Raw genomic sequence first — 144,179 nt, 5'->3', positions numbered from 1 at the left:
AACTTGCAATTCAAACAACGGTACAAGTGTCTTTCCTCAAGACAACCATAGTTCTATGTTTGTAGTAAAAATGCTTTATAAGGACTTTCCATGTTGATAGAATGTCAAATTAATGTGTACTGGAAGGTTGAGATTTAATAAAATCAGTAATGTTTACTCTCTCCTCGAGGACGTTCTTAAGTGAACCTGGCACTTTTTTTTTTAACTACAAGAACAGTGGTGAAGACTACAATGATTTCTAATAGAGTTTGATGCAACTGTCTTGATCTGTGCTAAAGTGACAGCAGATTTACTCACCACTGTTTTTTTATTTTCAGTGCAACTGTAAACACAGCAAAAAGGCAGAAAATGTCTGTGTATTATTACAAAAACAGTTTTGACCTCCAGGACCCCAGGAAACGGTCTCAGGGAACGCTGTGGGGCCACAGACCATACTTGGAGAACAGCTGCTCTAAACACTGAAGTGTCCCAGAATTCAATCCTTGGATCTCCTCTTCTCAATCTACTCTCGACCCCTAAAAAAATTCCATCTAATCTCAAACTTTAACTATGATCTATATGCTCACAACGCCTAAATTTATATCTTCAGCCTGAATCTTTCTCCTGTAGACTGAATGTGTATAGGTATTTTAAACTTAACATTCTTAAACAGAATTCTTGATCTTTCTAGTAAGTCTGCCCCCAAATTGCTATTTGCATTCTTCCCCATCACATTAGGTGATACCATCATCTCTCCCCGTGCTCAGGCAAAAAATCTTTGAGCCATTCTTGACTCCCTTGTTATTATGTACTGAATACTCAGTTTGTTTGTAGATTCAGAAACCAAATTCTTACCATTTCTCATCATCTGCACAGCTACTACCCAAGTGGTCCAAGCCATCATCATATCTCATCTAGATTATTCCATCACCTTTCTAACTGGTCTCCCTGTTTCTTGCCTTGACTGCTTATGGTTGTTTTGTTTTTTTCAACAAAGCAGCCAGAATAATCCTTTTGAAAGGTCAGGTCATGTGATTCTTTGGCTTAAAACCTTCTACTCTCTTCCTTTCTGTATTGGTTAGCTCGGGCCACCGTAACAAAATACCATAGACTGAGTGGCTTAAACAACAGAAATTTATTTTCTCACAGTTCTGGAGGCTAGAAGTCCAAGATCAGGGTGCCAGCATGGTTGGGTTCTGGTGAGAGCTCTCTTCCTGGCTTAAAGACGGCTGCCTTCTCCCTGTGTCCTCATGTGTCAGAGAGAGAATAAGCAAGCTCTCTGATGTCTTATAAGGACTCTAATCATATTGGATCAGAGCCCAACCTTTATGATCTCATTTAACCTCAATTAGCTTTATGAAGTCCCTATTTCCAATACAGTCACATGGTAGGTTAGGACTTCAACATGTGAATTTGGGCAGGGGGACACAATTCAGTCCATAGCACCATCTCACTCAGAGTATAAGCCAAAATTCTTACAATGGTGTAGTAGTTATCTATTGCTGCATAAAAATCAACCCCAAAACTTAGTGGCTTGAAACAACATCCATTTTATTTGCTCACGATTCCATGGACCAGGGCAATTTGGTCTGGGCTTAAGTGGGAGATTTTTCTGATGATCTTGCCTGAGGTTACTCATGTGTCTTCGATCATCTAGTAGCCTGCCTGGGCTGGACTGTAAGAAGACCTCACTCACACATCTGGTGGCAAGTGCTGCTGTTGGTTGGCCACATGATCCAACATGTAGCAAACTAGCCCAGACTTCTTCACATGGCAATCTCAAGACTATAAGAGAGAGCTAGCCCCGATGTACAAATGCTTTTCCAAGCCTCTGTTTGTGTCATGATTAATAATGTACCATTGGCCAAAGCAAACCATAAGGTCAAGCCTAGTGTCAGTGTAGGAGGGGACTACACAAGGCTGTGGATCAGTGGTGTGCCAAGGGTGGGATGGTGGGAGCAGTCCACCCTGGGAACTGGCACCAAGTAGGTATACTGTGAGTGGGAATTTTTAAACAATGCTAAAACCTACTCAAAGTTGGTTTGATTTTTTTATTTGCGGCACAACAGTAGCAATGATAAAATACTCCTTCCTGAAAAATTCTTGTTGTTTTACAATTTAAACAATTGTTACAGATACTATTGAGTTTTAATAATGCATATATAAGCTTCAAATATCACATTTTTTACTGCTTTTTAAATGAGCATTTTATTCTACATGGTAGTAAGTGAAGAGAACTTGCAATTATACAGTCACCTCCAACACATATGGACTCATGTATTAGTTTTCTAGAGCTGCCGTAACAAAGTTCCACAAACTGGGTGACTTAAACAACAGAAATTTGTTGTCTCTCAGTTCTGGAGGCTAGATCCAAGATCAAGGTATTGGCAGGATAGGTTTCTTCTGAGGGCTGTGAGGGAGAATCTCTTCCATGCCTCTCCTCTAGCTTCTGGTGCTTTGTTGGCAATCTTTGTTGTTCCTTGGCTTGTAGAAGCATCACCTTCATCTCTGTCTTCATCTTGACGTGGCTTTCTCCCTGCGTGCATGCCTGCATCCAAATTTACTCATTGTATAAGGACATCAGCCATACTGGATTAGGGGCCCACTCTACTCCTGTATGACCTCATCTTAACCAATTAACTCTGCAACAACCCTATTCCCAAATAAGGTCACATTCTAAGGTACTGGGCACTGAGACTTCAACATATATGAATTTTGGAGGGAAATATAACACAATTCAAGCCATAACGTACATGTTTAGTGAAAAATTAAGTACTGTGTTTCCATTTCTTGACAACATTGATGATAGAAGTGTAACTGGCACAACATGTTTGCCACTATTTACACCCACCATGGGACCATAGTGATAGCACTGACTGCTGAAAATCCAGAAGACACGAATCAGTTGAGGAAGCACTGGCGTCTACTTCAAAAGTGAGTACTTATTTTAAAAAGACTACGGCCAAAGACAAAAATTTAACACGTGCAGGTGTAGAAAGCCCATTTATGTATCACTTTGTGATTCATTAGATCAAATGACTGTTTCGATTAATTTCACTCATTTTTTATTGAATGTTTTCTTGAGCACTTACGGAAAGTAGAGCAATGGCTGTTAATGTGTTGGCTCCATTAACAGAGGAAGAGCTTTACAAACAGTTAAATGATGATTTTTTATGTCAGTATTATCAAATGCTTCAAATAGAAGATCAGTTCATTTCAATAATAGTTTTTTTTCCCTTCAATTCATAGAATCAAATAAAGGAAGGTTATTCTAAGGCAAAATATCTAATATTATTACAAAAGCTATTATAAATTCCATTTAAAAATCTCAGCACTGAAACCTAATTTTTGCAAAGACTATTCAAATATAAATACTGATAAATCACAGCATCGTGGTAAAAACCATGATCCTAACAAATTAAGAAATCTGTGGAGCAAAAAGTGGTTTTGGTGCACTAATATTCATAATTATGTGCAAAGACATACTTAACAAGAAGAGCTAGAGATGTCACATAAGTATATGAAAAAAGGTTCAATATCATTAATCACTAGGGAAATGTAGATTGAAACCACAATGAGATACCACTATATACCACTATTAGTCTGTTCTGGCTGCTGTAACAGAATACCACAGATTGGATGGGTTAAACAACAGAAACATTTTCTCCCAGTCCTGGAGGCTGGCGGGGTTGGTTTCTTGTGAGATCTCTCTTCTTAGCTTGCAGATGGCTACCGTATATTGCTGTGTCTCACTTGGCTTTACCTCTGTGTGCATGCACTCCTGGCGTCGCTTCCTCTTCTTATTGAGGACACCAGTTCTATTGGATTAGGCCCCACCCTTATGACCTCATTTAGCCTTAATTCCTCCTTAAAAGCTTGGGGATTAACATTGGGGGTTAGAGCTTCAAGATGTAAATTTGGGGGTGTGCACAATTCAGTCCACGATAATACTTACCAGAAAGGTTCAAGTTTTTTTTAAAATGACAATACCACATGCTGGCTAGTTTACAGAGCAACTGGAACTCTCATACATTGCTGGTGGGAATGCAAATTGTACAGTCATTTTAGAAAACAGTTTGATTGGTGGTTACCAGAGGGGACGTGGGGAGGAAGGAAGGCAGAAGGGGTGATTTGCACATGTATATGGTGATGGATAGTAATTAGTCTTTGGGTGGTGGACATGATGTAATCTACACAGAAATTGAAATATGATGATGTACACCTGAAATTTATGTAATGTTATAAACCAATGTTATCTCAATAAAAAAAAAAAAAGAAAGTTTGGCAGTTTCTTATAAAGTTAAATGTACCCTTAACGTGTAACCCAGCAAACCCCAGCCCTGGATGTTTACCCAAGAGAAGTGAAAACTTATGTCTATACAAAGACTTTGCATGACTATTTGTAATAGCTTTATTTATAATTGCCCAAAATGGAAACAACTCAAGTATCTATCAGCTGGTGAATAGAAAAAAGATTATGGTACATCCATACAATGGAATACTACTTAGCAATAAAAAGAAAGATACTTGCTTATTCATTCACCTATTGACGGACATTTGGGTTGGATCTAGTTTTGAGCTATTATGAATTAAGTTTCTATAAATATTCAGGATCAAGTCCTCATGTAGATATATGTTTTCATTTCCTTTGGATCAATGTGGAGGCGTGGAATTGCTGGGTTGTACTGTTAGTGTATGTTTAACTTTATAGGAAACTGCCCCAACTGTTTTCCAAAATGCCCGTGCTATTTGCATTCCCCTCAGCAGTCTGTGAGTCCCAGTTGCTTTATATTCTCCCCAACACTTGATGTTTTCAGTATTTTAAATTTTAACTACTCTAATGGATGGGCAATAGTACCTATTGTGGTTTTAATTTGCATTTCCCTGATGACTTATGATGTTGAACACTTTTTTCAGTGCTCATTTTTTCAAAATAGACTTCTTTTAAGAGCAGGGTTAGGCTCACCGCCTTCCCTGGGCTCTGAACACCCTCCTCCCATCCCTTTCGTATTGAATATCTGAGGCTCTGCCCTAGGCTCTCTTCTCCCTACAGTCTTTTCAGATCAAGCTCCTTTACTCTCTGGGCTTCAGATACCATCTAGATGCTAATGATTTTATAGTGTTTAGTGGTAATAACTCTGAATATTTAATAAACAATATGTCTTCTCTCTGCTACTACATTATGGTGCTTCTGAAACTGGGAAGAATATTCACCTTAGAACCCCCACATCACCTAGCAAAGGATGGGCAGAGGTCCTCTCAGCACGTGAAGTTGAATACGATGTGCTTCCTCCCTTCAATATGAGACATTATACTATATTTAGAAAATACAGCTGATCCAAGGAAATAATAATCATATGATCAGTAAATGCTTTCAGATTAAAGAAGACTTCAGATGGGGTGTTCAAGGAAAGCTCTAGGAGGTGATAACTCTTGAACATGGACTTAAAGAGGAAGTGCAATTTCAATAGGTGAAGAGGAGAGAGCAGTGTATTCCCGGCACAGGGGATGCTGGGTGTTCAGTATTATGGAGCAGTGACTAAGTGATGAGTGCAGTTGCTTCTCTCCTCTGAACTTTAGAGATCGTTTCACATTCACTTGTTCAGCTAAACTATGAAATATCTTTGTCAGATTTGCAGAGTGAGCTGTTCTATCTCCGCTTTACAAATAAGCTAAAGTGAAGTCACATGGCAGGTAAAAGTCCAAGCCAGTACCAGAACCCACTCTCTTTAGTTTTCTTTCTAAAACCGCTTATCATCTGGGGTATTTGTGGAAACCAAAGTCCGTATACTTAGATGGGCCTTTTTCCAGCTCAAGATAGGTTTACTCTGGAAAACCTTGTGTTTAATAATAAAGGCAAGTTAATTGCATAAATGAAAAAGGTTCATATAGTGCAAAAACACATAATTTGCAGCAATAGCCACTTTTATTCCTAAGATATCTTTCAGATCTGTCATAATTTGCCAATAAGAACAACAATTTCTAATTTAATTAAGTATCTTTCTAAGCTTTTTACTTTCCATTTATACATAATTGTGGCTGCAGGGCTATATCTTACACTTCCATTGTATTTGATCAGGATAAAATTTCAAATTAATTCCCTCCATAGCTGCATGTGAAAGAGATGTAAAGTAACGCCACTGAATCGGCACACAAATAGCAGAACTTAAGATGAAGAGGATAAAAGTGAATTCCACAGTGTCATGTGGTACAGTTAAGGAATAAGATTTATTTGGGAAATAAAAACGAAAAATCAACAAAAGGAGACATAAAAACTTTAGGCCCCACAAAACCTAGATCCACCCCTTCCTGGAGATCTTGGGACCCCAGCGAAATTGTAACCCTCCAGCTAGGTAGAAGAGGCCACCAGCTAGTGGGTAGCTGAGTTCAATTACAGTCCTATCCACTGGGAGACAGAAGTGCTTATTGTCTGGGAAACCAACAATGAGTTCTCTGGGCCACTTTTAAATAATTCTGCTCCTTGCAGTGCAGTACTCAAAAAAGAAAAAAAAATCTTTCTCTTAGCGGTGTATAACTTAAAATAATTAAGCATTCAAATTAAATTTTAGAAATGTAAATTTTAGCCATTAAATTAAACTAATAGAAAAACAAAGCAAAAGAACACACACACGTACATGGTAGCATTTTATTCTCTTTCAACAAAAGCTATACCTAACATTGATGAGCTCTCAATCCATATTATGTCAGTGAGAATATTTTGGTGTCCTTGACAATGACTCAAGAAAAGATTAGTGGAGGTTATTAAAATTAATGTTTGATTTATTAATGTTACAAATTTAAAAACTTATTTCTTCTTAAGTTTTTAACTTCACTTATAAATCAAATTATTAATTTATATATATGAAAAATTTTAACAATTACTTGTAAGAGACCTTTGGTTAATATTTGGTCCCATTTACAATTTTAGTTAAATGTTTCAACTGTCTGACTGGCAAAACTTCCCAAGTATTTAAATAACTCATAAATCTAGAAAATTAAATATGTATATATGTATATTGAATCTCAAGTTATTATTATTTTTTTGTGTGTGTGTGAGGAAGATCAGCCCTGATCTAACATCTGTCGCCAATCCTCCTCTTTTTGCTGAGGAAGACTGGCCCTGGGCTAACATCCATGCCCATCTTCCTCTACTTCACATGGGACACCGCTACTTCACATGGGACGCGCCACAGCATGGCTTGACAAGCAGCACGTCAGTGCGTGCCCAGGATCCAAACCTGCAAACCCCGGGCCACGGAAGGAGAGCGCGCGCACTTTAACCGCTGCGCCACCGGGCTGGCCTTCACGTTATTTTAAAAGTTATAATGCTGTTCATAAACCTAATAACATTGTCTTATGCCTTTCAACGTGTCTTATGTCTTAAAATTGCAAACCTAAATCAGTGAAACATCTTATATTGGAATCTGAAGGATAATCTGTAAAATATTAAATATGCCAAACTCCTTAAAGCATTAAAACATACCAACGACAAACAGCTTACTCCCAAATCTACCCTAAAAATATTAATACTATGATTTTGGTTTGCTTTGTCATCTTAATATGTATTTCTTAATGGAATTCTGCATTCTCATCACGGAAGGACTATATATATTAAAATAATGACATTTTAATAAATATTAGTACATTAGTCAGAATTCGATCTATGGCTTACTTCTATTGTAAGATACCACTGATATCAAGGTTGTTGGGAATGGGGGCAGGAGAGAAGTAGAGAAATAGCCCACCTATCTTTAATTACTAGAAGCCACCAGTATTTACAAAAATATTCTGAAAATTGCTGACCGGCTAAATTAAGTCATCCCGAAACACACTGTCTTTCAACCCCTGGCACAGTGCCTGGCACATAACAGATTATCCATAAATAGTTGTTGAGTAAATCAGTGCTTAAAGTATTATATAAATGTACAATCCTGTTTAACTCTTCTGGAATGCATTATAAATTTGACAGCAGCACATTTCTGTTTATATATCCCACTCTGATCTCAAATTCAACGTATTTGAATTCCTAATTATTAAATCATTCTCTGTTTCCCTAAATGTATTCCACCGTCCCAATAATGTTCTCAAGCACTCTGTTTTAGTGATTTATTGTTGTGTAATAAACTACCCCAATAATTTAGGAGCTTTTAATAACAATCACTTATTTGTTCATGATTCAGCAGTTTTTTGCAGGGCTCAGTGGCAATGGCTTATCGCTGTTTCACATAGTGTCAGCTAAAGTCGTTCATGCGTCTGGGATCTAAGCAGGGCTGAAATATCGGGGATGGCTTCCCTCACGTGTCTGTGGCTTGGCAGGGATCTCGGGGAAGCCAGGACTTCTCTCCTGAAGTCCCTGCTCTCTCACTATTGGGTAGTCCAGCTCAAGCTTATTTATATGGCAGCCGGATCCCAAAAAAGCAGAAGCTTCTTAAAGCCTGTACTCAGATGTTCTAAAATGTCACTTCTAGGGGCCGGCCGGTGGCGCAAGCTGTTAAGTACACGCGCTCCGCTGCGGCGGCCTGGGGTTCGCGGTTGGGATCCCGGGCACGCACCAACGCACTGCTTGGCAAGCCATGCTGTGGCAGTGTCCCATGTAAAGTGGAGGAAGATGGGCACGGATGTTAGCCCAGGGCCAATCTTTCTCAGCAAAAAAAAAAAAGAGGAGGATTGGCAGATGTTAGCACAGGGCTGATCTCCTCACACACACACGCGCACACACACACATAAATGAATAAATAAATAAATAAATAAATAAATAAATAAATAAATAAATAAATAAATAAAATGTCACCTCTAAGACATTCTATATGTCAAAGCAAGTCACAATCCGGCCCAAATTCTGGGGGGGAGGGGAATCAGATTCTACCTTTTCGTTGGTGGAGTGACATGCACCCGCAGAGATGGGAGGAATTGTTGGCAGGTATCTTTAGAAACAATCTACTGCAGTCTATCCTGTAGAATTTATCTTCCTCCCACATACGAAATACATTCATCTCCCCTACCTCCTCCAAATCTCATCCCATTACTCTGCTGGCTAAAGTCCAAGATCTTGTCATCCATATTAGAGCCAGATGTGGAGGAGGTTCCTTAGGTTTATTCAGTTCATCTTTATCTGGAGACCTGTGAGTTAAAAATACCTGTCTCCCCACTACTCCCAACCATATCCAGTATAAACTGGCAAGACAAGGATAGGATAATCTACAAGAGAAATTCATGTTCTAAAAGTTGGAAATGAAAGACACATAGTAGTCACTGGTCCGTAGCAATCTGAAATCTGGCCAGTGCATGTGGCCCATTCCCCGAACTCCAGAGACGGGTCCCAGCTCTGTTCTCTGGGAGTTTTCCACATTCATTGTTCTATTGATTCTTGGTTTTGGCCTCTGTGGGATCCTTGTTCTGCCTAACTTATCCTTCCTTTTCCATAAGTCATTCTCACAGCCTGCTTTCTTTCATTAGAAATTGGGGGCCCAGAGGCTTCTTTCGATGTTAACTTTGTCTCTCAATTTAAGATGATGTTGCTTTTGCCAGAGCAATTCTCTTAACAACTTTGGAAGCTTTAGGTAAATCTTGTTGGGGTTCACTCTATGCCTCAAAAGCCATATTGATAATTTTTCCAAGACAGCCCTCTCTATTTGGGGCATATTAGGCTGTTATGGAACAATTCTTAGAAGCCCTTCTGTGTAACTCTAAGGATCCACAAAACACTTCCATACGTTGTTCTGAGGTCTTAGCAAAGGGTCTTATACCTGCACCCTTGACTTGATCTTAACTATGTTTTATTGGCAGAACTCTGGATTTTAACTTTGCCCTGAGGATATTTCTGGCATTGAGAATTTGTTGCTTGCTAGAAAGACTGTCCTAGGCCCTCTGTATGTCCTCTAAATTCCACTTGAAAACTGAACAATCCCTTTTTTTTTACTCTCATCCTTCTCTTGTAATATCTTATCATATGTTGTTGCTAAAAGAAACCAATTGACACTTTCAACATTCTGCCTGGAAATCTCCATAAACAAATCTATAGGTTCACTGAGTACTTTTTCTCTTCCAAGTTACTGCAGATGGCAGACTTGCTAATTGCCACTATGTACTTTGAGTTCCTTTTTCCTATTCTCCACTAGTAATTTCCTCATTTCCTTTCCAGTCTCCACTAAATGTTATTTTTGCTATTTCTCCAATCTTTAACAGCCTCTTCACTGCTTTTCCAGCCTTCTCCAACAGTCTCCTTGCATCCTTCCATTCTCTGCCCACCACCTGGTCCAAAAGCGAATGCTGCATGTTTTAAGACTTTTTGTTGTGACTGAACTCTATGCCCAGTACCAATTTCTCTCTGAGTTGTCTATTACTGAGTACCAAACTATCCCAAAACTTAATGGCTTAAACAATAACTACAATTTTTCCTGATTCTATGAGTTGGCTAGGTTCAGCTGAATAGTAACTCTGCCAACATAGGTGGTTACATAACTTGGGTTACTCATATGGCTACGTTCAGTTGGGAGCTCAGCTGGGGCTGAAATGTTCAAAATGACCCCTTAAAGGAAAGGTCCATAACTGCACAGTGTAACCTGATATAACACGCCATATTTCATTGTTCAAAACAAGTCACAAGGCAATCTGAATGAGAGGAGCAGCATGTGCTGCACAACATGGAGAGGAATTGCCTGGCAGTCGTTTTTGGAGATTAAGATTCTGCACTTAGTTCCGATGTGTGGGAATTTTTTTCCCACGTCAAGCAATTCTCTGACACCAGCTGAATGTCCTACAATTTAGCACAATTCAATTCAATTCTGACACTCTCTACCTGGAGATGATAGTATCAGATCCTACAGCTTAAGGGCTCAGTCCCACAAGACCGCCCCCACCCCACTTCAGATGCCAATTGCAAATCCAGATTGTCACCTGTGCTTCTGACCAATAGCTCTGATCTGAGATTCCCACGACCCCCTCCTCGGTGATTCATTTGCTACAGTGGCTCACAGAACTCAGAGAAACACTTACTTACTTTTATCAGTTTATTAAAGGTTATGATAAAGGATATAGATGAACAGGCAGATGACAAGATAGATAGGGCAAGGTCTAGGAGAGTCCCGAGCACAAGAGCTTCTGTCCCCGTGGAGTTAGGGGTACATCATCGTCCCGGTGCATGGATGTATTCACCAACTTTAGAAGCTCTCCAAATCTCAAACTGTTGGGATTTTATGGAAAAAAATCCATATATAGGCATGATCAATTATTAACTCCATTTCTAGCTCCTCTCCCATCTCTGGAGAATAGAATGTGGGGCTGAAAATTCTAAGCTTGTAATCATGGCTTGGTCTTTCTGGTGACCAGACCCCATTCAGGAGCCACTCAGGATCCTACGCAGAGTCACCTCATTAAAACAAAAGATGCTCCTAGTGCTCTCATCACTTAGGAAATTACAGGAGTTTCAGGAACTCTGTGCCAAGAATGGGACAAAGACCAAATATATATTTCTTATTATAAATCACAATATGACAGAGATTATCTCTCAGACTCCTCACAATTTACTTGCTTCTGTTGATTGTACTATTCGAGAAGTCACATAAGCTTGTGTACAGAAATATCTTGGATTCATCCATCTCCTTTATTTTATTTTTTTTTTTTAAAGATTTTATTTATTCATTTTTTTCCCCCCAAAGCCCCAGTAGATAGTTGTACGTCATAGGTCCGCATCCTTCTAGTTGCTGTATGTGGGACTCGGCCCCGGGTTGGACGGAGAAGTGGTGCCTCGGGGCGCGCCCAGGATCTGAACCCGGGCCGCCAGCATCAGAGCGCGCGCACTTAACCGCTAAGCCACGGAGCCGGCCTCATCCATCTCCTTTAAACCTAATCCAATTATTTACTACCTTCTGTTCATAATTTCTGCGAAATAGCTTTTAAATATGTTCTTTTATTTCTATTCTTTTAGCTTCCACCCTAGTTTAGAGCATGCATCCCTCTAATTATGAGGAAAAAAATCAGATTGCACGATAAAAATCTATAAACACTGAGTATATGAACTCTTCTACTATAACTAAAAAAACACAATTTGACATATTTAATGATATCTGTGGTAGTTACTGTACCTAAAGTTTGTGAATCATGAAAGGCAAGCAGCCCACACAAATACCTATAATTTATCATATACAATCAAAAATAAAATTTTAATTTTTCCTCTTATTTAATTCTCTCTCTCTCACCAGGGTCAATGTCTATGATTTTTTGTGATACTTTGTAGCATTTCATCACTATTATCCCACACACTGCCATAGGTCCTCCATGTTACTTCCTGATAGTTGGTGTTTGGGGGGGCTGTTCCTCCTTTTCTATTTCCAATCATAGCCAGAATTAAGCTCTTCTGTGCCCTACCCTGGGAGCCTATCCTCTCTACTCTCTTCTGTGTCTTTCTTCTTGGAAATCTTGGCGTAGTAGATTAATGTTCCACAAATATTCACTCCACTCCCCTTCTAACTTGGAGTGGACTACATTTCCTTCTCCACTGACTTGGGGCTTGGCTATGTGATTTGCGTTGGCCAACAGAATAAGATATGACAGGAAGTTATGTTATCACAGGCTTTAAATGTGCTCATAAAGTTTGTTTTGTCTTCTTGTGCTTTGGCAATTTGACCTGGGTGGCTGCTATAGACATACATGGAACATACCTGAACCCAACCTGCAACCTGAAAGTTGGAACCCAGAGGCCAGAGATAATACTCTTGCCTAGCATAGCCAAGGATCAAGCAACTCACAGACCAATAAGAGAAAAATGAGTGATTGTAGTTTTAAGACACTGAATTTTTGGGTGGTTTATTCTACAGCATCATTACAACAATAGCTGACTAAAACATTTGAGCAGTTACTCCCTTCTCCCCAGTCGTAATCAAGGAGTCTTGAGACAAAGGGGCTTGAGGGGCCAGAGTCTTTGGGCCTAGAATTTGTATATCAGTACTTCAGGGGTGAATACATAACACCAATGCGGCAGGAGAAACGGAGAGTTGGAGCAACCAGGCTAAGGCACTGGTGAGGGGAGATGGTGCATTAATAATGACACCTGAGTCTGACATGTGGGGTTCTCAGGGCTGAAAAATATGAAAGGATTGTGGGCTAGGATTAAAGGAATACCAGTTCTGGGCCTGTTGTATAGTAGAGTCTCAATAAACATAATTATCTTCTTATTGAAAGTTTAATTAACTGATCTATCTCCCATGACGGCAGAGACCATGTCTATCTTAATTGTATGTCCCCAGCACATATTAACCAATCAATAAACTTTGGTAGAATCTTGAAAATCTTGAAAAATTGAAAAGAAAGCAAAGGGGTCAAATGTGGCCTAAGGTAGGCACAGACAGTCCCAGAACACCCTGTAATCCTTTCCTTCTTGTCTAAAGTCCCTAAGACTATAACCTTTAGCATCAGCATTAGGTCTAATTTAATATTAAATACAAAAGATCCACTTAATTATGTGGAAAAAGCCAACAAGTTTTCTTCCTTCCTTCCCTTGTATTAATTGGATGCAAAGCATTTTGTTCCACAAGTAGAAACAGGTCTAGAAACACACAGACACGACTTAGATACAAAAGAGTTTCATTTAAAATTGAAAAGGTCTATCACCATACTAAAAGATGTATATTAGAAAAAAACCTAGCTATAGAAAACATTTTTGAAATTATGGGGAAATTTTAATACGGAATGGATATTAGATGATATTAGAGAATTATTGTTAATTTTCTTAAGATTGATAATGTAGTTGTGTGGGGAATGTCCTTATTCTTAGGAGATACACGCTGAAGTATCTAGGGGTGAAGTTCCATGATATGTGTAACTTACATTCAATTTGCTTAGAAAAATATATATAAATGTAAAATAAAGAGGGATAAAGCAAATGTTAACAATTAAGAATTATTGAATCTAGGTGGAGGGTATATAGGTATTCATTTAGTATTTTTCAACTTTTCTATATGTTTGAAAGTTTTCAAAATAAAATGTTTGAAATAAAGGCTGAAAGATGCAGATTCAAAAAATGGGAGAGAAGAGGAAAGGATGTTTTAAAAAATGGACAGGAATGAGCATGTTGTAAAGACTAAAATAAATTTTACCTAATTCACAACTGCAGTAAGCTGGTTCCATTCCAGCTTAGGTTATTTGCTTTAGGTTTGCAATTTAAAAGTATATTTCATCTTACTAAAACATATCAAAATGCTTATGAGGTTTACACATCTAAGAAATCTCAGGGAAATCCACCTCTCGTTTATCTGTTCTAAAAGTGAAAATTTATTAAAAAATTATTTTTTCTTATAAGAATGTGGAGGAGACTGTTGGTTCCTTACTAAAATTCCTGTAGTATAATTGTATTTGGAGGGCCGGCCCTGTGGCTTGGTGGTTAAGTGCGTGCGCTGCGATGCTGGCGGCCCGGGTTCGGATCCCGGGTGCGCATCGAGGCACCACTTCTCTGTCCATCCTGAGGCCGAGTCCCACATACAGAAACTAGAAGGGTGTGCAGCTATGACATACAACTATCTACTGGGGCTTTGGGGGCAAAAAATAAAATAAAAAAAAAATAATAATAATTGTATTTGGACATATGGCCACTCAGCCAAAGACTACATTTCCCAGTTTATGTTGTTGCTAAATGTGGCCATTGACTAAGTCATTATGAGCAAAAGTAATATATGTCACTTCCAGAGCAGAGCTTTAAAACACGGAGTGTGCACTTTTTCATTCACTTCCTCTTTCTGTAAGTGAGAACACTGAGAGGCCTAGGACTCAGCTTCACGCCAAAGAGGCACTCTAGGGCATGAGTTCTCACTCTTAGGTTCATAAACTTGGATGAGAAAATATTACATCCTTGTCTTCACTAGCCCCTAGCTGAAATTAATATCTTCTTCAACTACGAATGTAGACAACAAACCACAGTGTCGTATTAGTAATATCTATGAATTTGCCACCCAAAAGAATATTTTTATATCACATTACAATTTTTTCAGATCTCTCTAAATATCTTTTACACTCAATCCTACTTCAAAGTTATGGATGTTATTAAACCCATTGCTAGATTATGTTGCTTAGTAAACTAAGAACTATATTTATTATTGTATCACAATTTAGAAAACTATTTTGATAACTGTAATCTGGTATAATCAGTTTCCTTTGAATCCAAATGTATTTCATTTTATACATTAAAAACGTTATTCTAAGAGAGAGTCCGTATGCTTGAATAGAGTGCCAACGAAGTTCATGGCACAAAAATTGTTAAGGACTCTTGCCCTAGGCAATGATGAAGACACAGGATGGAAGGAACCAGGTCCATTTAATGACTGTATGGAGGAGAACCTGCCAGAAAATGGCCCAATCACCTCAGGATTGTGACTGTGAGAGCACTAAATCATGACATTTTGTTTTGTTTTGCTTTTTTGAGGAAGTTTGGCCCTGAGCTAACATCTGTTGCCAATCTTCCTCTTTTTCTTTTTTCTCCCCAAAGCCCTAGTACATAGCTGTATGTGGTAGTTGTAATAATGACATTTTTAAGCCACTGTATGTTGACGTGTCTTTTTTTCACAAAAGCTTACTTTAAGAAATACATAGGGCATAGGTTTTGCTACTAAATGTAAAATGATACATCTGCAATTTTGATATCTATGAGATTAAATGGCATAATAAGTAAGCAACTATAGGTGTTCCAGGAAAAGAAATGGTAGGGTGGGACCTAGTATTTGAAAAGATAATAAATAGAATATTCCAGAATTAAAGAAAGTCATAAATCTTGAAAATCAAAGTGCACACCTACATTCAAATAAGATGTTATAAAATAAAACAAAAATAAAATAATCTACACCTAGGCTCATGATAGGGAACGCACAAATAGATCATCTTAAAAGTAAAAAAGGGGGCCCGGTCCGGTGGCACAGTGGTTAAGTGCACGCGCTCAGCTTTGGCGGCCCGGGGTTCCCAGGTTTGGATCCCAGGCAAGCACCAATGCACTGCTTCTCAAGCCATGGTGTGGTGGCGTCCCATGTAAGGTAGAAGAAGATGGGCACGGATGTTAGCCCAGGGCCAATCTTCCTCAGCAAAAAAGAGGAAGATTGGCACTGGATGTTAGCTCAGGGCTGATCTTCCTCACACACAAAAAAAATGAAAAAGGAATTTAATGCAGCTGTTAAAAAAAACTCTCTCTATTGATATAGAACAATCTGCAAGATATATCATGAATGAGAAAAGCAAGGTCAAAATAGTGCATAAAACATGCTACCATTTGTGTAGTGTGTGTGTGTGTGTGTGTGTGTAGTTGTATTTAACAACCAGCCCACATATTTCATAAAAGTTAACAAATGGCTCTTCTGTGCCATATAAGCTGGCTCCAGCACACCACTGATTATAACCTTTAAAATAAAATAAAAATCCACAATGGTGAGAGACTTTTTTCCTCCTGACAACAAATACGTGGTGTCTTTCCCAACACCACTTCTCCAAATCGATAACATCAACTAAGTGTGCTACTATTCAATTCAATTTGGACACTAACTACCCGGTGTTTATGTCAGACTCCACAGGTTTAAGGCTCAGTCCCACAAGACTGTCCTCACTTCAGACGCCAGTCACAAGTATCGGGTCCCCAGGTTATCCACACTTCTGTCCAACTTGGCTACAAATTTAGGGGTTCCCTCAACCCCCCCCTCAGGCTCAATAATTTGCTAGAACAACTTGCAGAACTCAAGAAAATGCTATAGCTTCTATTACAGTTTATTATAAAGGCTACAAATGAATAATTGAATGAAGAAGTACATAGGACAAGGTCTAGAAGTGTCCTGAGCCCAGGAGCTGCTTGTGGAGCTGGGATGTGCCACCCTCCTGGTAAATGAACGTATTCCTCAACTCGGGAACTCCTTGAACCTTCTCATTTAGGAGTTTTTATGGAAGTTTCATTATGTAGGCATGATGGTGGCCACTGGTGATTAATTCAATCTTCAACCCTTCTTCCTTCCTCAGAGGTTGGTGGGGGCTGGGGCTGAAAGTTCCAAGCTTCTAATCAAGGTTAGATCTTTCTGGCGATCAGCCCCCATCCTGAAACTATCTAGGGGCCTGCAACGAGTCACCCTATTAGAACACAAGATGTGGGCCGGCTCCGTGGCTTAGCTGTTACCTGCGCTCGTTCCGCTACTGGCGGCCCGGCCCGGGTTCGGATCCCGGGCACGCACTGATGCACTGCTTCTCCGGCCATGCTGAGGCCGCGTCCCATATACAGCAACTAGAAGGATGTGCAACTATGACATACAACTATCTACTGGGGCTTTGGGGGAAAAAAAGGAGGAGGATTGGCTATAGATATTAGCTCAGAGCCGGTCTTCCTCAGCAAAAAGAGGAGAATTAGCATGGATGTTAGCTCAGGACTGATCTTCCTCACACACACACACACAAATAAACAGAACACCAGACGTGTTTAGCACCCTCATCACTCAGGAAATTTCAAGGGTTTTAGTAGCTCTTTGCCAGGAACCTGAGACAAAGAACAAACATCTTTCTTCTTTTTCCACAGGAAGAGAGGGAAAGCTCTTTATCGTAGAATATGAATCAAATAGACTAATAATTTGAAAGGATATAGAACATTTGAGTAGTACAATTGAACAATTGAAGAAGTTTGATTCATTTTTTATATACCTACACACAATAATAAGAGAATATGTGTATGTTTTAAGCACACATGGAATATTTACAAAAAGAATAATAGAACAGTACCAAAAAAAATAGAAAGAAAGAATAATAAGAGTAGAAAATGATGAAAGAGGAGAAAAAAAGAGACAATAAACAAATTGAGAAGCTGGTTGATTGAAGAAATTAATAAAATAGTTATGTTGTTAGCAAAAATGAACAATAAAGAAAAGCCATAAATAAATAATATTTGGATGAAAAGAGAATATAACTGTAGCACAATTTATTTATTTATTTATTTATTTATTTTTATTTTTTGTGAGGAAGATCAGCCCTGAGCTAACATCCATGCCAATCCTCCTCTTTTTGCTAAAGAAGACCAGCTCTCAGCTAACATCTATTGCCAATCCTCCTCCTTTTTTTTTCCCCAAAGCCCCAGTAAATAGTTGTATGTCATAGTTGCACATCCTTCCAGTTGCTGTACGTGGGACGTGGCCTCAGCATGGCCAGACAAGCAGTGCGTTGGTGTGCGCCCAGGATCTGAACCCGGGCCACCAGTAGTGGAGTGCACGCACTCAACCACCAAGCCATGGGGCCGGCCCTTGTAGTACAATTTAGATTGTTAAAATCATAAGGAAAACACTATGAACAACTTACATCAATGAATATGAAAATATTGATGAAATGCATAATGTTCTAGAAAAATTAACTTTCTAACATTTATTGAAAAAAGCATTCAAAAAATCTAAAAATATCAACAAAGCAAAGAATACTACAATGTTTTTGAAGTGTGAGATAAATTCTGTTGTAATCAAACTGTTTCAAAAATAGTAATAAAGAGAAAGCTTGCCAACTCATTTTACGAAGATGTAATTTGGTACCAAAATTAAGCAAAGACACTACAAGAAAATAATATCATAGACAAACCTCACTTATGAATGCAGAGCTAAAGATCATAGATAAAATTTGTTTCAAATCCAGTAATTGAAAAAAAGTCATGACCAAATAAGGTTTTTTCCGTGAATATAAGCATGGTTCAACACCAAAAATCTATTAACAATTTATCATTTTAACATTATTTCATGTTCAAATATTGACACTACAGAGATTCTCACATATGTCAAGTCATGTACGAAGATATTCACCGCAGCTTTTTTTTTTTTAATTTTATGTTTTTTGGTGAGGAGGGTTGTCCCTGAGGTAACATCCATGCCAATATTCCTCTGTTTTGTATGTGGGACGCCGCCACAGCATGGCTTGATGAGAGTGCGTAGGTCGGCACCCGGGATCCGACCCCGTGAACCCTGGGCCACTGTAGCAGAGTGCATGAACGTAAACACTACACCCCTGGGCCGGCCCCTTCACTGCAGCTTTTTAGGTGCAATTTCCAAAAAATTAGAAATAATCTAAATGCATTTCAATAAAAGAATAAATAAGCACATTGTATATAATTCACTCTAGTGGAATCCTATGCAGCAATTAACAAATCCATTACATATACCTGCATGCATAAATCTCAAATACATAATTTTTAATGAAACAGCAGTTTGCAGGATACTATGTATGATATAACATTTGTGTAATATTTGTAAACATGCAGAATAACAGTACATAGTATTAATGGATATATACCTGTATGGTAAAAATATATAAACATGGATGGGGAGAATATACATATAAACTTTAGGATAGCTGTTCTTCTGGGGAAAGAGAAAAATGAGGTAAGAGGGCTTTAACTTTATAATGTTTATTTCTTAGGAAAAATGACTGAATGTTAATATTTGTTAAATCTGTCTTATGTGTACATGTTTGGTTGTTACATTGTTCTTGGTACTTCTCTATGTGTCCTCATTATTTCATTTATAAAAAGTTAAAGATGTTTGCTCCATGTGACTAAAAATGTTTGATTATAGAGAGAACAATAATAACGGCTATTCCTGAGACCGTAAAGCCACAGTTAGCTATACAGGAGTGCTAATATTGACATATGATTTCAGTTTATTATGGAAATGTTCTGTTTTAGGACTGCCTCCTTAGTTTCATTCATTACCATATCAAAAGGGTATAACTTCAGAGTTAGTATCCTTGGGAACCCTCCTCGTTGCTAGGTTGACCAATAACAGCCCCAAGATTCACATTCAGTTGTCCATGATGGTTACTAAGCTGAAAAGACCCAAAGAGAGGCGAGGAAGAATTCATGTGTTTTGACGAAATTAGAGCCTTAGTCTAATGTTTAGCCTATGCATAAAACACCACATTAAACCCCTTGAAGAGTCCAGAGAGATCTAGAATGCAGTCACTGCTCTCAAATAAGTTCCATTTTAGTTTATATACTTAAAATGTAACAATAGAGAAGAGTATGAAATGAATATGATAGGTAAATATGGTAAGAATTCAGAGGCCAAAAAAAGGTCTCTCTGAAGTGAGATGCTTGGTAAGATTTCAAGGGGAAAATGGGACATGGAGTGGGAAATCAAAGGTGAGAACTATTCAGATAAGGAAGCCCGGTGGGAACTAAATCAGGATTTAGGATGAGGAAGTCTGGGGCCATGGAGCAGATAGTTTTAGGATTTGAATACCTCTTGCTTTGTCCACTAGAACTGACTCCAAATTATTTTCCTTTGATTTTAAAATACAAGTAACGCTATTTTATCCATAAGTAATTTTCCTAAGAAAGTAGAGGTATGATGTAAGAAAAATAATTTAGAGCTAAATTTCCAGACTTGAGGTAAAAGTTTTGTTTTGTTCAGGGGAAGGGTATAAGTGCCAATAAATTCTTTATGTTGAAAAAGGGTATAAAGATGTTTATTACTGTACTTACTCCTGTATCATTTCTGTATGTATTCTGTCGTGAGTTAGAACTGTCAGTCCAGATAACGCCTTTCTCTACATTAATTTTATTTTAGGAGACATGCTGAAACTGATGGACAGTTAGCCACTAATGATTAGGTAACTAGTAACTAAAGTGTTTTAGGCACTTATTAGCTGTAGCCTCTAGTTGTTCGCCTGCCCATTGTTAGCTGTGCCACTTATTTTTAAAAGTCATGTAGATAGGCAATATATTATCTGACTCCCACTAGGTTCCTTATAGATAACATCTCCCTGACACCTGAGTCACCATGGTAATGGATGCCTGAGTTGTTTTTCAGGGACTAACAATTACCCCTGTCCTGTTCAGGCCAGTTGAGACCACCAGCTCCCCAAGTGGGCTTGTGCAGGTGTCTGAAAGGTGAACTCCTGACGTCAGGGAGCCAAAAACTCCACCCTTAGATCATGTTAATGCCACCATTTTGTGAACATGTGTCCTATGAAGAGGCATGAAGTTTGACTATGCTTGCACAGATCATCAACTAACCTCACTTCTTCTTACCTCCAATCATCTATTCCCACACTTCAAACTGCCCTGCCCCCTTATCCCATAAATATCTCTAATCGCCATTTTTTGCAGAGGAGGATTTGGGATTTGTTCTCCCATCTTCTTACTTAGCTGCCTTGTGAATAAACCCTTTTTCCGCTGCAAACTTGTCATCTTGGTGATTTTTGTGTGATGGGCAAAACGAACCTGGTTCCGTAACAATGCTGCCTGTCCCTACCACTGGACCTTGGGTGAATGATGCCTTCTCCATGCCAGCAACATTCTCTGATTTCATATCTCAGAGGGTAGGGGGTAGGATATCCTCAGAGAGGATATTTAGGATTTATTCTCTATCAGAAGGCCCTGGGCTCCTTATGAAGATTTATTTACCTCTGCCCCAGTGACCAGCTTTACAGTCTAGGAATCACAATGAGTGACAGACATGATGGATTGATGAAAGATATTTGCTACACCCTCATTACAGAACATTATGTTACCACACCTGGCTCTTTTTTGCCCATCACCCAGAAAACCAATCACAGAGACAATGAGATTGCAGCAGAGAGGGTTTTAATCACAAGGCAGCCAATGAGGAAGCAGGAGAACAAGTTTCAAACCTGCCTCCTCTAAAATGGGGACACAGGGATATTCATGGGGTAGGAGGGCAAGGTTGTCTGAAGTGTGGAGACAGATGATTGGAAGTGAGGGGAGGTGAGGTAATTGACGATCTGCGCAAGCATAGTCAAACTTCATGCCTTTTCATAGGACGCGTGTTCACAAAATAGTGGCATTAGCGTGATCTGAGGGTGGAGTTTTTAGCCTCTTGACATCAAAAGGTCACTTATTGGGCACCTGCTCAGGCCCAGTTGATGGGTTGGTGGTCTCAACCACCTGAACTGGAAAAGAGGTCCTAATTTCCAAAAAACAGCTCAAACATCTGTTGCTATGGGGAGCCAGGTGCCAGGGAGATGTTATCTATAGGAACCTAGTGGGAATTGGATAGTTTATTGCCTAAGCAGCACAGTGAACAATGGGTCAGTGAACAACTAAAAGCTATAATTAGCAACTGCAAAAAAAACTTTAGTTACTAGCTACCTAATCATCAATGGCTAACTGTTTACTGGTTTCAATTACACCCTCATTAAAGAATTCTACCTGCCTGACATTTGTATAAAGAATAGGGCCACTCTAGTGGCTCTTCAAGAAATAATAAGCTTCTCTTGCAAACAATATCAAAAAAAGTCTTACTCTGCTACATATACAACATCCATAATACTGCCTTGGTCCATAGTAGAGGGCTCAAAACATGTTCTTTTGTCTTCGCTGTTACCACCATTCCTGTTGTTTGTCTCAGTTTTTCTAAGATTCTTTTTGATCCAAGAGTCTTTTTCTCCTGAATCTTACATGGCTTATTTTCCCTTCAAGTAAATCAGTGAGAGCAATAGAGTAAGGTAAAAGGTGTTTAAGGTTAAATCCAAGACTGTGGTACAACAGCAAGAAGAGGAGTGAGGTGGGAGGTTAGAAAGAGCTAGTGAAGAATCTTGGAATCAAGGAGCAGTTGGATTTTTCGCTTGTGACAAGAAATGCAAGTTGGTGTTACTTTTAAGTATGCCAAATGTCAAAATGTCTTTTCTTTTCTTTTTTTTTTTTGGTGATGAAGATTCGCCCTGTGCTAACATCTGTGCCAATCTTTCTCTATTTTTTTTGTGGGTCACCACCACAGTATAGCCACCAATACGTGGTGTACGTCCATGCCTGGGAACTGAACCTGGGCCGCTGAAGCAGAGTGCACCTAACTTAACCACGAGGCCATGGGGCTGGCCCCTCAAAACGTCTTTAATATCTTATTTATCATATACACACGTTTCTTTTCATTCTTGGATAGTTAGAAAATTTACAAATAGAAATTTTCAATTTTGGATAAATCTACTATTCTGGATAAATCAAGATGTAAGAAAAAAATCTTCCTTGGTAGTTTCGACACTAAGTAACCAATAACCAATCTATGGATAAGAGAAATAAGGTGACTTTTACTTGAGCCAAAGAGAGGATCATAATCCAGGAAGGCAGTCTTCGCAAAGGAAAAAAGCGTTCTGGAGAAATGTGGTTTTCTGTAAGGTCTTATATCTTTTTAGAATAAAGAATGTACGTTAAACACGCCCAGGATACATTTTCATCAAAGTTTCAAAGAGGTATTTAGTTGCAAATTAGCAGGTCAGCATGACCCTGATGTTGAGAAAGGGAACTTATTTTAGGAGTAGTAATATGGTTGTTACCAATAGGATGTTACTAATAGGGTGTTATCAGTAGGGCTTCGTAGGAGGGAAAGTATGCATTGTTATTTTACTGGTTAAAGCAGATGTGTGATGTATGTTTGATAGGCCTTAAATCAGGCGTGGTTTTTTTTTAGTTCAAGCCGAATCAGTTTTGAAGTAGAAAAGCTACCCCATATACCCCAATATGTGAAAATCTCTTGTCAGTAGACTATGAAACTTTATTCTTTAAAGCTAAGAGCTTGATTGCTTTCAATATAACTACTGATTTTGATCTTATGAAAAATTTCAGACATTCACAGAAGTGGAGAGGCTAATGTATTGAACCCTAATACATGCAACAGCAGATTAAAAAATTATCAGTAGTTTGCCATACTGGCTTCATCTACCTTCCTTTTCTTAATTTTTGTTCCTAAAACATTCTAAAGTAAATCCAAGACCTCAGGAGACCTCATTTCACCTGCTTATAATTCTACTGATTTTTAATTAAATTATTGATTAAGTAGTTAAGAGAAAACAGGATATTATAGGAAGTACCTAGTGAGGTGCAAAGTGGCAATTAATCTTTTCTCATTTAATCAAAGAGAGCAGCAGGGATCTAGTAATATCAATTATGTATAGAAATGGAAATTTTAAAAAAATCAGAAACAAGGAAGCAATTTAAAGTATTTTTAAGCCCTTACTTCTGTTTTCCTTCCTCTTGACATATTCCCTATTAATAACTAGCTATGTCTCAGCACTCTGGCACCTCAGTGTAACTAGGATATATGTAAATCATACTTGTGTAACCTAGCAAGGTATTGGCAGAATCCTAAGACATAGTCCAATAGAAGTTTTCGTTTTTACAGGAAAATCCTGGCCCTTCTGTCTGAGAGACGTTTCTAGTCCTTTATATTTTAGCACTTCCGTTTATGTAACTATTATTGTAACTGTGTGTTTATTAGTATTTAAAAAAAATTTTCTTAGTTTCACATGAAAAAAGAGATGAAGAAATAAAATATCCAACTTTGATGAAGGTATATATGATGGCTTTCTGGTGGGAGTATATATAATTTGATACTTTTAAACAAAAACCAGTTTGATAATAAGACTTGAATAACAAGTTGCAATATTTGGAACTTGATACCAAGTTCCAATTTTTGGTATCTTAAATTCTATTAGCCTGTTCATAATTGAACAGGATAAAAAATTCTTAATGTGGAAATGACCTTCCCTCTGCTAAAAGAGAGAATGCTGACTGTTTTTTCCATTCCAGCCTTCTACACTTTTCCTCCAGAGAAAAGGTCACTCTGCCAGACTGGATTGATGGACTTTTGAGAAGCAAAATTTAAGATGAGGAAGGGGTGGGAAGAAGAGAAAAGCTAATCGATCTAGGGTAATTTAAAAAACAACTGACAGGGCATGGAGAGAAAGGGAAAGCAGTTGAGAAAAGGGGAAGAGAATATTGGAGTGTGGTTTGTAAATAAGAGGCTCCAGAATAACGTGGGCTTACAGAAAATTGAAAAGGAGAGAAAAGAGATGTGGGAGGTGATACTAGGATGTATGAATGGGAATCTATTAACAATTTTAGAGAAGAACCAAGTAAATAATTAGAATTCCTTTAAGAAATATTTTGGCTGTTTGAACTGTACTTCTTTGAATGTTTCCATTTATCAACAAATATTTTTCTATACTGGTACACATTATTTGAAGGCATCTTTCTGATGACAGCATAAGATTCTATCCAGTGAATATATTGTAGTTAATGTACTATTCTTCTATAATTGGATTTATATTATTTCCATTTTTCTACTATTTAAAAATCACTGTGATGAATGTATTTGGACTCACAGCTTCCTTCTTATTGAAGAATATTTCACTAGGTTGGATGCATAGAAGTAGAATTATAGAATGAAAGTTGTAAATGTCAAACATACTCAACTGCTACTGAGCCCTAAGGGACCCATGACCCACAAGTCGGTCCTTTTGCCTGGAACTGCTCATGCCAATAGAGTGAGACCAGGTTTGGAAGAGCAGAGCAGAAACTTTACTCATTGATCAATGAATGGAGGAGGCAGAGCTCAGGCTCTAAAACACCTTTTCCCAAAAGGAAGGTGAGCAGGATTCTTATGGGATGTGAAGGAGGAGGAGTCTCTGCGTCATCATTCAAGGTAGGGGGCATTTGGGGCACGTGCAGATCTTCCCTTCTTGCGCATGGCACCTTTTGCATACGTTTCCTTTTGTGTATGGCACCCCATCGCCATCTTGGGCCTTTCTGGTTTGGACCAGTTCTGCAGTTTTTCCCTCTGGCAATGTTCTACCTTGGTTCCTATAAGTAAGTACAACTTAAAAACAAAACATTAGACATGGAAATTGTTTTAGGGACTTCTCTGGGTGACACGACCAGAAATATATGAGAATACCCGTTATATAAGACTTCATCAACATTGGGTATTTTTTTTTTAATTTAATTAATTAATTTATTTTTCCCCCAAAGCCCCAGTAGATAGTTGTATGTCATAGCTGCACATCCTTCTAGTTACTGTATGTGGGACGCGGCCTCAGCACAGCCGGAGAAGTGGTGTGTCGGTGCACGCCCGGGATCCGAACCTGGGCCGCCAGCAGCAGAGCGCAGGCACTTAACCGCTAAGCCACAGGGCCGGCCCAACGTTGGGTATTTTCTTTCTTAGTGTCTTTTTGATACTGGCTCAACACAAGGTTGACATAAGAGAAGCCATATTCTAGAAAAGAAACCCTATTGTAACTTTGAATGACCTCTGATTAACTAGCCCAGACATGCTCTGTGGATTTTATGGCCCCTCCCAGCTGCTATAAGTTGATAAGTTTGTTCTCTTGAGTTCCTTAGGAATGTGATGACCACTGAACAGAGTGTCTATGCTGAGAGCCATCATCAAGGACAACTAAAAGATCAGGGTACAGGGCGTTGCTCTAGTCTCTGATGCATGTGCAGTAAAACCAAACACTATCAGCAACTAAGACCAGATGTCTGCCCCAACCTGGAGATCAGATGGATGCCCCCACCCAGAGACCAGATGCCTCCCCCACCCGGAGACCAGCCCCCTATATAACTGACCTGTAATCTTTGTTCTGTAAGATGGTTTTTTTGGACATTAGTTGGCCATCTTCCCTCTTGCTACCAAGCTGTAATAAAAAGTTCTTTCTCTCCTATCACCCTGCCACTTGACTATTGTCGTGCCTTGTGGTGGGCAGACAAACTCCTTTTTTGGGCCGTAACAGTTATTTATGTGATTGTTTTTCTGACTTTTGATATGCTTGCCAAATCATAGATTGGACAAACTCCCCTATTCTCATAAGAAGAGAGATTTAATCCTTATCATCTTAATGATAATACACTTATGATAAATTTATCATCTTAAATTACCTTGCATTTACCTCTTAAAGTAATCTTTGCTAGATCATCCCTATTTTTTTTCCCATTGTCTCCTTCCTACCTCTTCCTTCCTTCCTTCTTTTCCTCTCATTTTTTGGTAAAGCTCTTTTATATTTATTTTGGAATATATTTAATAAGAACAAAAACTCTCTACCCTGGTAATGTTAATTTTGAGTGCTTTTAGCAATGTGAAGGGAACTCATTCACTCACAAAGTCTCTCTGTCCCATTTCATTTATCTTATTTGTGCCTTGAAGCAATATAAAAATAAGATCTAATTTGTTCTGTACAAAATGCCCTTCGAATATCTGAAGATAGCTGTCTAACTATTCTATTCTCTATGCTAAAGAATCACAGTGACCTTAACCTTTCCACAAGCAACAACGTTTGGAAATGCTTCACTAACTGGCTCAAACTTCTCTGGACAGGCCCTTCTTTCCTCTTTCCCAGAACTGACAGCAGAGTTTCAGATGTGGCATTATATATCATTTGTAAAACTGCAACTGAAAATAATTGCCCATTATGTTGGAAATATCCTTTGTATATTAGTAACTAACATATTACTTTAGCTCCCAGGAGGCACAGATATAATCAGCCTAGATTTTCCGGTTATATTTATCCACACACTCATTAAAAGAGTATTATTCTTTTCTTTATTTTAACGACATTATAAATTAATAACAATCCTGTAAAAGTCTGATCTGAGCCAGTTCAGTGGATCTACTACTTTTCTTGATTGAGATACACATCTATGTGTGCAAAACACAGCTATGTATCAAAAAGAAAGAAAATTCTTTAATCGTAGTTCAGTTTAGGTACTCTTAAATTTTAAAATAATTAGTTCAGGGTTTGTTTTTTTTTTGCCAGGAAACAAAAGATGAACAAGACAGACATAAATGTCTAGATTGTTACCAAGCTGGGTTTTCACTTTGTGCTACTTCTGAAAATATTTCATCTTTATTTGAGGAAATTTTATGTTTACATTAGGCACTTTACCCAAATCAACAGATATGAAGATATCTGTAGCCAGACTTGTAAAACTGAGATAATAACCGTATTAATACTGAGATAATTTTAATTAATACCAATGTTACTTTAGTTAGAATCTAAAAGGTATACCACCACATATAAGAATCTGAACAAAGCAATATTAAATTTGTTTTTTTAATAGAATATTTTTTAAATTCATCACTGCATCACTGTTTATTTCTTTGAAGACTATTTCCATGCACATATTTGAGTACGTGCCAGGTTGAAGGTTCCATTGTTATGAGAAATGAATCACAAAACAATGTTCAAATGAAGGCTTTACGACCCTAACTGCCACATTTGAAGTTGGAATAGTTACACACAAAGGAAAAATTTGAGAGAATATCTCAGTGAATGAAAGACTACTACTCATAAGCAATAGAGTACCTTAATAGCATAAAAGCCATTAGCCTACTTAAGGTTATTTCAGTGTCATCATGCACTTTATATTTACAATACAAATAGTTAATGAGTTACCTGAAGAAGTTAAACACTAGTGTAGAATTGCAAGCCTTAGGTCATATTCCACGGTCTAGTTCACTATCACATTACTGGGAAATTAAGATCTCTTAGAACTATTCATTGACTTCACAGCAATGAATTCATCACAGCCTGAAGTAAACAGAGTGATCTTTAAAAACTCAACACAATTTAGATGTTTTTCATAGTTTTAACAGCTATGTTAATGTCAGCAATTTGGTTAGCAACAAAGTCAATTATCAGCTCTGTTAGGTCAATCTCCTGTAACCTTATGAAAAAAAGTCCTAATAACCTAGCACATTCAGCACTTTATGCTCACAAACATCAATGACTTTTTCAAAGTGTGCTAGTTATCCAAAACTTAACTTCAACTTTTCAATGATGAGAAATATATGTGACTTGTTGAATTCATCAATTAACTTGATCATTTCTTAAATGCCTACTATGTGTCAGGCATTGTGCTAAGTAGAGGATACAAAAATAAATAAAATATAATTCCTATCCTTAAGAGAACATATATCTAGCTATGGAAAAAGAAACATAAATAAATAATTGTAATACAATATGACATGGAGGCATATTATTTATAATTTTACAAAAAGTGACATTTGTACTTGTCTTTTTGTTTCTTTTTTATTGACATAACATAAAATTAACCAATTAAAATGGAAAAATTCAGTTAGTACATTCACACTGTTATGCAACCATCACCTCTATCTAGTTCCAAAATGTTTTGTTTGACATATAACAGCTTTATTGACATATAACATTGTGTAAGGTGTGCAACACGATGATTTAGTATACATAAATATATTGAGAAATCAGGTTAGTTAACACATATAAGGTTAGTTAACACATCCGTCACCTCACATAGTTACCTTTTTTGGGGGGGGATGAGAACTTTTAAGATGCACTCTCAGCAACTTTCAAGTACACAGTACAGTATTATTAACTATATCACCATGCTGTACATTAGATCCCTAGAATTTATTCATCTTATGACTGGAAGTTTGTAACCTTTGACCACCTTCACTCATTTCTCCCTCCATTCCCCCCACAATGACCAATCTGCTTCTGTTTCTATGAACCCAGTTTTTTTAGATTCCATATATAAATGAGATCATACAGTATTTGTCTTTCTCTGTCTGACTTCTTTCACTTAGCATAAATGCCCTCCCGGTTTATCCATGTCGTCCATAAGTGGCAGGATTTCCTTCTTTTTTATGGCTGAATAGTATTCCATTGTGTATATATACTATATTTTCTTTATCCATGCATCTATCAATAGACCCTTAGGTTGTTTCCATGTCTTGGCTATTGTAAATAATGCTTCAATGAAAATGAGGGTACAGTTATCTCTTCCATCTCTTCAGGATAGTGATTTCATTTTTTTTTTTTTTTTGCATGTATACCCAGAAGTGAGATTGCTGGATCATATGGTAGCTCTATTTTTAATTTTTTGAGGAAGCTCCACGCTGTCTTCCACAGTGGCTGTACCAGTTTGCATTCCCACCAACAATGCACAGGGTACCCTTTTCTCCACATCCTCGCCATTACTTATCTTTTTCATAATAGCCGTTATAACAGGTGAGAGGTGATACCTCATTGTGGTTTTGTTTTGCATTTCCCTGATGATTAGTGATGTTGAGCACCTTTTCTTGTATCAGAAAAGGACATTTGTATGTTGTCTTTAGGAAAATATCTATTCAGGTCCTATGTCCATTTTTTAATCAGATTATTTGGTTTTTTTGCTATTGAGTTGTATGATTTCCTTACATATTTTAGATATTAATCCCTTATCAGATATATGGTTTGTAAATATTTTTTCCCATTCCATAAGGTTCCTTTTCATTTTGTTGACCTGTACTGGTCTTGAAATATGAGTAGGAGTTTTTTTCAAGCACAAACTGAAGGAGGGGCATACCACAACTGTTCTATTGTTTTTATTGTAAGTCACTAATTATGACTCACAAGTGATATTTCTAGCATGATAAAATTAAGTGAAACAAATTATGTGACATTTTGGTACATTATTTATTACTAATGTTAATATCAAGTGATTCACATATATTTTAAATATTTTCTTCTGAAGTATTTGATGAGTTCTTAAAATCTTTAAGGGCTCTAAAAGTTTTTCAAAGTTCTTCTGCCAGAAAAATATACGTAACTAGTTTAATAAGCAGTCTCCCCTCAGTACAGTACGAACATAAAGCTTATATTTTTTCTAAAAGACTTCAGCTCTTCTATCAAATCCTCCTGACTTCATATCTTAATGACATCCCAGTCAGATCCCAGAACTTTCTAATCATATTCAGTTACTTAAAATTCAGCCTAGTTTGACCCCCTTCTGCTCACCCAAGTGCCCTCCTTCCCCCATGTCAGCCAATTTGTGTCCTGAGGGACTCGCAATGGAAGGGAAGCTCTGTTCTTTTACTCTTGGACGTCTTGCCAGATGGTAGTCTCTTCTTCAGCACAGCTCTAATGAAGTATAGACTGTGGACTTTACTGTTTGTTTTCAGGAAGTTGATGAGCCCATTAACATTTTTATTATCTACCATTATCAACAAAGGCTTTCAGTGACATGTACCTTGTGTGGATTCAGAATCAACATTTCACAATTTGAAGCATGTGGTTGCCTCTTTATAACTTTACAGCACTGTTCATTCAAGAAATATTTATTGATTACCTGCTCTGTGTCAGACACTGCGTTATAGGTCAAACCAAAGCCCAGGAAAAAAAAGGGTTTCATTTGGATATATTATATATTTTTTAAAGGTATAAACATGGTCCTAGGTAGTCCAAACAGATATTTTCTTTTTTACTGATGCAAAGTCTAAGTTACCTCTAAATACTTCAAGGTCCCCATTGTGATTGATAGTTCAAGTTGACTTAAACTGACCAACAGTATAAACAATAGCAAACATATATTAAGTAAGTACTATGTGCCACTGTGTTTAGTGATTTACATGTTTATTTAATCTAGGTAATAATCTGATGAGCTGGTTAGTAATATTATTCTCATTTTACAATGAGAAAATGGAGTGTGAGTGGTCATTAAACTAGTCTGATTTTGCTACCTGCTAAGTAAGCCTTGAGCTCTGATTCAAAAGCCAGCTGAACTAGTCCACCTGTCTGACTGGAGCCATGATACGAATCTAGGCTCTGCCCCTTATTAACTTCGCAAGTTATTTCACTTGTCTGTGTGTCAAGTTTCCTCATCTGTAAAATGGAAATAACCATTGTACCTTTCTCATAAGTTTTATGAGATGAATTCAGTTAACACAAAGCACTTAGAATAGTCTGGTACAGAATACACATTGTAAAAAATATTAACTATTGCAAGTCCATAACCCCGTATCAGAAACCCATGAGGTTCGATGTATTTTGAAATACAGGATTTTTCAGATTTTAGAAAAGTAAATAAGAGCATACACCAAAATTTATATAATATTTCCAGCAGAGTCTGGGAACCTCCCCAGAAGCAAAGAAATGAATATATTTGATTTAAACTAATGAATTTACACAAAGTGGAACAAATGGGGACTATAAGTACTTTGATTTCAGCTGGTCTGAATTGGTTACCCAATTAGTCTATGGCAAATGTCAAAAAGAACTTTCTGTTTTTAGAGACTTTGGGATTTGAGAATTTTGGTAAAGGTCCTATTATTAACAACTAAGTCATACTACCTAGCCCGTAATTGTCAGAATCATCTTTACTTCAGGCTCAAGAATTTCAAATGGGATTGAAAGGAACATTTCCCATGTAAATTCTCCCCAGCAGTTACTTGGCAGAAGTTAACACTCAGTGATATTATTTGACATAACCAATTTCATTTCATCTGCTTCACAAAAGTTCTTTTAATTGAGTTTCCATTTCAGAGGTTCCAAAAGACATTTTAAATCATTATAAAATTTCTGCTAGGTCCCCAATACAAAGCTTTTGATTCACATTTAGATTTTATCTTATACCATGAAGTTTCAAAAGCCATATAAAAGCTTCCCAAACCTTAGTCGGTTTAGTGCTATAATCTGAAAACTTTTTAAATCATAACTATCATTTGGGATAGACTGGATATTACTACAGCTAACATATAGTCCTCCAAATCTCCATAGCTTAAACAGTAAAGGTGTCTTCTCACTCATGCTGGTGAGAGTTCACTGCAGATGGGCATGCACATTAGCTTATAGAAATGTAGTTTGAAACAGACTTTTGGGGAAGCAATATAGCATGATGAATCAAATCTTAAATATGGTTATAGCCTTTGACACAGTAATTCTATTCTTGGAATCTACCATAAGGAAGTAATCAGAAATGAAAGTAAAGATTCATGCACAAAGATGTTACTCAAAATGTTAATTATAATAGAGGACAACTGGGAAAAACTAAAAATCTACTGAAAATAGAATAATTAAATAAATTATGGCACACTGCTGAAAGAAATTAGATATAAACAAATCAAAAGACATCCTTTGTTCATGGATTGGAAAAATGAATATTGTTAGAATGTCCATACTACCCAAAGTGAGCTACAGATTCAGTGTAATCTCTATCAAAATACCACTGGCTATACCATCATCATCATGTTGTACACATTAAATATCTTACAACTTTATTTGTCAATTATAGTTCAATAAAAAAGTAATTTAAAAAATCTTTGCCATAGGTTTATTGAGGTGAGAAAACTTTACACAAAAACAGCTTGGGCTGTAATTATATTTTGTTTGTGTCATTTAGGGAGACCTAAATAGTCCTTCCTTTCAGACTCAATAAATTCAAGTTATTTAGTAAAAAAAAAAAAAAAAAGCCAATAGCATTTTTTGCAGAAATAGAAAAAATAATCCTAAAATTTATTTGGAACCATAGAAGACCCTGAATGCCCAAAACAATCCTGAGAAAGAATAATAAAGCTGGAGGCCTCACACTTCCTGACTTCAAAAAGCTACAGTAATCAAAACAGTATATGGTACTGGCATAAACACAGACATATAGACTAACTGAACAGAATAGAAAATCCAAAAATAAGCCCATGAAACCGAACCTCTTAATCTAAAGTTGTGCCTGATGCACAATAAGCCAATCAATGAGACATCAGTGCTTGGAGGTGGAGACAGGTTTCTTTGAATTGGCCAAAATGAGAAGGCAGGAGGATAGGTTCTCTGAAATCTGCCTTCACAAAAGAAGAAAGCAGGGGGTTTTATAGAGCTAAGGGGCTTGGGAGGGGGGTTTTCAGAGAAACAAAGGGGAAACCTGTGTTTCTTTCACTCCAGGTAAGCCCTTGGGCAATCAGATTTCTGGGAGTCAATGGCAGCTGAGGGCTGGTTATCTGGTGATCATAACTTCCTTTAAGGCATTCTTTTTCGTCTACAAAACAAGCTCATAAATCCTTGTGACCCTTGCGTAATCCCTCAAGTTAAACAAGAAAACAGCATATTAGAGCCAGCCCTTGTTGTCTAGTGGTTAAGATGTGGTGCTCTCACCACTATGACCCGGGTTCATTTCCTGGTCATGGAACTACACCACCAATCTGTCAGTTGTCATACGCTGGCAGTGGCTCACATACAGAACTAAAAACTAATAACTAGGATACACAACCATGCACTGAAGCTTTAAAAAAAAAAACAAAACCAGCAGATCAACAAGATTAACTTCTTCTCATCTGTGTCTGTATTGGGAATAAGGTAGAATGGTAATATGTTCTTATTGAATATTTACAGTAATCCTCAAGTACCTGGCTTCACCCACACATATACATTGAAATGATCTTTGACAGGGGCACCAAAACTATATACAATGGGGAAAGGATAGTCTCTTCAACAAACAATTGTGGGAAAACTGGATATCTGAGCGCAAAAGAATGAAATTGGACCCTTATCTTATGCCAACAAAAAAATCAACTCAAAAAAGATTAAAAACTTAAGCATAAGACCTGATATGACAAAATTCCTGGAAGAAGACTTAGGGGAAAGCTTTATAACGTTGGTCTTGGCAATGATTTCTTGGATATGGCACCAAAAGCACAGGCAACAAAGGCAAAAATAGACCAGTGGGACTACATCAAACTAATAAGCTGTTCAGCAAATAATCAATAGAGTGAAAAGGCAACCTATGGAATGAGAGAAAATATTTGCAAACTATATATCTGAAAATGTGTTAATATCCAAAATATATAAGAAACTCCTATAACTCAATAGCAAAACAAACAAATAATTCAATTTAAAAATGGGCAAAAGCTTTAAATAGACATTTCTCTGAAGAAGACATATAAATGTTCAGTGGGTATATAAAAATATGCTCAGCATCACTAATCATCAAGGAAATGCAATCAAAACTACAATGAATTATTTCCTCACACCTGTTAGGATGTCCATTATGAAAAAAACAAAATAACAAGTGTTGGCAAGGATGTGGAGAAATTGGAAGCCTTGTACAGTGGTGGTGCTGTTGCTATGGAAAAGAATATGGAAGTTCCTCAAAAAATTAAAAATAACACTACCATACAATCCAGCAATCCCACTTCTGGGTATTTATTCAAAAGAATTGCAAACAGGATCTCACAGAGATCTTTGCACCATCATGTTCATTGCAGCATTATTCACGATAGCCAAGAGATGGAAATAACCTAAATGTCCATAGATGGAAGAATGGATAAAGAAAATGTGGTATATACAGAGAATGGAATATTATTCAGCCTTAAAAAGAAGGAAATTCTGTCATGTGCTACAACATGGATGAACCCTGATGACATTATGCTAAATGAAATAAGCCCATCACAAAAGAACAAATACTGCCTGATTCCACTTATGTGAAGTATTTAAAGTAGTCAAACTCATATAAGCAGAAAGTAGAATGGTGGTTTCCAGGATCAGGTGGAGGATAATGGGGAAATGGGGAGCTGCCATTCAATAGGTATAGAGTTTCAGTCATGCAAGTTGAAAAAGTTCTAGAGATCTGCTGTACAGCAGTGTGCATATAGTTAAGAATACAGTACTGTACACTTAAAAATTTATGAAGAGGCTAGATTTCACATTATGTGGTTTTTATCACAATAAAAAATAAACAAATAATATAAATTATGGCATGTTGTATGATGGAATAGTATGCAGCCATCAAAAGTATGCTTACCAGGAATTTTAATGACATGAGGAAATGCATATGATATAATTTTAATGGAAAACAATCATTATACAAAACCTGATATGCAATATGATATAAGCTATGTAAAATATGCATGTGTGCCAAATTATAAATGTATGTATACACACGTATATCCATATATATTTTATGGCTTATGTTAGATTAATTTTTAAAACAATTCGTTCAAGTATTAATATTCCCAATAATTAGTTTTCACACACTGATTATCAGATATTTTTTTTCTCCACTTTTATGTACCCTTTTAGCCAATGATGTTAGGCTTTTGTTGATTTTTTTGGTCCTGAAAAGAGATAAAAATGTGAACTGCTATTTAGAATCATTTGTTTTTGACCAGGCAGGGTGATAGCAAGACCAAGAGAGAAAAGAGAAAAAAAAAAAAAAAAGAAAAAAGAAAGAAAACATTGTCAAAGAGGGAAAAGAGATAATAGCTAAATTAGAAAGTAAAAAAAAAAGTTGAAAATGAAACTCCATTCCTCTGAAATTCAAGATCATTTTGTTTTAAAACTTTATTGTCTTTTGATGTTTATTTTTAATACTTATGCTTATTACTGAATAATCAGAAAAAACAGACAAGAAAAGAAATCATCAGCTGTTAAAGCAATGATGTCTATCTTCCTAATTCCTTTTTCTGTGCACCAACACACACACAGATATTTTTTTTTTTCTTGTGAGGAAGATCAGCCCTGAGCTAACATCCATGCTAATCCTCTTTTTGCTGAGGAAGACCGGCTCTGAGCTAACATCTATTGCCAATCCTCCTCCTTTTTTTTCCCCCCAAAGCCCCAGTAGATAGTTGTATGTCATAGTTGCACATCCTTCTAGTTGCTGTATGTGGGATGTGGCCTCAGCATGGCCGGAGAAGCGGTGTATCGGTGCATGCCGGGGATCCGAACCCGGGCCGCCAGTAGTGGAGCACGCGCACTTAACCACTAAGCCATGGGGCTGGCCCCAGATATTTTTTTAACCTGAAAACACATTATATACATTGTCTGGTCACCTTTTCATTTTGTGTTTCATTTCAATAGATACATTTTTGCAACTATATTTGAATTTATTAATTGCATAAGTTTATGCTACACCAGCGTATCACAAGTTTTCCCTAATTTTGAATATTTAGGTTACTTTCAAATTTCACTATTTCAAATAGCCCAGAGCAGTATAATTAGCTGAAAATACTTAGGAAGAAAAGCAAAAAAAAAAAAAAAACCTGAAAAATTCTGAAACAGACAAAAATTTTTAAATATGTATAAAGATTGAGAAATTGGCTAAATGGCATCATGTGAAAATTAAAGTTTCTGAGAATATGTTTTGACTGCTTTGTCATTTTGACCAATTGCCATTTTGATAACATTATTGTAAACCAAATCATCTGAAGCTAATGTTATTGATAATTATTAGTGAGTAGAAAAAAATAAAGAATTTTTTCTTTATGCATGTTAATATTTTACAGATTTTAAAAATGAGTATGTACTATGGGAAAAAAAATCTTGCACATCCTTATTCCCGGGTTATTTATTCTTTTTGCTACAATTGCCAATACAGTTAAAAAAATATTTTTTTCCTCCCAGACTAGATATTGATGATGCATAAGTATCCCATTTACATTTATATTTTCTCCTACAGCTAAGGTAGCCTTGGCTCAGCTGAAAGAGAGATTGATTTTACGGGGCTTGTAGCCCCCTCACCCTCCCCTCCCGAGGGTAATTTTTAAATAATAAACACAGTGCTTTTATTCTTTTCCTGTTTTGATGATAAAACACTTAAAAGTTATAAATTCATCAAACAGTGTAGCTCCGATTTAGCAGCAGCCCATCTTGTGTATATTGTTTGCATATCAATTATTTCCCAAACATTGTTACTGTATTTTTAATTTCTTTTTTGACTCCGTTTTTATTTAGAAGAATATTCATTGGCTTCTTTTTTGTGTGTGTGCGAGGAAGATCATCCCTGAGCTAACATCCATGCCAATCCTCCTCTTTTTTGCTGAGGATGATTGGCCCTGGGCTAACACCTGTGCCCATCTTCCTTCACTTTATATGGGACGCCGCCACAGCATGGCCTGACAAGTGGTGCATTGGTGCGCGCCGGGGATGTGAACCCCGGGCTGCCAGCAGTGGAGCGCGCACTTAACCACTAGGCCACAGGGCCGGCCCTATTCATTGGCTTCTTAATGTTGGGCCCTATTTTTTCAACCTCAGGTTAATAATTTGATTTTGTATGATTTGGCACATGTCCTGTTTTAATGCTTATTATTTTATGATCAACTCAAGATATAATTAACATTAAAAGAATCAATTTGTATCTATATAAATACATAAGTTTTGTATTTCTTTCGCGGCTAATTAGGACACTACATTATTTGGATTTTTTTTATCACTCTGCCTCTTCTTCTTTTCTCTCTCACCCAACTTTTTAGTTTTTCCATCTGAAGGTTTGTGTATTGTTTACCTCTGATATATTTTTTTCAGACATATGGTTTGGGGTCAAGAAGGTGTACCTTGGTTTGGCTGTTACTCTTTCTGAGCAGTGACTCAGAGGTGTGGGAATGGGCAGAAACTCCCACTGGTTTTTGTAAAATGTCTCATACTTGTCACAAATAAGTATATTAAAAATCCCTTGGGGGGCTGGCCCAGTGGCGCAAGTGGTTAAGTGCGCGCCCTCAGCTGCGGCGGCCCGGGGTTCGCCCGTTCAGATCCCAGGCGTGCACTGACGCACTGCTTGGAAAGCCATGCTGTGGCAGCGTCCCATATAAAGTGGAGGAAGATGGGCACGGATGTTAGCCCAGGGCCAGTCTTCCTCAGCAAAAAAAGAGGAGGATTGGCAGATGTTAGCACAGGGCTGATCTCCTCACACACACAAAAAAATCCCTTGGGAGGCTCATCCAGTGGCATAGCAGTTAAGTTCCCACGCTCTGCTTTGGTGGCCTGAGGTTTGCAGGTTCGGATCCGGGGCATGGACCACGCTATGCTTGTCAAGCCATGCTGTGGTAGCATCTCATATAAAGTAAAGGAAGATGGGCATCTCATATAAAGTAAAGGAAGATGGGCACAGACGTTAGCCCAGGGCCCATCTTCCTCAGCAAAAAGAGGAAGACTGGCACTGGATGTTAGCTCAGGGCTAATCTTCTTCACACACACACACACACAAAATCCCTTAGACTGATCCTAAGTAGCCCCATTTGGCACATTTTGGCAGCAGTGTTAACCATTTGGATAAGATATTCAGTCAATTTTCTCTCGAATTTACAATGCCAGATTCTAGACCGTATGGTCCTAACGTGGTGACAAGAAGAAAGAATCACATCTTACCAAAGTCCAAATACATGAAATCCAATGTTTCCTCATTATCGCTACTGGCCTGACACCATCATAAAAGTCAATTAACTAGTACAGTAGGCTTTGTCCCTTTTAAGCCATCAGGATTTTGTCTTACTGTACTTTAAACTCTTCTGCAGGGTTATTACTGGATTGCTTGATAATCTGTTATGTAGCGGTTACCTAGGCATCCTCGTTTATCTCGCCAGTTTACAATTACCAGGGCTACGTTCTACCCATCTTCATTAAAAAAACTAGTATTTAATTTATCTATTTAGCAATCTTCAGAGTTTTCATATCCATAAATCCTCCACAATAATGGCCGATCTCCCTGCATCTGCTCTGGTTTTAGATGACTTGCAGACATTATCACTGAGCCACCAGTCCCTATGTCTCTCCTCTTTCCTTGCTATTGTGCTGTCTTTCCAGGTCATGTTACTCTGGGCAGCTTTAACATATACAAGAAGAAGAAAAGGAGAGTAACATGAACAGACCCGTGGATTACAAAGGACCAGAGAAAGTAGATCCTTAATATTCTCCTTTCCCTTCCCCCAGAATATTCTCCTCTAGCTTCTGTTAAACCTATCCCAAGGAAAGAAGAGAGAAGCATCCTTAGGTTAGGCAGACCCCAAAGCCATAACTCAGTTCTGGATTTTGAAATCCCTTTACTGAACTAAGGTTTTTTATTTTTTTAAGATTTTATTTATTTATTTTTTCCCCCCAAAGCCCCAGTAGATAGTTGTGTGTCATAGCTGTACATCCTTCTAGTTGCTGTATGTGGGACGCGGCCTCAGCATGGCCGGAGAAGCAGCGCGTCGGTGTGAGCCCGGGATCCGAACCCGGGTCGCCAGCAGTGGAGCCGCGCACTTAACCACCAAGCCACGGGGCCGGCCCTGAACTAAGGTTTAAACATTGGAACAATTCCCCTCGCTTAAGTTAAGAAAGTCTTTTACCTTCTACTATCTAATAATAATAGCACCATGTCATTTAATAATAGCTAATTATTATGTACCATTTCATTTAATTCAGATAAAAATTTAATAATAAGGGCTTAAAACATATTTGAGCCATTACTAGGACCAGGCATTTTTCTGAAGATTTGACAATCATCTATTTAAATCTTCTCGGCATCTCTGTTATTATCACTGTTTTGCAGATGAGGAAACGGAGGTAAAAGAGATTAAATAAATTGCTCAAACTCTACAGCAGGATTGTCTAACTACAAGGCTCAAATCCTTTTCTTTTTTTGGTTGAGGAAGATTCACCCTGAGCTAACATCTGTGCCAGTCTTCCTTTATTTTGTACGCCGGTTGCCACCACAGCATGGCTGACAAGTGATGTAGGTCTGCACCTGGGGTCCAAACCTGTTAAACCCAGCCGCCAAAGCGGAGTGTGCCAAACTTAGCCACTACGCCATGGTCGGCGCCTCAAATCCTTTAATCCCCTTCATTGCCTCTCTAGTTTCTGTAAAATATGCTTAAAGAGCTAGAAAGCAAAATTGCATCTTTTGGACAAGATAGAGTAGAATCTGAAGCAGGACAAAGGGCCCCTTACTTGTGTGTTTTTCAAATGTTACACGCACACAATGAGGAGGCATTAGCCCTTGTAGTTCGTGGCACACACAATTGCTCTGAAATCCTTACTTCCAAATATCAAAATATTTTTTCAAATCCTCCTATGGAGGACTGAACAGGCATAAGTATAGAGATATTAAACGTTTAACTTAGGAATTGGTGTTAAAGTAATTAGGTGCATTTGGGGAAAAGTTGGAATGGCAGGAAAACAATATAGAGTGATTATTCAATTCAGTGTACTTTAGGAGTCTGAAAAAATGGTTTTAAACTATAATGCAGAACATATTTAGCCGGTCACCCAGTTTATAACTTGACAAATAATTATTAAGTGCCTTTTAAATGCCAGTCATCGGCTAAGTCCTGGGAAAAACAGATTTAAAAAACCAACACAGGATTTAAGTAAGCTAAATAACTGTTTTTTCACCTTTAAAGTGAGGTTTTTGTCACTGATTTATACAGAACTAAGACAAACTATTCATTAGCACTTGTGGACTTTTGTATTTTTTTATTTTTTATTTTTTTTAATTTTTTGTTTATTGCAGTAACATTGGTTTATAACATTGTAAAAATTTCAGGTGTACATCATTATACCTCTATTTCTGCATAGATTACATCATGTTCACCACCAAAATACTAATTACAACCCATCACCACACACATGTACCGAATTATCCCTTTCACCCTCCTCCCTCCCCCCTTCCCCTCTGGTAACCACCAATCCAATCTCTGTCTCTATGTGTTTCTTTATTGTTGTTATTATCTACTACTTAATGAAGGAAATCATACGGTATTTGACCTTCTCCTTCTGACTTATTTCACTTTGCATTATACCCTCAATGTCCATCCACGTTGTCACAAATGGCTGGATTTCATCGTTTCTTATGGCTGAGTAGTATTCCATTGTGTACGTATACCACATCTTTATCCATTCGTCCCTTGATGGGTACTTAGGTTGCTTCCAAGTCTTGGCTATTGTGAATAATGGGGCAATGAACACAGGGGTGCATGTACCTTTACAAATTGGTGTTTTCAAGTTCTTGAGATAAATACCCAACAGTGGAATAGCTGGATCATATGGTAGTTCTATCCTTGATTTTTTGAGGAATCTTCATACTGTTTTCCATAGTGGCTGCACCAGTTTGCACTCCCACCAGCAGTGTATGAGAGTTCCCTTCTCTCCACATCCTCTCCAACATATGTTGTTTCCTGTCTTGTTAATTATAGCCATTCTGACGAGTGTGAGGTGATATCTCATTGTAGTTTTGATTTGCGTTTCCCTGATAGTTAGTGATTTTGAACATCTTTTCATGTGCCTGTTGGCCATCTGTATATCTTCTTTGGAGAAATGTCTGTTCAGGTCTTTTGCCCATTTTTTAATTGGGTTGGTAGTTTTTTTGTTGTTGAGATGCATGAGTTCTTTATATATTTTGGAGATTAAGCCCTTATCAGATCTATGGTTTGCAAATATCTTCTCCCAATTGTTAGGTTGTCTTTTCGTTTTGTTGATGGTTTCCTTTGCTGTGCAGAAGCTTTTTAGTTTGATGTAGTCCCATTTGTTTATTTTTTCTATTGTTTCTCTTGCCCGGTCAGATGTGGTGTTTGAAAAGATGTTGCTAAGACCGATGTCGAAGAGCGTACTGCCTATGTTTTCTTCTAGAAGTTTCACAGTTTCAGGTCTTACATTCAAGTCTTTAATCCATTTGGAGTTAATTTTTGTGTATGGTGTAAGGTAAGGGTCTACTTTCATTTTTTTGCTGGGGCTATCCAGTTTTCCCAACACCATTTGTGGAAGAGACTTTCTTTTCCCCATTGTATGTTCTTGGCTCCTTTGTCAAAGATTAGCTGTCCATAGATGTGTGGGTTTATTTCTGGGCTTTCAATTCTATTCCATTGATCTGCGTGTCTGTTTTTGTGCCAGTACCATGTTGTTTTGGTTACTATAGCTTTGTAGTATATTTTGAAATCAGGGAGTGTGATACCTCCAGCTTTGTTCTTTTTTCTCAGGATTCCTTTAGCTATTCAGGGACTTTTGTTGTTTCATATAAATTTTAGGATTCTTTGTTCTATTTCTGTGAAAAATGTTGTTGGAACTTTGATAGGGATTGCATTGAATCTATAGATGGCTTTAGGAAGTATGGACATCTTAACTATGTTAATTCTTCCAATCCAAGAGCACGGAATATCTTTCCATTTCTTTGTGTCTTCTTCAATTTCTTTCAGAAATGTTTTATAGTTTTCTGTGTACAGATCTTTCACCTCTTTGGTTAAGTTTATTCCTAGGTATTTTATTCTTTTTGTTGCAATCGTAAATGGGATGGTATTCTTAATTTCTCTTCTGCTACTTCATTGTTAGTGTACAGAAATGCAACTGATTTTTGTATGTTGATTTTGTATCCTGCAACTTTACCATATTCGTTTATTACTTCTAAAAGTTTTCTGGTGGATTCTTTAGGGTTTTCTATATATAAAATCATGTGATCTGCAAATAGTGACAGTTTCACTTCTTCCTTTCCAATTTGGATCCCTTTTATTTCTTTCTCTTGCCTGAGTGCTCTGGCTAGGACTTCCAGTACTATGTTAAATAGGAGTGGTGACAGTGGGCATCCTTGTCTGGTTCCTGTTCTTAGAGGGATAGCTTTCAGTTTTTCACCATTGAGGATGATATTAGCTGTGGGTTTGTCATATATGGTCTTTATTATGTTGAGGTACTTTCCTTCTATGCCCATTTTATTCAGAGTTTTTATCATAAATGGATGCTGTTGGACTTTTAATTAATACCACTTAAATAACAATAATAAAGACTGCTAAACCAACTTTAACAAATGCTACAAAAAATATGATCCCACATTATTTTTTAAAGATTTTATTTATTTATTTTTTTCCCCCCAAAGCCCCAGTAGATAGTTGTATGTCATAGCTGCACATCCTTCTAGTTGCTGTATGTGGGACACGGCCTCAGCATGGCCGGAGAAGCGGTGTGTCGGTGCGCGCCCAGGATCCGAACCCGGGCCGCCAGCAGCGGAGCACACGCACTCAACCGCTAAGCCACGGGGCTGGCCCCTATTTTTTAAATTAATCTGCTTTCCCCCACTGGTTTAAAATATTACGTTTATTACATACTAAGTACTCATATATACTTGGATTTCTCTCTCTCTTTTTTTTATCTGTTTATTCCTATGCCAACCTCATAATTTATATAGCTTTATAATATGATTCAACACTTGGTAAGGTGCATTCCCTTTCCTTATTCATATAAGGATCTTTAAAAAGTCTTATTCCCTTACATATTTTAGATGGTTAAAAATTAGGGATCACTTGATATATTTCTCAGGTCAATTAAATCCACAGTTGTAATTTACAATACGCCAGACACTGTCTTGAGACCATAAAGGATATAAAGAGGAAAATGATAGGATTCTTGCTCTCAAGGAATTACTCTATTGTATGAAATAGAATTATAATTTGATTCTAGGAATATGAAAAAGAGGCAAGTTAGAACAAGCACCAATAGACATATTTTATAGAGTTAAATATTTATCATCTCTTGTAACTGAGCATACCGATAACTAGCACAGCCTTTCTTAGGTGTTTAATGTGGTTGTTGCAGTAGTTTATAGACAGCTGGCGGGCCGGCCCTGTGGCTTGGTGGTTAAGTGCGCGTGCTGCGATGCTGGTGGCCCGGGTTCGGATCCCGGGTGCGCATCAAGGCACCACTTCTCCGTTCATCCTGAGGCCGAGTCCTGCATACAGCAACTAGAAGGATGTGCAGCTACGACATACAACTATCCACTGGGGCTTTGGGGGGAAAAAGAAAATAAATAAAATCTTAAAAAAAAAAACAAAACAAGTGATAATATAGACAGCCGGCTCCCTTAGGCTATCTGAAAGTTGTGAAGTACAGGACAGGTGCAGCCTCATTTTTATGTAGCATCTCTGAAAATCTAAGCATTTAGAGGCTCTTCTTTTTCCTTTGTTTCGGCGGGGGAGCAGACGACAGAGCATGCACGTCCTTGAATGTCAGGTATCACAGACGTTTTGGATTTCTGAATTTTCAGTTCACCCTAGAACGACATTGACTCTGACTCTCGTAGGTGTACAAGAGTGATTTCACTTTAAACGTGTTTTTAGTTTGCTGGATGATCTAGCTATTAGTCATGCCCACATAATCTTGTTTCACAGAGTATTTTCTTCTGCAAATTCTTTGTGCTATTACTCTGGTAACTAAAGTGAACTCCATTATAATTAAAATATTTATGACCAAAGCCTCTGGACTTACGTTCAGAGACCTTTTCATTCTCTCATTACAAAACGCTTGTTGTGTTACAAGTTATAAATGTTTTACTAGTCTTTTACATGTGGCACAATCTTTATGACTTAAATCTGCAATATGGGTGGCACAAGGCAGAATTTGTTAGGTGTTCTAACAGATGTATAAAAAGAGAAGTAAATTCAGACTAGGAAATACAGGTGTCTCCAGGAAGATAATTGCCAGAGAGTGAAGAATGAGTGCGATTTCAAGAAGCAGAGATAGGAGGCAGGTCATTCCAGGTATTGGAGGGCCCCAATGTCATGCTAAATACAGGAAGAGGACTAAAATGTGTTGGACACTTTATATTGATATCTTCATAACTATCTTATATCCTCTAGACATCTTGCAAGGTGCTGGATGGTTTTAATAATGCCCTGTAGCTAGGGATTTGTTCCAAAGCCCAAGATAATTTATGGGTTGGTTTGTGGCCTAGGAAGTTGTCACGCAGGAGAGTCCAGCATAATCAGAGTACTCTATGGTGATCAGCTAATACAACCCCTGACTGAGGGCTGGTCTGGTGTGAGACTGGCAGTTTCAGGAGCTAAGTGGGCTTAAGCACTTTTTTATGGAGTACCTTTTATTTTCCAGGCACTGTTCCAGGCAGTGGAAATGGGGCAATAGATAAGATACACTGTGGCTTTGCTCTCCTGGGGCTAACACTGTAGTACAAAAGGTAGATTCTAAAAAAGTCAGTACTGGGCCGGCCCCGTGGCTTGGTGGTTAAGTGAGCGCGCTCCACTGCTGGCGACCCGGGTTCGGATCCCGGGCTCGCACCGACGCGCTGCTTCTCTGGCCATGCTGAGGCCGCGTCCCACATACAGCAACTAGAAGGATGTGCAGCTATGACATAGAACTATCTACTGGGGCTTTGGGGGGAAAAAATGAATAAATAAAATCTTTAAAAAAAAATAAAAAAAAAAATAAAAAATAAAAAAGTCAGTACATTGATTTCAAGATAACTTACAGAGTGATAGTGATGTATAAAAAATAAAACAAGTTGTTGTGATAAAGGAAGCAACAGAAAGGCCTCCCTGGGAACAACTTTTGGGTAAAATCTGAATGACAGGGAGACATACGGAGAGAAACTAGTAGGCAGAAATCACAAGGAAGCAAAAACAGACAATTAGAAACAGAATAGAGATAAAAACAGGTGGAGGGAGAAGAGACAGGCCGGTCAGAGACAGAGAAGTTGGCGGAGAAGTCAACTGTTTGCAAATGAGCCAGAAGTGCTGTTGCTGTTGAGCCCTCAGGGCTGCTGCTTGATTTCTGACTTCTAGGGCCACTGTTGTCTCCTGAATGTACGCATAAGGAGATGCACATGTTCCATCCGCCATCTTTATTCCATTGTAGGATATTCCCATCTATCTATCCATCCATGAATCCAATCATTTCTCTGGCGAGGGGCAGCTAGGTTGCTGCCAATTTTTAGTTGTTATGAATAATACTTTATCGTACATTCTTGTACACACTTTCTCATGTACATGTGTGGGACTTTTCTATGTACCTGGAATTGAAATTGGTGGATGGTAAAAAATGCCTGTTTTCAACTTTATTAAATATTGCAAAATTGTTCTCCAAAGTTTTTTTTTTTTTAATAAATTTACCTTCCTACCAGTAATATACACTTGGCAATATCAGAATTCAAAAAATTTTCCATTCCAATGGATATAAAATAGTATCTCATTGTTTTAATTTGCATTGCCTTGAATATTAGTTAGAGAGATATATTTTCATGAGCTTTTTGGATTACCTCTTCGGAAATTGATATTCTTTACCCACTTTTCTATTGGGTGGTTTAATTTTTGTATTGATTAGTGGTATTCTGAATACTAATCCTTTATTTATTTAATCGAGGTCATAATAGTTTATAACATTGTGAAATTTCAGTTGTACATTATTATTTGTCAGTCACCGTATAAATGCGATGCTTCACTCCTTGTGCCCAACCCCAACCCCCTTCCCCTTGGTAACCACCAAACTGCTCTCTCTGTCCCTGTGTTAGTTTATCTTCCACATATGAGTGAAATCATACGGTGTTTGTCTTTCTCTGTCTGGCTTATTTTGCTTAACATAATACCCTCAAGGTCCATCCATGTTGTTGCGAATGGTACAATTTTGTCTTTTTTTATGGCTGAGTCATATTCCATTGTGTATGTATATATGTGTGTGTATATATATATATATATACACACACATATATACCACATCTTCTTTATCCAGTCGTCAGTCGATGGGCACTTAGATTGCTTCCACTTCTTGGCTATAGTGAATAATGCTGCAATGAACATAGGGGGGCATAAGTCTCTTTGAACTGTTGATTTCAAGTTCTGTGGATAAATACCCAGTAAGGGCCATATGGCTGGGTCATATGGTATTTCTATTTTTAATTTTTTGAGAAATCTCCATACTGTTTTCCATAGTGGCTGCACCAGTTTGCATTCCCACCAGCAGTGTATGAGGGTTGCCGCTTCTCCACAGCCTGTCCAACATTTGTTATTTTTTGTCTTGGTGATTACAGCCATTCTAATGGGTGCAAGGTGATATCTTAGTGCACTTTTCATTTGCATTTCCTTAATGATTAATACTAATCTTTTTCTGGACATACAAAACACAGTTATTTTTTCTCTTTTTATGGCTTGTCATCTAACTTCATGAAGTTTTATTTATTTATTTATTTTTTAAAAAATATTTTTAGATTGTGTAATTTTGTGTGTGTGAGGAAGATTAGCCCTGAGCTAACATCTGTTGCCAATCCTCCTCTTTTTGCTGACGAAGACTGGCCCTGGGCTAACATCTGTCCCATCTTCCTCTACTTTATATGTGAGATGCCTGCCACAGCTTGCCCAGGATCCGAACCTATGAACCCTGGGCCACCAAAGCGGAGCGCAAGAACTTAACCACTACGCCACCAGGCCGGCCCCAGAAGTATTTAATTTTAATGAAGTCCAACTCATCAATTTTTCTTTCATGGACTGTGCTTTTGGTGTTATACCTAAAAAGTCATTGCTAAATCCAAGGCTACCTAGATTTTCTATGTTTTCGCTTAAGAATTTTATAGTTTTGTTTTATGGCTGGGTTTACGATCCATTTTTTTTTTTTTTGTGAGGAAGATCAGCCCTTAGCTAACATCCATGCTAATCCTCCTCTTTTTGCTGAGGAAGACCGGCTCTGAGCTAACATCTATTGCCAGTCCTCCTCCTTTATTCCCCCAAAGTCCCAGTGGATAGTTGTATGTCATAGTTGCACATCCTTCTAGTTGCTGTATGTGGGATGTGGCCTCAGCATGGCCGGACAAGCGATGTGTTGGTGTGCGCTTGGGATCTGAACCCGGGCTGCCAGTAGCAGAGCTCCAGCACTTAACTGCTAAGCCACGGGGCCGGCCCCTATGATCTGTTTTGAATTAACTTTTGTGAAAAGTATAAGGTCTGTATCTAGATTCATGTTTTTTTAACTTTTTTTTTATCATGGTAATTCATGTTTTTTTATATGTCGATGTCCAGTTGTTTCAGTATCATTTATTGAAAAGATTATCCTTTCTCCATTGAAATGCCTTTGTTCCTTTTTCAAAGATCAGTTAACTATATCTGTGTGAATCTATTTCTGGACTCTCTATTCTGCTTCTTTGATTTATTTGTCTAATCTTTTGCCAATACTGCACTGTCTTGATTACTGTAGCTTTTTTTTTTTTTTTGCTTAGGAAGATTTGCCCTAAGCTAACATCCACTGCCAATCTTCTTCTTTTTGTGCATGAGCCGCCACCACAGCATGGCCAGTGACAGATGAGAGGTGCAGGTCGGCGCCTGGGAACCCAACTCGGGCCACCTAAGCGGAGCATGTGGAACTTAACCACTAGGCCACTAGGGCTGGCCCTGATTACTGTAGCTTTACAGTAAACCTTGAAGTTAGGTAGTGTCTTTCTACTGACTTTGTTCTTCTTCAGTATTGTTGGCTATTCTGGGTCTTTCGCTTCTCTATATAAACTTTAGAATCAGTTTGTGGACATCCACAGAATAACTTGCTGAGATTTGGATTGGAGTTGCATTGAATCATATATCTAGTTGATAAGAACTGATATTTCTTATATATTTTTAAAGTTTTACTTGTAACATTTAGGTTTTTAATCTTCTAGAATTAATTTTTATATATGATGAGGTGGGATCAAAAAATTTTCCCATACAAATAGCAATTGTTCCAGTACCATTTGACTAGCCCATCCTTTCCTCAGTAATTTTGTGTGTGTGTGTGTGTGAGGAAGATTAGCCCTGAGCTAACATCCATCCCCACCTTCCTCTACCCTATATGTGGGACGCCTGCCACAGCATGGCTTGATAAGCGCTGTGCAAGTCTGTGCCCAGGACCTGAACTCGGCACCCCGGGTCGCCAAAGCAGAGCACGTGAACCCAACCACCACGCCACTGGGCAGGCCCCTTTCCTCACTAATTTTTAACGCCACTTTTATCATATGCAAAGTTCTCATACACGTGTAGGGCTTTTTCTGGAATCTTTATTATGTTCTACTAGTCTATTTGCCTATTCTTAAACCATTATATAATAAATCCAGGTAGGATGAGTTCTCCCAACTTGTTTTCCAACCCTCCCTGCCCCACAAAAAATTATACCAGCTTTTCTTGGACCTTAAGTTTTTGTATGAATTTTAACATCATTTTAACAAGTTCTATGGAAAACTCTGATGAGATTTTAATTATAATTGCATTATACTTATTGATTACTTCTGTGAAAACTGAAATCTTTATAATAAGTATCTTATTTATGAATATGGTTCATTTTTCCATTAAATATAATCGCATCCATAAAGGTCTTATCTTTCATTAGTTTCTTTCTTAGCTATCTGTGTTTTTTTCGTTTTTCTAATTGTTAATGGATGCTTCTTTAAAATTACAAACTTGTGCACTTCCTGAAATAATTTCTTAATATTTGCTATTACATCATTTTACAATTCAAAACAGCTTTAAAATTCTTAAAATGTCAACTGTTTAATAAAATACAAATTATACAAAAATAAGAGATACTTATCTGAAATGTCAAAGTATTAGTACAATGATTATTTCTCCCCAAATTAGAACACATGACCTAGTGTTTCTAGTAGTACATGATTTAACAAAAAAATATGCCTAAGTCTGGAAAATGTTGGATCAACTTCCTTGCTATATTATAGAACTGTATTTCTTTTCCCTTTTTTAGTTTAGGTTTATTGATAGCAAGCTATTTAGTGATTTAGAAAGGTAACTAGGTTCTTCCTGACAATCAGAATGTAAACTGATGCTAATGAGGTAATTAAATATTTTGAATGTTAAGCTGAATCCAGTTAGTGATTTAATTTACCACTAACAAACTATATTCATCACGTACTAAACTAAGTGCTGCAGGGAAGACAGAGATTAAGAGGTCAAATCTCAACCCATTTTCCTCAATCATAAGGAAAATTAAGAGGTCCCAATAAATTATTTGTGGATTACCCAGTTTCCAGTATTCCCTTAAGAGGGGAAATAGCTGCCATAAACCCTTAAGACTAAAAGTTTGAAGCTAGCTATTTTAAGGCCCACTCACGGATACTGTGAAACAGCCGTCTAGCCCTTCTAGCGCTGAGCCTCAAAACTATTTTCCTTTCCTTCCTTTTCATCTTCATCCCAGTCTATAACCTATTTTTCCAGGCTCTGAATAATGCTCAATATGGTCAAACATCTGACCTTAAAAAGAAATCCTGAAGTGCTGTCGTAGTTTTACCCAAATATCTTAACTGTCCCAAAGATGAGGATCTCGCAACACTGCTAAGGAGAATTTAGTTGCCAACCCAACTATGTAGTCCCCAGTACACAGCAGCTCTGAGATCAAGGCGACCCAGTTAATCCTGGTTGCCCAGGCTCAGGCCAAGTTCAGAGGCTGATCCCGGGGTTATCTCAGGACGTGTCCCTCGCTTCTCAGAAAAACTCAGCCCTAACTGTAACTCAGACCCCAAGACCCGCCTGATCAGGTGAGCTAAAGCTTCAATGCCTTTCCCGTTTTGGCAGGGATTGGGCTCACTCCGGCGGAGGAGCCCCGCGATTTTCAGACTGGCAGCACGCCCTGCAGCGTCTGAGGACAGCCCAGGAACGAGCTCCAGCCCACCGCCCCATTGTGTCGCGGGCTAGCAAGTCCGCCTGGGCTCCTGACGTAGGCGGAGGCCCCGCCCCGCGGGTGACGTCAGCGTCAGGCCAGTCCCGGCATGCTTCGCGGCCGCCGGCGGTCGAGCGCAGACGAGAGGAATTTTCCCCGTGAGGAGCCCGGGCTCGGTTCAGCTGCTGTGCAGACCTGGGTCGGCGAGAGTGCCCCTCCAGCCGTTCTCCTACCGCTCGCCTGTCAGTCTGAACGCCCCCTGCCCTCCCGCGAGGGCGCCCCGGGACGGAAGGATCCACCAGCCTGTCGGCGCCCGCCGTTCTCGTGGTCGCCGTCGCCGTCGTCGTTGTGATAGTCTCTGCCGTCGCGTGGGCCATGGCCAATTACATCCACGTCCCGCCCGGCTCCCCGGAGGTCCCCAAGCTGGACGTCACGGTTCAGGATCAGGAGGAGCAGCGCTGCCGGGAGGGGGCCCTAAGCCTCCTGCAACACCTGCGGCCGCACTGGGACCCTCAGGAGGTGACCCTGCAGGTAACGCCCACACCTCAGCCCTGGGTCTCTGCCAACCCCGACGCGGCCTTGGGGGCTCTCACGATCCCTCTACTCCCGGATGAGCGAGGAGGACCCACGAGAACGTCTTCTCCCTCAGTCCTTGGGGAAGTGATCCCCTATTTCCTCCGTCACACCTAGGAAGGTCACTCCCCCTGCCTTTACAATTGCTAATATTGAGGTTATCCCGAAGGCAAATTTTCTCTTTCTAGAAGCGGCTACGTAAGTGACGCACCCCCTCCACCCCGGGAAGATTCCTGTTGATAGTTGCCCCTCCTCCCCCTCCTCCATCCTTTCTAACTGCAAAATGAACCCTTTCCACTCCCCTTGCAAGAGATTCTCGCCCCATCGGCCCAAGCAACCTTCTCTCCTTCCACAAATAATGCAATAATTAATCCTCTCTGATCTTTTCCTTTTTCTTCCCTCCCCTCGGTTTACACCCATTGATGCCTCATCCTGCGTTTTGTCTTCTCAAATCCTCGGATTGGCGAGAGGACTCGATTCCAAAGTACTGGATCCATGATCATGCGTTACTAGATTGAGTTCTTAGGTAGCATTATACACATTATTTTGTTTGAATCGATGTTTCTGAATTTTTTTTTAGTCGTATGATAAAATTAACAATACCGATGTTAGAATGATCAGTGGCTTGTGAATATTTCTTTTTCTTGAGCCACTGTATTCATAGATAAAAATTGAGAGGAAAAAGTTAAGAAGCTAGGCGTTTTCTAATAATTTATTTCTAATAAGTTATGATTTAGTATACGTGAAATTTATTTTGAATACTAATTTATTTTTAACTTTTGGAGTTGCAGGAACTGTATACGAAAACGAACCTCCTTTTCCCTTGCAAACAGAAAACAAAGTAATTTTAAAGGCTATGATAATTGAGGTTTGTTTCATATCTGAGCAGTAATGTAAGAACATTCACTTGAAGTAGCCAAATCATCTGCCTTGTTTTGTTGACTAATTTATTTCAGCAGTGTTACTGGTTTGACACTATCTCAGATTCTTTGTTAAAGTAGTCACCTATACAAAGGTGAATAAAACATGAACAGTGCCGTAGGGCCCAGAACGGTTCCTGACACTCGGGCTTTCATGTGTGTTAGTTTCATTTCTTATTGCCTACAAGAGTTTTGAGCAGATTAAAAGGACCCGTATGTTTTGGGGAAAAAAATTGTTAGACAAAAATTTTGAAATTTTAAGGAAGTGTTTGTTAGCCGAGTATATAGGACATAGTGAATCCAAAATGATTTTCATGTGTAATTTAAAAAATTTAGTGTATTTTTTTATTAAGGAAAAAATTAATTGAAACTTCCAGAATTCAAACTTCCGAATTGAAACTCGACACTTCTTTATTATACATTAACTTATTTGTAGTTTATTGTAGATGTTTATATTTATTAAAATGATTTATATTCTGACAGTCAGTCATAAATTAGATATTAACTAAAGGCAGTGCCACTTCCTGGTAAATTCTGGTACTGACAAACGATGTTACTTTTTAAGCAGAGACTTTAAAGGTTGAAGCTTTGAAGCTTGGAGTTTCCGTTGATGTATGTCTGTAGAACAGTAATAATAGCCACCCTGAGGTACTATGTGCCAGGTTGTGTTTTTTATCATTTAATCCTCCAAGCAACCATATTCGGTAGGTACTATTTTTTTTTTAGGTGAAACTCAGTGAAGTAAAGCCAGGATATAGGTAAAAAAGGGACAAAATGTGGTAACATCAAACTGTTTTTTGATTGTTGGAAAGTACTTGGGATTGAATCTTGTCTTCTATCTATGTAGCAACTTTTGACTTTAAGACCTTTGGACTCATCATCTAAACTTCTCATATACTTATTTGTAAGTGAAGGTAAATACTACCACTTATTTTGTCCTAAGGATGATTATTAGTTAGAAATACAATCCCTCCATGTGCAAGCAAAGCTTTTCTTCCAGCAGCTGGGACAAGTACTAAGCTGAATTGATGGTTATTCATTTCTCAGTTTAGTAGATCTGACTCGCACATTTTCTAGGTCATTACAAACTCTGCTTTTATGATGCTTCAGGATTTCTTTAGTAAATCTCAATGGGAATATATTTTTTTGAGATTTGCTTTTATTTCCTTTGAAGTATAAAGATAAAAATCATACTTCACATTTCAGAAGGGCAAATATGTATCGTATAGTCAATAGATTAAAACAGTTGGGGGTTAGTAATATAGGCCATTTTTTCCCCAAAGATTCAAAAAAAAAAACTTTTATGTGATTTAAAATATGCTTTAAACATACCTTAGAATCTTACTCTAGTAATACTTATTTTACCTGGCAGTTAACTCCTGCCAACTGAACTGTTCAAAACATATTGGAAAATCCAGAAGCAAGCAAAAAAAGACTTTGGTGCAGTCCAAATGATAGAGGGCCCAGTCTTTTCTCAAAACTTATGGACACAAGGAATAATATATCTCATTTTAGATAGGATTTTAACAAGTTTAATCGTTTTGTTTTCCTATCCATATGAAATTAAAAGAATGCAGTGTAAAAGGGGTGGTGAGCTTTTTGGAGTGTAGTATCTTAGAATAGGCAGAGTAGACTCTAAAACAATACCAGTCACAATGTTTTTTATTTAAAAATATTTTACTATTTATAAAGCATTTTCACATACCTTTACACAACAACAATCCTATGAGGGAGATGTAGACTGTTAATATGTGTTTTTTGTTTGTTTGTTTGTTTTTGTGAGGAAGATCAGCCCTGAGCTAACATCTGCCAATCCTCTTCTTTTTGCTGAGGAAGATTGGCCCTGGGCTAACATCCGTGCCCATCTTCCTCTACTTTATATGGGACGCCGCCACAGCATGGCTTGCCAAGTGGTGCATCGGCACGCGCCCGGGATCCTAGCCAGTGAACCCCAGGCCACCACAGCGGAGTGTGCGCACTTAACCACCTGCGCCACCGGGCTGGCCCCTGTTTTTTTGTTCTTGCTAAGGAAGATTTGTCCGCAGCTAACATCTGCTGCCCATCTTCCTCTTTTTTTTGCTTGAGGAAGATTGGCCCTGAGCTAACATCTGTGCCAGTCTTCCTCTATTTTTTTTTTTGTATGTGGGTCACCGCCACAGCATGGCTGACAAGTGGTGTAGGTCCATGCCCAGGATCTGAACCCGAGAACCTGGGCTGCCAAAGCGGAGCATATGGAACTTTAACCACTAGGCCATGGGCCAGGCCAGGCCAGCCCCTAATATGTGTTTTATAGTTAATGAAGCTGAACTTGCAGTTTGTAAATGGCAGGTCTGGGATGAGAAGTCATCTTATGAATTATTGCTCTTTGACCAAGAAAAGTTCATGTTTGTATATTATAATTAAGGCAGGGAAGCCATTTCTTTGTCAAATTAATTTCTTAAAAATTAAAGCTTTGGCCCATAAAAAGATTTTGCTTTAAGTTCCCCTGAACATAAATTTGTGTTACTTTTTCCACACGTGACATTATTTTAAAAAGGGGCTTCGTTTCAGCTTTCCTTTGAGATAGTTATTCCTTTTGTTATGTAACAACTCCCTCTCTATCTTATTTGAAGTTACAGAGTTTTGATTTATTTACATTTCTTTGGGTAGTCCTTGTATTCCTTTTATAAAGAAATAAAAAATCAAGTGAGATCTCTTAGGCTCAACAGAATAATTCTCAGGAGACTCTTAAGATTGTTTTTCTTCTGAAAGAGTTGATGAATTGGTGTTTGGAATATTCCAGTGTGTTGTCTCCAGATCTTTCTGTCTGCAATATTGAGCAGTGTTTTTTCATTCACTTGTCACTATGTGAATTTTTCTATAACTTGGGACTTATAGTAGATGATGGCAAAGGCTTGATAGGTAGAATAGAAAGACCATAATTATTATGTGACATTATAAAGCTAACATATCTGTTCTTGTTATAGGGTTTCAATGAAATCGCTTGCTGTACGGTACCTTATATTAACTTAGTTTTCCAGTAAACAGCATATTACAGTGGTCAAGAGCATAGAGTTTGAACATAGTGCTGGTTTTGAGTCCAGGCTTTGTACTTGACTGGCTTTGTTACCCTGGTCAAGTTACTTAACTTTCCTAAGCCTCAGTATCCTTAGCTGTAAAATGGATCCAGTTGCTAATATCTCAAAGGGTTGTTGTAAGAATGAAATAAATGCTTTCTCTCATGATTATCTCGTGATGGTTATTACTGCTACTGAGTACCTACTGTATATTGGATTCCCGAATCAAAAACAAGCAATACATCCATTCTGTGAAATTCCTAGTTTGATGGGGAAGACAAATAAGAAAATAATTACAGTATGGTGTTTTTGGAATGAACATTCAAATTTTGTTCACGTGCAAAGATTACACAAGAACATTCCAAAAGCATACTATTCCTTTTGCTGTGCTACAAGTTTTTGCATGTTTTGAATGCATACTTTTGAAATCTGTTAATTTTATTTTTTAAGCATACATATAAGTGTCTTGGAAACTAATCTTTGTGGAAGGTTCTGTAGCTAGCTACATAGCAGTTTTCATATCCCATTCCTCTTCTTTATCTAACCATGTTGGAGATAGTTACTGAAATATTCTATTAAAAATCTATAATCCTTTTTAATACTCATTTGATGTTTAATATTTAATATTTTATTTTAAATGAACAGTCAAAAACCAAATATATACAGTTGCTCTATTAAATTGTGTTTCCTTTAGTGTTCTAATTTAGTAAATAATCTTTCCCATTTTTAAAAAGATGAGTTTGTTCTTTAAGTGATAGAAGTTTCTGAAAAGTCTTAGGTAAATTAAGTAATATATTAAGTGAGTCAGAAGGATATGGTATTTATAGGATACATATAAGGGGTGATAGTTTTTATTCAACATAACTTTTAATATCAATGGTTAGGTCCAGTTTTCTATTCCCTATTCCTTCTCTGTTTTCAGTGTTTTGTAATAATAAAGTATTCAGGTGAGTGGTGGGACCTAAAACTATATTGACTATGGCTAAGAGAGATGTATAACGTCTGAGTGGCTCCTATCAAAGATCTATAATGTTTTGTAGGCTCCCATGTATTTTATTAAGATTTGACTAAAAAGTTAGGAACCTAACATGCTAGTTCATTTCCAGGTATTAACAGCTGTGTAACTTGGACTAAGCAAACTGCTTCAGCTCTCTTTGGAGCCTCAGCATAGTGTAGTGCAAAGAGGATGGTTTTTGAATCCTATTTTAGCCATTTGTAACCTTCTGCAAGTTTTTAAATCTCTATAAAATGGGATTAAACTATCTACCTTGGAAAATAGTAGAATAGTAGAAAATAGTAGAATTTTACTACTATACTACGACTTAGCTACTATATTACTAAGAGTAGTTTTGCTACTAGTACTGATTTTACTACTTTACTAATAGTGTTAGAATAGTAGAATATTGTGAGAATTAAATGAAGTACATAAAATTATGCATAGTGTATTTTAGTACTACATGCCTTCATCTCTCATCTCCAAAACTCCCCCAACTCCCCCATCACCCCTCCACCATTCGTAAGTGGGAAAATTGATCTGAAAGAATTCTAAGCTCCTAAAATTCAATAATTCTGACATGTAGTTTTTGTACTAGGCATAATGCTAGTTTTTGGCGGCATTCCTGTGTACATCTAACTGTGGTAGAAGGTAGGCATGGGATAAGGTAGGAGGGAAGGCTTCATAGAGGAGGGGGTGGGTACCTGAGCTCAGCTTTGAAGTAAAGATATGATCAGATGGAATGGGGAAGCATTTCTGGGCAAAGAAAGCTGCTTCCAGAAAGCTAGACTACGAGTGTCTTGGGCAGAGTGGAGTATGAACAAGAAAAGAGGTCGGAGTGATTTTTGGGAAAGGGAGTGGTTAAATATGAAGGTTTTGTGCCTCATTAAAGAGGTGGTATTTTATTATCTAGACCGTAATGGGAAGCCACTGAGTGTTTTTAAGCAGATGAGTTATATCGTATCGTTTAGAGAAGTAGCAGCAGCTACAACAAGGCCTTCATTTCCAGTGAAGGAAATGTTTTGAATTGGGGAATAAGTGATCACTTAGGACGTTGGTTTTGAAACTGGTGGTTACCACACACTAATAGGATACGAAATCAATATAGTGGGCTGAAACCACTACAGTTTAAAAAGATGAGTTAAAATAGGATGTGATAGGATAGATCAGAAAGTCTTGCAAGTAATAAGGTAGGTATTGTTTTGTGAAACTTGTTTTAGTTTTGTATAAGAGTCTATGTACTGAATTAGATGATGGATATATTTCTTTGTGTATTGCATTAAAAAATGTTTGCAAAAGACAACCTAGGAGAGACTGTTGTGTTAGTCCAGATAAGGACCCAAATTAGGACAGTGGCCTTGGAAATGGAAATAAGGGACAGATTTGACATTTCAGAAAATAAATGTGCAGGACTTGTTAATTGCTTGCAGGTGAGGGAGGAAAAGGGGAACTTAAGGTTTTTTTTTTTGTGGGTGACAAGGATAGGGAAGTAATTGAAGGACCTATATTTAAGGAATCAGAGGTTATATTTCCTATGATTTTATCTTAAAAGGAGTTATTTTACTCTTCAATATAATAGATACCCTTTTAAAAATATTGCAGTACAACAACATACAGAAAAATGCATGAAACATAAATTGTTGTAGAACAAATAGCTGTGTAACCCAAACCCAGGGAAAGAAAGAAAATAGTACCAGCAACCCAGAATATCTTCATTTCCCTTCCTGGTCCTAACCTCTCCCTCGCTCTAGTGGTAATCACAACAGCAGTTTTTTAAAAAAAAATTAAGTTAACAAAATAGACTATTTCGAGTTAGTACTTCTTTTCAAGTCAGTACTCTGAGAAAATAATATTCTAAGTGCATGAATTTCCTTTTACAAGGGACTACATAAACATGAAATAATTTATTTTTACTAAAAAGATGTATCGCAATATTAAAACTTTGGGGGGAAAATCTCATTTCCTATCCATATTTTATTTAAAAATCAACTTTTTTTCGTTTATTACCTTCTACTTCTCCCATACATGTTATACATGTAATCATACTGTATGTTCAATTTTGTATTCCTTTTTTTCACATTTCATAAACATTTTCCCATGTTTGTATGGTATTGACTATAATTTTTGATAGCTGTAAACATAATATTTGGTCATAGTAAACATCATGTGATTTATTATTTTTAAAACGAGGTTTTTAAAAAATTCTAGAGTATAAAGAAAAAAGTTAGAAAGGCTCATATTCTAAGTGTGTTGATTTTGTTTAAGAAATATAGCCAATAAAATAATAAAATATTCATAAAATATTTAAAACATATACAGAGCTATAAAATGAAAAGTAAAAAGTCTAATCTCCCTCAACTCTTAAGCCATTCTCCCCAGAGGTGATATTGTAAACAATTTCTTTTGAATTTCTAAAAAATTAGCAAATTATAGATTTACCAGGGCACATATCGACCTATGTTTATAAATATCAGTAAATATAACTGTATTCCTTTTGTATAACTAAGTTATTATGTATTTTGCTTTTTAAAATAATATATCTTTGGGCCGGCCCTGTGGCTTAGCGGTTAAGTGCGCGCGCTCCGCTACTGGCGGCCCGGGTTCGGATCCCGGGCGCACACCAACACACCTCTTCTCTGGCCATGCTGAGGCCGAGTCCCACATACAGCAACTAGAAGGATGTGCAACTGTGACATACAGCTATCTACTGGGGCTTTGGGGGAAAAAAGGAGGAGGATTGGCAATAGATGTTAGCTCAGAGCCGGTCTTCCTGAGCAAAAAGAGGAGGATTAGCACGGATATTAGCTCAGGGCTGATTTTCCTCACAAAAATAAAATAAAATAATATATCTTAGACATCCTCCCATGTCAGTATATATAATCTGCCCCATATTTTTTAAACAGCATTGAATTGTTTCTATTTTTTGGATACTAAAAACAGTATTACAGTGAACTGCTTTTATACATATATTTTGGATAACTTTTCTAAGTGTATCCATTGAGTAAATTCTTATTAGTGGAATTAAAAGATTAATAACTGTGTGTGTCAGTCCAGAGAAACAGAATCTCATATATATACATATATATATATATTTTTTTTTCCCCCAAAGCCCCGGTAGATAGTTGTACGTCATAGTTGCACATCCTTCTAGTAGCTGTATGTGGGACGCAGCCTCAGCATGGCTGGAGAATATATTCACCACACACTTACATACGCACATGCATACAGGATTTATTTCAAGGAATTGGCTCACACAGTTGTGGAGGCTGTAAGTCTGAAATTTGTAGGGGAGGATGGTAAGCTGGAAACTCAGGCAGGAGTTGATGCTGTGGTCTTGAGGGAGAATTTCTTCGGGAAAACCTAAATTTTGCTTTCCCAGCCCTTCAACTGATTGGATGAGGCCCATTCACGTTATGCAGAATAATCTCCTTTACTTAAAGTCAACTGATTGTAGATCTACAAAATGCTTTCACAGTTGCATCTAGATTAGTGTTGGATTTGTATAACTGGGTACTATAGCCAGTCCAAGCCATGATAAAACTATCGTGCTGTTTCTTACTTTGATATTGCCAGATTATCATGAAAGTTGTATTAATTTATACTCCTCAAAACAGTGTTGGAGAGTATCTTTCTCCTTATACCTTGTCTAATCCCTGATATCAAATTTAGAAATTTTTTCCAGTTGAATACATGAAAATGGCATTTTGTTTGTTATTACGTTATTTTTATTTTGGAACACAGTGGAATCCAGTAGTTTCTTCCACAAAACAGTTAACTGATGTGTATGTATTTCGCCTTTGTAGGCTTCCTAGGCTTGTCTAGTAGCCATTATCTTAAAGAATAATTGAAACTTGTCTTTACTCTCTGACTTGAGGAAGCTCATTCCTTTGAATTCATTAGTTATTTGGTCATTCTAGACCATAAATACATATCAAAAATCTGTTTCCCTGCTTGGTATCTTAGTCATCTGTAAGCACTGGAGAAATTTCATTGTAGCTAAGTAGAGTTTAATATTTTTATCATCTTGGGGTTTGTAATTGCAGGACAGTGTCACATAGTGAAAGAAGTTATTGGATTATGTTTTGGGGGTCTCGAAATGACCTTCAAGTTCACTGATATCACTTTAGCTTTTAAGGTATTATTAAAGCTGTAATCTCTTTTAGCCCACCAGGTATTCTGTATTGCTTCAAATAGCAACCTGTGCAGGTTTGGGCACTTCCATAAGTTCCTAATTGGTATGGTCAATTAGTCCTGGCTGAAGGGTGAATTTATGTGTCTTTTGTATTACAATACTAAATAGGGGAAGCGTTCCTATAAAACAAATCTCAGTAATACAGTCTGGCAAAATCACCTCAGATGGTATCTGTTCCAACAGTCCAGTTTGCATCCAAACGTTTCTCATCAACAGTAGCATCACCATATCTTTCCAGTTTAACTGTTGCTCCTTTTAGAGTCTCTTATATAGGTTTTGGATTTAGTGCATTGGGCTTCCATGTCAAGGAGTCTCAAAAAAAACACCAGGCCATTTTACCCACGTGTGGGCATTTGGCCTTGAGTCCCCACCTGCTGAGGGTCCAGCCAAGATCCTGGCCTCACAGTCAATTTTCATCTTGATTAATCTGTTGCCCAGCCTTGAATTGGTGGCAGACTCTCAATATCATCTCTGCTTTCTGCCTTTTTAAAATCTCCCAACCTGGGGTAAATAGAGTGGATTCGTTCGGGGCACCTCAGTGCTGGGAGATCAGTAGCAGCTCCAATCAGTCCACCCAGTCTTTGATAATGCTCCATTAAAAACTTCTGCTTCAACTCCATCAGTGTCTGCTTTATTCATCTAGTTTTTCAGTAACCACTAGAAACTTCCACTCTTTTGGGACAAGTATATTTGCCAGCTCCCTTATCTTTTCTGCTTTCTTTTGAACCATTGTAATTTTCTTAGTATCATCCCTAAGACCCATAAAGGGAAGCTTGAGACAGCAAGCTTCAGCATCCCGAACAGTTTCTTGTGTTGGTAACAGTAAAGTTCATGGGGGACCCATGTAGAAGGAGCCACCTTTATCACAGTATTCACCATGACCTGGGGGCGGGGCATATTAAGTGGATGAATATCCTGGTCACTATAAAGCCAGTCTGGTATGGCCTGCATATGCAGCATATCAGCCACTTCATCTGGAGTATTTCACTTTGCATTCAAAGGAGGGATAGGACAGTTTCTCTTCTCAGGATAAACAAACTTTCTAGCCACTTATCTCTTCTGCCAGGCTAGCAGTCCTGTTGGGATTAGGTTGCTCTCTGTTTGGGTTAGTCACAGCCATTCAGGAAAGTTCAGTAGTGAGCTGTGGGTCCTACCTTAGCCCAAACATGCCATGATCTTTAAACCATAGACTGCTCCTAACTTAACCATTCTTATGAGCCATGTTAATAAAGATTCTTTAGGAAGCTAGCTATATTGATCCACAAAATGAGAGAAAAACTTTATACAGTATCCCCTGGTTTCATTAGTTTCCTGATTTTCTCCCTCTACCACCTAAATCATCCTGGTAGATAGGTCATTGAGGAGTTATCTGCTGTTCAACAAGAATTTTCTCTTTTGTGATGGTTCTCTGGTTAGCAGCCTGATGTTGGATTGGACCAGCTGGAACCTGGGCTGGTGCAATGTCAAGACCCATCCTAAAACTGTCTTTACCTTTCTGTTCTAGGTAGTGGCTAACAACAGCCAAGGAATCGTGCATTTAGCCAGTTTCTCATTTTTTTGCACTTTACTGTGGATTCAGTGACTCAGCTCCTTTGGGGTTGGATCAGTCATTTCTAGGTTTCATTTACTTTTACCTCTTGTAACAGGTAGCAACATGGCCTGCTATTTCATACTATGGGTGAATTTTGATAAACACCTAGGCATCAGGAATTTATTATTCTCTGTCCCCTCCTCATTCTTTTCCTCAAATAATGCTTTAGAAATATTACAGTGAGTCTGGGGTCATGCTAGGGAACCCATAAACTTGAGGGTGGTCTTGATATCCCTGAAACGGATTGAGTCATGACACCAGGTTTTTAACCTGTTCTGCCACCGTGACTTTGGATAAATATGAGAACTTATCTGGGCTATAGTTTTCTCATCCTGCAAATTGATCATCTCCAAGGTACTTTACAGTCTATACATAAGCAAATATTTATTTAATATGTCTATGTTCTCGGCAACTGTTTCTCAACCCAACCCTTTTTACAGTTACTCTCTAAAGAGAAAACTAAAATTAAATTAATTGAAGTCAAATTATGTTAATTTCTACCTCACAGGAGAAATTAAATACTAAAGAATAGGATTTTGCAGGTAGGGTTGAGCTTTGAACAGCCACAAGATTGTAATATCTAAGATATTTTTTTTGCCCCTCAAGAACCAATTTTTGCCCCTTTGGTGATGATATCTCTGTTGAGAATGCATGTAATAGACTAAGAAATTTTATTTATCTTTTATATATATGTGTGAGAGCATCTCTATCCATATGTATGTCTATATTTATATCTATATCCCCTCTTTAAAATAGTAAGGTAGAAATTAAAGCCAAAGTGCCAGAATACCTAGGTATTTCTTTTCAGTTTTAAAAACCTTATAGCTTTAGGGAATTTTCTCTAGAGTTATTGTGAGTTGAAGGTAATGAAAAGATTTAAGTGGAACTACATTCTTCCTGGTCTGAATATTACATTAACTCTTCCTAATAAAAGTAAACTTGTTCTTGATGTGTGATATGTGTAATAAAAAGCGCACAGGGCTGGCCCCGTGGCTTAGCGGTTAAGTGCCTGCGCTCCGCTACCTGCGGCCCAGGTTCGGATCCCGGGCGCGCACCGACTCACCGCTTCTCTGGCCATGCTGAGGCTGCGTCCCACATACAGCAACTAGAAGGATGTGCAACTGTGACATACAGCTATCTACTGGGGCTTTGGGGGAAAAAAAGGAGGAGGATTGGCAATAGATGTTAGCTCAGAGCCGGTCTTCCTCAGCAAAAAGAGGAGGATTAGCACAGATGTTAGCTCAGGGCTGATCTCCCTCACCAAAAAAAAAAATAATAATAATAAAATAAATGCACAAATCGTAGGTGTAGAGCCTGATGAATGACCACCCTCATGTAATAAGTATCCAAGTCAAGAGGCAGATTTGGGGAAACCATACTCCAGAATCCTCTCTTGTGCTCCCTTGCAGTCATTATCCATCTATCTCCCGAACCAAGGGTTACTCCTATCCTGGTTTCTTACATCGTGGTTTTGCCTCTTTATGAATTTTTTTAATGGAACTTTTGGGTCTGACTTTTGTTCAGATTTTGAGAGATTTATTCTTGTATATACAGTCAGTTCTTTCTCATGGCTGACTTATTCCTCAGTTTATCTCTTACTGCTGATGGACACTTGGGTTGTTTTTCATTTTTGGCTATTATAAATTATGCTGCTATGAACATACTTGTATATATAAATCTTTTGATGAGCATAAATATCCATTTTTGTTAGGTGGATATTTGGAAGTTGACTTGCTGGGTCATCCAGTGTATGTATTTTTAACTGTACCAGATACTTTCAGTTTTCCAAAGTGGGATTGTGCCAATTTATACCCTTAATAGCAGTATATGAGAGTTTCATTTGTGCTATATTTACCAACATTTGGTATTATCTGTCTTCAGTTTTATCATTCTGGTGGGCCTTAGGGATATCTTATTATTGGTTTAATTTGCATTCTCCTGGTAACTAGTGCATCTTTTTTCTTTTTTTTTTTTTTTTTAAAGATTTTATTTATTTATTTTTCCCCCAAAGCCCCAGTACATAGTTGTCTGTCATAGCTGCACATCCTTCTAGTTGCTGTATGTGGGACGCGGCCTCAGCATGGCCGGAGGAGTGGTGCCTCGGTGCGCACCCGGGATCCGAACCCGGGCCGCCGGCAGCGGAGCGCACGCACTTAACCGCTAAGCCACGGGGCCGGCCCAAGCATCTTTTTTCTGTGTGTGTTGGATTTATGAATGTCTTTTTTTTTTTAATAATTTTATTTATTTGTTTTTTTCCCCCAAAGCCCCAGTAGATAGTTGTATGTCATAGCTGCACATCCTTCTAGTTGCTGTATGTGGGACACGGCCTCAGCATGGCCGGAGAAGCGGTGCGTCAGTGTGCGCCCGGGATCTGAACCCGGGCTGCCAGCAGCGGAGCGTGCGCACTTAACCGCTAAGCCACGGGGCTGACCCCTATGAATGTCTTCTATTTTGAGGTGTCTGTTCAAGTCCTCTGCTAATTTTTCTATTGGATTATTTTCTCTTAATGATTTAAGTGTTTTCTATATATTCTAGATGTTAGTCCTTTTTTAAGAAATACATGTTACAAATATTTTTTGCCGGTTTGTGGCTTGCATTTTCACTCTTTTTTTTTTTTTTTTTTAAGATTTTATTTATTTTATTTTTTCCCCCCAAAGCCCCAGTGGATAGTTGTGTGTCGTAGCTGCACATCCTTCTAGTTGCTGTATGTGGGACTCGGCCTCAGGATGAACGGAGAAGTGGTGCCTCGATGCGCACCCGGGATCCGAACCCGGGCCGCCAGCATCACAGCGCGCGCACTTAACCACCAAGCCACAGGGCCGGCCCTGCATTTTCACTCTTAATAGAGTCTTTTGATAGTCATAACATGAGTTTTTCAACTTTTTGAATTATGAGTAGCATGTTTTGTGTCTTGAGATCTCTTTCTATGCCAAAGTCATGAAGATATTCCTCTGTGTTTTCTGAAAGTTTTGTTTTGATATTTTACATTTTGATCTGGAATTGTTTTTGTGTGAGGTTGAGGGGATCATGATTCATTTTTTCCCCATATGGCTATCAGTTGATCCAGTATCATTTATTGAAAAGACCATCTTGGGCCGGCCCCGTGGCTTAGCGGTTAAGTGCGCGCGCTGCTACTGGCGGCCCGGGTTCGGATCCCGGCGCACACCAATGCACCTCTTCACCGGCCATGCTGAGGCCGCGTCCCACATACAGCAACTAGAAGGATGTACAACTATGACATACAACTATCTACTGGGGCTTGGGGGCCGGGGAAGGAGGAGGATTGGCAATAGATGTTAGCTCAGAGCCTGTCTTCCTGAGCAAAAAGAGGAGGATTAGCACGGATGTTAGCTCAGGGCTGATCTTCCTCACAAAAAAAAGAAAAAAAACAAAAAACAAAAAAAACCCCAAAAAACAACAACAAAAAAGAAAAGACCATCTTTTCCCCATTATAGTGTCAACTTTGTCATAAATCAGGTACCACTGTATGTAGGTCTGTTTATGAATTCTCTTCTGTTCCTTTGGTCTGTTGTCTATTATTGCACCACTACTACACTGTCTTGATTGCATTCAAACTTTGGTATAGGTCTTGATATCTGGTATCTGATATAGTTGCTATAGACCTTGGTTTAGGACTCTAGCTTTGTTCTTTAAGATTGCCTTGACTATTCTTGGTTTTTTAAAATACTGTATACATTGCAGACTCAGCTTTTCAATTTCCACAAAAGAAATTGGATGGGATTTTGGTTCATATTTTGTGGAATCTACAGATATTTGAAGAGAAGTGAATTCATTAACCATATTGAGTCCTACAATCAGTAAACATTTATTTAGGTCTTTAACTTCTCTCAAACTTTCGAAGTTTTCTTTTTTTTTTTTTAATAATTTTATTTATTTATTTATTTTTTCCCCCAAAGCCCCAGTAGATAGTTGTATGTCATAGTTGCACATCCTTCTAGTTGCTGTATGTGGGACACAGCCTCAGCATGGCCGGAGAAGCGGTATGTCGGTGTGCGCCTGGGATCCGAACCTGGGCCGCCAACAGCAGAGCGCGAGCGCTTAACCACTAAGCCACTGGGCCGGCCCTCGAAGTTTTCAATGTAGAGATCTTGCACATTTCATTTGATTTTTCCCTAGGAATTTGATACTTTTTAAAAAATTTTTTGTGTTGAGGAATATTTGCTCTGAGTTAACATCTGTTGCCAGTATTCTTCTTTTTTTTGTTTGAGGAAGATTAGCTCTGAGCTAACATATGTGCCAATCTTCCTCTATTTTTTTTTATGTGGATTGCCGCCACAGCATGGCTGACGAGTGATGTAGGTCTACACCTGGGATCCGAACCTGCGAACCCGGGCCAGCAAAGCAGAGCGTGCGAACTTAACCACTATGCCACTGGGTTGGCCGCTATGTTAATTTTTTTTTTATTTGAATGTTAAAAACTTTTGTATTCCTGGAGTCAACCCCATCTGGTTGTGATCTGTTCCTTTTTTTTTTTTGTGAGGAAGGTCAGCCCTGTGCTAACATCTGCCAATCCTCCTCTTTTTTTTGCTGAGAAAGAACAGCCCTGGGCTAACATCCGTGCCCATCTTCCTCCACTTTGTATGGGACGCCACCACAGCATGGCTTGCCAAGTGGTGCGTTGGTGCACGCCTGGGATCCAAACCGACAAACCCCGGGCCGCTGCAGTGGATCGTGCACACTTAACTGCTTTCGGCACTGGGCCGGCCCCGCTTTTTTTTTTTTTAATATATCATTGTATCAGTTGCTAATATTTTGATTACGATTTTTGCAAGTGTGTTCATGAGAGAGTGTGGTCTATAATTTTCCTTTGTTTGATGTCCTTGACAAGTTTTGGTATCAAGTTGGGATGTGTTGCTTCTTTTTCTGTTTTTGTTGTGTGTAATAACGTGTGTGTAGTGAAGTCCACTTCTTTATTGATAATTTGTGTCGTTTTATGCCATAAGGAGTGTGAACTTTATACTCTAAACAGGATGGAGCCGTTTGAAGATTGCCTATCATTATGTTCATATTTGTATTTTAGGTAGATTATTCTGGTGGCAGTATAGAGTGTGAATTTTTTTGGAAGATGGGAAAGTGGCTAACCTGGCGTAAGAGAGACCAATGAGGCTATGAAAATACTGCAGATAAGAGATTGACAAGGTCCTGGATTCGGTAGTGGAAGTGGGGATGGAGAAACAGGAGCGGATTTAAGAATTACCCAGGAAGAAAACTTTTCATGTGGGAGATGGAGACGGAGGGGTCAAGGATGACTTCCTGAAATTTGTCTGAGTAGATGGAAGATAAAATGAATTGGTACCATTAGATAATTATTCTCTGGTTTTAAGCAGTTTTGTTATGTGCCTTGGTGTAGTTTTCTTCATGCTTCTTGAGCTTTTTTTTATTTATTTATTTATTTTTCCCCCCAAAGCCCCAGTAGATAGTTGTATGTCATAGCTGCACATCCTTCCAGTCGCTGCACGTGGGACACGGCCCCAGCACGGCCGGAGAAGCGGCCCGTCAGCGCGCGCCCGGGATCCGAACCCGGGTCGCCAGCAGCGGAGCGCCCTCACCCAACCGCTAAGCCACGGGGCTGGCCCTTGAGCTTTGACTCATTGAACTTCTTGGATCTTTGAGTTTATAATTTTTCATCAAATTTGGAAAACTTTTGACCATCATTTCTTTAAAAATTTTTTCTGTTTTCTTTTTTCCTCTCTTTGGGAACTCAAATTTTATATGTAGTCCCTCAGCTAACGGATGCTCTTCTTTCTCTTTTTTCTTTGCTAATTCTTTTATTTCTCTGTGTTTTGTTTTGAATAGTTTCTATTGCTATGTCTTCAAGTTGGCTAATTTTTTTTTTTTTTTGGCAGTATCTAACCTATTTTTTTTTTTTTTTTTTTTTTTTTTTTTAATTTTTTTTTATTCCAGTATCACTGGTATATACCATTGTAAAAATTTCAGGAGTACATCATTGTACCTCTATTTCTGCATAGATTACATCATGTTCACCACCAAAATACTAATTACAACCCATCACCACACACATGTACCCAATTATCCCTTTCACCCTCCTCCCTCCCCCCTTCCCCTCTGGTAACCACCAATCCAATCTCTGTCCCTATGTGTTTGTTTATTGTTGTTATTATCTACTACTTACTGAAGGAAATCATACGGTATTTGACCTTCTCCCTCTGACTTATTTCACTTTGCATCATGCCCTCAATGTCCATCCATGTTGTCACAAATGGCTGGATTTCATCGTTTCTTATGGCTGAGTAGTATTCCATTGTGTATATATACCACAGCTTTTTTATCCATTCGTCCCTTGATGGGCACTTAGGCAAGAGAAACAATAGGAAAAATAAACAAATGGGACTACATCAAACTAAAAAGCTTCTGCACAGCAAAGGAAACCATCAACAAAACGAAAAGACAACCTAACAATTGGGAGAAGATATTTGCAAACCATACATCTGATAAGGGCTTAATCTCCAAAATATATAAAGAACTCATGCATCTCAACAACAAAAAAACTACCAACCCAATTAAAAAATGGGCAAAAGACCTGAACAGACATTTCTCCAAAGAAGATATACAGATGGCCAACAGACACATGAAAAGATGTTCAAAATCACTAACTATCAGGGAAATGCAAATCAAAACTACAATGAGATATCACCTCACGCCCGTCAGAATGGCTATAATTAACAAGACAGGTAACCTACTATTAAATCACATCTAATGTATTTTTCACCTCAGACTTCTTGAGAAGTTTGATATGGGTGTTTTTTATATCTTCAATGTCTGCTTAACTTTTTGTGATAGAGTACAAAACATTTTTATGGAATATAGTTTTAACATCCACTAATTCTGGTATCTGTGTCAGTTTTGGTTGGTTTCAATTGGTTGATTTTTTTTTTTCTTCCTCATTATGGATTGTATTTTTCTGCCTTGTTTGCACGCCTGATAATCAGACATTGTGAATTTTACCTTAGGCACTGGGTAGTTTTTGTAGTTATTTGCAAATAGCTGGAATCTTTTGAGTCTTGCATTTAAAGTTTGTTAGGTGGGACCAGTGCAACATAGAGTCTAGGGCTAATCTATAAAACTATAACGTAGATTTTGTCTTAATTATTCACTGTTTTATTTTATGATTTCATCATGAGTTAGTTTGCTGTCTCATGTTAAAATTTAAATATGTAGTTATCTACATACTTGTTAAAAGCTTAGTATGTTCCAGGCACTGTTCTAAGTGTTTTTATGTGTATTAACTCACTAATCCTCATAACAATGCTGTAAAGTAGATTCTAATATGCTGATGTTATACATGAGGAGAATGAAGCACATAGAGGTTAGGTGACTTGCCTAAGGTTACTCAGCTTGTAAATAACACAGCTAGAATTCAGGCTCAGCTAGTCTTGCTCTGTAATTCATCCTCTGAATTCCTACCATCCTAAATACTTGACAAACAGTGCAGGATAAACTCTGTGAAAAGGAGCTCCATGAGTTTTTTATTAGCTTTGTCCCCCCTCCATTGAGGTGGAATTTTATATTTCTAGTATAGTATACATATCTTGTATATTTCTAGTATATTTTAATTGTGTATTTCAGAAGATTCAGCACATTGAATTACTTGTAGGTTTATAAGTGAGGTGGGAACCATCCAAGGGTGAAAAGCATTATCCTTACATCTTTAAAGTCAGTGATCTCTGTCAAGGGACCATCAGGAACTCACGTATAGCTAAACGAGTTTGTTTATTATTCATTGCAGTAAGGAAGAACTTATACCATGGGGAATGGTGGGGATCTCAGTAAGTGGGTGTTAGAAAGGACTTAATATGGGGTTTAGGTTTGTCTGGTGATTTGGGAGAGGTTTCTAGGAAGCAAGGCTTTCCTCTGGATTGAGTGCTGTCAGGAAGGAAGTGGGGCAAGTTTGTGTGGGTACCTTAATCTTACCTAGAGGACTGGAAGAATGAAGCAGGGCCAAAGCTGTGACTGGAAAAGGAACAGCATTCACTCAGCCAGAATAGGGGAATGTTTGGTCATTTTTGTGGTTTGGAAAAATTTCATAATTTGTCTATGTTCAGACATGATTACAGAGTGGTTTTGTGTTTGTCTTGATCCCTTATCGTCACAGAGTGGCCTCGTCTGATGTTGGTATTCTGTGAAATTATGTTCAACAGAATCTCAAGGCCTTGCTGTGTGTGCCAGGACAGTTCCTAGCTGTTGGGCTCCTTTTGTTTTTCTCACTAACTTAATTTTTTCACTTGTAAACTAGGTTCATTGCAGGAAAAAAGAAGTGAGAAAACATACATAAGCCAAAAGGAAAAACTTTAAACTACTTAGAGAGAAACATGAAACAAGATTTAAACTACCTAATATTTTGTTGAATATCTTCGCAGACATTTTTATCCTTATTTGTACATAAAATACTTTATAAATGTGAAGTTATATTATTTGTATATTTTTTTATCCTAGGGATTTATTGTGACTGTCATTTCATTGCAAGTATGTGGCTGTTGTGCAATAGAGAATATTAGGGTTAGTGTCATTGGAGTTGTGATCCTATGTCATCCTTATAAGTGTCATATAGTGTTCAGTAATCAGTATTCAGTAATCTTAATATCTATCTCTAGGCTTTTTAAGTGCATACGTCTTTATATGTATGTTTATGTACAAATAAATGTACAATATAGCATACACAATTAAAGAAATTTATTATTATAGGCAAGAGTGAGAGAATGCATTTGTTATAAGCTAGATCAAGAAGACATTGATGTTGGTAACTATCTGGTTCTAGTGTTTAAGTATTAAGTACCTATTCACTATGAGGATATGGAAGACAGACTATGAGTCCTGGCATTTGAGGAGTGTACAGTGTCATTCATTATAAGCATTTCAGAATGTTAATTTCTCAGTCTTTTTTTTTTTTTTAAAGATTTTTTATTTTATTTATTTTTCCCCCCCAAAGCCCCAGTAGATAGTTGTATGTCATAGCTGCACATCCTTCTAGCTGCTGTTTGTGGGACACGGCCTCAGCATGGCCGGAGAAGCGGTGCGTCGGTGCACGCCCGGGATCCGAACCGGGGCCACCAGCAGCGGAGCGCATGCACTTAACCGCTAAGCCACAGGGCCGGCCCTCTCAGTCTTTATTACAGTAATTGAAATAGATTATCTCTACATGACATCTGAAGAAGTTACAGAATAACGCGTGTGATTTGCTGTGGCATTGTAATAAGAACATGTTTTTCAACACAGATTTTAATAAAATGGTTAGTGTTCAGTTTAAGTGCACGTACATCTTGTCAGTGTCTTCCTATATACAATCTTTTTGAAATCTAGGTGGAAAGCAGTGTTTGTATGTCTCTGCATACCTAAAAAACATAGATAGTCAAAGTAAGTCTCTTTACTTTAGCTCATTCAATTTACTTGCATTAGGTGAATAAGGATAACAGTCAAACCTTGTATATAATAAAAAACTATTGTATAAGAACTTGTTAGCTGTATATTAACTTTAGTAAATACTTTCAAATTTTCATCTGAAGATGTAAAGCCATTTCAGATGTCATTTTATCATTACAACAATCTTATTGAAATAGAAACATTCACCCTCTTTCTCAGGCATTAGTTAAATGTGTCTACATTTAAAACGTATCCTCTGTCCTTTTTTCCTGTCTTTCCCAGTTGTCTTGGAAAAAAATGGCTTATCTCTTGCTTTCGCTTTTACCTCTTTTCTCTTTATTCCACCTAGAGCCTCCAAAAGCTCTCAATTATAATTGGGTAAATAGAAGAGTTAGTTTTAGTGTCAAATTAGTACAGAGGAAAATAAAAGTTACAGTTTTTGAATAGAAAACTAATTCTTTTTTGTTTTAGTGCTTTAATTTTAAGCTTTCTTTCTTTTTTTTTCAATTATTTTATTGAGATCATGATGATTTATAACTGTGTAATTTCGGGTGTACATTCTTATTTATCACTTTCTGTGTAGACTTCGTTGTGCTCACCACAGTAGTCTAATTTTTATCCATCACCATACGTATGTACTTTTGCCCACCCTCAGTCCCCTTCCCCTCTGGTAACCACTAATCTGAGAACTAGTATTTCTAATCATCTGTTTGCATTTTCAATATACTGTTTGTGCTCAGATCTGGAAAAGGATTTAAAGTACTTGACTTAGAGCTCTTGACAAGTTCCAAAAGTCCCTTTTAGAAAATATTGTAGAAATCTCTACTTACCTCTTATATCTTCCTCTAATTAAGATTTTGCTTCTTTTTTTATTTTTATTTTTATTTTTTTTTTTTGTGAGGAAGATCAGCCCTGAGCTAGCATCCGTGCTAATCCTCCTCTTTTTGCTGAGGAAGACCGGTTCTGAGCTAACATCTATTGCCAGTCCTCCCTTTTTTTTTTCCCCAAAGCCCTAGTAGATAGTTGTGTGTCATAGTTGTACATCCTTCTAGTTGCTGTACGTGGGACGCGGCCTCAGCGTGGCCGGAGAAGCGGTGTGTCGGTGCGCGCCTGGGATCCGAACCTGGGCTGCCAGTAGCGGAGTGCACGCACTTAACCGCTAAGCCAGGGGGCCGGCCCATGCTTCTTTTTTTAGCCATAGCATTCAAGTTTGAATTATTATAACTTGAATACTTAAAACAGTTTCAATGATAACGTTATATTAAGTAACCTTTAAAATTAACATTTAAAATTCATTTTTTTATAAGTTGAAGGTTTACTGTAATATAAATTATGGTAGATTATATTTGTATATTTAAACTTGTGAACATTAGTAAAGACTTTTTTTTTTAGTGTCATATGCCATGCTAGGAAGAGGGCAGTATCCCTGTCTTCGGATACTTTCTGATCTATTCGACATTGGAAAGATTGTGTTTGCAATGACTGCAGTATAAGGCAGACTGAGATGCACTAGGTTTCAAAACGTTGTATAGAAATACTAGAGATTGAATAATTAACACTTTTGGATCAAGAAAGGCATTATGTTATAGGAATTAAGGGCAACATATTAAACGGTAGCATTCCTTTTTGTTTAAATCTAGAATTAAAGTTATAGGAGTGTTAGGCAAAATTGTATTCAAAAGTTCTTTTATGTTAAAAAGTAGATATTTTCTTTTAATTAGTATTTAATTATTTTCAAGTTATCTCATATTCCATTCCTTAAAAGTATATTATAACTGCTTTCCCTTCCCCATTTTTTCTTTTTTTTTTGGCAGCTTTTCACAGATGGAATCACAAATAAACTTATTGGCTGTTACGTGGGTAATACAATGGAGGATGTAGTCCTGGTGCGAATTTATGGCAATAAGACTGAGTTGTTAGTTGATCGAGATGAGGAGGTGAAGAGTTTCCGAGTGTTGCAGGCTCATGGCTGTGCACCGCAACTCTACTGTACCTTCAATAATGGACTGTGCTATGAATTTATACAGGGAGAAGCATTGGATCCAAAGCATGTCTGCAACCCTGCTATTTTCAGGTACCTTTCTTTTTCTAAATAATTTTTCCTTTTGAAAAATAAGAGTATTAAGTGCACTAAGGAAATATTTTTAAAAATTCCCTTTTCTTTCTCTGAGCAACTATTTGGTTAACTTAGAAACTTTCTTTAGTTAGGGTTTTGTTTTGTTTTTGCTAAGGAAAAAAAAATTCCTTTTTATTTGCCATTCTCATTGTTGACTCTTTGCAAAAGAAAAGGCTGCAAGAAGTTTTGGATTAGCCTGCTGGAGAGGGTCATGGCTTCCCCTTAATTTTGTAAAATATGCTTGAATCAAAGCATTACATATTTCTTATTACTAAGTTTTGTTACTCAATTGCTCACATTGTCAGAGTTCTTGCTTACTAAGATTCTTTTAATTATGTTAACACTTCTTTGTTACTCTTTAAACTTTTCATTATTTAATTCAAAGAATTATGTTTTCTGTAAGAATAATGTCATGCATATGCAAATTGCTATCTTTTAAAATTCTCTTTCTACTCTTGAAAACTCTAACAAATGGACTTGATTTGAAAACAGCAAGTTCATTCATAATTTAAACCAGAAGTTTTCAAACATTTTGGTCTCAAGACCTCTTTACAACTCTTAAAGGTTATTAAGGACCCAAAGAGCTTTTGTTTATGTGAGTTTTATTTATCAATATTTACCATGCTAGAAAGTAAAACAAATTTTTTAGAATACAAGAATATCAAGTGCACATTCTCTTAGCTGTCAGCCTGATGACATCATCACACCACTTCATGTAGCTTCTTTAAAACGTCACTCTACCCTCGTGAGAGAATGAGTGAAAAAGGTAAATAATATTTTGGGAAAATAGTTTTAACCTCACAAACCTTCTGAGTCTTGGGTCTCCAGGGATACTGGATCATATTTTGAGGTTTGCTAAGTTAACACACTGATAAAGATGGAATGGACCAGTATCATTTACCTATTTTAAACTTGTTTCAAACAATATTTTAAAATATTTTGGCATAGAAATCTGCTCAAACCTTAGTTTTAACCATCAGATATAGTCTCTTCCCATAACTGCATGAGTCTACTGTGTTGAATCTGTTGAGAGATGCTGATTAATAGATTTATGTTTATTCTTTTGTGTCAAATGTTTTTGTGGTCTTCAGGCTTGTGTGTGTATATATATATATGTAAATTTATTTATTTACTTATAAATTCTCAGTCTTGTTCACAGTGGTTGAGAAATATCCATACAGTAGTCCCTGCTTATCTGTGGTTTCACTTTCCAAGGTTTCAGTTACCTGTGGTCCCAAAATATTAAATGGAAAATTCCAGAAATAACTCGTAAGTTTTAAATTGTGCGCTGTTTTGAGTAGTGTGATGAAATCTCACACCGTCCTGCTCTGTCCCACCTGGGACATGAATCATCCCTTTGTCCAGCCTATCCACGCTGTATATACTACCTGTTATATGCTACCCACCTGTTAGTCACTTAGTAGCCATCTAAGCCAACTTTATTATTATTTATTGTTGTTAATCTTTTGCTCTGCCTAATTTATAAATTAAACTTTATCATAGGTCTATATGTAAAGGAAAAAAATGTAGTATTTTCCAGGGTGTGGTACTGTCCTGTGGTTTCAGGCATCCACAGGGGTTCTTGGAGTCCCTGTGGATAAGGGAGGACTACTGTTTAACAGGATTAAAAATGAATAGATGCATAAATTAGGCCAAAGGAAAAGCTGGAATTAGATTCAGATACAAAAAATATATTCCATAAAGTTGTTAGAGAAGGGCTGTATGAGTTTCCTAGTAACTAAAGCAGGGAGGAAAATATTAATTTTAAAAGTCAGTGTCCAAAAGATTTAAGAAAAAACTTGCTTAAGGATAATGCCGTTGTTACCAAACCAGATTCGTTTTGTCCTGCCACACAATTATGTCAATCCCCATGATGATGACTTTGCAAAAAGAAAGGATTTAATCACAAGGGAGCCAAGCGAGGAGGCAGGAGAATCAGTCTCAGATCTGCCACCTCGAAAGTGGGGACTCTGATATTTATGGGATAAGGGGTCAGGGCAGTCTGAAGTGTGGGAATAGATAATTGGAAGTAAGGAGAAGTGAGATAATTGATGATCTACGCAAGTGTGGTCAAGTTTCATGCCTCTTCATGGGGCGCGTGTTCACAAAGTGGTGGTGTCACTGTGATCTGAGGGTGGAGTTTTTAGCTCCTTGACATCAGGAGTTTGTCTGTCGGACACTTGCACGGGCCCACTTGCTGGGTTGGTGTTCTCGACCTGCCTGAACTGGACAAGGGGTCGACTCTCAGTTCCTGGAAAACTTAAGCACTCCACCTGTTACCATGGTGACCCCAGCCTCAGAGGTGTTATCTATAGGGTGGGTTTTAGTAATGCATTATCTGACTACTTTTGCAAACAAACAACTGAGTATAGTTAAAGCAAGTTGGCCCTGGGTTTCACCATTGTTACTGGTGTAGCAGTCTTAATTAAGCCTTTGTAAAACCCACACTTTGATACATTTCACATGAATATTCCTAAACTGTCTTTAATACACCAAATTTAAACTTTCAGTTGAATTGCTAATCATACTGTCTGCCCGTGAGAAGTTCATATTCAGGAGGTTTTCAACTCCTTTTACTCTATAGTCACATGATAGAAACTGGAGGCCTAGGGCAGGTTTTTTCTTCTCCAGTGATAGTGGCAAGTTATGAAATCAGAAGCCATGTGAAATTCTATATTAGGCAATATAGCTCTGTCGCTAGGTATACTGTGGAGCCCGATTGCTGTAGTTTTATGAGCTGTGTGAATTTGGATGTAGTATTTAATCTTTAAATGTGCCTCCATTTCCTCATCTAAAATATGGGAATAATGTACTTACGTCTAAGGTTGTTGTAAGGATTAAAGTTGTTAATATATGTAAAAAGCTTAGAGCAGTGCCTGGCTGGGCCGGCCCCGTGGCTTAGCGGTTAAGTGGGTTAAGTGTGCGCACTCCGCTGCTGGCCGACGCACTGCTTGTCCGGCCATGCTGAGGCCGTGTCCCACATGCAGCAACTGGAAGGATGTGCAGCTATGACATACAACTATCTACTGGGGCTTTAGGGGAAAAAAAAAAATAAATAAAATTATAAAAAAAAAAAAGAACAGTGCCTGGCATATGTTAGGCATTATGTAAGCGTTAGCTTTTAACTTTTTTTTCCTTTTAAGACTTTGCACACTTTACTCGACTTCTACAGAGCTTCTGACAACTTAGATGTTAACTAAAGAAAGTTATTAAAATACTACTTAGGCAAAATATAGTGGATATAACCAATCTATTGGCTTTATTATGCTTTTAGAAACATATTTTTTGAATTTTAAAATACAGACTTCTTTGCTTTTAAGAACTATTTATTATAGCATACAGTCATGTATCACTTAATGATGGGAATAGGTTCTGAGAAATGCATCATTAGGCTGTTTTGTCATTGTGTGAATATCACTATTTCGTCACTGTGTGAACATCGTAGAGTGTACTTAGACAAATCTAGATGGTATAGCCTACTACACACCTAGGCTGTATGGTACTAATTTTATGGGACCATTGTCATATACGCAGTCTGTCTTTGACTGAAATGTCGTTATGTGGCTTGTGACTGTATAGTGTTCCTTGAGGTGTATGATAGCAGCATATGGATGTGGCATAGCAAATATTTATTGCCACTAACCCCCACTCCTTTGTGACAGACAATACTAACTAGTCTTGGAACTCTTTCTTCCTGAACCTAGATGAGACCTCAGAATCTCTCAACTAAGTGATTTTAGGTAATCACTACCCATTTGTTCTCCCTTGTTTTGGTTTTTATTTTAACTTCCTTGAAGTGACCATTTTATATTAAAAATTGAAGATTTTATTTTTTAACTAATACCAACAAATAATAGTAATGGGTATATTAGAATTCTGTTAATTGGAGAAATGATATATTAAAGTGATGATAATGGTGGCTAATTCTGATATAGCACTTAATGAACTGGATACTGTTCTAAATATGTTATGTATATTAATAAATTCAACTCACAGCAATTCTAGGGGTTAGGTAATGTTATAATCCCATTGTAATAGATGAGAAAAGTAAGGTGCAAAGATTTTAAGTAATTTGCCTAGGATTGCATGACTAGTAAAAGTAACATCCCCCAAAAATAGTAATGATGAGTAACTTAACCTTTCTACTTATTCAGAAAAGAGCATAAAACGTAAAAGAAAGTAGTAAGGCCTTTGTTACACCACTTATAAAAAATAACTTACTATGAAAAATTTGTAGAATTGAATAGACTCAAGAAGAAAATGAATGCAGACTTTCCTATGTATTGATTTCTGATCATTTTCTATAATTACATAATCATTAAGCTTACTATAGAATTTCTCTTTTAACAGGAAAGCTTTTCATAATTGATCGTTTTTTTTTTTTTTGGTGAGGGAGATTGGCCATGAGCTAACATCTGTTGGCAGTCTTCCTCTTTTTGCTGAGGAAGATTGGCCCTGAGCTGACATCTGTGCCCATCTTCCTCTATTTTGTATACAGGATGCCCCCACAACATGGCTTGATGAGCGGTGCGTATGTCTGCAGCTGGGATCCGAACCCATGAACCCTGGGCTGCCGAAGCAGAGCACATGAACTTAATCACTATGCCACCTGGCTGGCCCCCATAATTGATCTTTTTAAGTAACCTCAAATGTTGATTGAGCCTTTAGATCAAAGTCCACAGTACTCTCTTGCTTTGGCTCATTCAGACATAGCTTCTTGCCTATGTTATGATTATAATACAGAATATCTACTTTGAGTATAAAAGACATTAGAATATATTTATGTTTAATCTAGTCTAGGGGAGGAAAAAAATTCCAACAGTTCCTCCTCTTCCAGTAATTTACAGTCTGTGACAGACAATAACTTTGGACAAAAAATAAGCTGATTAGTATCACAGGAGAACAGAAGAGATTTTAAAAAAACGTACAGATTACTGTGGTACAGTTGGGAAATTAGGCTGTGTTTCACTGCGATTGCATTTGAACTGACTTCAAAGGATGAGGTGGAGCATGGAGGAGGCTGAGGGAGTGGGATGATAGGTAAAGATGAATTGCACCAATTAATGCTTAACTAGTAACTGGACTTATTGGAAATTTATCATGATCTGTTTTATTTAACTTTTCTGTAGCAATCAAGTATTGCAGAGACCTTCAGAACATTTTTTAAAATTCAATGGTGTTTAGGAATTTTCTCATCAGATATTTCTCTAAAACTTGCCTCTTGTTGGGAATCCTGGCTGAAGTTTAATTAAAACTACCCAGCAAGAGACATAATGTGAGAAAGGCAGTTTAAAATGAATTATTGCACATTTATCAGAAAGCATAACTAAAAAACACTGATATTTAGCACTGAGGGTATTGCAGTGGAACTAGTATATTGTGGGTAGCAAGTAAAATCAGTAATGTTCTCTTGTGGAAATCAATACGGCAATAGATAGTAACTCATAAAAGTTATATGCTATGTTCCTGTCATGACAACTCTTTATATTCAGATATAACTAGGATAACTCAGCACAAATAAATGTTAAGCTACTATTGAAGTGATAATTTTGAATATTGTCTAAAACATGCAAAAGGGTTGATACAGGGCTAAGAGGAAAAAATCAGCTTATTAGCTCAACAGTCAGTAATTTGCTTATGTGAAAACTCAAAGGGAGTTTGTAGAAATGACATAGTTTGGGATGGTAGGATTAGGGATTATTTTTCAGTTTAAAAAAATTCCTATGATTGTGTAATGCTCTTAATTTTTAAAAAACTTCCAAGGGGGGGAACAATTAGTGAGTATTAGTGGGTATTTGAGGAAATTCTCTGAAGCCTTGAGATTTTCAAACATTTGGCTTTGTTGAGTATGGGATTTTAGAGTGACACTTGCCTTGATAGTAATGCAGTAAAACCTTACTTAATGAGACTAGGTAGAGGAAAGATCAATCTGTGATAGTGAATATCAGAAATCTTTAAGTAATTTTTTGTTACCTTATATATGAAAATAAAAATTAATGATTTATTAATGCTAAATTAACATAATGAGATTTTTTATGTTTTTTTTCTGTTGTGTATAAAATTTACTAATAGAAAACAATTGAAGTGCTCTAATCAAGTCTTTTTTAAGAACTATATTTTGTGACCATTTATTTAAAAATTTTTTCCTTTTCATTATGGTAAAATACATATAACAAAATTTACCATTTTAATAATTTTTTAAGTATACATTTCAGTAGTGTTAAGTACGTTCACGTTGTGTGCAACCAATCTCCACAGTTCTTTTCATCTTGCAAAACTAAAATTTTATGTGCATTAAGCAACTTCCCATTCCCGCCTACCCTCAGCCTTGACAACCATCATTCTACTTTCTGCCTGTGAATTTGACTGCTCTAAGTACCTTATGTAGGTGGAGTAATACTTCTGGTTTTTTGTGACTGGCTTATTTCACTTAGCATAATGTCTTCAAGGTTTACCTATGTTGTAGCATGTGTTAGAATTTTGTTCCTTTTTAAGGCTGAATAATATTTCATTATATGTATATACCACATTTTGTTTATCCATTCATCTATGGATGGGCATTTGAGTTGCTTCCACTTTTTGGCTATTGTGAATAATACTGTTGTGAACACAGTTGTGCAAATATCTTCTTGAGACACTGCTTTCAGTTCTTTTGGTTATATAACCAGAAGTGGAATTGCTGGATCATATGGTAATTCTATTTTTAAGTTTTTGAGGAACTGCCATACTGTTTTCCATAGCGGCTGCACCGTTTACATTTCCACCAACAGTACAGAGTGTTTCAATTTCTCCATGTCCTTGCCAACACTTATTTTGTTTTTTTTGATAGTACCCATCCTAATGGCAATGAGGTGCTATCTCATTGTGGTTTTGATTTTCCTGATGATTAGTCATGTTTAGCATCTTTTCTTTTGTTTGTTGGCCATTTGTGTGTCTTCTTGGGGGAATTGTCAATTCGAGTCCTTTATTCAATTTTCTAATTGTTTTTTGTTGTTGAGTTGTAGGAATACTTTATATATTCTGGATATTAACCCCTTATCACGTATATGATTTATAAATATTTAATTCTGTGGGTTGCCTTTTCACTATGTTGATTTTGTCCTTTGATGCACAGTTTTAAATTTTGATATAGTGCAATTTATCTATTTTTACTTTTGTTACCTGCCCTATTGGTGTCACATCCAAGAAATCATTGCCAAATCCAATGTCATGAAGCTTTTCCTCTAGGTTTTTTTCTAAGATTGTTATAGTTTTAGCTCTTACTTTTAGATTTTTTTCCATTTTGAGTTAATTTTATATATGTTATAAGGAAAGGGTTCAACATCTTATACGTGTGAATATCTACTTTTCCTAGCACCAGCTATTGAAAAAACTGTTCTTTGCTCATTGAATGGTCTTAGCACCCTTATTGAAAATCATTTGACCATAAACTAAAGGGTTTATTTCTGGGCTCTGTATTCCATTGATCTATATGTCTGTCGTTATTACCACACTGTTTTGATAACTGTAGCTTTGTAATAAGTTTTGAAATCAGGAAATGTAAGATCTCCAACTTTATTCTTTTTTTTCAAGGTTGTTTTAGCTATCCGAGGTTCCTTAAAATTACATTTGAATTTTAGGATGGATTTTTCTATTTATGCAAAAACACTATTGGGATTTTGATAGGGATTGCATTGAATCTATAGATCACTTTGGGTAGTACTGACATCTTAATATTACATTTCCCAATCCATGAACATGGGATATCTTTCCATTATTTGTGCATTTAATTTTTTTCAGCAATGTTGTGTAGTTTTAAGTGTACAAGTCTTTTGGTTGGTTAAGTTTATTTCTAAGTATTTTATTCTTTTTGACGCTATTGTAAATGGAATTGTTCTCTTTATTTATTTATTTATTTATTTTTTCCCCCAAAGCCCCAGTAGATAGTTGTATGTCATAGCTGCACATCTTTCTAGTTGCTGTATGTGGGACGCGGCCTCAGCATGGCCAGAGAAGCGGTGTGTCGGTGCACGCCCGGGATCCGAACCCGGGTCGCCAGCAGCGGAGTGCGAGCACCTAACCGCTAAGCCACGGGGCCGGCCCTGGAATTGTTCTCTTAATTTCTTTTTTGGACTGTTCATTGTAAATGTAGAGCTGCAACTGATTTTTATGTTGGTTTTGTGTTCTGCAACTTTGCTGAATTCATTTACTAGTAAAAACTATTAATTTTCTTAACAGAGCCATTCTCACAAATTGCTTGTTTTGTTCAAGCCCAGTGTATCAAAAATTTTAGATAAGTATGGAACTTCTAATTAGGACTCACTTAATTTTTTAAATCTCCTAGCAAAGCCTAGTTTTTTAAGTTCATAGGAGCTATGCTTGCAGTTGAACTATACTTATTTCCATGAGAATATTTGTAATAATAAATAGATTTTCTTCCTTTTCTTATTAATTTTGCTACAGAAAAGATACACCAGTTGTTCTGAGACCTGTAGAAATTGCCTTGAACTCTAGACTTTGAGAAGAAGCTTATGCAAGATGTATCTTTCTTGTCAAAGAACAGGCAGTATTTCAAATGGATGGTCACTTTGTTTATGTACAGCAAGGCATTAATTTTGTTATAATTCTTATTTGAGATTTAAAAAAAATCCAGGATAGATTTTAATCCACTTGACAATGAACCTAATAGTAGGGGAATCCCTTGGTCTCACGGTAAATTTCTAAATGTATCCTGAGTCTGTTGCCAGGGTAGTGATTCTCATTCATCAAGTATCTGTTATGTACCTCCTCTGTAAGTGCTGAGTGCTAGGATAGAAGAATAAAGCATAGTCTTTGCCCCATGTAGGATAACTTGGTAGTATTCATCAATAGTATTGATAAAGCAGTCTCAAGTATCATTATTTGCTGCTATTCTATTTTGAATTATATAGGAAAGTGCTACAAAACGTTTTAAACAACACACTGAATATATTTTTACCTATTATATAAACATGATACTATCATTCCCTTACATAATCTGATTTTAACAGTGCACCTATAGATAGGGCAAATATATCTATAATTTACTTTAGAAGATATTAATTATTAGCTCTTGAGTTTTGATTTTTTTGTGAATATTAATTTTGCTATAGTATGATCATTAATATTTTAGTTTGTTTTTCATTTGAGTAGGTATATATCACCTTACACAGAAATGTTTTAAAAATTTCATATAGGCCGGCTCCGTGGCTTAGCGGTTAGGTGCGTGCGCTCTGATGCTGGTGACCCGGGTTCGGATCCCGGGCGCGCCCCGAGGCACTGCTTCTCCGTCCAGCGCGAGGACGAGTCCCACGTACAGCAACTAGAAGGATGTGAACCTATGGCATACGGCTATCTACTGCGGCTTTGGGGGGAAAAAAAAATGAATAAATAAAATCTTTAAAAAAAAAAAATTTCATATAAAATTTGTAATTTTCATAATTTCATCTGTAATTTCAGAAGTTCGTTCAAAGGAGAAAATAATATTTGATAAATTTCTGATACAAAGCACTATCATTTGGAAAATTTTACCTGTCACTCCATAGTTTATGTTCATTTAATATTTCTGTTATAACCGTAGGGAAGTTAGTCTACAGAATCTTTGTATACTAATGTGAATGTGAAGTTCGTGTTGTCATTATTGAGCTTAAATCTTGAAATTGATTAGATTTTTATGTAAAAATTTTTTTTGGTATTTAGGGGTATATCATGTTACATTTGAAGGAGAACTTGAAGATCATGTAATAGGTCAATAATTTTGTTTTCCTTGTAAGGAACCTGAGACTCAGAGAAATTAAATGATTTGAGAAATTAAATGATTTGCTTAAGGTCAGACTGGAAATATAGTGGCAAAGTCAGAATGAAAACTCAACTAATTCTGTGCAGTGTTATGGGGGTATTCTATAGTGGAAACGGGTTGACTTTCACATCACAGTTCAAATCCTGGCTCAGCCTCAATTAGCCACCTTTCTGCCAGAAAAGTTAAGGCACTCAAAATTAGTAGGTGCTTTCTCTTCTAGCAGCTTATTCATGTTCAACAGATTCCATTAATCTGTAAGAGCCCCTGGGAGTTGTGACCATATTTTATCCATTTTTGAAGTATTTTCCATAGAATTGTCATTCCAGTCACTCCCAGCTGAATAACTTATAATGAGACAACTTCTGAGACTACTTTCTGTATTTTGCAAATCAGGGTCTCATACAAACTCTGGGGTAAAACTGTAAGGAATGACATTATTATTCGTTTATTTTTGAAAATCACAGTGAATAAAATTTGTTGGTGCTAAATACTTGTTCTAGTATTTGACCCTTCTCCTGAATCACTTGTTTAGTAAACATTTGGTCTCGTTTGTTCAGTAAACATTTCTAGGATATAATGTTTTGTTGACAGATTGCCTTTTGAGTTTTATGTAACATGAACTGTATCTTTCTTCAAGCCTCTTGTCCTAACTCCCCTCCTCAAAGTTTTAAAACCAGTTCTTACCGGCTTAAAATATATGTCACATACACATATGTATGAAAAATAACCAATACTATTCTATAGATAAGAGAGATAAGGTGAGTTTTACGTGAGCCAAACTGAGGATTATAACCCAGGAAGGCCTTTTCCAGAAACAAAGAAAGCTTTCCAGAGAAGCATGATTTTCAGTACAGTCTTATACCGTTTTAGAACAAAGAATCATACATTAAACACACCCAAGGTACCTATTCATCAAAGTTTCAAAGAGGTACTCAGCTGCAAATTAGCAGGTCAACATGAGCCTGATTTTGCTAAAGGGACTAATGTGGGCATTACCAACAAGGCGTTACCAGTAGGGCATAGGAGGGGAAGTATGCATTCTTATCTTAGGAGAGTGCATTCTTTACTTTAATGGTTAAAGCAGATGTGCAGTGTACGTTTGATAGGCCATAAGTCAGGCCTTTTAGTTCAAGCCAAATCAGTTTTGAACCCCAGTAATTACCCCATATACTTCACTATGTGAAATCTCTTATCACACACGTATGTATGTGTACATGTGGGTGTGTGTTTGTTTATGTATCTGCACTCTTTGTTTTGATTTTGTTATCACCTGGCTTTTTCATGAAGTTTCCTGGTGCTTAAAGTATCATATGTTCATTTGAGCCTAGGCTTGTATGCATATATGAGAGATTGGCATAAAAACAGATTTCTTTTTTCTGTATTCTTGTAGACATGAATGTGTGGTCTTGAGGAAGGTCAGTCAAGCAATAATAATTTATGTAAAGCAGTGTTTCTTTGTCATTTTGTTTGAGAGAGATGAACCAAAGACATAAACCTAAAAAGATTACAGATTTTAATGTATTGGTAATGCATTAGGACTCTAGATTGAGAATGATAATTTGGAAATTCTAACTGATTTAAAGAAGAAGGAATTTATTAATACATAGAACTGAGAATACTGAGTTAAAGTGTGAGTGGATCCAGGAGCTCTCACAATGTCATTGGAAATATCACTCTCTTTTGTTTTATTTTGTGTTAGCTTTATTTTCTGGCAAACTTTCCTTAGGAGTGGCAGTTATAATTATCAGCAGTTCCAGGCTTATCTAGTCAGTCTAGCCATGGTGGAGGGAGTGCCTCTTTTTCTAATAGCTTCAGCCAGTCAGTAGCTTCAATAAAAGTCCGAGGATCAAATCCTTTTGGCCTAGTTTTGATAAAATGTCCCAAACCAATGTTTGTGGCCTGAAGGATGGAATGCTCTGGGCAAGTCTGTGTCATACGTTCCCTCCTAAAGTTAGTGGTGCAGATGGATAGGGAGTTAGGATTGAGATCAGCTCTGTATGAACCACATGAAGTAAAAGTGAGGGGGTGGAAGTTTCTCTAAAGGAAAGTCAGGAATCTTGTTACTAGAAACTAGGTAGATAAGAATGTTCACTATAGAATAAAAATATTATAAAACTGTGTTATATAATCACAGATTGGTGAAGGATTACTACAGTGCAAGATTCCCTGCATGCCTTAGTTGAGTGGTTCTCAAATGTTTTTGCATTTTAAAGTCATCTGGGAAGCTTTCAAATATCTTGATGCCCTTGCTGCACGCCAGACCAATAAAATCAGAATTTCTGGGAGTAGTACCCAGGGTTCTGTATTTTTTTTTTCCTGAAGCTTTCAAAGTTTGATTTTAGTAGATAGCCACGCTTCAGAATTGGAGCATTATAGCAGTGCCCCTCAAACTTTTCAGTAGATTAGAATCATCTGGAGATCTTGTTTAAAATGCAGAGTGCTGGGGCCCACCCCAGAGATTATGATTTAGTAGATCTGAAGTGAGAACTCAGACATTTCTAAGTGGTGCTGTGTTGAAGGTCCTAGAACTATACTCTGAGGAGTATTGCATTAGATTGTTAGCATCTTGAAAATTTGCCAGTTTTAAGTTGTTTAATTTGTAGATTATTATAAAGTCATTTTTTCACCTGCTAGTCCACAGACTATTTGGTAACTTATTTCTTATTTCTGTTTGGTACACTTATTCCTTGATTAGCATTTGCTGTACTAGGTTCTATAGATACAAAAGTAGCGTGGACACAGGTATACACAGCTTCAAATCGTTTTGTTGTTGCATCAAGAAGATTGATTCTGACATCACAGAATCCTAACGTTTGTTCAGAGAATTTGTCTTTAACGAAGTTATAAAAATTAACTCATAGAACTCATTTATCTGCCCAGGTACCTTTTTACTTTAGTTCCTTTTTGCCCTTTAACTTCAGTGACTTCAAAGGCTCAAAATTAAAATGATTCAGTGTGATTTAAATGTATCTCTGATTAATGTCTGTGTGTGCCTTGAAGCCATTTATAATTGTGTATTGTTCTCCTGGTCCCAAATATTGGTTTTTTTTTTTTTTTGTGAGGAAGATTGGCCCTGAGCTAACATCTGCCAATCCTCCTCTTTTTTTTTTTTTTTTTTTTTTTTGCTGAGGAAGACTGGCCCTGGGCTAACATCCATGCCCATCTTCCTCCACTTTACATGGGATGCGACCACAGCATGGCTTGACAAGCAGTGCATCAGTGCACGCCTGGGATCTAAACCCACGAACCCCGGGCCGCTGCAGCGGAGCGCGTGCACGCAACCACTTGCACCATCGGGCCGGCCCCCACAATTGTTGTTTATATAATCAAAATAGACCACCTACGTCCAGACACTCAACCCCTTTTGGATGCAGTGTTTAATTGTCGTATTAATTGTAGGTGTCTCTTCCTACTGATGCTTTATTTTTTTTATTTTTTATTTTTTTAAAGATTTTATTTATTTATTTTTCCCCCAAAGCCCCAGTACATAGTTGTCTGTCATAGCTGCACATCCTTCTAGTTGCTGTATGTGGGATGCGGCCTCAGCATGGCTGGAGGAGTGGTGCCTCGGTGCGCACCCGGGATCCGAACCCGGGATCCGAACCCGGGCCGCCGGCAGCGGAGAGCACGCACTTAACCGCTAAGCCACGGGGCCGGCCCCTTACTGATGCTTTAAACGTTTGTTTGTCTCTCCTTGTGAGAGTTGACATGCCAAATCATTTTGAATCTTATAAATGGTAAAAATAAATCATGTTATAAAATAAATGCACACTAGTCATTTTAGTTTACCTACTGATAGACAAAAACTGTATGCTTAACATTTTCTTTTTATGCTGTTTTGTTTTTAAACAGGCTAATAGCACGTCAGCTTGCTAAAATCCATGCTATTCATGCACACAATGGCTGGATTCCCAAATCTAATCTATGGCTAAAGATGGGAAAATATTTCTCTCTAATTCCCACAGGATTTGCAGATGAAGAAATTAATAAAAGGTAAAATCACTGTTACATTTGAAAATATGTTTTACATTGCTTTACGCTATATTTAGGGTTTCAAAGATAACTACAGGATTTCTGTATATAAAGTCTGGTTTGGTTTATCTCTTTGCATTTAAGTAAAATAAGCATTGATTCATTTGATTCTCAGATGGCACTATAGAAAAAACTGCCTCTCTCTCCCCCAGCCAACTCGGGAAAAAAACCTTAAAGAACTCTACAAAAATGGGGAGTAGGAAGCTGGGTATAAGTGAGGGGCAAGAAACAAATATAGAACATTTATTTCAAAGTAAATGTAATATAAAGATTACTATGAATGGGTACAGTTTTGCATAGTACGAGTTGGCCATAGAGGCATTTTAAAAAAAATTTCTTTTGTTCAAAGCTATTTTGAGTGGGTCTAGAGATTGACATTGGGGCAATATAGTAATACTGGAGTGTGAACAAGTTTGGGTTGTATTAGTTTACTGTGACTATTTACGTCCCAGATAATAAGGTTGAAAATTCATTTACTGGAGTCTTATGCAGCTTTTGTAAGACTGACTCACCAGGTTCAGACTGAGTCAGAAATAGCATTATTTTCTGTATGAAAATTTTGTAAATCAGTATTTAGAATCTAAATCATATGTACCTATTTTTACATGGTGTAATTAGTACTAGTATAAAAAATGGAAGTTTTCTTTTGTCTTTTATACCTAAAACATACATGAAGACTTCACTTTTGTATTCAGAAAGTTTTTAAGACAACAGAGGCAAGCAGGACTTACAGATTATTTTCTTGTTTCTTTTTAGTTTTTATAATTCATTAGGGAAAATAGCTGTACTGTTCTGTTGAATTTGATTATTTCAAAGATTAGTTTGATTCACTCTGTGTATGTGTTTGTAGTTGTAGGTAGTTTGTCAAATTTTGAATTTGATAAAGATATTATACCCCTTTAACTGAGATAGGCAAACATCTGCCAGTGTCCAGTATGCTGGATATTCAGGAAGTGACAGCATAAAAACAGAAAATCCTCTTTTTGAAATAGCTATTTTATTGAAAGATTTGGGGGAAAACCACTTAAAAATAATGAAGTAGATGGCAATGGTGAATGCAAGATTTTCTTGACTTTTTAAGGTAATGCAGAGTTGAGGCAGTATAGTATTTATTGCGTGGGTTAAGAGCACAGGACTCTGGAGCCAAACTGCCTGGGATCAAATCTCACTTCTGCCGTTTAACAGTTCTGCTGTGTGACCCTGGGCAAGTTACCTGTTTCCTCACCTGTAAAATGGAAATAACAAGAGTAGTATATTTACCTGTAGGGTTTTTGTGAGGATTAATTGAGTTAGTATATATAAAGTGTTTAGAACAGTGCCTGGCCGTGTAAGTGTTAAATAAATGTTAGCTGCTATTTTAAAAATTATTATTATTCAAAGGAGGTTTTTTAGGTAGGTTGGGGGTTATATTTCCTAGATTCTCCAAGGTATATTTTAAATTCTTGAGGTTAGTGATAATCTGGAAAAGCTGGAGATGCACTGTGATAAATAACAGTGAAAGCACCCTGCTCCAATCGAAAATATACAACACTAGAACATTAAAAACAATTAAAATATTAAAAATATTTTCATATTTTCTGTTCCTTTTTGTACATGATTTTAATTTTTAAATTTTTAAAATTTTATTGAGGTCACATTGGTTTATAACATTGTATAATTTCAGGTGTACATTGTTATGTATCAGTTTCTATATAGACTGCATCATGTTCACCACCAGTAGTCTAGTTTTTATGCGTCACCATGCATATGTGCCCCTTTACGCCTTTTGCCTATCCCCCCACCCCTTTCCCCTCTGGTAAGCACTAATCTGTTCTCTTTATCTGTGTGTTTGTTTATCTTCCATGTATGAGTAAAATCATACGGTGTTTGTCCGTCTCTGTCTGGCTTATTTCACTTATCATCATACCCTCAATGTCCATCCATGTTGTTGCAAATGGGACGATTTTGTCTTTTTTTATGGCTGAGTAGTAGTCCATTGTGTGTGTTTGTGTGTATATATGAATACACACACCACATCTTCTTTATCCATTCATCAGTTGATGGGCACTTGAGTTGCTTCCACATCTTGGCTGTTGTGAATAATGCTGCAGTGAACATAGCGGGGCATAGATCTGTTTGTGTTGTTGATTTCATATTCTTTGGATAAATACCCACTAGTGAGATAGCTGGATTGTATGATATTTGTGTTTTTAATTTTTTGAGAAATCTACATACTGTTTTTCAGAGTGGCTGCACCAATTTCCATTCTTCCCAGCAGTGTATGAGGGTTCCTTTTTCTCCACATCCTCTCCAACACTTATTATTTCTTGTCTTGTTCATTTTAGCCATTCTGACAGGTGTGGGGAGATATATTATTGTACTTCTGATTTGCATTTCCCTAATAATTAGTGACTTTGAACATCTTTTCATGTGCATGTTGGCCATCTGTATATCTTCTTTGGAAAAATGTCTGTTCATATCCTCTGCCCATTTTTTGATCTGGTTGTTTGTCTTTTTGTTGTTGAATTGTGTGAGTTCTTTATATATTTTGAAAATTAACTACTTGTTGGATATATGATTTGCAAATATTTTTTCCCAGTTGGGTCGTGTTTTCGTTTCGTTCGTGGTTTCTTTTGCCTTGCAGAAACTTTTTAGTCTAATGTAGTCTCATTTATTTTTTCTTTCGTTTCCCTTGCCTGAGTAGACATGGTATTCCAAAAGATGCTGCTAAGACCGATGTCAAAGAATGTACATCCTATGTTTTCTTCTAGGAGTTTTATGGTTTCACGTCTTACGTTTAAGTCTTTAATCATTTTAAGTTAATTCTTGTGTATTGTGTAAGATAATGGTCTACTTTCATTCTTTTGCATGTGGCTGTTCAGTTTTCCAAACACTATTTATTGAAGAGACTTTCCTGTCTCCATTGTATGTTCTTGGCTCCTTTGTTGAAGATTAGCTGTCCATAGATGTGTGGTTTTATTTCTGGGCTTTCACTTCTGTTCCGTTGATCTGTGTGTCTACTTTTGTGCCAGCACACATGCCGTTTTGATTATTTTGAAGTCAGGGATTGTGGTGCCTCCAGCTTTGTTCTTTTTTCTCAGGATTGCTTTGGCTATTTGGGGTCTTTTGTTGTTCCATATAAATTATAGGATTCTTTTTTCTGTTTCCGTGAAGAATATCATTGGGATTCCAATTGGGATTGCATTGAATCTCTAGATTGCTTTAGGTAACATGGACATTTTAACTATGTTCTTCCAATCCATGTGCATGGAATAGCTTTCTGTTTCTTTGTGTCGTCTTTGAATCTTTTCTAATGTCTTATAGTTTTCAGTGTATAGGTCTTTCACCTCCTTGGTTAAATTAATTCCTAGATAGTTTATTCTTTGTGTTGCGATTGTAAATAGGATTGTATTCTTGAGTTCTCCTTCTGTTAGTTCATTATTAGAATATAGACATGCAACTGAGGGCTGGCCCCGTGGCTTAGCAGTTAAGTGCTTGTGCTCTGCTACTGGCGACCCGGGTGCGGATCCCGGGCGTGCACCGACACACCACTTGTCTGGCCACGCTGAGGCCGCGTCCCACATACACCAACTAGAAGGATGTGCAACTATGACGTGCAACTATCTGCTGGGGCTTTGGCAACTATCTTCTGGGGCTTTGGGGGAAAAAAAAAGGAGGAGGATTGGCAATAGATGTTAGCTCAGAGCCGGTCTTCCTCACCAAAAAAAGAGGAGGATTAGCATGGATGTTAGCTCGGGGCTGATCTTCCTCACTAAATAAATAAATAAATAAAAAAGAAATGCAACTGATTTTTGTAAGTTGATTTTGTACCCTGCAACTTTGCTGTAGTTGTTGATTATTTCTAATAGCTTTCTAATGGCTTCTTCAGGGGTTTCTATATATAGAATCGTGTCATCTGCAAACAGCGAGAGTTTTACTTCTTCCTTTCCAATTTGGACACCCTAATTTCTTTTTCTTGCCTAATTGCTCTGGCCAGCACCTCCAGTACTATGTTGAATAGGAGTGGTGAGAGTGGCCACCGTTGTCTTGTTCCGGTTCTCAGAGGGATGGCTTTCAGTTTTTCACTGTTAAGTGTGATGTTGGCTGTGGGTTTGTCATATGTGGCCTTTATTATGTTGAGGTACTTTCCTTCTATACCCCTTTTATTGAGAATTTTTATCATAAATGAATGTTGGATCTTGTCACATGCTTTCTTTGCATCTATTAAGATGATCATGTGGTTTTTATTCCTAATTTTGTTAATGTGATGTATCACACTGATTGATTTGTGGATGTTGAAGCATCCCTGCGTCCCTGGTTTAAATCCCACTTGATCATGGTGTATGATCCTTTTAATGTACTGCTGTATTTGATTTGCCAGTATTTTGTTGAAGATTTTTGCATCTGTGTTCATCAACAATATTGGCCTGTAGTTTTCCTTCTCTGTGTTTTCCTTGTCTGGTTTTGGTATCATGATAACGTTGGCCTCTTAGAATGAGTTAGGAAGTGTTCTGTCTTCTTCAATTTTTCGAAATAGTTTGAGAAGGATAGGTATTAAATCTTGTGGGAATGTTTGGTAGAGTTCTCCAGAGAAGACATCTGGTCCTGGACTTTTGTTTTGGGGGAGGTTTTTGTTTATTGTTTCAGTCTCTTTACTCGTGATTGTTCTGTTCAGATTCTATTTTTTCTTGATTCAGTTTTGGGAGGTTGTATGAATCTAAGAATTTATCCATTTGTTCTAGGTTGTCCAATTTGTTAGCATATACTTTTTCATAGTATTCTCTTCTAATACTTTGTATTTCTGTGGTATCCATTGTAATTTCTCCTCTTTCATTTCTAATTTTATTTATTTGAGCTTTCTCTCTTTTTTTCCTGGTGAGTCTGGCTGAGGGTTTGTCAATTTTGTTTATTTTCTCAAAGAACCAGCTCTTAGTTTCATTGATCCTTTCTATTGTTTTTTTAGTCTCTATTTCATTTATTTCTGCTCTAAATTTTATTATTTCTCCCCTTCTGCTGACTTTGGGCTTTGTTCTTTTTCTAGTTCTGTTAGATGTAGTTTTAAGATTACTTATTTGATATTTTTCTTCTTTGTTGAGGTAGGCCTATATTGCTATAAATTTTTCTCTTAGCATTGCTTTTGCTGCATCCCATAAAAGTTGGTATGTTGTGTTTTCATTTTCATTTGTCTCCAGGTATTTTTTGATCGCTTCTTTGATTTCTTCATTGATCTAATGGTTTATCAGTAGCATGTTGTTTGGTCTCCCTGTATTTCTATCTTTCCCAGCTTTTTTCTTGTAGTTGATGTCTAGTTTCATAGCATTGTGGTTGGAAAAGATGCTTGATATGATTTCAGTCTTCTTAAATTTATTGAGTCATGCCTTGTTTCCCAACATATGGTCCATCTTTGAGAATGTTCCATGTGCACTTGAGAAGAATGTGTATTCTGCATTCTGTATCCATTTTTGAATGGAATGTTCTCTATGTATCTGTTAAGTCTGTCTGGTCTAGTATTTCATTTAAGGCCACTGTTACCTTGTTGGCTTTCTGTCTGGATGGTCTATTCACTGATGTAAGTGGAGTGTTGAGTTCCTGTACTATTATTGTGTTGCTGTTAATTTCTCCCTTTAGGTGTGTTAATAGTTGCTTTCTGTACTTTGGTGCTTCTATATTAGGTGTATATATATTCATAAGTATCATGTTCTCTTGGTGGAATGTCCCTTTTATCATTATATACTGCCTCTTTTTGTCTCTCATTGTCTTTTATCTTGAAGTCTGCTTTGTCTGATGTAAGTACGGCAACACCTGCTTTCTTTTGCTTGCCATTTGCTTGGAGTATCATCTTTCATCCCTTCACTCTGAGCCTGTATTTGTCTTTGGAGCTGAGATGTGTTTTCTTGAGGCAGCATATTGTTGGGTCTTGTTTTTTAATCTCTCCAGCCACTCTGTGTCTTTTCATTGGATAATTTAATCCATTTACATTTAGAGTGATTATTGATATATGAGGGCTTAATACTGCCATTTTATCTCTTGTTTTCTAGTTGTTCTGTGTTTCTATTGTTTCTTTTCCCTTGTATTTCTGCCTGTCATTTGGTTTGGTGGTTTTCTGTGAGGGTTTTCTCTTTATTTATGATTTGTGCTTCTGCTCTGATGTTTTTGTCTGGTGGTCACCATGAGGTTTGTATAAAAGATCTTATAGATGAGATAGTCCATTTTCTGATAGCCTCTTATCTCCATTAGCCTAAGCAGGTTCCATCCCTTACCTCATCCGCTTCTGAGTTATTGTTGTCACAAACTGTTCTTTTCTGTGTTGTGAGTTTGTGAATAAATTGAAGTATTTATAGTTATTTTTTATGTTTTCCTTCCCTTTTATGTTATAATTAAATGTTTATGAACCTATTCTGATATAGAGCTGCAATTTTCTGATTCTGTCTATTTATTTCCTTGCTCAAGGTTTTATAAACCTTTGCTTTTTAGTTTCAGATGTTTCTTGTAATGCAGGCCTACTGGTGATGAACTCCCTCAGCTTTTATTTATCTGGGAAAGCTTTTATTTTTCCATCCTATCTGTAGGATTGTTTTGCTGGATAGAGTATTCTAGGTTGAAAGTTTTTGTCTTTCAGTATTTTGAATATATCATTCCATTTTCTCCTAGCCTGTAAGGTTTCTGCTGAGAAATCCGCTGAAAGCCTGCTAGGGGTTCCTTTTTAGGTTATTTTCTTCTGCCTGGCTTCTCTTAATATTTTTTCTTTGTCATTAACTTTTGCCAGTTTTACTATTATATGCCTTGGAGAAGGTCGTTTTCATCTATGTAATTAGGAATTCTATTGGCTTCATGAACTTGTAAGTCCAGTTCCTTCCCAGGTTTGGGAAATTCTCAGTTATTAGTTTTTGAACAAGCTTTCTGCTCCTTTCGCCCTCTGGAATGCCTATAATCCTTATGGTGCTTTTCCTAATTGAGTTGGCTATTTCTTGAAGGATTTCTCCTTTTTCAAAAAATCTTAGTTCTCTCTCCTCCTCCACCTGAGGCATTTCTATATTTCTATCCTCTAAATCACTAATTCTGTTCTGCTATAACGTCAGCTCTATTTTTTATGAATTCTAGATTGTTTTTTCTCATTAACTGTGTTCTTAATATCCAGAATTTGTTTTTTTTTTTTTTTTAGAGTTTCAATCTCTTTGGTGAAGTATTCCTTCTGCTCATTAATTTTATTTATTTAGTTTTTATTTTTTGTGAGAAAGATGAGCCCTGAGCTAACATCCATGCTAATCCTCCTCTTTTTGCTGAGGAAGACCGGCTCTGAGCTAACATCTATTGCCAATCCTCCTCCTTTTTCTCCCCCAAAGCCCCAGTAGATAGTTGTATGTCATAGTTGCACATCCTTCTAGTTGCTGTACGTGGATCGCGGCCTCAGCATGGTCAGAGAAGCAGTGTGTTGGTGCGTGCCCGGGATCCGAACCTGGGCTGCCAGTAGCGGAGCGCGCGCACTTAACCGCTAAGCCATGGAGCCGGCACTGCTCATTAATTTTATTCCTGAACTCGTTGAACTGTCTTTCTGAGTTTTCCTGTAACTCGTTGAGTTTCTTTATGATAACGAATTTGAATTCTCTGTCATTTAGATTGTAAATTTCTATGAGTTCAGGATTGGTTTCTGGATAGTTGTCTTTTTCCTTTTGCTCTGACGTGATACTGTAGTTCTTCATGGTGTTGGATGAAGTGATCCTTGGCTGGCTCATTTGTGGTAGTATCAGGTTGCAGATTCCATCTGCCACCGCTGTGGGGCAGGAGCTTTGTTTTCTGATCCCACCTCGTCTGCTGGAAGTTGTGCCGGTAGGGCTGCTCTGCATTTGTGTGCTGGCCAGAGCCGCTTGGCGGGTCACGCTCGCTTGTGGAAGTGGGGCCTCTGTGCTCTGCCAGTGGGTTGCTCTGGTGCAGGACCACTGTGACTGGCCAAACTGATGCACTAGATGAGAGGGGACAGGTGCCTTCTTTTGTGTGCAGGCTGGCCCTGCACTTGTGGGTAGCTCTGCTGAGCTGCTGCGCTTGGTGGGGGCTCCTTAGTGGGGGCCGAGCTGTGCCACTTGGTGGTGAGCATTCCCACAGACAGGGCTACGTGATTGTAATTATCATCTTCATAATCCTTTGAGTCTTATTATTTCTATTCAACTCTGTACTTTTTAAATAGATTCTTGAACAGTTACAGCATTTTGAAAATAGCGTATAAGGATTACTTTTGGAAGCTTTGTATAGAAAAGAATGCAGTAGTGGGGGAAATACAGGTAGCGACCACTTGAATAGGCAAATTCATTAAAGTAAAATCAGTGATACAGAATCTTTATTGTCTTGTAAAATGGAAAAGTAAGGGATAATATGAGTGACCATAGTGAAAGAATGAAGAGAACTTGGCTCAAAGTATTAAGAGAAGAAGAGAAAGAGTAAACTAATAGTAATTTTGTAAGCCTGATGGTACTATTGGGGAATTAGTGGTGGCACCCTATTTTTGTTTCATTTTATTGTTATCAAATGAATAGAAATATTGCATAATAAACAGTACAAAAGAATGTAGGATAAAAAGCTATCATATCTTGTCCTGCTTGCTACAGTTTCTCCCACCCTTCCTGATCTGACTACTCTGAGGTAATTTCTATAATAGATAATATGAGTGTTCTGTGATATGATTATCATATGATAATATGATGGTTAATGATTATATGGTTATTATATGATAATATGAGTTGATTTGTCAATAGTAGATAATATCTATTGAGTTTAAAATGTGAATTTAGCTGATTTCTACTACACTCACCCTTCTAAGCATGAAGTAGATGTTTTAGTTCCTTAATGGACCGTCTTTGTAACTTATTATATAATATGCTTAAACCTCTTTTCATTAAACTCTTTGTATCTTGGTTTCCCCATCTATAAAATGGAGATAAATGTAAAACTTTAAGAATATTGCTTAGTATATGTTAGCTATTAGCTACATATATTTTTTTTCCTCCCCATTTTGTAGTGATATATTTTTTACTTTTCTGCTCTGCATTTTAGTTATCACTCAGTTTCTTTTTATTCATGTTTAAGTTCATCGTAAAGGTTTTTCTTTATTCCAATTTTGGAATTAATTGGCTTGTTTTAATTCAGGAGTCAGTGTAATTAAGTGGAAAGAACTTAATAAAAATAGATTTTAATCCTTACTCAAACTTAAATGTCATTATTATAAACAAGATATAACTTTTCTTTTAAAACTGAAAGGTTCCTAAGTGATATCCCAAGCTCTCAGACTCTTCAGGAGGAGATGACTTGGATGAAGGAGATTCTTTCCAACCTGGGCTCACCTGTTGTGCTTTGCCATAATGACCTATTGTGTAAGAATATAATCTACAATGAGAAACAAGGTAGGGATTTGAATTTAGCAGTAACTGAAGTTGATTTCTTTTATGTTCTTAATGGTCCTTTGATCTTTGTGTCAATAAATAAATTTAATTCAAATGCAAGGGTTAAAAACATGCATGACATCTTTCAAGTTTTTCTTTTAGGTTTTAAAGTCTTCGTAACTGCTAAATTAGGAATATATGTTCTCTATGTACTTGTATAAAATATGTTTCTTAGAATTGGTTTATTAAGAAACAGTTCGTGATTCCTGTTAGAGTTTTAAATGAAAAATGATAAAATGACTTTGTTTATAAATTTAACTGTAAAACCTATTTGGTAATTCATGGTTTGAAAATGCACCTGCTTGTAATGGGGGTTATTGAAAAACCAACTGACACTGCACTCCTTTGTAAATACAGGAATTTTCTCAGTGTTGGGAAGGACAACAGTATTAGAAATAAATATGTCTCCAGGTTTCCTCTTACTTGTTTATTATGCTGATTTGTTAGATATTTTGATGCTAAGGAGAGAGCCACAGATGGAGGAAATGTTATTTGTAGTTGCTGAAATTTATTTCTACTAAAATAATAATCAAGAACCTCTGGTAAATAATTTTTGAAGTAGACAGTGATACATTTTGGTGAAATGTTTTTGTGATTGTTCATATCTTGCTGTATTCAAATTCTCTATGTTTTCATGTATAAGAAACACTTGATTATATTACATTATTGGATAAAGTGCTTTGAGGTTTGGTTGCTAAATGATAGATGCCCTTCAATACTAAATTGAAATTTAAAGATATAATTTTGGTTGAAGGATTAGTATTAATTCAAAATGTCTGTTTGAAACTATGAAGCAATTGCATTTTATAAAGGAAACCAGTTTTGAAGATAGTCATTATAGTTGGAAGATTATTTTGAATCAAAAGTGTGCTGTTGTGAAGATACCGAAGCCAAAGAATTCTGATTAAGTGGTCATAATTATATTAAAGAACTATTTATGGCCATCCTTATTAGATTGTAAGTTGAGACCATACTAATGCAAAGATTGTTAATATTTGTTGCTGACTTTAACTTGAAGAAAACCAACCAAAGAACACTGTCAAGAGTGGTAAACTGAAGCACATATTTTCAAAAACATGTTTGAGTACATTGTATATTTGGTATTTTAATGTGGATTAGAGATTCTATTTTGTAAAAATATACTGAGCTAACATCTTTATTTTGAATGTCTTGCAGTCTTTGTGTGGAATAATATTTTTTAAAACTTCAGGTGTACCCTTACGTACTTGACAGTGTCCTTTAATTATTGTCCATTTATTATATGTAATTGTCATAGTATATATGTACTACATTATATACTAGTAACCAAATCTCAAAGCCATTTGTGAGACAAGTATTAGTTATGCATTAAAGCGATGTGTTAGCTTTTAAGTTCAGTGCAAGACCTAATAACACATTATTTTATATAATAGAATTTCAAGTGAGGGACTTCATCTTACGTTTCAAGTGGACACTCAGCTTTATTTTTAACTGCAAGTTAATCAAAGAGAATCTGTTATTTCCTTTAGAATATAATTTTAACTTTTCATATTTTTGTTTTATAAGTTTTTGCATATTCATTTCACAGAACAAACTTATTCATTAAACTAAAACATAAGGGACCAAAAAAATCAGATTACTTTGTCTTAGGTATTTAAAAAATGCGTTTTTACTTTTTTGTTTAGCCAGCTGCCTATCTAAACTATTGATTAATGATATGAAAAGTTCTCATATTTTCAAATAAAATCTTTATGCTTTAGTTTGGCTTTAAGAGTTCAAGGTTGTCATTTGTTTATTTTACCAAGAATTACCTAAATCATACTTTTGCATCTAATTTTTCTTTCCTACACAGAAGAATAAATTTCACAGTTCAGCAAATGTAACTTATGTTGATATATTTTTTAGAGTTTGCCCTTCATAGAAATCTTATTGTGTACCATTTGTTTCTTCTTGTCTTTGTGTTTATGTTTGTGTGTTAGTTATGGAGATGTTCTGTTATTTTTTCTTTCCATTGGTTTATGTCCATTAGGAAGACTAGTTTGGACTCTGTGGCCTCCATTAAAAAAAAAACTATTTCTATGTGATTAATTGATACATAAGCATTAAGAAAATATGGTTGGAATGTTGTTCAGGTAAAAATCTAAAACTCATGAAAGTGTGGCAAGAAGCTTGTTCTGTTTATTATTATCTTACTCTGTTTCAAATTCGGAGCTGATGGTTTTGAAGTAATATAACTGTATGACATATTTGTCTTTAGTTATAAGGAGATACCATGCTTCATACTTAAAAAAATGTAAATTCTATAAATTTAGTACATTTAATAAGTGAAAAATATGTACATTTGAGACTGTAGCATAGCGTTAGTACTTAGAGCTGTAATCTCAAGGAGGATAATTAAAATTAGAATATAGACTGCAAAGTTCTTTACCTTCTTAACTGGTTACTTTGTTATAGCATCTAAAAAGCCAAGTGTTAATTCTTTTGAGATTAAAATAGTTTCTACATAGAATAAATAATTAAGCTGTGTATTATATTCACAAACGTGTTTGATTTGTTATCACTTTTTAAGTGCTTCCTGTGATTTGAACTCAGGGCTTTACTATTTTGAAACCCACCTAGGGGATATATAAAAATTATAAGATGAAAGCCAAGGGACTGGCCTTCAAATCATCAAGCTCAGTATCTCTCTCTAGTGTTTTTAGACTCTTAATTTCTCAGAAGTGCAAATTTTAATTAAACTTCATGAATTTATACTCGATCATCTTGAAGGCTGCATGATTTTTCAACTATAATAATTTAGATTTTGTATATTGTAACTAGATTCAAAATTTCTAAAGTAATTCTTAAAAGCAGATGTATTCAAGCTTAATTACAACCATGAGAAGTCAGAAAGAGTATAGATTTTGGAATCAAGCCTACTTGTGTTCAGATCCTTGCTCACATATGGGAGTAAGTGGTAATTAGATAAGTCCTTTTATCTCTTTATTAAATGTTCATATTTGATCCTTGACTTTCTACACCAGAATCACATAGGGTACTTGGAAAAAAATGCAGGTTTCTGGGCCCCATCCAAGACCAACTGTGGTAAAGAATTTCTATTGATGGGCTTAGGAATATATATGCGTGTTTAACAGATTTCCAGGAAGTGCTCATACTATTGATAGTCTAAAACTTTGCTTTATTTGTAACTTAGAGATAATATCTACTTCAGATGGTTCCTGACAAGATTTTAGATCATGCATATAAAGTATAGAGCACTGGGCTATGTACTTATTTTATTAGCAGCTCTCATTTGCAGCTATTATACCATGATAGAGGTTGATAAACTCTGTAAGGGGCTAGATAGTTCATATTTTAGGCTTTGAGTACCATATTATAGTCTCTTTTGCAACTACTCAACTTTGGTTGAGGCACAAACACAACTAGATAATACATAAATCTATGTGGCTGTGTTCCAGTAAAATTTTATTTAGAAAAATAAGCAGGGGGCTGCCTTTGTCCTGAGCATACATATTTTGCTAACACCTATATTATGTTTATAGGATGCATTTTACAAAATGTATTGTTTCTGAAAAAGTGAAAATGTTTACTATAAGGCAGAAGGTTAACTATGTCCTATAAGTAGAAGATTTATGCCTCATGGGTAGGAGATGACAGTTCAGTTTGTCTTAAGTGCAACTTACAGATTCTATCATAACTATAACTTGAGTGGTTAAAGTTTAAAAATGTGTATATGTATTTTTAAGTACATATTTATACACACACACAAAGACACACACGAAGACTATGAGCACCCTGCAGCTCATAGGCATTTTCACATGTGAATGCTACAGGAACTGGTAGGCATCACAGGAAGAAATACTGCCTCTACTTTTTTTCACCATGTCAGTTGACAGGACTCAGGAATGTGGGAGAAGAGTGAGCTTCCTTTCTGAAGTTGATGGTAGCTGTCAAGATTTTTGAAAAGTTAGTCAGTGCCAGGAATTAGGTGGTTGGTAAACATCGGCTCATTCCTTGCCTTCAGTGAAATGAAATGACATCTTAAAAAGGTAAGAAAAGAATACTTAATGATATGATGATAGAATTTATTACATAATAAGAAAACCAAAAGCAGTGGTTCTTGCTCCAGAACTGTAAGATAAGACTTACCAGTCATCTTTTAAATAAAACAATAATTGATTTTAAAAAATGTTTGCTAAGTTGAACAGATCGTAACATTGCTTACTAAGTGACTTCAATTCTAATATTTTAATTTCAATTAATCCTTAACTGCTGACATGTTATAAGCAATTGCTAAAGCTTTTGAGTTTGTTGTCTCATGTCTTGATGCTCTGGCAGAGTGTTTATTGGTGACTGTTTTGTTTCTCCCCCTCTTCCCCATATCTTCATAAAAGCTCATGTAAAGATCTAATATATAACTGTAAATTTCAGTAATGGCAATCATTGATTATTTTCTCTGTCAGCTAAATACAAGAAGCTGGTTTACAGCTATTTAAGGAAATATAAATGAGAAAAAGAAAAAGAAAGCCTTTTCCAAGAATTATAGAGTAAACTGGTTTTTACAGTTTTACACAATATAAATGGAAAATGGATGTCACCATTCTTAGTTACTTGATTGGCTCTAAATCTTATCCACTCTGTTATTATTCATGAAAAGGCATTGTTGTGGTTGTGGTTGTTTCATTGATGTTTTAATGACTTAGGAGAGTTTTTTTGTTGGTTTTATTTTAAAATTTAAGTAAATACAAATTTATTTTTATATTTTGGTAACTTATATTTTCCAGGGTGGAGTTTTTATGAAGGATAACCTTAACCTTGTTTTAACTTGTATTCCAGATCACTATTTAGCATGAAATAAAATATCCCTAAATCAGGTAATAAAAAACTTAAATGGACTGTGAAAACCTGAACTCTTAAGGAGGAGCTTTCTAAAGTAGTTATTAGTTTAGTGTTTTTTCTTTACTCATACATTCAGTTCCACTGTGTGTTTAATCATATACTTGAATAAGAATGTCAGAAATGCCACACTTTGTTCTTTAGTATTTCATGCTTATCCCCCTCTTCTCCCCATTTAAACATGTGTGTTATATCATTGTGTCGCAGCATTCTCTGCAAAATCTCCATTTACCCCACTAGCATTTGAATACTTCCTGTGTGCTAGGGATTGCTCCGTGGATTGCGTGATGAAAGGTGAAAGGGACCTTCTGCCCCTCCAGGAAGCCATATGCCATGTAGTGGAGGAGTGAGATCACAAAACAGACATTTACATTCAGGATGATGAGTGCTAAGGTGAAAGTGTACACAGGGTACTACTGGATGCCAGACTGAGGGATGAAGGGACAGTTTCTCAGAGCAGAATACTCCCTTTTTCTGTGTGAGAGAGAAAGCAATTTGTTAACATTAGTATAATCATAGTTGCTTTTTCTCTCTGTTCTCTTTCTGCCTTAGTTAACACTGCAGAGCAAGTAGAGGGAGTTGGAAAGATTTTCAGGTTCTCGTATTAGTGATTTTGCTTTTTATTTTTATCTTTTTCTCCCTAACAACAGCAAAATAAGGGAATCCAAATGAATATGTCATGTGAATTATATAGCCTTAGTTAATAAACTAATTGTTTTAGTTTGAAAGTACTTCAATAATTGTGCAATTATTTTCACCTATACTGAGATTTGAATAATTTATTTAACTCAGTAGTGTGTGATTTCATTACTGCGAAGATATGCAAGAAATATAGCAATAAAAAGTAGCTTTTGAAAATTCAGATTATAGTTTTATTTATTATGAATCTTATGCTTTACCCATTATGTACTAGTCAGTGTGCTAATTATATAAAGATAAATGAAATATAGTCTTAGTGCTTAAAGTAGTACTTTACTTTTTTAGAGGTCAAGGATCCCTTGAGAATCTGGAAAATTGAAAATCCCCTCAGAAAATACACATACACGTAGAATTTTGTATAAAATTTTAAGGAGTATTTTCATTTTCTTTTCATCTTTGAAACCCCAATTAAAAATTCACGTCTTAAAGGATTAACAAGATAGTCATGTCGTATGAGCTATTAATTACTAATAGTGATGTGGATATTTCTCTAAATAATTAGAAATTTTAGAAATCAAAAGCTAAATTTGTAGAAGAAAAAAAGTTCAGTATACTTCCTGTTGGTAGGAAAGCCTTTTCCAGTAATTTGATTTTTCTGGCACCCGAAATAAAGGAAGCAGGCCTCTTTAATTTTACTTTGTTGCAGAAGATTAAATTTAAGGTTGAGTTCCACTTTGTTTGCAGTAGTTTGAAAAAGATAGTTAATGCAGATTTTTAAAAAAAATTTTTTCCTTTTAAGCTTTGTGTCTTGTAAAATGTGAGTTTGCCAAATTTTCTTCATCTGCTACAGATTAGGTATGCCATTGTTGCTGCCATGTGGCGGCGCACCCCGTGCTTCTTAAACGCACTGACTGGAGGTTTATCGCATCACTTGTTCACATGCACGGAGCCTGGTAACAGCCTCATCTGTATCTTGTTAGCTTCATTTTCTTATTTTTTAAATTTCATTATTTATAAACTCAACATAGCATTTAAAAATAAAGGCTAGTTTTAATGAATTAATGCTACTACAAAAAGTTGTTGCTAAAATTTTCATACTGAAAGAGATTAACTTTTGTTAAAGTGATCTATGCTTATTTAAATTGTATTTACTTTACAAGCAGGCATGTTTTACCTGCCATTTTAACTATATTTGCCAAATTCTAAATATAATTTTGAAAATTGAAATTGAAGCTTTTGTTTATGTGGCAAAAGTAAGCTTCAGGACTGGGCTGTGTATTTTTATTGGCATGTAACAGTTAATATGAGCTCTACAAGAATTTGTGTTTCAAGAGCTAAAGCAATCAACAGCTGCAATTTAAAAAATTATATGTTAAAACTGTTTGGTTGGCTCAGTTGTGCGACTTGGTAAATTGTCTTGAATCCTGATTTCTTGAAGGCCTGATGGATAGGTATCTCTCACATCATTGTGTTTAGTCTCTTATCTATTGACAGTTTTGTTTAGAGAATTCATCTTAATCTTTTTAAACTATCACTTGTTGCCCTCCTAAAAGTAGTGTTTATTGTAAAGAATTTAAAATATAAGGGATAAAAGGTCACTTGTCTATCACCTGTAATGAAACCAGTGGAAACATTTTATTTTGGTTTATTTTCATTCATCTTTTTTTCCCCTATGCATTGTATGTTTTTTTCTTTCTTCAGGCATAATATCTTAATAATTCGGATCACTGTGTTTACTATTTTGTATCTTTTTTCATATAACATTTGTAATTCTCCTGGTCATTAAATAATTTTTGAAACTGAAATTTTTTTCATGGCTGTAAAGTATTTTGTCATGATGGTGGTCTTCACCCTCTCATTCCTAGTGGTACCTAGAAAAAAATTTAAAAGTATGCTCGGACTTTCCATTCTGCAATTTAGTAAAGTGATTTGGTTAAAACATGTTCCATCTTCCCATTTTACAGTTTAGCAAAATGATTTGGTTAACTTTAAGACTTTCTGTGGGATAGTTTTTTTGTGAATTCAAGAATATAATACTTGTGGTGGTTGAATTGCAATGATTTATTATAGTCAACATTTTAAAACCTTATATTTATTTTGTGAGTATGCATACAGATTTTGATACTTTGATGATTCTTACTTATTTTACTCTAGACTTGGCTATTATTTATACAAGTTTAGAATTATATATTAACAATTACATTAAAAAATTTTTTGCTTTTATGTAAAATATTCTATTTGCCATGACATTTTTTGGTCATATAATTCTGTTTTTCTAATTTGAATATGATCAGCATACATCCCCAAATTAAACATATAAATCTATATCAATACATTATAGTTCAAAAGTTCCGTTATTTGAGAAATGCCAGTGTGTGTAGACCAGGAGTTTGTTTTGATACCTCGGCTTGATGTTTAAAAGACAATGTAACTAGGCATATGCTATGCATTTTCTTAACATAAGCAGCTTAGAAACAATCCGTACAGCCAACTCTGTTCATGTATTCATTTTAACTATTTGCCCCTGTTAAGCCTTCGAGTTTGTGATGCCTGGTGTAGACAGTGACCCATTTTGATTTTTTTTTTTTTAACATTTCTCTCTCTCCGTGTTTTTAACTTTCTCTCTTGCCTCTCTTTTAAAAAATGGGACCTACATCTTTGTTGAGCCAAACCCTCTATAATCTCAGTACTCAAAAAAGAGGAGTTCCTAAACAAGAGTATGTCCCTTGGGCAGGCGTAACAAGATTGTCTTTGGAAAATTGTAATGAAATATGCATATATATATTTAGCACTAATTTAGAATAGGAATCTATTTAGCTTATGTAAAAATTTCTCAAGTTAGAAAACATTTAAAAGCAACTATACTTTTGCCCTTTTTAAATGATAAAACAGCTACCTTAATGCTGCTCAGGTATGCTATTGGAAACCTTAGGTATGTAGCATTCCAGGAAAATGTAAGCATTTGATAGCAACTAATTTCTTAAATTAGGGATATTGTTAAGCTGATCAGCAAGTGTTGTTATAGCATAACTGTAGGGTTCACAGAATTCAAGTCTTTCAAAGTTTACATTTGGTTTGCACGTGTAGATTAGCTTGTCAATTCATTGTTGGAGTATTATGGATTAATTTTTTGTTACAATTGTATAGATTATTAACAGTTTCCAAAGATAGTTTTCATTTCTAATTAAACTTGAATTTTTAAGTAACTGATGCCCCCGTGTGGTGAAAGACATAGTTTGCTTTTATTTGAACTTGGAGAATGACTATATTTTGACTTTCTTTAATATAGTGGACATTAATGTTCACCAAGAAGCTGTTGACCAAGATACATAATTTGAATTTTGTAAAGCTCATTGCCATAAAATTCACAGCCTTACCCTGTACTGTCTCAGAAGTGCATGTAACCAAGCACAAACAATGAGACAAAATATTGGAAGCTATTTAATTACAAATAGCATAGGGATTTTCTGATCTTACATGTGATTTCTTATGTCTTTGTTTTTGTGTCTCACATAGGTGATGTACAGTTCATTGATTATGAATATTCTGGATACAACTACCTGGCATATGATATTGGAAATCATTTCAATGAATTTGCAGGTAAAATCTAGGTTTAACTTATGAAGTAGCATATGTAACTTTGAAATGATACTTTTAGAATTCTTTTTTTGTTATTTAAAGATCAGCTGGGAGCAGGAGCAACATTTTTTTTTTTTTTTTGTGAGGAAGATCAGCCCTGAGCTAACATCTGTGCTAATCCTCCTCTTTTTGCTGAGGAAGACCGGCTCTGAGCTAACATCTATTGCCAATCCTCCTCGTTTTTTTTCCCCAAAGCCCCAGTAGATAATTGTATGTCATAGTTGCACATCCTTCTAGTTGCTGTATGTGGGACGCAGCCTCAGCGTGGCCGGAGAAGCAGTGTGTCGGTGCGCGCCCGGGATCCGAACCTGGGCCGCCAGTAGCGGAGCACGTGCACTTAACTGCTAAGCTACGGGGCTGGCCCTAGGAGCAACATTTTTTAACTTCTTCTTGACCTTTTTTCTTTATTTTTGGAGAAAAGAGCAGATGACCTCTTTCTTAATTTCTTAAGGAAAATAAGAGAAAAATAGTGATTGTGTCTTCTGTTAAGGCCTGACATAGTGCAAGGTGCTTCATAAATCTCATCTCATTTTTTTCTCAGAACAATCCTGTAAGTTAGGTAATATTCTCAGTTTCCGTTGAGGAAAGTAACTTACCAAGGTCACAGTAGAATACAGAGAGCTCAGATTTGAAACCAATTTTTTATCATTTAAAAGCCTTTGCTGTTTCCATTGTGTACCTGTGCTTTTGGAATGTTGGTTAACTAAAATGCTCAAGAATTCTTTTTTTTTGTCTTGGCTACGAATAATTGAAAAGTTGATCATTTTTGCCCCTGAAAATTAATCTGTTATCACTGTTAAGTATACAAGTTTTAGGGCCTGGCCCGGTGGCGTAGTGGTTAAGTTCACACGCTCTGCTGTGGCAGCCTGGGGTTCACAGATTCGGATCCCGGGCTCGAACCTACGCACCGCTTATCAAGCCATGCTGTGGCAGGCGTCCTACATATAAAGTAGAGGAAGATGGGTGCAGATGTTAACCCAGGGCCAGTCTTCCTCAGCAAAAAGAGGAGGATTGGCAACAGATGTTAGCTCAGGGTTAATCTTCCTCACCAAAAACAAAACAACTAAATAAAAGTTTTAGTTTTTTTTTTATGTAAGTGGAATTAATTTAAAATAAATTTTATGACTGTATTTAGAAACATGAAATGCTCTAAAACTAAAGATTAGGAAATTCTCCTGGATGGTTTATACCTACTAGGAATTTTTCATTGCTGAATTTGTATTTGTATATATTCATGCATTCATATATTTTCATATACTTTACTATACCAGTTACCAGACTGGGAGAAAAGTTGGGGAAAAGTTTCAATTTACATGTTTTCAGTTATTTCTGTCTACCAAGCTTATTATGTACATGCCATATCCCCACATTTGTGCTGTACGTGTTTTCACATATCTATGGGAAGGGAAAGCAGCAGTGCATATATGAGATATACTGTTAGTAATATGGATAGTCACTGCTGTGGATGTGAAAGAGGAAACTCCAGTGATCTTAATACGATTTTGTGTAGAAAAATTGAGTTAAAACTTGAAAGGTAGAATTTGGATGTGCAGATAGAAGAGAAAGGTGGGCACTGCAGAAAGAAGGAAGAAAACTTCAAGGTGAGTATACCTATTTTTGTAGGATATAAAATTCATGGAGAATAGAGGGTTATAAGATCAGAGAAGTAAGTTTGGACCAACTTATGAAGAACCTTGAATGCTAGGCTAACTAGTATGAACTTTATCTTCTAGGTTAGTATTTTTCAAACTGCAGATCATGAAATTAAATTTGTGGGGTAATTATTTTAAAGTAAGTGAAGGAAAAGAAAAGAAATAGAAAATATCAGAGTCAGAATGTGTAGTTAGGGTAAATATTGTTTGGTGAAACTTAATATAGGGTGTGTGTTTAAGTTTCAATATAAAAGGTATTCCATACCCCATAATGGTCAGAAAAGCTTTAGAGCCACAGTTTTAGGAAATGATCTAAATATTAGTGTGCATAAGATTTCCTGGGGGTACTTATTAAAATGAAGATTTGTGGCTTGGGCTGCAGGTGGTTCAAGCTTCACACTTTGCAGAAAAATCGAAGCCATGAGAATTGATTATGATGATCCAACTGTATTGTGCTAATTAGAATTAAAGTTAGAATACATTATGATTGTTTGGTTTATTATTTTAATAAATTTTATTTACGTAATATCTAGTATTTCAGCCAAAAATGGATACATTTTATTTTTTCTGAAAAAAATATGTAAATGGTAAGATAAATATTAAAGTATGCAGAAGAGAATGTATTTTTAAAATCTTCAGGGCCGGCCCTGTGGCTTACTGGTTAAGTGCGTGCGCTCCGCTGCTGGCGGCCCGGGTTCGGATCCCGGGCGTGCACCGATGCACCGCTTCTCTGGCCATGCTGAGGCCGCGTCCCACATACAGCAACTACAAGGATGTGCAGCTATGACATACAACTATCTCCTGGGGCTTTGGGGAGAAAATAAATAAATAAAATCTTCAAAAAAAAAATAAAAAAAATAAAATCTTCAATGTACTTTTTTTCCACTTTAGGTGTGAGTGATGTAGACTATAGTCTTTATCCAGATAGAAAACTACAGAGCCAGTGGCTGCGTTCTTACCTTGAAGCCTACAAAGAATATAAGGGCTTTGGGACCGAAGTTACTGAAAAGGAGGTAGAAATACTCTTCATTCAGGTCAATCAGTTTGCATTGGTAAGTTTAAATGTAAACAACAAATGAAAAATTCTTACTGTAATTCAAAAAGCTTTTAAAATTTTCATCATCTTATAAAACAATTTCTCATTTTGAGTTTTGTTAATTTTTGTTCAAAATAATGACAAAACACGATTGTTTACAATTCCCCCATTATAATGCTTTTGAGGACAAAGATTTTGTTTCATTCACTACTGTGTCCCCAGCCCCTAGAAGGATAGTACCTGGCCACATGGTAAGTGCTCAGTAATTATTTGTTTAATGAGTGGGTTCTAGTTCGAGTTAAAATTAATGTATGAAGCAGCTTTTTATATTATATCTATTCTTTTTCTTTACCTTATGAAAAACATGTAGTCAAGGACAGATTTATGGGAAATGAGGTTTTCCACAATACATTTAATCATCACATTGTAATGTTAACATGATAAAAGTAGATTTGAAGAACCAGTAGAATTATGTTTGTCTTATTGACCTTCTTTTGATAAGCAGTTATTTCTAGCTTCTTTGATGTTTTAATGCTTTACTATTATTATTTTCAAGACTCACTTTTCTTTACTCTAAATGCATTTATTTTTTAAAAAATTACTTCATTTAAGCGATCTTTTGAGAATGACATGATGCATTAGAATGAGCTTTCAGCTAAGGTGTTAGACAATAAAATTGAATACCAGGTTAAAGTTATTTTAGCTACTTCTTTTTAGTTTTAGTATAATTCTGTATAATTGGCATGGGAATATTTATGTAGTCTTTACAAATAGACCCTGTTGGTGGCTCACAGGTGTACTGTTTCCATAGTCTTAAGAGCAGCATTTCCCTAGAGCCATTCAGACTACATCTCAAGTAAGAGAGTGTGCAGAAATCTGACTTTACCTGCTGTTCTGATCCTGTTTTCAGCAGAACTGTTGATTAAATTAATAACGTGCTCTCCAGCTGGTCCTAGGATACTTGCTGTTTCTATTTATTTAAGCATGATCTTAAAGTAGAGCATGCAGGGCTTTTCTGATGAGGTCATTTAATGAACTTCAGAATCATCTTAATACTTCTGTTTAGCCAATTTCTGTATTAACCTGAAGAATATTATTGTTGATATAATTTGTATTTTTTCCATGTACTAATTTTAAAGAAATTAAATTATTCCTAAGGCACTGAGTTTGTTAATTTCCACATAAAGTCCACATTGCTTATAAATTCTTAGTCAGCAATCCCACTATTTACTATTAGAGAGTTAACTTGGGTTCCCTTGTAAACTTTTGATGATGTTTTAACACCTTTGTTTGGATACTGTGGTTATATATATATATGCGTGGTATTGAAAAACACAATTACTTCTGGTTTGATCACCAGGTTGATTATAAATATTCATTAATCAGTTAACAAGTACTTATTGTTACTCTAGGTCGGGTAGATTGAAGGCTTAAAAAAGAAATAAAACATAGTGTATTCCTTGAAAGTGCTTATAATTTAGAAGGGCAAATGAAATGTACAAAATATCCTTTTTTGGGATGAAATTTAACACCCAGCCCTGTTTAAAACTCTTAGCAAATTAGAATTGGAAGGAAACTTAGTTAACCTGATTAAAAAAAGATAATTTAACCTAATTTTTTTAAAAAGAGGATATATCTTGAAACGTACAGCAAACATATTCATGTAATGTCATATGTTTAGTAGAAAGTCTTATGGAAAAAGGATAAAGGATGATTGATAGAGACATAAAACTTCAATACCTTTTTAATATTTATTCCTCATTTAGTATGTCTTCAGAATTTACATATTAGTTTTCACATAAGCAATATAGTAAGTTTATTATACTCCAAGATTCTAATACCAATTCCCAGTTCTTCTTCGTTAAGAAACCATTGAAAACCATTTATTAAGTCAGTTTTGTTTTGAATTCCTCTTCTTCTTTTATCTAAATTCTGCTGATCCTCTGCCATGTGCTTTTCTAGAACTTTCTCTCCTTGACCTTTCTCTTCTAAGGTGGGTTACTTTCTTACATCAGGGCCTCTATTGCTATCTTCAGAACAGAAAGAATATAGCAGAACTTAGCTGACTCACACTTGGCTTCACCAGCCCCTCTCACTAAGATTACTAACTCTCCTTTTGATGTATCTTCCTTTCTTTTTAAAGACTGTTTTTGTAGCTTCTTTTTAGCAAGCCAGTTTACCTAACTCTCTTATCAGCTCTTAATTTCATCCTACCGATCATTAAGTAAATGTCTGTCACAATCTCAGGTGTTTGAATGAGTAAATATTTGGGAAGTTAGGGTGAAATAAAAGCACACCTGCAATCTTTCTCTTTTATCATCTTTTGTGCACTTCTCAGACTACTGCAATCTGTCTTCTCCCTCACTATTCTAAAAAAAAAGATTTGGATCACGGTTACCAATAATGACATAATTGCTAAGTCCAATTTAAACTTTTCAGTCTTCATCTTACTTGATCTGTCCATTGCATTTGACAGTATTTACCATTGATTCTTAGAATTTTCTCTTTCGTTAACTCTTGTGATACCATTCATCCTTGGTTGTCCTCTTTTGTGCTTTCCTTCGCAGTTTCCTTCCCTGACTCCTTTTTTGCCTCCTCTTCCCCCAACCCACTCACATGTTAGTGTTCCCTAGTGTTCTGATTTTGGGCTCTCCCTCCTCCTTTCACTTTATATACTTTCATTGGGTGATCTAGTCCCATAGCTTTTATTGCCTTTTCTGTTAATGATCCTAAGTTGAATTTCCTCCCACTGTTGAGCTCCAGGTCAGTACCCACTATCTCTATCCAGGGTCCTGTTGGTATTTGACCACAGTATGTCCAAACTTTAATTTTATTTCATGCATCCTGTCCTCTATCTCATTATTTATCCTTTATTCTAGTCTTGATTTAATTAAAATACTGTCCATTCAGTTGCTTTATTTTGAAAACCAGGAAAGAAGAAATTTTCTTTCATGTGTTCCTCTTCTCCATTCTCACTTTTTTTTTTAATTTCCAAGTTCTATTATTCTTGTTTTCTAAAATTCTCTTAATTCCAACTCTTTCTCCTTCAATTTTATGACCTTTGATTAAGGCCTTAATCTCTCATCTTTTTCAGCCTTTGCTGGTCTCTTTACCTCTAGGTTTTTTCAATCTGTGATTCATCCTGTACATATAAAAGTGATCTTTCTAATAACTAGAATCAAATTCATGAATCTGATTATGTCGGTTTCCTACTTTATGGTTCCCTGTGACGTACAGAATGAAATCCAAATGATAATATCTACAAATTCTGTCTTATTTCCCACTTTTTTTTTTTTTTTTTTGGTGAGGAAGATCAGCCCTGAGCTAACATCCGTGCTAATCCTCCTCTTTTTGCTGAGGAAGACCGGCTCTGAGCTAACATCTATTGCCAGTCCTCCTCCTTTTTTCCCCCAAAGCCCCAGTAGATAGTTGTATGTCGTAGTTGTGCATCCTTCTAGTTGCTGTATATGGGACGCGGCCTCAGCATGGCCAGAGAAGCGGTGTGTCGGTGGGCGCCCGGGATCGGAACCCGGGCTGCCAGTATCGGAGCGTGCACTTAGCTGCTAAGCCACGGGGCCGGCCCTATTTCCCACTTCTCACTTCTGCTCTAGCAGAGTCATCTTGTTTTCTGCAGTCTGTGATGTATGAAGGGAGGCAAAAAAAGGTTTGAAGAAGATTATAGATATTTTTAAGTAAATGATTGGTAAATGTTTATTGCTCAGGGCATGCTCTGACTTTAGACTTCACTTGTTATTGATTGTTTATTATAATTAATTAATGTTGAGGACGTGACAAACAAAAGTAAGTATTTGCATTATAAAACCAAATACAGTGTACATATGGGTTTTTTAAGCTTTGAGGAATTTTTAGACACATTGTTTACAGACTTCAGATTCTAAGTAAAATATTATATAGCGGTTTTTCAGAAAACAGTTTGAGGATTCATTTTAGTTATTTAGCTTTGAATTTTCCTTTGCAACAGAGGTGAGTAGCCTAGAAATTAAAATGCCCTTTGATAGAGAGTCTTACACATATTCATAACTTATAAATCAGAGAGAAATAGTATAAGTAAATCACAATATTGTATTATTTTATTTGGACTTAAAGATTCTCTCTTTGCCAGTTTTGGGACTGCAAATGATGAATGGTCTATTTCCTACATTTCCTTTTCATCCATTTAAGAGTCTAATGTTAGGGCCGGCCCCGTGGCTTGGTGGTTAAGTGAGCGCGCTCCACTGCTGGCAGCCCGGGTTCGGATCCCGGGCTCACACCGACGCGCTGCTTCTCCGGCCATGCTGAGGCCGCGTCCCACATACAGCAACTAGAAGGAAGTGCAGCTATGACACACAACTATCTACTGGGGCTTTGGGGGAAAAAATAAATAAATAAAATCTTAAAAAAAAAAAAAAAAAAAGTCTAATGTTATATATACATTTTTCATTTTTCACCCTATAAAAGGTGTTGCCTACCAAAATGAGGAGTTTTTGTGAAGTTAATGTGTATAATGCTTCTCTAGTGTAGAATCATTTAGTTATGTTTTATATTACTATATGAATAAAAATTGATTGAGAAATACAGTTACCAACACTGTTTGAAATGGTGGGAAGAGCTGGTTTGATGTTATTTTTAGGTGTAGAATGTCTCCTAATTTCAGCTTTTTTCACTACAGAACCAACCTAATAGGAAGAGATTATGATACCATCCACAAATGATTTTTATGTCACTTAAAGTATGCTGACGTGATTTAGACTAGTGGTTCTCAAACTTTTTGGTCTCAGGACCTCCCTTTATACTTAAAAATTTTTTTGAAGACCTCTATGAACTTTTGTTTATATAGGTTAATTATTAGTATTTAACATATCGGAAATTAAAACAAATTCAAAATACTTATTAAATACATATTTAAAGAAAATAATAAACTCATGTTAACACAAACAGCATGTTTTTTTTTTTTTGCTTGAGGAAGATTCGCCCTGAGCTAACATCTGTGCCAGTCTTCCTCTGTTTTGTATGTGGGTTGCCACCACAACATGGCTTGACAAGTGGTGTAGGTCTGTGCTTGAGATCTGAACCTGCAAACCCGGGCCACCGAAGCAGAGTGTGCCAGACTTAACCACTCTGCCATGGGGCTGGCCCCCATTAACAGCATTTTTTTTTTTTTTTTGAGGAAGATCAGCCCTGAGCTAACATCTGATGCCAATCCTCCTCTTTTTTGCTGAGGAAGATTGGCCCTGGGCTAACATCCATGCCTATCTTCCTCTAGTTTATATGGGACGCTGCCACAGCATGGCTTGACAAGCAGTGTGTCGGTGCACACCTGGGATCCGAACCCATGAACCCCGGGCCGCCGAAGCGGAGCATGCGCACTTAACCGCTGCGCCACCGGGCTGGCCCCCATTAACAGCATTTTTAAAGTGAGAAATACTATTTTCCAAAACAAAAAACAATTTAGTGGAAGAACGGCATTATTTTACACTTTTGCAAATCTCTGTAATGTCTGGCTTAAAAAAAGGTATATTCTCATATCTGCTTCTGCATTTCATCTGTTGAAATATATAGTTTTGGTTGAAGTATATGAAGAAAGTCCTGTTTCACCAAAGCACATGTATTGTTGGAAAAGAGAGGAGTGTTTTGTCTTTTCAGATAATTGTGGGTATTCTTTTCTGATACTTCACCAAAACTCAACAAGTGATAGTTTCTTAAAGGTTAGTTGCAGTGCGCAATCTGACCACATCAGTTAACTTTATGTACTCTATTACATTAAAATCTATTGGTTTATCTTGCACTTTGATTGGCTCTTGTACCAGTGTGTGATTTTGTAGTTTTTTTTTTTTTTGTGAGGAGATCAGCCCTGTGCTAACATCCGCCAATCCTCCTCTTTTTTTGCTGAGGAAGACGGCCCTGGGCTAACATCTGTGCCCATCTTCCTCCACTTTATATGGGACGCCGCCACAGCATGGCTTGCCAAGCAGTGCGTCGGTGCACGCCCGGGATCTGAACCAGCGAACCCCGGGCCACCGCAGCGGAGCGCGCACACTTAACCGCTTGCGCCACCGGGCCGGCCCCGATTTTGTAGTTTTAACATCATTCATTAGTTATTTAGAAAATATGGATTCGTTGAGTTCTATAGATCTTCCAAATGTTGATACATCTCATTATATAGCAAAAAAATCACATTCATTGATATCACCAGAAGTGTCATCAGAAAAATTTTAATTACTGCATTGAGAAGCTCACAGAGTCAAATACAAATTTTCCAAAGTTCTAATTTTAGGTGGAATAGTCAGTCTATCATTGGCAACAAATTCTGTCAATTATTTTCATTTCATGACAAGTTCTCTTTTTTATATTTGAGAAATGTCTGCCAGATACCCAAGTCTAACTCTAGTTAGTTTCAGTTGTGCTTTCAAGTAAAAATGGTGTTCCATTAAAAATATGCAAGTTCAGCTCACGACTCACTTGTGTACAACTAAGTGTTTTTCCTTGGGACAGCCTTCGTGCTTTGGATATGCAACAGACGTGCTTTATGTGTTCTTCCTACATTGTCCTGCAGAGTATTAGAATAACATGTACTCAAAGGTAGAGATTTAATAAAATTAATAGTTTTAATGGCTTCTTAAAGACATTCTTTAGTCTGACTGGTTTTTTACTGTGAGTATGTCATGATGAAGAATAATACAGTTTGGTGCCGCTGCCTTGACTTAACGTTAAGGTACCAGTAGCTTCACCCACTATTGCTTTTGAACCATCACGGCAAATTTTAACATAGTCAAAAAGGCAAGTAACATATTGGTATTATTATGGAAATAGTTTTGGGCCTCAGGAACCTCCCATAGGTTCATGGACCACTTTGAGAACCACACTGATTTAGACTTTCAAAGGAAGGAAGTCGTCTCATCTCATAATTCCTTCACAGTACCTGAGATACTTCTTTAGATAGAAGGAAGTCCATTTTTGAAAATCTTTATTATTTTTATCCTGATTTCATATAATAATAGTTAATATTTTATTGAATGTTTGTTATATGCCAGGTGTAGATACTAATATTATCTGTTCCAGTGTGTGTTTTTTCCACACCACTAAGCAGTTCTCCAATTCTCAGCAGGCAGTGATCGGGTATCCTACAAATTTAAGTCATTCTGACACTATCTACCCTCCCCCTGCCCCTTCAGATGCCAATTGCAAATCTAGGTTGTGTGGTGGGCTTGTTACTCACTGGCTATAAATCGGAGGTTTCCACAACTCCCTCCTTGCGTTTGATTAATTTGCTAGAGTGGCTCATATAACTCAGAGAAACATTTACATATGTTTACCAGTTTATTGTAAAGGATATTATAAGGATACAGAAGAACAGCCAGATAAAGAGGTACATTAGGGTGAGGTCCTGATGGGTCCCGAAGGGTCCTGAGCGCAGGAACTTCTGTTCCCGTGGACAGGTGTGCCACCCTCCCAGCATATGGGCGTGTTCTGGTTCACCAACCTGTAAGCTCTTGGAATGCCCTCCGTTTGGTTTTTTACATTTTACATGAGGCCTCATTACATAGGCAGGATTGATTAAATCATTGCCCATTGATGATTGAACTAGATCTCCAGCCCCTCTCCCCTCGCTGGAAGTCAGCAGGGGTTGGGACTGAAAGTTCCAACCCTCTGATCACATGGTTGGTTTCCCTGGCAACCAGCCATCATACTTAGGTGCTTTCCAAAAGTTACCTCATTGACATAAACTCAGGTTGTTATGAGTAATAAGACACTCCTTTCTCTTTTATGGCTCTGCAACTATTTCAGGAACCCATAACAAAAGACCAAATATTTTAACAGAAGATACTCCCATTGCTCTTTTGCTTAGGAAATTCCAAGGATTTTGGGAGCTATAAGCCAGGAATAGTGGATGAAGACCAAATATTTATTTTTTATTATAAATCATAATACCATACCTCGATTTTACACATGAGGAAACAAAGGTACAGAGGGATTAATTGAGTTGCTCAAAGCCACATGGCTAGTAATGTTTGCAGTTTGACTCCAGAGCCCAGGTGTTTTTTTTTCCCCCCAACCATTAGGCTTCATGTGCATGTGACTTTAGCTGTTTACTCTTTACTGCATTGTTTATTTTTTTCTGCATTTGATGGGAAGTTATATATCCTGCTAGTGATATTTTTTGAGGAAGATAAAAACAAAGTGCAATAGTATTTTTTTTTTTTTTTAGCGAGGAAGACTGGCCCTGAGCTAACATCTGTGCAGTCTTCCTCTATTTTATATGTGGGACGCTGCCACAGCATGGCTTGATGAGCAGTGTGTAGGTCCGAGCCTGATCTGAACCCTCAAACCCCCAGCCGCCAGAGAGTGCAAACTTAACCGTTACGCTACCGGGCTGGCCCTGCAGTAGTTTTTTTTAAATGGAGATTTTTACAGCAACATACTTTTTTTTTTTGGTGAGAAAGATTAGCCCTGAGCTAACATCTGTTGCCAATCCACCTCTTTTTGCTGAGGAAGATTGGCCCTGAGCTAACATCTGTGCCATCCTCCTCTGTTTTATGTGGGACTCCTGCCACAGCATGGCTTGGTAAGCGGTGTGTAGGTCCGTGCCCGGAATCCGAATCTGCAAACCCTCGGCTGCCAAAGCGGAGCACGTGAACTTAACCATTATGCCACCAGGCCAGCCCCACAACATACTTTTTAAATAGAGTTCTTTAGAGGGTAAAAAGATATTTTTACGTATATAATTGCCATTAATCTTTAAAGTAATCCTGTGTGGAATACAGAATGGTTAACATTCTCATCTTTTAATTGAGAATTTGACACTAAAACTTTGTGACATAGTTTGCAAAGGGAGTTAGTGACAGAGCCTGAATTTGAACCCCTGCAACTTGTAATTCAAATTAAAAATCCTTTCTCATATACCGTGCTGCTTTACATATCAAATTACTTTTTTTTTAATACCAAGGTCATAACTATTGAGTAGTTTTTTCTAAGAGACTTTTTGTTGTTGTTTCTGTAGTGAATTTAGCTGAAACAAAAACATTGTCATTAAGACTGTTTTTTTCTAGTTAAAGTATTTCTACTTAGAATATTTCTTGGGAAATGAAGTCTTATTAGTGTTAATAATATTTAAAGTATCATCATGTTTAACTGAAAATAGATGGTAAAGCACACACACACAATTATTTTACAGCTTCTAATCACACACATCTCACATAGTCATCTGTTTTTTTTACTCTTTAAGTCCTAAGATCCGTTTTTGTCTGACATAAGTCATGTTCCTTTACGTTGTGATTGGTTATGCAGGATTGTTGGGTCAATGAAAGTTGTTTTCAGATGTTTGTCACCCCTAGAACATTCTTTACATTTAAATATATGTTTTAGAGATTTAGATTTTCCTTTTTGTTTATATTTTTATGTCAAGAAACAAAGTCCTTTGATAATGTAGTTTACAGGAAAGCCTATTAGCAATTATAACCATTAAAAACACTTAACCAACATCTGTCAGTGCTGGTGCTGAACTCTGCCTACACAAACCTGTAACACAGGTTACAGGAATTGGGCTCTATTTTTTAAGTGCTTATAATTTATTATAACCTGTATGGTGTGGACAGAAGTGATCTCTAGCCATCCAGATATCTGTATACTTCAGTGTTACCTGTGTATTAGATATTTTATATAAAAAAAGCATCGAGAAAATATTGGCATGAAATTGATGAAAAAGGAAAAATTAATAGTTTATTTGTTTTACAAAAAAATGCAGTGTCATAATTCTTGATTTTTCTTCTCTTGTTTTTAGGCTTCTCATTTCTTTTGGGGATTGTGGGCTTTGATTCAAGCCAAATACTCCACTATTGAGTTTGATTTCCTTGGGTAAGTTTACGTTTATTGTATGCAATACGTTAGTCTCTACCGTTTTTTGGATTAACATTTAGAAGTCATAGGGGACATTGCAGTTATTTTCAGTCAAATATTATAAAGCTTGCATACATTTAATAATTGGTCTTCGAGGAAATCTGGTATAATCTGTTAAATGCTCTCAGTATTAGAAAAGTGTCCAGTAGGTGGTGCAGTAAACTAAAAATATGTCCTTTGAAAGTCTTAAAATAAAAAAAAAAATCAATTTAGAAGGGGTGAGTGGCAATAAAGGAAGGATTAAGTTTTTCAGCTTTGACTAATTCTTTTGTTACTCTCTTTTCTCACTAGGTATTCAATTGTTCGTTTTAACCAATACTTTAAAATGAAGCCTGAGGTTACTGCGTTAAAAATGCCTGAGTAAAGAAGAGATTTAATTATTCTCAAGTAGCTGAACAATGCTTGTGAATCTTTTCTTAAGAAATTCTGGAAAGCCAATATTTGATAAAATTCTGTTATTTAATTTGGTTATGTTGCTTTACAAATTATGCCTCTAAACAACCAATCTATTTTTTAAATAGACTGAATGATGTCAAGAAATATACCTACTGCTATCAGTATGTGGTGGATTAGAAATTTGTTAAATCTACAAAAAGGTATAAAGATGTCAGTTTAATTCTTTGATAATTTAATCTATGTTTTATGTGAATTATTTATTATAAATTTAACATGATTCTGTGACTGCTTTCATCTGTTTCATCTGTTTCTTGAGTGTAAGCAATGAAAATGTTCCAGAGAAAAATTTTTTTGTTTTACTTTAAGATTAATTTTAGTAAACATTCTAGGTGTTCAGTGTAACCTTTTTATCTTGATGCGCTATAAGTAAAATGAATCATTTACTCTTGAAATGCCAGATATTGGTATAGATAACTTAGGATGTTCATAGAAAAATATCTGTTTAGGAGGGTGAAATACATTCACTATCTATGCTAATGGTACATCTTTTTGAATTGAATATTGGAAAGTGTTTCTTTTTGGGGAATAGATTTTAGAATTAAATTCCTCTGTGCCTATGTAGTCTGGCAGTATAAATATTAATATTTACCATATAATACTGGAATAGATATATGATGATTTTTATGTTACCAAAATCTGCATTAAATAACGTTTTCATATACTAAATATGGTCATTTAAGTTACTAGTTTGTTTTTAAAATTTTACTATCTCAAGTTGTTTCTAACCAAAAATTTTGTTTTACTTATTGAGATGTTCTTTGTTTTTGTTTGTTATTAAATAGTAACTAGTAGAACAATTGCTAATTTTTGAAACAAAGATAGAATGTTTATCATACTTGGGAACAAGACAATGTCATTTAGAGTAATTCTTTTTTACCTCTCTAGATTCATTCTTTACATTTTGGTTTCATGTTTTAGTGTGGTTCCATGTCTTTAGAATGATAGCAAATGATTACTTGATACATGTAAGTTCAGAGAAGTAAGTTGAAGCAGTTAAAGAATTAAATAAGGAACATTTAGAACATTGATCTTGTGCATTTAATATCAGATATAACAAAATGTGAATTAAGCAGAAATTCTCATGGTAGGAGGGCTTCTGTTTGTTTTGATTTATCTTGATTTTGTTTAAATGTGTTTTTTATTTTGTTTGAGAGTGTGAGGATGACAATTATTATATGGAAGGAAGTTAGATCTTTGGGATAGATAAGTAGGCTTCAAGTTTTGAAGACTGCTGTGTGGAGTTGAGCAATCATGGTTAACTTTACTTAGAAAATTAGTCTGACAAGCTTTGCACTTTGGTCACATAAGTGCCCATGTACAAAGTTGGCTTGATGGATCTGCATATTCAGAATATGCAACTACAGATTTATCCTCTGAGAAATCTTCTGGGGAGTCTGATGTATTATTCCAAATGACTTATATTCTCAGATAAGTGCTTTAAAATACTTGGATTATCTCAAGATATTTAAAGCTAATAAAACAAGTAGAAACACTTAAAGACCATTTAAAATGGTAAATTCTAGTTGCATAAATAGAATCTTAAAATCTGTTTGTATCTATAACAGTGTTAGACCGAGATTTGTTTTCTACCTCCCCAGTGTTACAGATGTTCACTTCTGTTTTTATAAATCATATTACTGTAGGATCAACAGAATTTTACCTAATTGACTAAATGAATGGAACCAATTAATTAATAGCTTTTTATATAATGTTAGAGTGAACCTGAGAAATTGTTTTTGGTGGAATTTTCATCTGTGGTTGGAACATTTTCTTGGAATGATGAAGAATATGTAATACTCTTGTTTTTTTGCTTTCTGACTTCTTAAAGTGCAACAGTATATGTCTTGGAGAACTATTGGGGGAGAGAAGATCATTTTTCTACCTTATTCCATATTCTTCAAAGTGTTTTGAATAGAGATTCACTGAGCCATTGCTGGTAGACTATGTGCATAGCTGCTAGCTGTGACACTATTGTTAGCATGTCAAAGAGATTCATATACAAGTGAATGTAAAGGGGAATAAAGGCTCTCACTTTATCCCTAGGCCTATGCAGTGGATCTTGGGAACAAAATAAGATATTTAGGATATTTCCTCCACTCAGGCTAGATTTTGGGTGTTGTGATGCTCCCACTTCCTGTACAGGTTTTTGGGATCATGCTGCAGGCTAAAAGTAGGGTTCAAAATTACTTCCTTTTTTTTAATTGACCATTTAAGGGATTCTAAAGAAGAAACATCCCTCTCAAATTTGTCCTGTAGCTTGCTAAGATGTCTGTTGCCTTTTTATGTTAAGCTAAAAAACTTGAATGCCTTACCTAATAACTCAATTGGTAGTAAGCTCATTGTGTAAATATGAAAATGGTTGTTAGAGAAGTGGCATTCGTGTCTACTCATTGTTAGTTAATAGACCATAGTGGCCTGGATGCTGTAACAAGCAAAATTCCACATTTTTTTCTCTTTGTTCCTTTCATGTATGATCTTACCTGACCAGTAATATTTGATTTTTTTTCCCTCCTGATTCCATGCTACTACCACTTTCTGGAAATCAAAGAGATGTAGTAAATCATACTGTTCACATGATCTTTTGAGATCAATATGAGCACAAAACTTCATCAACTAGGTCTGCCTGGAATGTATATAAAACAGTGTAAATAGAAATTTGTAAATTAGTGTGAATTGTATCTTGCATATGAGATTGTGTATTGTTTTGCATTCTCTTCCCTTTTGTAGAATTTTTTTGTGAGAAAATGATCCAGCTCTTTGATTTTAGACTGGAAATAGCCAACAGTTTTGGCTGTACAGTGGGGTTAGCAAGAGGAACTGGAAATAGAGTTTATCAGTTTTGTTAATGTCAGTACTTATTTATTTAACCTCTCAGTGCCTAATATGACTTTTCTTCATTCTTTAGTTGGCCATTGGTTTTTGTGAGGTTAGATTCCTGCAAGCAGTAAATTAGTAACACTGTTAGAGCTCCATTCTTTGAGTCATGATTCTAAGCTTCAGCAAATTAAAAATATAATTTAATGATTGCAAACTCAAGTATTATCCTTTCCTATTTTTTAAGGTTGTTAACCTTTTTCTACCAAAAAAACCCTTGAATTTGATATATCTCAATGTGAATCTAAATCCCATATATACAAGAGACATGGTAATTAATAGCCCTTAGTTCAACTTAAGCATATCTCAGGCTTTTCTGAATATAAAGTTGTGCATTATGGGGTTGTAAAAGACACGAGTAATCTTTTAATGACTGTTATTTCAATTTTTTATGAAGTAAAAATATTTATTTTAATTTCATAAATATGTTACAAAAGCTTCCAGATTTAAAGAAAAAAATCACCTGCAAACACTAAATTAAAAGTTAAAAACTTCCACTTTTAAAATTATATAGATATTTCTTCTTTACCTTGCACAAAGCCTTCAGTTCATTTTTGAATTCCTTCATAATATAAATGAGAATACTATCAGTTTGATTTTCTGCTTTAAATTGCTTTTAATAAGCATTTTATACTGCATTCCAAAGTGATATAGACTTAAGCTTTTAATATTAATCTGTTATTTGATTGATAGACAAAGTTAACAATGCTTTATGCTAGGAGGAGGGTTTTGTTATTGGCAGCAACTTGCACTACTTTACGCAAACAGCAAATGCTAGTTAATATGCACAGAGGAAAATGAATTATAAGTCTGTGGTAAAGCAGCTTTGTATTTCGAGATTAATTTGCTCTGATTTTTCTTCTTTAGTTCATTAGACTTTAGAAAGTCCTTTGACAGGAAACTGTTACATTTAAGGCGATCTGTTTGTTTTTGTTTCTTTTTTTAAAGAAAGACATTAGTTATGTTGCACTGTGTTTTTTTCCTACTACGTACCACTTTTGTGATTACAGTGTTGTGTCTTGGGTTTGATGTCTTTGGACACAAAAGCATAACAATTATTTTAAGTGAATTTCCCCCCATTTTTGAAGCTTAGTCTGTAAATGAATTGCTATAAAAGAAAATGCTTGGGTTTGCATTACTTAAATACTTGAAAACTGAAATTAATAAGATATATTAAATAATGAATTAGATTTTTCTGAACACAGTTTTTACACTAAAATTTTCATTTTTGGATTCTAATTGGAAATGGGCAGAAGATTTCAGCTATTTGAATGGAAAAAATCATGATAGTGCTTATAGAAAATATTCTTTTGTGTTTGAGGCATGCAAAATTCAACTTTTTAGTAGGTTTCTGTCCTGAAATCTGCTTTCTCTTCTTTCCTATACTTAGTGCACTTACTATCCTACTGATACTACAGTTAAAATAAAATCTGTGTTCATTATGAATCCTATAGCTTTTCTAGTTATGAAAAAGTTGCTCTGTAAAATACTCTTAATCCCTACATGTAGGCATATTTTTGTTTACGTCTTACCCATTAATGATCTAAATACCATTAGTCGTTTAAACAAAACACTTATAAGACGTTTATAAAAATTGAAAACATTACATATTATATTTGAACTAGTTAGTGAAGGGTAAGAAAAAGATGGCTGATTTGAGTTGTTCCACTAGTTAGATTTCAAAACTCTTAATAAAAGAACTTTCAGAGATAGTTTGAGACCCAGTGGTATCCGTGTAAACGAGCTCCTGTGACCTGGAAAAGACCCCAAAAAGCAGTGGAGGAGATGAGAATATTTACTTGCCCTGGTTGTGGTGTGCTGCTACATAAATGATGTAGTGACACACTGAAATTTTTATTGTCCAGTAATCTGAAGAAGTTTCCTGTTATTTATCTGTTCTAAAGTAACTATAAATTGGTGGAATCTGCAGAGAAGAAACTTTTTAGCTGTATTGTATTTAGGGACGTTTGTACAGCTGGGTAAATTTTCCATGGTATGAAGTATTTGAATTTAAAACATACTATTATTATAAGGAAGAAGACCTGGCAATATTACATGTTCTTAAGTGATAATTTCCTATCAGTTTCAGAAGAAAGAAACCAAAATGAATAATTGTCATTGCATTAGCTGTATGTGAATTGGAAAATTGTGGCATAAAGCTTAAATTTGTGTTTATCAAATGTGAACCATAGTAGTTTAATGCTGCTTTGTATATACTGTAAGTGCTACAAATAGTCTCAGCACTGAAAATGTATTGATACCTCTTAAATGAATGCAACTTTTGATGTAGGTGTTTTGATACGCCTCAGAAAATATCTGAGTGTCTGAGAACTTGTTAATCTGTTTGGTAATGAAGATACTTCCTGTTTTTTGTTGCTTATTTTCATGTTTAAAATTTAATTTTTACATTTTTACTACTGTTAATTTAAGTAAAATTTGTTCTGTGGATAAAATGGGGTTGCCAGTGAAGAAAATTAAAAACAGCCTCATTCATGTAACTGCTTAAGTAAAAATACATTTTTGCTATATGTTTATAAACTTTTAATGAAACTGTTTGTATTTCTGTTTAAATGTAAGTGATGTTTAGGCTTTATTTCTGTTTTAATAAGGCCTTTTACCATTGATTAAATGAAGGAATGTATCTTTTGAAGAGATTTATATTCTGTAAATAAAAATTGGTTGTAACAATAAAGTTGAGTTCTAACTGCAGTGTATCCATAAATCTTGTTGTTACTTCAACTTATTTTTGTAGTTTTACTTTTGTGGAAAAACAAGTCTTTTCAAAGTTAGTGTATAATTATTTGTATGTTTAAAGTGATTCTTTAAATTTCTAATTCTCTGATTTTATAATATAGTATTAAAAAGTTTTGAAAAAAGTTTTCTTTTGAAAATTTGGTTGAGATGAGAGTGTGGAATATTATATAACTTATGAACAAATTCTATTTACCTAGTTTAAAGATTCATTATTCTTCTAACCATTATATTTTGTGTCTTCACTGTTTGGGGCTGGAAACATCGATGAATAAAGGCAGTGTCTGGGACTTAACATCTTACAGTCTAGGCAGGAAATATTCATTCCACTAATGTTTATTAAGCCCTTTCTAATTATCAAGTAATGTAATAGATGGTGGAGATACAAAGATAAGGTATGATCTCTTCCTTCAGATAATGTTTATTTATCATAAAGATCAATTCTCCATAACAAAAATAGTCAGCAATTTGTGTATATGTGTTTTATAGAATGTTTTCCAATTTGAGTTATTAGGTGTTTTCTAATGATTAGATTGAGGTTGTGTATCCCCAGCCAAAATACTACAAAAGTGATGTGTCCTTGTTAGAGTATTAGATCTGAAGAACTCACTGTTGATGTTAATTTTTTTTACTTTGTATTTTTCGTGTGTGTGTGTGAGGAAGATTAGCCCTGAGCTAACATCTGTTGCCTATCCTCCTCCTTTTGCTGAGGAAGATTGGCCCTGGGCTAACATCCATGCCCATCTTCCTCTACTTTATATGTGGGACGCCTGCCACAGCATAGCTTGATAAGTGGTGCGTAGGTCCATGCCCAGGATCCGAGCCTGCGAACCCCGGGCCGCTGAAGCAGAGCGGGTGAACTTAACCACTATGCCACTGGGCCGGCCCTTGTTGATGTTAATTTTGATCACCTGGTCCAAGTATTGTTCTGTGTCTTCACTATATAGTTATGATACCCCCTTGTAAGTAATAAACAATCTTTGGGGAGATACTTTAAGATTATGTAAGTTTTTTGCTCTTTTTCAAATATCTCCTGTGCCCCTCCCCAATTTAGCAACAGTTGATAATTGTCTAAAACAATCATTATTATGATGGCTGCAAAATAGTCATTTTTAGTTTTGCTACATGCTCCACATATATCAGTGTTTTACTTTAAGGAATCGTCCCTCCTCTTGTGTCTGTCATTTATCTATCAATCATATACCATCCCTGTGACTGTATTTTAAGTATAGACTCAGGTTTCTATCAGTGGATTATAATGTTACTGTACTTATTTATATTGATGTTAAAATTGTCTGAGATTTGGCTTGGGGAGCTCCATCAAACCTGGTTCCTGTGTCCTTTTGATATGCCTCACCATTTTTTGAGCACTTCCTTACTTTCTAGTAAAATAAGACGTTCCAGACTAAATGTGTACCTTCCCTTCCTGAGCCCTGGAATCAGCCATTTCTCCAAGGAGCTTGGTTCCTTTTAGGGGGAATGGTATTTAGCAACTTAGAACCAGGTATGCTCATTGCTTCTGGGATATCACTGAGCCTAGAGCTTTGTAGCTGACAAAGCAAGGAAACACACACACTTATATTTATATATAAACGTGTTTTAGAAATTATGAGTCCACATTGACACCTCCAATTTCTAATCCAACTTCACAAGGAGTTCTTCCTTGCCTCCCCCATTTCATATTTGTTTCTTTCTCCTTACTCTGATGATACAGATAAGTATTTTTAAGAATACTGTAGAATTCATGTGCCCCTTTCAGTGGATCATATGAGGTATAAGATGTTAATTTGTGTTTTATTGGTAATATTAACCTTAATTGCTTAATTTAAGTGGTGTCTGCCAGGTTTCTCCCTATTTTCTCCATTTATATTAATGAGTATCCTGTGGGAGGGGATACTTTGAAACCATGCATTTTTTTTTGCTGTTTATTTTAGCATCCATTGGCAGGTTTTGCCTGCAACAATTGTGATATTTGCCTGATGTTGATTTTGTATTTCCTTCTACATTCATAAATTGGAGTTTTCTTGTAGGGAAGAGCTATACCTTCCTTAGGTCTATTTATTTATCCAACTATATCAGTAAGGACACAAGCATATTTAATTCTATGGGCTATAATCTAGTACAATCGTATTGTTACTCAGTTTGTTCCAGTTTGGTGATTGAGAACTTCAAGTTGGCTGCTATCTCCTTTCAACGTGCCCACATCATCTTTTGAGCACTTCCATTTCTGGCAACATAAGGTGTTCCAGGCTAGGCTTGTACCTTCTCTGCCTCAACCTTCAATTCAACTGTTTCTTCCAGGAGCCCTGACATTTTTTTTTTGTTTTTAGAGAATAGTTAGGAACTGAGATCTGAGTGCCAAGTGTATTCACGGTTGTTGGGGTCTTACTGCTTCTAAATTCCATCAGTTGACAGAATTAGGAAATACTAGAAAAGTCACAAGAATAGTTCAAGGCACTGCCATATATCCTTTTCCAAAGGCCTCCATTTGATATTTTACCTCCTTTGTTTTACCCTTTTTTCTCATTATTTCTTTCTGTGAATTATTTGAGAGCAGTTTGCACACATAAATCTCTTTTACCCCTCAATACTTGTGTTTCCTAAGATACTGTCTTTTGACCGCCATTATTTCTGATGAAGAGTTGGTGATCATTTGAATGAATGTTTCCGTGTATGTAATATGTTTTTCTGGCTGCTTCCAAGATTTTCTCTTTTAATTGGTGTTCAGCAATTTGGTTATGATATATTTAGGTGTGATTTCCTTTGTATTTATTATCCTGCTTGGATTCCAACCTTTCTGAATCTTAAATTTGTATTTTTTACCAAATTTGGGGACATTTCAGCCATTGTTTCTTCAAGTATACTGACCCATTCTCTCTTCTTTTTTATGAGTCTCCAATTACACATAGTTAGACTGTTAGATATTGTTCAACAGGTCACTAATGCTCTGTTAATTATTTTCCCAGTATCTATTTTATCTCTGTTTTTCATGTTGGATTAGTTTCATTGGTCTATCTTCATATTTCACTAACTTCTTCCCCTCTCATTTCCAAGCTGTTGTTATGCCCATCCAATGACTTTTTTTCATTTTGGATATTATTTTCAGTTCTAGAATTTCCATTTGATTTTTAGAGTTTCTATTTCTTTTTTGAAATTTCTTATTTATTCGTTACGAGCATGGTCTTTATATCTTTGAGCGTAGTTATAATAGTTGCTTTAGAATCCTTATCCACTAATTTCAACAACTGGGTCATCTCAAGGACCATCTATTGATTTGGTTTCTTTTGAGTATGGTTCATATTTTCTTATTTCTTTGTACTTCTAGTAGTTTTGATTTGTATCCTGGACATTGTGATTGATATGTTGTAGAAACTCTTGATTCTCGATTCTTTTTTCTTTTTCTTTTTTTTTCTGATGAAGATTCGCCCTCAGCTAACATCTGTTGCCAATCTTCCTGTTTTTGCTTGAGGAAGATTTGCCCTGAGCTAACATCCGTGCCAGTCTTCCTCTGTTTTGTATTTGGGTTGCTGCTACAGCATGGCCGCTGATGGTGGTGTAGGTCTCTGCCCGGGAACCAAACCTGGGCTGCCAAAGCAGAGCGCACCAAACTTAACCACTAGGCCATGGGGCTGGCCCCTTGATTCTTCATTCTTGAATCTTTTCAATTCTCTGAAAAATATTGGTTTTGTTTGTTTCAGCAGGCATGTCACTTGGCTGTACTCAGGCCTCAAACTCTGGCTCCTCTTTGGTGGACAGCAGTTAAAATTTTTGATCAGTTTTTATTTAAGCCTTAGTGGGCTGCTTGGAGTATGCCCCACAGACTTGTAGTTCAGAGTTCAGCCAGAGTTTTGAGCAGAGTATATATGCAGATTTTAGTGCCATCTCTCTCTGGGTATTTCTTGGAATTTCTTTTCCTACTTTCCAACTGTTCCATACTTAGGAGTTGCTTTGAAGTCTGTCCTCTGGTTCAAGTAAGTAAGACTGCAGGTTTTTTGAGTTTTAGATACCCCACAAACCTCTGACTTGTGGCTTGCCTTCAGGCATAATGTTAATAAAATGGGAAACTCAGTGCCATTCTCTTTCTCTAAGTGTAAATTCTGCTCTGGTTTCTTTTTGCTGTTGGTTGCTCTCTAGTGCTTTTTTATATCACAATTTTATAGTTATGTATGGGAACACTGGTTTAATAGGAGCTATTCCTCCATCACTCAGTGTACAGTAGAACCTTTTTATTGCAGCTTTTTTGGTTGAGAATTTAATCAATACTGTAAATTGGTATGGATATTAAAGTTTCTGAAATTTTCTCTGATTACTACTTTCGACAAATACCATATATTCTAACTTGCAGTGTTTTAATTATTATTTTTCAGAAATTGTGTAATTTGTATGTATTTCTGCTTTTACCTGAGATGTTTAATAGAAAGTTGTTTAATTTCTAGGTGGAAGGACCTTTTTGATTTTTGGTTTTGTTCTTAATACCTGATTTATTCCATTGTGATCAGAGTGTTGTTTGTAATATTTCTACTTTATGGTAATTATTGATGTGTTGCCCTAATAGATGATCTACTTTTGGGAATGTTCATGCGTTCTTGAGAAGAAGGTATATCCTCTGTTGTCAGAATGTGGTGGTATACACGCACACTCATGTATGTATATATATAAATATGTGTGTGTTTATATGCACACACATACATATGTATGCACACAGTCTATCCTCATTATTCATGGATTCTGTATTTGGGAATTTGCCTACCTGCTAAAATTTATTTGTAACCCCAAAGTCAATTCTTGGAGCACTTTTATGATCATTTGTGGACAAGTGCGAGTGCAGAGTGATGAAAAATCTGAATCACCTGATATGAGAATTCCTGACTGAGGTTGAACAGGCTGACACGGCCTTCTTGTTCAGCTCTCATACTCTAAATGTCTTTTCACCATATATTTAGTGCCACATTTGTCACATTTTGTTCTTTTTGTTGGAAATTTCACTGTTTAGAATGGCTACCTAAGCATAGTGCTCAAGTCTTCCTTGGTTTGGTCTCAGCTCTTCTCTTCACCTTTAAGTCTTCTCACCGCCTGCCTTGTCCTTCAAAAAGAGCAACACGCATCTGCTTATAGTTCTGGCACATATCAGTCTTATTCAAAACTCTGTCCTTTTTTTCATGCTTTCAGCCCCTTGACCAGGTTAAATCTTACTTTGTTAGAACTTTTTAAAATTTTGTTCAAAATACTTTGGAAGTGTCACTTCCAGAAGGCCATCTCCCTGCTTGGTCAATTGTCCTTTCTGGCTCTTTTCCCCTACCTCATTGCAGTGCCCCAGGAACACCCCATCAATGACCTCATGATTGTCTGTTTATGAGTTTGCCTCCCTGCGTAGACTTTCTGTTCCTTAATGACATGAGCCTTATTTATCTTTATGGTATCATAACCTTACATAGAGCTAGGTACATAATGGACTTCACTTTATGTCTATTAAATGAATGAATCGAAGTATTGAATAGTTAGGAAATATTTCCAATCAAGCAAAAAAGAAGTAAAGTAAAAAGACAGTATTTGATCTTGGAGAGAGAACCCCTGGAAATGGCTACCAGAATTTCTGAGTTGATATGATACCTGAAAAGCTACTTCCTTGAGGAAGCTGTACTTAACTACTTTGGAAGTTAGAAATTCATTTTATTTTTTACCATATACTTCTGCCTGGTTTGGTTTTTATTTATTTAGTTGAGCTGAAATTTGGAGAAGTATGTAGGTACTTTGTTAACTGCCACTGATTTCCTAGAGGACCAGAATTCAGTGTTCTTAGAATCTAGCATCCCAGCAGCTTTTCAAGCCCCACGCAGTGTATATTTTTAAAAATGTATGTCCATAACATTGAAACAAGCAGTAAAAGGTTTTTTCTCTCTAGATGAGTTTCAGTCAAAATCTGTAATTGTTTTTCTCATAATGTTGCGTAAATGTCAATAAAACCCAAGCCAAGCATTATTGACTTATACCAAAATTTTATTTTTGAAAGTGGCCATCATCCGTTATGCAGGGAACAATCTGCTTTTTTCTAAAGATTTGGCAGTTGCATTGGATTATCTCCTCTGCTCCCTTAACTCAACAAAAGAGGAATCAGCCTAATACTACTCTTTGACATATCACGTATTTTTACTGTATGCTTTTCATTTAATACAAGATCATGAATCAAACGTCCTAGTTTCTATTGCAATTTCTCTAGTTGGTTTTCTCAACTATTGTGAATCTTAATAGTTGAAAATTGTTTAGTCTCTTTTATAAAAACTATATATTTAGTAATTAGTTGATAAAGGATTGCCATTTTAACCTCACCACATTTTAAGACTCAAACTGTTCTCTTATTTCTCAGTTTTGTAACACTTCAAAAGAATTTAAAATTTTATTGTGCTTGCAGTTTTGTTTTTTTTTTGTTTTTTTCCACATGGAAACAGAAGGCTGTGTAGGTGCCTTGTAAAAGGCTGTCTTGGTGACATCCCTAGCAAGAACCTAAAGCTATTCTGCTAAAAAAGATTTCTGAGTTCCAGCTTTGAAATATTCTAAAAAGAAAAATCAGCAAGAAAGAAAATGTAACCACTTGACCACATTTGCCAGTGAGTTTCCTTACTTAGTTGGAGCAGAGTTCTTTGTCTTATGTTACCTGATATTGTGTTGACAACCTCTGCTTATTTATTTTTTGCAATAAAAAATGAAAGCTAAGGTGAGGTTGCTAATAACACCAGTCTTTGTAAAAGTTGAATGGAGTTTAGCTGTTTAGTTTCTGTTCTTTTTCCTCGTCAGTTCAGAATATCTCTGGAGACAGCAGCAACTAGGGGCAAAGTATTGCTTAGTGGAAATCACTGTTCAGGTGTCAGGAACTCCCAGTAACGACCATGGGTTTTGTGGGCTTCATTGCTCATTTGTGAAATGATCAGATTAATTAAGATTACCTCTAGAGGCTCTTCTAGTTCTAAAATGCTAGAATACAGTATCAAAATGCTTTTTTTTTTTTTTTAAAGATTTTATTTATTTATTTTTTCCCCCCAAAGCCCCAGTAGATAGCTGTGTGTCACAGCTGCACATCCTTCTAGCTGCTGTATGTGGGACGCGGCCTCAGCATGGCCGGAGAAGCAGCGCGTCGGTGCGAGCCCGGGATCCGAACCCGGGCCGCCAGCAGTGGAGCGCGCTCACTTAACCACCAAGCCACGGGGCCGGCCCTCAAAATGCTTTTGAAAAGATTTCATGTAAAGATTGGGACCGTTTGATATTATTCTGTCATTTTGGCACACCTTTTCCTTTGTTGTGTTCCCTACTTAAAATTCCAACTCAGAAGGTGTGTGAGCAGAGGATCCCTGTAGCCCCACCTTATCTGAACACTGGCCACCACAGGGAGGCTCCTTGTCTTGAGAGGTCTCAGACTTCAAGTTTTACTTCTTCCAGTCTTTTATCTCTGAGATATTATGTGGGTTCTTCCTGAATAGGGGACATCTTCACCTAGCTTTTGGATGGTGTTATGGACTGAATGTGTTCCCCCCAATTCTTATGTTGTGGTCCTAACCCCCAGTGTGGTGAAATTTGGAGATGGAGCCTTAAGGAAGTAATTAAGGTTAAATGAATTAATCAGGGTGGTGCCCTCATCCGATAGGATTAGTGTGCCTATAAGAAGAGACACTAGAGAGCTTGCTCACTCTCTCTTCAAAGCGCATATGCACTGAGGAAAAGCCACGTGAGCACACAGCAGTTACAATCCAGGAAGAGAGCTCTCTCTTCAGAAACCTAATCAACTGGCATCTTGTTCATGGACTTCTAGCCTCTAGAACTGTGAGAAGATAAATTTCTATTGTTTAGGCCACCCAGTCTATGGTATTTTGTTACACCAGCCTGAGCTAACTAATACAGATGGTAGAAACGTAAACTGTCTTAGGACTTTTCTATTGTAAGTACATAAGGGGTGTGTGTGTGTGTGTGTGTGTGTGTGTGTGTGTGTGTGTTGAGAGTGAAGTTTAAGGGACGAGAATATGTAAATGTTAACTGTTTTACAAGGTACTGTCCTTTCTTCCTTACCTTAACTGAGAACAGCCTTTCTCCTGAGGGTACCACTTAGTCGCAGTCCCCAAATCCACGTTTCTAGGGCTCAGAGCACTGTGGATATTTTCTTAGCCACTGCTATTTCTCTCCAACAAACGCTTGCCCTATGTGAAGTTCATGAAACATGGCTATGTCACACCCAACTTGCCCTTACTGTCATCTCTTATTCTTCTGGAAATGCCTCCTTACTCATGAAGTGCTGCAGTATCTGAGTCACAGTCTTCTCTCTCATGCCCACTGCTGCCATCACCACAGAAAACTTAGCTGTACCTGCAAATATCCCTTTCAGCAACTCAGGCCGAAAGTTCTTTGGCCTCTTCAAATTTTAGTGTTCTTCACTTCCATTTCATATCAACATCCTATCTGCATGGTCATAGTCTGTGTCTAACTTATCATCTGAATATGCACCCCAGAAATGTAAAACTTTATTATACCAATCTTTGGCTACACTTTCCTGTTCATCTAGTTTTTTTCATTTTCTTCCTTCCACCATATCTTTTCTGTTACTTCATTAAAGCCTCCAGAACTTGTACATCTTCCTTTTCTGTCCAAATATCCCCCTTCTGGCCTATCACTGTTATCTAGCCTAGATTCCCATGTGTTATGTCGGGGCCCTCCTGCCAGGAGTCCTCAGCTACTGACCAGCTCTGTTTCTCCCACCACTGTCCAGCCAACCCTTAGGCTGGGGTATATCCAGCTGTGTGCCTCATCCACTCCTGCCCCTGAGGCTGGCACTGCTCATGACACGATTTTGCTGGTTGATGCTCCTGCAGTTCCAAAGTCTCCAATGTAGCCTGGGCCTTTAAGAGCAGTTGACTTGTGGAGCAGAGGGCTGAGTTAATCATACTCATCTGTTAAATCTGTGTTGTCGTTGTTGGTAGCAAAGCCCCTCTAGTTAGTTTGTTTATTAATTTATTAATTCATTCCCTTTTTATCCATATCCTTCACTCCTATTCCCCGACTCATAAGCAACCGTTTTATTGTATATCTTTTTATTTGAATATAGTTTTACAATATGTGTATAGTTTTGTGGCCATTTATTTTCAGTTCACATAACTGGTATTTTATTGATTTCATTCTTATACTCACTTTTCTCACCAGTACTATATTTTTAAGATTAATTTGTATAGCTATATGAATATGTACCTCTAATGTCCTGTTGCTATCGGCTACATAATTCTTCATAGTGTGTGTCCAACACATTTCACCTATCCTTTCTCTCAGTGATGAGCACCTGGGTTGCTTCCAACTCTGCCACCACTAACAATGATACAATGATGAACTTCCTCATTATTTATCTACTAATGGACATGAGTAATAATTTCACTGGGATGTATCCAAGGAGAAGAGCTGCTGGGTCATAGAGTATGCATGTATTTATTTTGATGAAGTAATACCAGATTGCTCTCTCTATTGTTCCAATGTTCCTTTTATCAGTGAATAACATTTCTATTATATCTATATCTTTCTATCTATCCTCATCTATCTCAAAGGAATATATATATTTTGTCAGATATTAAACCAGTTGCCAGCATTATTTTGGTTCATATTCGCATGGTATATCTTTTTCCATTGTTTATGTTAAACCTTTCTGTGTCTTTTTGCTCTGAATGGCTCTTGAAGACAACATACTGTATATTTTCAAATTCAGTCTGAGAGTCTCTGTCTTTAATTGGTGAATTAAAGCATTTACTTTTAGTACAGTTATTATATTACAACAGTTTTATCTTGGTATTTCGTATTATGTATTTATTGTACTATTTCTTTTTACTCTCTACGTTCTATTGTATATGTAAAATTCACTATGACTGGGTTAAAAGTTTTACATTCTGTTTTTATGTTTATGGTGGTTGACCTTAATGTACAAACCATGCTAACACTTACTTATCCTAACAAAATAAGTATTTGAACTTATCAATATTTGTATATCTATGGCAGATTTGGGAATGTGCTACTCAGATCTTCCTTTAAGAAAGAACTTTGTATGGAGTCTGATTAGCTGACAGCTCCTGGCTGTCAGACTCTGCCTCATCATTCAAACTGACATCACACTCTTTTCAGGGCAGCTGATGGTACAAAGACCTTGCCATTTCTTCCCTATGTTGGACTCCTAGTGGGGAGTCTTTGCCTTGGAGCTCCCCACTGATCTGGCAGAGACTTTGTCGGGTCTGTCTCGTGACCTGGAATTTCCTGCTGACAAATCCTCTTCTTCCCCTTTTCTTTCACAGGTGCTATTCCTCAATAAGCCTTTTACATTTCAAACTCTTATCTTAGCATCTGTTTCCCAGAAAACCCAACCTGCAACAATTGGTGACAGGAGTAGTCCAAGAAAGCAGCAGTAAGATAGGCGTTGGAGCTGGTTTGCTCACCTACCTAGTAGGTGGTGCGCAGACAGACCCTGGCACTAGGTAGCAAACTAATTGGTAATACTTTTACTGATGGTGTACTTGGATGGTGTACTGGTGGATGGAAATGCGTTGTCAGTGTGATCATTCAGGAGTTTGAAATTACAGGAAGAATGATAAATATGAAGAAAACAGAGTTGGATTGTTGTTAGTAAATTGCATTGACACCCTGCAGTTAGATAATGAAAAGCTGAGGTCAATTTACAGATGATTAAAAACTAAGTAATAAATAGAGCTAGTCTCTTTGGTAGCGTACAATGAGTTTATTGACTTGGGGGCACCCTCTTGGGATATGCAACTTAACATCCTCATAAGGGCTCCAGACAATGTTGCAAACTGGCTACTAAGGTGGTTCCTAGAAGCTGGCCCACGTGAGTGAGGTTGAAATGCCTGGATTGCCATGGCAGACATTAGAAAAAGGTACTAAAGGTTCAAGAAAGTGGACATGCTGAAATTGGATAGATGAGGCCAGAAGATCAGAGGATCATGTTTCGCAGAAGGCTTGGAAGACACACCATTCACCAAGGCCATCAGGAGTGAGTAGGTGAAAGGGACACCAGTATCACCAAGAAGTTCAGTGATGGCTTTCCTCTGGAAGCCAAGGTTGATAGTATGAGAAGCTATCACAGAACTTGTCTCAGTGATAGCAAGGATGATGACAGTGCTCTGAAGTGTAGAGGCCAGAAGATGATGCTTCACCAGGTGGTCATGATTACCAAAGCAACCAACAAGCACGGGGTAGCAGCCAAGAGAGCCTGACCAGTTGAGAATTATGGAGATCATTGTCATCATTACATATGAGCAAGTAGAGCCCCTACCATGGGCCCCATGCTTTGGAGTATCTTCCTGGTAATTTTTTTGTCTTCCTCTAGTGCCTAGGACCAGCTGGGCTGGGACTGCCATCCAGGCAGGATACCACAAGACTAGACCAGGACCCCCTGGGATCCAGTTTCCATTTTTCCCCTTTGAGAGTTCTTTAGCCCTGTACCCTGCATGTGGCATCAACCAGATGCCCCAGTGAGCTCAGAAACTCGTGCTTATGGGGTTGTCCTGGAGCCCTGTGGCCAGGCCTTAGTTATAGGAGGCCAGTCAGGTGGGTGGATCATTCCTGCTGATAATGATATTTCTTTCATGGGATAATGTCAGTGGTGTATTGATAAATGTTTAACAACCAGCTCTCACAAAAAGCCCTAAAGTGTTTGCCAATTCCCATAGCATAAATACTCATATCATGGCCAATTTTAAGCTACTAACATGATGCCACTGATTGCAGAGTTGGGAAGAGATGCTAACAATTGGCTCTTGTGAGCTGGTACCAGCCAGCTCCAGTATATCAATGGATCATTCAAGACGACTGAATAGTTCTGACATGCTGGTTTTGGAATGACTCTTACTCGTGTAGGACCAGAGTGAGTTCAGGGTTTTGGCTACCAATGATCTACTGCTGACTCTTGGGATTGAATCACATGTAAGCCCATGCATTGACTCTCACCTATATATGTTTTGACCATAGTACTGGCTCTACAACACCCAGGGAAGTTGGCCTGGTTTTAGGCATCCTTTACTCTTCATGCCCTCCTTCTGCTGGTACCCAGAATGATCACTCCACTCCCCTCTTAGACTCAGGCAGTTCTCCCCAACTGACTGCACCTATCTCCTTTGAGGGCTTTCAAGACCGTTGCTCTGTGATGCCAATGGGTCCTTCTGATTGATGTCCTCTTTTGTCTCTGATTGACGTGGATCACACTTGAGCCATGCCAGATGAAAGACAGACATTCCTTTTGCAAATAATACCATTCTCCTCACTCCACAGATCTCTCATCTATTCTCCCTGCTGGTGGTAGTGTGTGGGAGGCAGTGGTGTGGTCAGCATAAAAGGGGACCACATTCTTGCCATGCAGTGATAGGGCCTAAAGAGTTCAAGAGAAGACGTGATTGGAAGATATGTTATTCTACATTTTTGCTGTAAGACTCCAAATAGTAAATTTAACATTAACAAATTATTGTTCACATTTTCCTGCATACCCTAAGACTTGCATTTGTGCTTATCATCAATAAAGCATAGGAACAACTTTGAGAAAGTCATTGGAAGCCAATATTCATGGAACTACAAGAGAGGATGCAGGATCATAAGTAATGATGTAACCAGCATTAAATAAACGGTATAAGGGAACTGCAAGATCTTCACTGTTTCAAAGCAAACACTCTGAAGAGCCATGTCATTGTGATTAATAACAGTGTTGCTGCCTTTTCCTTACAACAGGAAATATGAAATTAGCCAATAATGGTGCATTTGAGAATAAGGAACATTAAAACATGGTCCCTGGACCTCCACACAAAGAAATGGTTTCTGGACACTACAAAGAATCTTCATGTGCACTGATTGGACAGAAAGACAATATGTAATTACCTCTTCTCTACCCATTATTCTAAATCTTCATTGATAAATCACTATACTTCACATGGGCCCATGAATTTTGTAATACACTTTAAATCAATTATTAGTACAGACAGGAATCCACCATAAAACATTTGCTCAAAGCCCTATACACCTAAGGATTGGCCTTGGTGGAGATGGTTAATAGAAATGGGGCAAAAGAGATGAGCATACTATATGTAAATAAGAGCAAAAATGGATGAACAGAAGGCTGAAGGCGGTCTTGCTAATAAAATCTCCTGCCCAATTTTTAGATATGAGCAATTTGCAAATCTGGAATCCATTTACAAAAGAGTTGGCCAGATCCACAGGGGATAGTAACTGCAACACTGTAGTAAGTAAAACTGTAATGATTCTCCAGTCCTTATCTGAAGGGATCTATAGCCATTGAGACTGTACACTGGAGAAAGAAGACTACTTCGAAATTTTGAGGTCTGTTGGACATAGGGTTCAAGTTGACATTGGTAACTGGAGACAGAAGCATCATCGTGGCCTGCCATTAGACTGTGGGCATGTGGAGATAGGTTCAAATGGAGTCCTTGTCTAAGTCTGGCAATATTGGGTCCATAAACCTTCTTGGTAGTCATTTTCCCAGTCCCCAGTGGGGATTGGAATTGATATATTTGGAAGTTCAAGTAACTTCCATATTGGGTCCTTGGCCTATGAGGTAAGAATAATCATAGTGAGGAAGGCCACGTGGGAGCCTTTGACACTGCCCTCACCCCAGCCAACCAAATAATCAAAACCAGTATTGCATCCTGAGGATGGTGGAAATTAGTTCCACTCTTAAAGATCTAAAGGATGCAGAATAGGTAAACCCTCTCATATCTCTAATTTGCCAGTTTCACGCTTGCAGAAAGTGGATGGATTTTAAGAATGACTATAGGGCCGGCCCCGTGGCTTAGTGGTTAAGTGAGCGCGCTCCACTGCTGGCGACCCGGGTTCGGATCCCGGGCGCGCACCGACGCGCTGCTTCTCCGGCCATGCTGAGGCCGCGTCCCACATACAGCAACTAGAAGGATGTGCAGCTATGACACACAACTATCTACTGGGGCGTTGGGGGGAAAAAATAAATAAAAAAAAAAAATAAAATAAAATCTTTAAAAGAATGACTATAGACTACCACAATCTTCACTAAGAAATGGCCCTGATTACAGCTGCTGTGTTAATGTGGTATCCTCATTGGGACAGATTAATATAGCTTAGGTACATGGTTTGCAGCCATTGGTTGGACAAATAAATTCTTTCCTATCTGAGTCATGAGGCACAAAACAGGATCAGAGACAGTATTTATCCACATGAGTGGAACAACAATATACATTTTAAATTTTATTCCAGAGCTTCGTTAACTTTATCATTCTCTGCCATAATATAGTCCAAATAGATCTAGACCATCTGGACATCCCACAGAGCATCATATTGATTCACTACTTCAGTGACATCCTATTGATGAGGCAAGATGAACTGGAGCTAGCTAGCATTCCGGGCGCCTTGGTAAAGCATATACATGATAAGCCCTAAGAAGATTCGTGGACCTGGCATTTAAAGTTTCTAGGGGTCAAGTGATCAGGAATATGCTAGGATATCCCCTCCAAAGTAAAAGACAAAATGTTGTATTGTGCATCTTTGACTACAAAGAAGGAATCACAATGCCTAGTAGGTCTCTTTGAATTCCAGAGGTGCCACATTCCACACCTAGGGATACTGCTTCAATGCATGTAGTGGGTGATATGGAAGACCGCCAGTTTTGAGTGGGGCTTGGAGCTGGTAAGACCTCTGCAACAAATGGAGCCTTTGGTACAAGTAGCTCTGCCACTTGGGCTATATGGTTTTGTAGACCTTATATGTTGGTAGAAAAAGATGCAATGTGGAGTTTTTCCCAGTGGAAGGATCAAAAACTGGCCCCTTGAGTTTTTGGAGTCAAGTTTTGCCATCTGCAGCAGAGAATGAACTGCCTTTTGAAAAATAGCTGTTGGTGTGCTACTAGGCCCTAGTATATGTGGAACCCTTGAATGTGGAACCCTAAGTAACCATGCTTCTTAAACTGGCCGTCATGATCTGGATTCTAATGGCCATACCAGGTTATAAAGTCAGGTGGGCCCAGTGGTAATCCACTTAATTGTAAGTTGGAAATAGTACATCTGGGACCAAACATGAGCAGGATCAAAAGATACGAGCAGACTGATTGAGCAGATAACCCACCCCCTAAGTCATCCACCATATTTACACCATCGCCCCTTCTCCAACTCACACCTACGGTCATAGGGGAGGTCCTGTATGACCAGCTGAAGGAAGGAGAAAAAGCCTTATCTTGGTTTATAGACAGGTTGGCTTGGTATGTAGATGTAAGCTGGATGTGGATAACAGTTGAATTATTGCTTCACTCAGGGTGGTCTTGATAAACAGTGGTGAAGGAAAATATTCCCAGTGGACGGAGTTTTGGGTGGTACACTAGGCTATCCACTTTGGGTAGAACGAGGTTACACTATATAAGACGAATAAGCAGTGACAAACTGAGCAGAGATGGAAGGTAAAAAAATTAGATGAGTGACAAGATCTGAGATAGAGCCATGTGGATGGATATATGGGAGTGGGCAAAAGTGTAAAGATCTTTCTATCATACATTAACATGCCCCAGATAGAATCCACCATTGGACAGGTGCTCAACAACTAAGCAGACGAAGTGGCTTGGCCACTGACTTTAGTCACTCTTTATCAATAGCCACCCCAGGGCTAGCATGATGGGCACGTGAATGAAGTGGCCACATTAGCAGTGATGGAGGCAATATGTGGACTTAATAGCATGAATTCCTACCTACCAAGTCGGACCTGCTGCCTCTGAATGTCCAACCAAAAATAGAGAACAACACCGAGCTTCTGGTATGGCATAAGTCCTCTTTCACAGGTGTTATTCTCCAATTATCCTTTGTACCCTCAACTCTGTCTCAGGTCTGCTTCCCAGAGAACACCACCTGTGACAATATATCTTTTCCAAGAAGACATTTGTTGTGGCTCTTCCAAAAATATACCATGCTCCTAAACCACTATTTTACCCCTATCCACTACCCCCCAGCAGTTGATCTTGCCTCTAATTTCACAAAGAATCAAAAAGTTCCACCACATTACATCTTCAAAACTGCAAATAGTATGCATCCTCATCATCTACTTCTCCGCAACCTCAGAAGTAGAATTGCTCTGATGGTTTTTATCCCGTTCAATACCGGTGCCTCCCTCTGCATCCTTTCCTTTATGTTCAATATTTCCCTGCTAATAGTTTTCCTCCTAAGACACGAGAATACTAAAGTCTTCTCTTACCTTAAAGCAAAGAAACAAAATAACAATAAGTAAATACCACCCTTTACCTGCATCCTTCTCTATTCAACTTCATAGCCAAAGTTCTTGAAAAATTAGTGTACTCTTGCCATCTCCACTTCTTCACCTTTGTATTAGAGTTCTCCAGAGAAACAGAACCAATAGGACATATATAAATATATATTATATATATATAAAATAAAATATTGACTCACACGATTATACGCTGAGATGTCCCACGATCTGCTGTCTGCAAGCTGGAGACCCAGGAAACCCGGTGGTATAGTTCAAAGGCCTGAGAGCTGGAGAGCCAAGGGTGTAGATTCCAGTCTGGATCTGAAGGCCTGAGAACCAGGAGCACTGAGGGCAGGAAAAGATTGATGGCCCAGCTCAAACACTCAGGCAGAGAGCAAATGTTCCCTTCTGCTTTTTTGTTCTATTCAGGCCTCCACAGATTGGAATATGTGCACCCACCCACCCTGGGGAGGGCCATCTGCTTTACTTAGTCCATCAATTCAAATGCTAATCTCTTCTGGAAACACCCTCACAGACATACCCGGAAATAATGTTTAACCAGCTATCTGGGTATCCATTGGCCTGGTCAAGTTGACACATAAAATTAACCATCACGACCTTCAACTTCCTCTTTCATCTGTTATGGTTTTAGTGCTTTATTTATTTATTTTTTTATCAGAACAAAAGAATTTTCCTTTTTTTTTTTTCTGGTGAGGAAGATTGTCCCTGAGCTAATATCTGTTGCCAGTCTTCCTCTTTTTGCCTGAGGAAAGTTGTCACTGAGCTAACACCTGAGCCAATCTTCCTCTATTTTGTATGTGGGACACCATCACAGCATGGCTTGATGAGTGGTGCATACGTCTGCGCCCGGGATCTGAACCTGCAAACCCTGGGCTGCCAAAGTGGAGCACATGCAAACTTAACCACCGTGCCACTGGGCTGGCCCCAAAAGAGTTTTCAAAATGAATATGTGGTTTCCATTCTAATGTGACCAGAGATTTTCTTTACTGGTTTTCTTATAAATCAACTGGTGTAAAACTTTTGATGAAACCTAAACTGAAATAAATTTCCAGGTACTTGGAAAGAATCAATCTGTCCACTGAGCTCTGTTTAGGGGAAGGAAGCCCAAGTCTAGTGAAGCAGATCCAGAAATACTGGGCAGGCATATGGCTTAGATATTCATCTTGCACTACTTCCACAGATATCCTTCTGTTCTCTAGGAATAAAGGAAGTTTCTATTGTTCTCCAAGTCCCTGAGGTAAAGATGGAGGCATAATGGAGGGGGTGGGGCTGGGGCAACAGAGGAAAGTAGGGTTATGTGAATAGTCCGACCCATAAGTATTGACAGATATCACCTCTTCCTCCTAGCTCCCTCCTCTCCAAATCATTTCCATTCACTGACACTGACCTCAAGTACATATTGATCTGGGTACTTGACACTATGGCACATATGACCAATTGGCTTAACCTTCTGTAAAATTCCATAGGCCTTTCTGTTGTTAAGATTCAGATGCTCTTTTAAATTCAGGCCAGCTTCCTAGGCTCTCCTTTCTTCATGGCCTCAGGGACTCAGCCTCCTTTCCTTTCTTCTTCCTCTTCTCTTAAAAAAAAATCACCTTTCTTTTCTCCCCTTATTATTATAAAGGCAATACCTGTTCACTGATTATTATAAAGGCAATACCTGTTCACTGGAGAAAAATCAGAAAATATAGAGAGGCCAACAATTAAATTATTTATAAATGTATTTTTCATTTGGGTATATATATTTTCCAAACTTTCATTATGCATTATCTTATGTTTGTGTATAAGTGTATGTACATGTCTATTGCTAGTCCCTGATAGAAATGAACACACACAGTATAAAATTGACTACAATTGTTTTATCACCAGCATTTGCTTTTTGCTTTTTAGAAGAATAATTTTCAATTTCATTTTTAATGGCTGCCTAGAATGCCATTATATGGTTATACCACAATTTGCTTTGTTAAGCTCCTATTTGGACATTTTGGGTTTGTAGATTGTAAGTTTTTTTTTTAGTGAGGAAGATCAGCCCTGAGCTAACATCCATGTCAATCCTCCTCTTTTTGCTGAGGAAGAATGGCCCTGGCTAACATCTGTGCCCATCTTCCTCCGCTTTATATGGGACGCCACCACAGTATGGCCTGACAAGCGGTGCCTCTGTGCGTGCCTGGCCTCTGAACCCTGGGCCGCCAGCGGAGCGTGCACACTTAGCCACTACACCACGGGGCCGGCCCCTGTAGACTTTTTAAAAACTATATTAATGCTGCTGTGAGAAACATTCCTATATCCAAATCTTTGTGCACATTGTCAATTTCAATCTCTACAGGTGGAATTCTGGGTCTAATGATATGCATATTTTTGATATATTTTGCTGTATTTACTTTCAAAAGACTTGAACAAATTTTTACTCCTACCTGAATTTTAAGAGAGAATTCTCGCTAACACTGCCTAATTATTAAAAAATACCCAATCCGGTAAGCCCCCAATGGTATCTCCTTTTCTTCATTAGAGATCTGGCCACCCACTCTATGTCTTGGAGATCAGATTCCCACAAATAGCTGCAGGGTAGTAGGCAGCCAGTCTTGACTGCACACCCACGCCTTGCCGGGCACTGTGCTAATGTGGGAATGCTTAAATAAACAGAGCACAGTTCCAGTCACCTTACATTTAAGTTTAAGGGGGTGGAGGCGGGAGTGGAGAGGGACCGGTAAACACATCATTACAATGCAGCTAGTTAAGTGTAATAGTGTGCAAGTGCCGTGGGAACACTCAGTTGGGAGGTGAGGCCAGCCATGAGTGTTAGGTCTGAGTGTTAGCTCAGTGTCTGAGCTAAGACAAACCAAGATTAGGAGTCAACCAGGCAGAAAAATGGGTTTTCAGACAGCGATAACAATCCGTGCCAAGGCAAGGCAGTGCGAAGCGTACAGTGGCCTTGTTGGGAACAGCGAGTAGCCTGGTATGGCTGGAGCAGTGTGTGAGTTGCGGGGACTCAGTGAATGAGACTGGAAAGCAGCAGGAACTGTGTTATGAAGAAGTTGGCTGTCAGCATGTAGGATTCTTTTCTTGTGGGTGGTAAGAATTCATGGAAGAGGCCGGCCCCGTGGCTTAGCGCTTAAGTGCGCACGCTCCGCTACTGGTGGCGGGGTTCAGATCCCGGGCGCACCCCGACGCACCGCTTCTCCGGTGTGTCCCACATACAGCAACTAGAGTTGGTCTTCCTTAGCAAAAAGAGGAGGATTAGCATGGATGTTAGCTCAGGGCTGATCTTCCTCACAAAAACAAAACAAAACAAAACAAACAAAAAAGAAGTCATGGAAGGTATTAAGCAGAGAGTCACATGATTCGATCTGCATTTTGGAAGAGTAAAAATGCATTGTGGAGGGTCAATCAGAGGGGCTGCCG

General features: G+C 37.0%; 1 protein-coding gene across 1 annotated transcript; it reads left to right on the top strand.

Moving 5' to 3' along the window:
- Window positions 1–50,741: 50,741 nt before the first annotated feature.
- ETNK1 (ethanolamine kinase 1) lies at window positions 50,742–124,466 on the top strand. Its single transcript, XM_004444073.3, has 8 exons — window positions 50,742–51,144; window positions 73,153–73,412; window positions 87,103–87,243; window positions 96,511–96,653; window positions 105,723–105,806; window positions 108,389–108,549; window positions 118,312–118,385; window positions 118,719–124,466. The coding sequence occupies exons 1-8, from the start codon at window positions 50,989–50,991 to the stop codon at window positions 118,789–118,791; spliced, it is 1,092 nt and encodes a 363-aa protein (XP_004444130.2). The 5' UTR covers window positions 50,742–50,988; the 3' UTR covers window positions 118,792–124,466.
- Window positions 124,467–144,179: the final 19,713 nt, after the last annotated feature.

This window comes from Ceratotherium simum, chromosome 17, assembly GCF_057802395.1.
Source record: "Ceratotherium simum simum isolate JZ-2026a chromosome 17, ASM5780239v1, whole genome shotgun sequence".
Classification (NCBI taxonomy): Eukaryota; Metazoa; Chordata; class Mammalia; order Perissodactyla; family Rhinocerotidae; genus Ceratotherium; species Ceratotherium simum.
The sequence above is the reverse complement of the archived record's forward strand: the minus strand, read 5'-3'. Positions and strand labels throughout refer to the sequence as shown.

What these genes read in the sequence shown, in the direction of transcription:
- ETNK1 (XM_004444073.3), top strand. Translation starts at nt 50,989, where the DNA reads ATGGCCAATTACATCCACGTCCCGCCCGGCTCCCCGGAGGTCCCCAAG. An exon ending in CTCAGGAGGTGACCCTGCAG is followed by an intron (nt 51,145 to 73,152) that starts GTAACGCCCACA and finishes TTTTTTTGGCAG; the next exon opens with CTTTTCACAGATGGAATCAC. An exon ending in AGGTCAATCAGTTTGCATTG is followed by an intron (nt 108,550 to 118,311) that starts GTAAGTTTAAAT and finishes TCTTGTTTTTAG; the next exon opens with GCTTCTCATTTCTTTTGGGG.